The sequence below is a fragment of the Tachysurus vachellii genome, chromosome 20 (assembly GCF_030014155.1).
Source record: "Tachysurus vachellii isolate PV-2020 chromosome 20, HZAU_Pvac_v1, whole genome shotgun sequence".
Taxonomy (NCBI): Eukaryota; Metazoa; Chordata; class Actinopteri; order Siluriformes; family Bagridae; genus Tachysurus; species Tachysurus vachellii.
Genome location: NC_083479.1, coordinates 4,728,263 through 4,871,333, shown reverse-complemented (window position 1 = coordinate 4,871,333; position 143,071 = coordinate 4,728,263). Strand labels below are relative to the sequence as shown.

Below are 143,071 nucleotides of genomic sequence, written 5' to 3'. Positions count from 1 at the left end.
CAGTCGTATGCAAAAGTTTAGGAACCCCTGACAATTTACAGGATTTTCATTTATAAATATTTGGGTGTTTGGATCAGCAATTTCACATTGATCTATCAAATAACAGAAGGACACAGTAATATTTCAGTAGTGAAATGAGGTTTATTGGATTAACAGAAAACGCGCAATATGCATCAAAACCAAATTACGAATTGCCCTTTTTTTGGACATTTTGGTGATTTGAATACCTGAAACTACTTAGTACTGATTAATTGGAACACACAATTGGTTTGGTGAGCTCATTAATCCTTGAACTTCATAGACAGGTGCATCCAATCATGAGAAAAGTCATTTAAGGTGGCCAATTGCAAGTTGTTGTTCTCTTTGACTCTCCTCTGAAGAGTGGCAACATGGAGGCCTGAAAACAGCTCTCAAATGACCTGAAAACAAAGATTGTTCAACATTATGGTTTAGGGGAAGGCTATAAAACGTTATCACAGAGATATAAGCTGTCAGTGTCCACTGTGAGGAACATAGTGAGGAAATGGAAGACCACAGGCACAGTTCTTGTTAATGCCAGAAGTGGCAGGCCACGTAAAATATTGGAGAGGCAAAGGCGAAGGATTGTGAGAGCGGTCAAAAACAACCCACAGACCACCTACAAAGACCTACAACATCAACTTGCTGCAGATAGTGTCACTGTGCATCGTTCAACAATTCAGTGCACTTTGCACAAGGTGAAGCTGTACGGGAGAGTGATGCGAAAGAAGCCTTTTCTGCACACATGCCACAAACGGAGTCACTTGAGGTATACAAAGCCAGCTTCATTTTGGAATAAGGTGCTGTGGAGTGATGAAACAAAGATTGAGTTATTTGGTCATGACAAAGGGTGTTATGCATGGCAGCAAAAAAAACACAGCATTCCAAGAAAAACACTTGCTACCCACAGTAAAATTTGGTGGAGGTTCCATCATGCTGTGGGGCTGTGTGGCCAGTGCCGGTACTGGGAATCTGGTTAAAGTTGAGGGTCGCATGGATTCCACTCAATATCAGCAGATTCTTGAGGATAATGTTGAGGAATCAGTCACAAAGTTGAAGGTATGCGGGAGTTGGATATTTCAACAAGACAACGACCGAAAACTCTGCTCAAAATCTACTCGGGCATTCATGCAGAGGAACAAGTACAATGTTCTGGAATGGCCATCCCAGTCCCCAGACCTGAAGATCATTGAACATCTGTGGGGTGATTTGAAGCGGGCTGTCCATGCTCGGCACCCATCAAACCTAACTGAACTGGAGATGTTTTGTAAGGAGGAATGGTCCAAAATACATTCATCCAGACACTCATTACAGGCTACAGGAAGTGTCTAGAGGCTGTTATAGAGAGGCTCTACTGAATATTGATGTGATTTTTCTGTTGGGGTGCCCAAATTTATGCACCTGTCTAATTTGGTTTTGATGCATATTGCACATTTTCTGTTAATCCAATAAACCTCATTTCACTACTGAAATATTACTGTGTCCTTCTGTTATTTGATAGATCAAAGTGAAATTGCTGATCCAAACACCCAAATATTTATAAATGAAAATCCTGGAAATTGTCAGGGGTTCCTAAACCTTTCCATACAACTGTGAAAGACTAAACTAATCTGAAAAATCAAAATGCTAATTTTTAATTAATATATCTTATGTACGCATGATTATCTAATGATTATCTTCAGTTCGGTATGCCCATACACACACACTTTCTTTTTTAATTTAATTTGATTATTTTGAATGTCTGGTAGTATGTAAAGATGGGCATTAGTTAATCAGTGTATCAAATTGACTAACCTCTTATGAGCGAGTTATAGTTGTGTATATAGAGGTGGGTTCTTGACCTAGATCATGTATCCTACAGCACTAACCAGCAGTGTGGCGTCAGTGTGCAATCCCAGCGACGTGGGCTGCCTGGACTCATATAGTTTCTCACCACTCGATGGCCTCCACCGTGCTTCCTTGAGCCACAGTGAGCCACTCGGATTTTCCAGCAACGGTGATGGAGACTGCCTTAACCTCCTGGATGCTGGTTTCTACCATTCTGAGCTTGGGCAGCTGAATGTGTGCGGTGAGGATTGCGAGAGGCCCCCTGCTAAGAGGCTAAAGATGGGCTTGCCTGAGCCCTTCCTCAACGAGCGCAGCATGGCCGTGGACTTCACCAGCACCAAAATGGCCGTCTCCGTTACTGACTTCAGTGACTCAGGCAGTTACATGGCAAGCCACACGCTACATCAGCACACAGCGCTGCAGTCAGAGTGAAAAAATGCCTCACTCCACTATGGACCATGTACATAGCCGGTCACTGGAAATTATATTCCTGTTTTGTTTTGTTTTTTTCTTTTCTTTTTTTTTTTTTTTTTTTTTACATTTTTTTATGTACATTTGTGTAGATATGTACAGAATCCTTTTTTACTATGACATCAGTGATGTCTTATTGTACAGACCTTAATCTTGAGTTCTCAAGAGTTAATAACAGCCATTTATTTTCAGTCCGTAATATTTTGGAAAGTGTCACATGTCCTGTCCGAATACTGTGGAAATTGAACCCGTGAAGTCAAAACTTTTAACGCCAGTTGTCCCCACAAGAAAATGCAGAAACCTCCCCCACCCGAGTCCCTTTCTAGCTATTGGCCGTGGCGCGTTTTAATGAGAGGCGCCGAGCAGTACCTAAGCCTTGTCATGTAGCTTTTGTGTGAAGACTCAAATGTTTCAAAATGGTTTTATTTGGAGCAAAAGACTTTTTATAAGTGGAGCCACTGTGCCTCTTGAAGGAGCACTTCTGAGCTGCAGTTACCAACGAATGTTCATGAAATGCATTCAGGTGGCCCTGCGATTAAGGTGTCAGACACTCCATTTTGAGAAATACACGTTACAGTTCCTTTAAATGCTCCTTTTTATATCCTGTCAATCGAGCTTTATTACAGCTGTAACTATTCTTTGTACATGTCAGTGATCAGTAGTTATCATTTCTCCCACCATATTTGAGTACTTGTGGATCTTTTCATTGGTCAGACAGAAGGAAAACTTCCACAGTTTGTGATACATTTTATCATTTTGTTTATATGCTACGTTTTGCATTCTGTTTTGTAGTGGTTTATCACTTTGGGGGGGGTATTTATTTGCTTTAAACACCATTGGACTGCACATTGATCACTAAACCTGAAGGCTTTAGATTTAGCTGTACTCATTTGAATTTGTGAAATTTGCTGGCACATGTCCTTTTTGTGTTTTCGGTGTGTTCTGTTGCCATGAGTGACTGCGTATTTGCATGGGAATATTTAGCAGTAGTTGCTAGTGTTATTTTTGAATGTTTGTTTTGTTTGTTTTTGTATTGATTCGCTCATCCCTGTACTCAATTATGTATATATTTATATTAAGTACGTCGTGTGGCCCCGGGTTATCCTGGTCACTGCCAGGATCTTTTTTCTTTCTTTCCCTGAAGAAGTGGAAGGTCGTACTACTATACTAGATATCTAAATGATCCACAGAGCGATCATGCTAAATTGATCTATGCATTTATTACAGTACTTTCAAACTGCACATGGTTCTAAATTATTTGAACAAACCAATAGTCTTTAAATATAATCTTTCAAGCCACATATCGATAGAACGTCTACCCTCATTCAGTGAGCTTGTTGTAAGCTCTGCCCTTCATGTCTCATGCACACAGGATCATGCGTGTTTACCTCAGTCTGGTTTTTCTTTGTTCCTGAACTCCTGCGTACTCTCACATGGCAATAATTTGTAAATATGTACAGATGCGGATGTAAAAACCTTCCCACATTCTCTTCCTTGGCAAACAGACTTAAACTTGAAAATTCTGTGCTTTTGAGTCTGTAACTTGAGTATTCCACAGAAATGCCTTTACTTGCTTTACCGTTTAGCCGATTATATATAATATACAAATATATCTATTTTTTTTTCTGTCGGATTTGCTTTACAAGAGATTTGCTTAAGAAGTTATTTATTTATTTATTCACTTACACTGCAAGTGGGTGTAGTGTGCTTGAGGATCAGTACATCAGTGATACAGCAGTGGTCTGTGTGCAGGCGCAGCCAGTAGCTGCCTGTGCTGTCTTCACCGGGATTAGTGAAGTAGTTGAATGTACAGTATTACTACGTCTTAGGGGTTTGCTGAACTCGTCTGAAAAAGAGAGAGAATGTTTTGCTGGTTAAGGCACGACCCTAGTTTGCAGTTTTGCCTTAACGTTCATTACTCATTCAGAAACCTTGCATGTTCAATCTACCTGGAAAAAACACTTGCAGAAACAATGGCCTCTCTGAGTGGTGGATGTTTTCTAGACTAAAGTCTTTGAGCATTTTTAAGAGAGAAAGATTTGAGTATGGTCTGTAACACTCATCCTGTACTTGAGGCCAGAATTCTCCATTTTGTTTGTTTTTCTTTAGATACTTGAAGGATGTGCATTGATGCCATTATTTAATACACTTAAAAAAAAAAGTCCTGTAGGTTGTGCAATTAATTTCTCCTGTCCCTCCAAGGATTAAACAAAGCTTTAGGAAATTGTGTTGAAGTAACTTATTCCTGTCCAAAGTTTGTATGAAAGTTCTAGCTTAAAAAATGTTGTAATCGTAGTGATGGTTGTTTGCTTCCAGAGGCATACAAATTTATTGTAAATTTAGAGACCCTCCTTTATCAGAATAATGTTATGTTTAGTAGATGTTAATTTTTTTCATATGTTGACTCTGTGCTGGGGAAAATACAATAAGCATTACAGTAAAAAAATTATTTAACACTTATTTTGGTGTAAAGAAATTCTAGTGTTAAATAGACAATCAAACAGCAATTATTATTCAAATGGAAATTTTATCATTCATAATGTTTGTACATAGACACTTTTTTTTTTTTTTTGGTTTGTATTTTGTATTTTACGTTATACTTAAATAACTGGCAAACACTTCCAGAAATAAAGTTCTGGAAATACTACAAAAACATGCTCTTGACTTTCTTTTCAACTTGACATTGGTATCATTGACTTAATTGTAGTCTATGCTGATGGTCTAGTTCAATGTTGGGGAAAGGACAAAAATAATAATAATGCTGACCCTGAAGATACTTTGCACTTCAGTGACTTGAAGAAAGGTAAACACACCTCATTCTACAAGATGGAGCGCAAGTAAAAAAGATGCTGTTGGTGTAAGAAAAAGAAACAAAAATCCCAGTGTAACAAAAAACAGACCACTTGCCTGTACATGTGATGTCCCACTGCACATGATGCTATATTTCTGTATTTTTTTCTGCCTGAAAAAACTAATCTAACTTGGATAGTTATCTAATACTAATACTAAAACAGTTCTTACGGGGAGAAATGTTGGGTAATTAAACAGTCCTCAATTAACTAGTTCAAAATGACATTTGCTTGCATGTGATATCTAGGCTTTACTGTATATTATAAAGCATAACTGACTTAAGTTATTAGTTGTTACACTATAATGTGTGTGTCCAATTTGCCTACTTCTGGGCATCTTGGTGAGTGTGTAAAGTTATATTCTTGCATAATGATTTTATATAAAAGGACAAAAACAGCATATTTAAAATACATACATGTATAATTTTTTTACAATCATTGAAAAGTGATGATCATATCAGGAATCGTGCACTATGGTGTAGTAATTGGAGAAAAGTTCTTCACCGCTGTTAATCTCTCTTAATGACACTAGAACGACACAGCGCAAACTCCTGTGAGAGAACCAGATCAGAATTAGTGGTGATGAACAAGACGGATGTTTCAACAGCACTAAAATCAAGTTCAATTTTAAGACTTGCCTTTGTACATTATGCCTGTAATTAACATTAGGAAGATACTGACGAAGTTCTATGGGAAAATCCTCTGGAACATCAAATTCCTGATAGCACACGTTGGCAGCCTTCTCTGGTGATCAAAAAAGAGAACGGGAGAGTTAGAATGAAGTGTGTCTAACACCTGAGTACACAATGCAATGCATAAGCACTTTTTTATTCTGTCCAGCTTCCTAAACTCATTCTGTGCACTCTGCACAAACAGATCAGCTTCCAAAGCTTCAGCTTTGATGCCAGTGCAACCATCAGCATAATCGTGCCAGTCATCGTAGATCTAACTAGCTAAGCTACATACTTCTGTGGTGGATGTGTTATTAATATGACCTTGAATAACATAAGTACAGCACTAGAATTGCTAAACACTAATATTTGAACATAAGCATATTTAAAGTGTATCAGGGTAGAAGGTTATATATGAAGACGTAGAAATACTGGCCTGAAAGGTGGATCCAACAAACAACAAATACAGTGCATGAGATAAGATTGCTTTGATGAACTACAGAAATAAGCAACAGAAATCTTTGGAGTAAATATTGTATAAATTTCACTTTCGGCTAAACCAAACATTTACCTGCCATTTACATTAAAACTCTTTCCTGTTCAGGTTTTTTTCACTTTCTTATTTTACTTAACATTCCATAAGACACCTGCCATTGGAGCAGTTGTTGACATACTGCCCCACTGCCAGAGGGTTTTCTGGGTGGGGAGTCAACCACGAGTTGTCACTCAAACAAAATGGGCCGAGTCGGTCCCGCCCACTGCATGACCTGCGGTACAAAACGCCACAGACTCGCAATTGTAGAATGGACTGCAATGATTAAGCTTCTGTATTTTTATGATGTAATCATGTTAATAGAGTTTTGACTTACCGAAACACTAGCCTCGAGAGTCCTTTATCATTTCCATCAATCAAAACAGCATCGATGCATCGAAATACAAATGGGTTCCGAATGGACTGGAAAAAAATGGGTTCGTCGGCCTGATAGATAGTTCCTGTGGAAAAGGAAACAGACTGCAACAATCATGCACCATGGATTTCAATAAAAATTTAAGTATATATTTGAAGAAAAAAAAAACAACCCTCAGATATCTGATGTCACGTACAAACAAAAAAAACCCCAGCATGTTTAATGATGCTGTTTTATATGCATTACTGTGGATCGAACTAAAAGCATGAATGAAATTAAAACGTGTCCCAAATTACCAAAAGTCATTTAACATGGTTTTAGTCAGATATTAAACACAAAATATAACACATTCTACATAAATATAGTTTCTCTGCAGTGTATTTCTAATTACTCTTCATAACTAATTTCTCGTTTCTTGAAACTGTACCAAAAGTTGATAGATCGATGTCTGAATTTTGGGTGGCAAGGTAGGGTTGAACATCATGTTCATTACCCCAATGTTGTGGCTTTACAAACAGATCCAGCTTTACATTATTCTCATTTTATCTAAAAAAATATTTGAGGTAGGTTTCAGTCAGTGTATACTGTAGGTATCGGTGTAAAATTGTAGTTTTAAGTGTCTTCTATTGTCTAATACTGAAGGGATTTACTGAAATAAAAACACAGTTAGATATGAACTCTTATGAGCTGTATATGAAGGGGAAAAAACTCTCAGAAATGTGTGTTTTGGGTGACAATGTTTGTGTTATTGTGTTACTTTTGACATCACAACGTCAGTGGTACCTGGATACATGGCTACAGGTACACCTTTGGGCACCTGTCCCTGGGTAACCAACACCCCAATTCCCGCCCCCGGCAGAGAGCTAGCCATTTTCTCCACACAGAAGCCAAAGGTGTTTAGCATAATCTCACAAGGCGTCGCTTCCGGTCTGCGCACTGCGGCATTGTGGGTAATGTAGTATTCACGGCGAGAGGACGCTGCTAACAGGCGAAGCTGTTCGCTTTGATTGCTCGCGTCGTTTCTAAGCAACTCGGTAAAAAGTCTCACAAGGGACACGAGGACTTGTTCATCGTCCATCCGCTTGTCTTCTGACCGCTGTTTCACCTGACGGAGGGTCCTATACAACAGAATAACACGTGTTAACAGCAAATCTGCTATATGCATTGATGCTAAATGTCTAGTAGAAGTTAAAGGATGTATACAATGAAGGAAATAATATACCTCTCGTTTTTCCTAAGATTTAAAGCAATCCAAGGGACGAATCTGTGCCTGTAACGTTTCCATTTCCCCTCCAGAACTTTTAGTAAATTCTTCATGCTAAGCCATTGAGAGTTGCTGCTCTGTGAATTACAAACGCATTGAGTAGAGACATTGTCGCCACCTAGCGGCCGGGAGAGCATTGCACTCTTTATCCTGCCACACACACTTCAAGTCAAGTCAAGTAGCTTTTATTGTCATTTTAACCATATATAGCTGTTGCAGTACACAGTCAAATGAGACAACGTTTCTCCAGGACCATGGTGTTACGTAAAACAAAGACAGAGCTAAGGACTAAGTTAGTCCTAGATACATAAAGTGCAACTGTGCAACCTGGTGCAAACAGAGCAAGACAAGACAAACAAAATAGAAAGACAGTGCAGGACAAAAGACAGTGCAAACAAAAAATTACAAGACAATACAGAAAAGACAATAAACAGAAGCAGCGCCTACCAGTGTAAATACTGTATGTTCAAACAATATTGCGCATGCAGATATACTGGAATAAACACAGTATTATATCAGCAGTTACCTGAGATATTGTGAAGGATTGTGTAAAACAGCAATCAACTGAAATGTGAGACAGCAAAGAGCTATAAAACAAACAATGTGCAAAAACAGCATGTAAACAGATTGATGGATATTGCTGGATATCACTTCTGCTGAGAAACCTGATTATACAAGAAACAATTGATTCATCTTATAATCACACCAAGCTAGTGTGCTCTAAACACCCGATTCTACTAATCAGAGTTAGAGTAAACTCTGGAGGAAAACTCTACAATGTGCAAGACAAGGGATCAAGGTTGAGAACAAGAATAGCTACTGCACTCTCTCTCTCTCTCTCTCTCTCTCTCTCTCTCTCTATATATATATATATATATATATATATATATATATATATATATATATATATGGGTGAAATTGACTTTTATAGTGCAGTAGCTATTAAGTGCCAATCTTGGTAATGCGAACTCTTTTTAATGTATACAATGGTTGCTTAAATTCTCGATAATAATATTAGTGTCCAGCTTACACTGCTTTTTGACCTTTCTCATCAACAAGGCATTTCCATGCACAGAGCTGCCACACAGTAGATGTTTTTTGTTTTTCACACCATTCTGTGAAAAACCCTAGAAATGTGTTTGTGCGTGCAGGTTTAGTCATCGAGATCCAATTTGCCTCCATTCTGAAAATTAACCGAAGCTCCAGAACTGTATGTGGAACATTCATGAAACGTTCTCGTAGCTTGTTACAGTATTTACACTGAAACGTTAATTATTGTTGGAATCACGTTAAATTTTATACCGAAACACAAAAAACAAGAACAGTGCAAACTCTTCCTTTAAATTATTATAGTGTTTTCAAAGAAATAAAAATGAAAAAATATTTATGGAGTAATATATTCATTCATTTTCTATCTCTTATCTGAACTACCTTGGGTCACGGGGAGCCTGTGCCTATCTCAGGCGTCATTGGGATCAAGGCAGGATACACCCTGGACGGAGTGCCAACCCATCGCAGGGCACACACACACACTCTCATTCACTCACACAATCACACACACTACGGACAATTTTCCAGAGATGCCAATCAACCTACCATGCATGTCTTTGGACCGGGGGAGGAAACCGGAGTACCCGGAGGAAACCCCCGAGGCACGGGGAGAACATGCAAACTCCATACACACAAGGCGGAGGCGGGAATCGAACCCCCAACCCTGGAGGTGTGAGGTAAACGTGCTAACCACTAAGCCACCGTGCCCCCCCCCCGGGGTAATAATAATAATAATAATATATATATACATCTTAAAAAATTCAAAACACAATCATCAGATTTTTGGTTTTAATTAACGTAACGTGTGCATGTTTATTGCTGCCTGCATATTTAATTAGACAAACCCTCATATGCATAAATAACTTGTAAGTGTAAAAAAAAAAAAAAACAAATAAAAAAATCTAAAAAGCTGATGGCTGGATAGATTGTGATGCCTATTTTTTTTTAAGTACCTGTAGTGTTTTGCCTTTAAATAAACACCACATCCTGCTGTAGATCTCGATACAGTCTGCAAACTGCATATTTCCATTGTAATTTATTATAAATGATATTTGTAATAATATTTAAAAAGGACGAGTTGCTTAAACTCCGCTAATTGATTCCAGTGTCACTGACTCAGGTCGCGTGCTATTGGTGATCACCGGGTGAAGGGGTGGGACAAACGGTTGCACGGATCTGATTGGTTCCGCCGTGACACCACGTCCCCCAAGCGCGAGACTCTGTACCGCAGAAGAAATGGAGATAATTTTGTGAACCTCGGACCTAATTAGAATTAGATGTGAAGGTGTTTATTTCCCGGTTAAATTTTTTTACCCCCTCCCCCCGGTTGCTTGTGACGGCGACGGCATTCAGACGGGTGACGCAATCGGTTTGGCCCGCAATCATAGGATCGCACGCGATCTCGTTACCGCAAGCATCGATCAGGATGGCAGGCTGTCAGAAAATCTGCGGCGCTCAACTGCACGAGCTGCTCGAGTCCAAACACAATGTGCTGTTCGACTGCGACGGTGTGATCTGGAACGGAGAGACGGCGATGGCGGGCGCTCCCGAGGTGGTGCGCGCGCTGAAGCAGCGCGGAAAGCGTGTGTTCTTCGTCACCAACAACTGCACCAGGCCGAGGCAGAGCTACGTGCAGAAGTTCGCGCGGCTCGGGTTCGCCGATGTGGACGAGAACGAGATCTTTAGCTCAGCGTACTGTTCGGCTGCGTACCTGCGCGACGTCGTCTCCTTCACCGGAAAGGTGTTTGCCATCGGATGCCCCGGCGTGCACACCGAGCTGCGGGATGCCGGGATCACCGTGATTGAGGACGAAGAAGACGCACCGGACGTCAACATCTCTAACTGCGCACTGGACCCGGACGTGCGCGCAGTGCTTGTGGGCTACGACGAGAAATTCAGCTTCATGAAGCTGGCCAAAGCCTGCTGTTACCTGCAAGACTCTGAGTGTTTGTTTTTGGCCACTGACCCTGACCCTTGGCATCCTCTGCGTGGAGGAAGAATCACACCAGGTAACAAGTGTTCATGATGGATCTCATCATCAATACTGCACCAGTTACAAACCAAGAACCAGTCCATTAAACCAGTCCTGAGTAATCCTTATGGACAGTTTGGCCCTTATTATAAACTATAATGCATTATAACCTTTACTATGGTAGATGCAAGAGTAGCTATATAAACATTTATAGTACATCACTTTTCAACACTTTCTTTAAAGGTTGCCCAAAAAGTCCTTTACCTATAAGGAACTGCAAATTGTGTAGATGGATTGGAACCAATTTTAGTGTAGTTTATTAATGGAAACACCAACATCACCAAAACTGACAGTTAAACTAAATGCAATTAATCAGAAAGCTCAGAAGTCTATCTAATTTAGACAAAAACAAAAAAATAAAATAAATAAAAAACACATTTTCCCTTTAATTAACCCAACACATTCCCCATGGTCTAATACAGTCAATAACCTTGTTTCCACTGTAGCATTGAGTGATTCTCAGGACATTTCACATAAACTTGCAGTCATTCTGTAAAATATATAGATAATTATAAAAAATAATAATAATAATAATCAGTGCAAGGAATAGGTGCCTAAGATGACCACTGGGAGACTGGGCCCCCCACCACACCCATTTCGCAATAAACATACAAGCCTCTGGGAGCCCCAAAAGTGCGTGGACCCTTAGAATCGTCCTAACTTTTCCCCCCTTAGTGGCGCCTCTGGATGACCGCATGCTTGTCTGTGTTTTACGTTGTGTTTACTACCTTTTACAGACAAACCCCAATGGCCCTTCACTCCACCCCATGTTAGTCTGTTAATAAAAGATAATGCCGTAAGCACCCAGCACAGCCAGATACTTTTACAGTGAGGAAAATTGCATGCTGTGCTTTGGCACTAATGACAAGCAAGGGAATGAAGGTTTAATAATGAAGATATTCAATGATCGGTTCTAGATTTGTATCTATCTGTTTATCCCATCCCATTTGTATCTATCTGTTTATCCCATCTATCTGTTTATCCCCTGCTGTCAGGCCTTACATTTATCTCAGTTTTATCCACTGACGGTCTGCTCTGCATCTACTAGCAGCGCCTGCAGTGTCACACTTCCTATATTTGTGCTAAATATGACTGAAACTGTGTCATGTTAAACAAACCTGGCATTATTCTTATCTGGACAGACAGTAAACTCCTGGAGAATTATGCTTTCATATAAATTTTAACTTTCAAATTTAATAGCAGTGAGCAGGGTAACATTATTACAATAGAACGATAAATGTATTAGAATTAGAATAAAAAGTCAACTCTCAGGAAATATTAAAAGGTAGAAGATACAGTTTATACCGATCGATTTTCTCGACTTTAATTATTTTTGCATAAAATCCTGCCCTGTTTTTTTTTTTCGTTTAAATCATATTACCCTTTGTTTGGTTCTAATCTGAAAATGTTTGTGGAAGGAAACTTAACAATGACAATAGGGCTGCTTGAATAAACATCACTCCAGGGTTAAGCACATCTGTGGAACACTGACTCCATTTCCTCCATTTACAGGTTCTGGGAGTCTCACTGCGGCTTTGGAAACCGCCAGCCGCAGAAAGGCCACAGTGATCGGCAAACCGAGCCGTTTCATGTTCGAGTGCATCGCGAGTCAGTTTGATTTAGACCCAGAGAGCTCTTTGATGGTGGGTGACCGCTTAGAGACTGACATCGTTTTTGGTGTTAACTGTGGCCTTTCTACTGTGCTCACACTAACGGGCGTCTCAACCTTCGAGCAAGCGCAGGTTTACAAGGACAGTGATGAGCCTGAGAAGAAGGACTTTGTGCCTGATTATGTGGTGGAGAGCATCGCAGATTTCTTGGAGGCTTTGGAGGAGTAGGAAAGAAAGGACAGGAGTGCTTCTGAACTCCGTAATAAACCCCAGAGTGCACAGCTTTTGCCTGGTACCCAAAACAGTTATTACTGTATGTTCAGTGCTGTTGTTCATGGTGTACAATTATACGTACGTGTCATCATAGCTGGAGTTCTCAGTTTATCATCGCTGTATTTGATGACATGGGGGCCATGTGGTTAAAGTACTTGAATGAATAATGAGCACATTTTGAAAGGAGTAGCTTAGCCAAACAAAAAGGCAAAAAAAATGTTTCCTTACCCCAGATGTTGTTGATCATGATTAATGTTTCCTGGAGTTTGCTTCTTTATTTTGTGAGGAAAATGAAACCATGAAATAAGAGAAGCTTAGTCCGGACTTGATTTTTTTTTCAACTGCTTATATCACTAGCAGATATAAAATTTAGATATTTTCAATTCTATGCATATACATGTAAAGGAAGTGGTTACATAGAAATGAGGGGTGTTTGATTATACTGCCACTTCTACAGTCTAGGATTAAACCACACCTGTTGACTACACAACTTGAAAAATTCTGGTTGGTTACATCCAAATGGAATTATATCAGATCTAATAGCAATATTAAAAGCACGAGGTTTTTTTTTAGACCTGCCAGCTCCTGAAGATTAATAATGAGAATAATTTAATCAAAGCCCAAAACCTGTAGCAGAAGATGTTCAGTCTTTGGATCATTGATAAAACAAGTCCATTCATAAAATTGCCTGTCCTTTAGAAACTGATATTTTTAGATGACTGACTTTTTCTCACCAAATTTCTGCTGTTTGATTAATATTTGTGTCCAACCTTGGATTTGGCGACTTTCGTCTGAAATGTCTCTGTCAAAGATCAAATATCCTTAACAAGTAACTATTCAACTATTAACTAAACTAAAAGTCAAACATACTTCGTTGGATTTTATTTCATGTTAACAAAACGAGGAAAAAAGAGGAACAAGAGAAGACATTGAAGATTGGCAGGTTTGTTATTTGTTATTTGTTACTGGAACATAAATACTAATAAATATGCTTCAACTTTGACATGATCTGGCAACCCTTGTTAGATATGCACACTTTTAATTTATAAAGCGGTGGTGTTTTGAAAGTTAAGTCGACACTACAGTATCTATAGACAGTGTCACTAAAGAACATTTATGAACTGAACTGACTGGACTGCATTTTTGTTAGTCTTTTACGTTCGTAGGAAACCAACTACCTCATACAAATACCTATGACTTTTCCTGCTGTGTGTTTCAACCCCTCAAATTCTTGATTATTAAGTATTGTGCAAATTATTTGTAAAGAATTTCTGAGCCAAACAATGGGTCGGTAATGACGTATGTCCAGGTTAAAAAAGAAAGAAAGAAATAATCAAATCAGCTAGAATCCTCCATGAGCCACTTTGTGATTAAAAAAAAGATTCTGCTACTTGATATTTATTTATTTGTTTGTTTGTTTGTTTGTTTGTAGATTTTTCTTTTAAAAAGCAGGCTGATCGGCTCCATCTGGGTTTGCGGAAAAGTTTTAGTTTTATCTAAACTATCCCTTTCAGTGTTTTCTAGACATTCTGCAGACAGTCATGCAAAAGCGCATCACCCCTGCTGTAATTATCCGAAAGCATGACAAAAGTAATTCCATTTAATGAAGAAACTCTTTTGGGCGATGATGAAACGGCATGCCATACACGCCCAAAGAAAAAAGGAAATATCTTTTTGATAATAACTTACCAATTGTGTACGATATACCTGGAATTTTCCTGTGAAATCTATAAAAAATGACTGAAATGTTGAGAGTTGGAGAATGTACTGTAGCGAGACTGTTGTATTGTACTATATTATACCAAGACTGGTTGTGTGGTGAAATCATTTAATCCAACGCTGACATAAAATTCTCCATTCTGATTGGTCAGTAGGTGTCGAAGGATGGCTCCGAAAGTAGTTTCTACTGCATTGCTGTTTCCGTAGTAACGACTACATGAAATCATAATACAGGCCTGTAGTTTGTATTGTGAAGCGCCATATATGGTATTTGATGATATGGTAACATTTTCCTTAAGGAGATGCTTGATTTAGCAATTTTGTAAGGAGTCTCCAGTGTCAGTGCTATGTAATGGTCAGAAGTAAAGTTTTGTAGTCTGGCATAATCTACCATGACAACCTGCATGTTTTTGTTTGTTTTTTGTTTTCGCTTATTACAGGATGCTGGTGACAGGATGACATTTTCTAGCTGCTATAACGTAAGGAATGACAGGAACTAATTTGTTTTTATATTCGCTAAGTATGAAAATTTTTAGATTGGCAAATTGCATAGGCAAAAGAAAAATAAAACTCTACAGCATGTGCTGTTATCACCGTGTTAGTCACTTCATCCTGTGGTGTTTTATTCTTTACATGATATCTAAATATGCTGTGTAGCATCTCCGTAGCTTCAGTTGCGGACACAAAATAAAACAGACTTTTTCTCATTGTTCTACATTTTTGTCATACAAAATGACTTACAGTAACCAGTCAAGTTCAAACCTAAACTGATTGTCACTTATGTTGTATCCCGGGTTTTATCCAGTGCTCAGTACATGTTCTGTGTGTGTCTGGGGTTCTGCAGTGGTAGCAGCTGTGTTTTCATGAGCTCTTGTGCCAGTTTAACCAACACGTAACATGTAACTGGACTTGACATTTCTCTCAGTGTTGATTTCTATTGTTGTATTCACTTTTCTAGCAGCTCTTCCTGTGTGGTGTGGTGTTTGCCTCGTCGCATTCGACATGTTCTCTGAAAGTTATTCTAGAGCCTTCTAAAGCTGCCGTTTGGAATTTAATATTTATTAGTGTAACTTAAGTGTTAACGTTCTCTCTCCCTCTCTTTTTTTTATATCAACTTACATGTAAATCTCATTTCCTATAGATTTGTCATTTTTTTAGAATCATAATCTTACAGCTTTTCATGAAAAGTGACCTTTGACAAAATAGCCTCGTATTTAATTTTTAAAAAACTCTTACATCCAATTTGATGAAATGTTTTATTTTCATGTGAACCTACATTATAAACCTACTGAATGTTTAGGTTTTGGCATCAGTAATGAGTGGATGAAGTGGCTATGAAATACCTGTATTGCTGTTTATTATATTCTAATAATTAGTGATCAGTGTTTGGTTCTTACCTGGACTTGTGTGACTAATCTAGAGCTTGCGTGACTGTGTCCAAATGTCTTTAGCTACACTTGGCATTCTGTACCTGACTGAATATAATTTTTTTAAATAAATATAAAGTAATGAATTTATTTAATGCCAAACACTGCTGTGAGAATAACGTATACATGCTGTGACCTGGTTTGGCATTTCTGCTAGTACATGTTTGTGGTGGTTATAATTGCCTTTCCTAATAAAACAGTTCCCTCATATTGAAATGCTCTTTGTTTCTGTGATATGAAATGTTCTAGTAAAGCTATGTTAGGAATGTAATACAATTATACAGTTTAACATGATAATATATTTATATTATATATTTTATAAAGCAAAAATATTTGTTTGCTGACGGTGGCTCCATTCAGCTGAGGGCTTTTTCTTAAATTTTGCAAAATCTTTAGCAATATTTTACAAAATGAATACATTACTCCAATACATACTTTGAGTAATTTGTGTTTGTTCCAAGTGTCCTCATCATTCAACATCTTGATATAACTGAGAATCACCTGGCATCCTAATTCACCGACTAGCCGTCCTAAATAGTATCCGAGTTCGGAATTAGCGTGTCCCAAATTGTAGTATGTTGAAATAAGTATCCCAGAGGTATCTGGATAGTCTACTATTTCCAGTAGGTTTTATAAGTGAGGATCTGTGCAGACATTTTCAGCTCTGATTGTTCACAAATCCTTGCATGAGGGAAACATAATTTTTGTGACCATTTGCTTTCTCTGCATTTTAGAAAGGTGTAAATGTGGAAAAATAAACAGAAGTACGCAAACCGGAAAATGTTTTTCACATATGAATGTGAAAGTACTATTATTTTGATTAATATGGATTTCAGTGATTATATTTGAAGTGTATTCATAGTGAGCTGGAAATTACACCCTGTAGAGTTACTAATGTGGAACATAGACATGGTGTGTTGTAAAGGACACTTTATCTGTGCATTTTTAACAGGTGTGTCATATTTTAACAGAAACCAACTTTACACACAACTGCAGGTAAAGCAACGGTTTAGGTTCACAAAAATGTTAACATAAAAGTTGTTTTTTGTTAAAATATGACAAGCCTGTTAAAGATACACAGATAAAGTGTCCCTTACAACACGCCACGTCTATATTTCACATTAGTAACTAGGTTCCAGCAGAGGGTGACACAACAACCAGTTTCACTAAAACATACAATTGAAATAAATTTACCTTTTCAACACAGTAATAATAACGATAGCTTCAATTTACTGGGAATGGAAAGATTTAGCCTGTTTTCTTTGCTAATGCTACTTTCGATTAGCCTCTAACCACTAAGCTAACATGGCCTGTCTAACTTGGAGAGATTAAATGATGTTTTCATGCAGAACAAAATAGCTGCTTTAAACCAAAAATCAATTTCAGCTAAGAAAAAAATTACATTTCATATAAAAACAATGATTTAACTTAATATCAGCTGTTAAAACGTTTCGAGGACCTTCAAAAGTTGCACTTTATTTAAATAAAACTTGATAAAAAAAAAAACTTAGTTACTAAGTAAACTGCTGCTTTATATATTATATCAATGCTCTCAAGTTTTGAAAACAGGCAAGAGTGACATCTCCAACCCCCCACCCAAACACAACAATGGGGGTGTTGTTGTGTTTGGTAAGTATCACTGAATACAATTTAACCAAATACAAAGTATTTATTCATTTTCCATTTATTAATATGTGTGTGTGTGTGTGTGTGTGTGTGTGTGTGTGTGTGTGTGTGTGTGTGTGTGTGTGAGAGAGAGAGAGAGACAGACAGACAGACAAACAGACAGAGAGAGAGAGATTATGACTGGTGTTGTTTATTCTAAGTGTTTGTTGTCTTTTTGGACTCCTTTATCATTTGTAATGTTGGCTCCCATTTAAAACAGTTCGGCTCCAGCCCAGCCATTTTTATGTCCCGTCCAGAGACAAGCTGTTTCGTGTTGAGGTTTTATTCAAACCGACCATCGAAAATATCAGTCATCATCGTGTGATAACGTAAATATGACATGGCCTAGACCAGTGGTTCTCAAACTTTTACGCCCCCCCAATATATATATAACATATATAACAAATACTCTAGGCCAGTGGTTCTCAAACTGGGGGCCCTGAGATGGTGTGTATATATATATATATATATATATATATATATATATATATATATATATGTATGGACTACTTGTTCTGAGCAGGTGTTGTCAGTGAACCGGGGCACCCTGTCACCATCTCAGGGCCCCCAGTTTGAGAACCACTGGCCTAGAGTATTTGTTCTGAGCAGGTGTTGTCAGTGAACAGGCTGTAAAACTGTTGGCTAAGTTACAGGCACTCATGAAAAACAGATGCTGATTATCTGGGAAACATTCTCTAACAGCACTCAAAATGTCATTGTTTGTGTCAAACAAGTTGTGAATTTGTTGTAACATTACAACAGGAGATCATGACTTACTCTGTGCTCAAAGTGTTGCTCGCAGCTCCAGTGGTTTTCTCTGTGGGTGAACGAGGGTGATGCTGAACAATTCCAGGATCTGCTTTTTTTCATTGGTTGTTGCGTTAAATCTTTCCCATATACAATAGTGCTATTTTCTGATTGGCTATTGTGTAGCCTCTTTTTTTGATTGGCTGATAAGTGTCAGGCTTGACTAAGAACTCCAGGGGAGACGCGCTTGATTCCTGCCTGGTTCCATAGAGAGAGCAGTGCAGACAGATACATTTTGGGCGCTGCAGCATATTAAATATATGATAAATTGTATGGCGAGAGTGCGTGACAAAAGACTGAAATGAGTGACTACTTGAGAGCCCTGAATTATATAGATTTATATATAACTTCCAAGACTTAAAGTACAGAAGAATTGTCCTCAGATAACTAAGTGAACTTTAATTAAAATGTTTAATTAAAAGAACTGGGGGCACGGTGGCTTAGTGGTTAGCACGTTCGCCTCACACCTCCAGGGTCGGGGTTCGATTCCCGCCTCCACCTTGTGTGTGTGGAGTTTGCATGTTCTCCCTGTGCCTCGGGGGTTTCCTCCGGGTGCTCCGGTTTCCTCCCCCGGTCCAAAGACATGCATGGTAGGTTGATTGGCATCTCTGGAAAAATTGTCCCTAGTGTGTGATTGCATGAGTGAATGAGTGTGCGCGTGTGCCCTGCGATGGGTTGGCACTCCGTCCAGGGTGTATCCTGCCTTGATGCCCGATGACGCCTGAGATAGGCACAGGCTCCCCGTGACCTGAGGTAGTTCGGATAAGCGGTAGAAGATGAATGAATGAATGCATGAATTAAAAGAACTTTTGAGGAGAATCTAACTTTATCTTTTATATCTTCTACTTTGGGCTTTTCCCACTAGGGGGCACCACAGTGAATCATCTGTTTCCACCTAACTCTATCCTCATCATCCTCTACTTTCACACCAATTACCTTCATGTCCTCATTTAACACATCCAGTTGACCTCTTACCTGGCAGCTCCATCTCCAACATCCTTCTGCCAACATAACCATAACAATCTAGCCTCTCTGGCCTTGTCCCCAAAACCCCAACCTGAGCTGTCCCTCTGATGTCCTCGTCCCTAATCTTGTCTATCCTCGTTACACCTAAAGAGAACCTCAACCTCCTCACCTCCACAACCTTCTCATCTCTGCCTCATGTCTTTTCCTGACTGCTACAGTCTCTAACCCACACAGCAGATCTGATCTCACTACTGTGTTCTACACCTTTTCTTGATGCCCTTCCTGGCACAGAAATCACTGGCTGTGTATCTTTATAAAGGAAGATAAATGCTGTCTGTTTTAGTTTTATATGAACAGAGAAGTATAGAGACGTCTCCGGACCTCCGATCTCATGTACTGTAATACTCAATGTGACCAGTAGGGGGACACAGTGGACACATACAGGCGAATTTATACAAATTTGCGGCTGTTTATTCTTTTTATTCATCCGTCCAACTTGTAATTTTCCAAATATTAACTATTTAATATTTATCCGTGTTTCATCACCATGAGAAATATTCATGGTTTACTAATACGTATCAAAATATGTAATTTTGATGAATAAAATTATTATTTTGAACAAAATGCTTATTTTTAAATCACAGTAATGATCTCAAGTGGTACAAACTGAGAAGAACATACTAAAAAATTGATTTACAACCTCAAAATGTCTATCCATAAATGTGCATAGAAGATCTCACACAAAGTCAGCTTCTTTTATAATAATTATTAAATATTAGTGCCTGTATGTATGTATAAAAGGATATAGGATTCAAGCTAAGTCGAGACTATTATTGTAGAAATGTCATTAACAAAAGTAATGCTAAGGAAGAAATAAAAAGAAGCAACACATCAGTCAGACAAAGTTCTTTTTATTAAATTTGATTAGTGAATTATCAGCCACTTTCATTTCATGAGAACTGAAAACACATTGCTGTAGACGAAAAGAGACGAACAGCAGCACATTAATAACCCGGCATCTTTTATTGTTTAGCCTTTTCAAGATAAAACATTTATAGTGCTTTAAATCACAAACATACCCTCAAACATTATTTCCTGAAATGAACAAAGCAGAAGTTACAAAGCTCGAAGCAGAAGTTAGGACTAAAATATTATATTATTAAACATATATTTCTAATAACCTCAGGTTATTATATAATAACTTTCAGTCACATTAACAACAAGATTGTTGTTGACAATGAGAGACATGACATCTGCAAATATAGCTTCTAGTGAAATTAGAACAATTATAAAAAAAAGTAAAATAACAGGAAATGAGAACTAATAAGCATGATCTTTCTGACATATGACATGTACTGGCAGTAAAAACAGGATCTTTGTTAGGTCTTAGATATCTTCCTGTTCTTTCAGGGTTGGTCTCAGTTTTTGAAGTAATTTCTTTTGCTTTACTGGTGCGCAGTATCTCTTCCCCTTAACGTACAACCTGAAATTAGAGGTTTTAGTTTTAGAACTTCTACACCAAAGTAAATTACGGTACAGATGATAAATCAGATTTGTGTTAAAACTCACACAAGGGCGATAATATCACAGCGACAGTTCACTTTTTGTATGGTGAATTTCTCCACTTTTCTCAGCATCCCTCTCCCTATTAGAACTGTTGCAATGCAGCATGGAGGTTTGAAACCTGGAATTTGGAGGCAATTAAATTAAAAGTTGCTCGAAATGACAAGAGATCAGATTTATTGCTTTTTTGAAAGTTAATGCTCATGATGCACGCCCCAGTTAAATTGTGAAAAAATATAATAATAATTCAAAGGGTTCACAACAATCTGTGGAACTTTTAACTTAATTTACAACATTATATCTGATGCTTTTTTTAAGCAGAACATTTATCTTTATTATGTTTACCTTGGACTGCGGTGAAGGTGATGCACAGGATCAGCAGCAGAAATTTGAAATCCATTTTCTCTGATTCGATCTTCACACTTCACTGTAGCTCTTTAAAGATTCCCTTGTGGTTTACTTACTTATATACAAGCCGTGCAGGAGGCCACGCCTCACAAAAATGACTTGACCTGCTTCATGCCCTGTGTTTGATTTCTTCATTATTACTACAGTGTATTCTTGTGCATTTTTGTATGAGTTTGCAAACCTGACTTGATGAACATACTGTAAATAGAAATGTTCATTACATTATATATTTCACAGTGGAGTATAGAATCTCTCATGACACGCTAAACCCATAGTGTGGGGAATTGTCATGAATATCAAATGTAATCAAATGACAGTTTTAATAATAATAATAATAATAATAATAATAATAATAATAATAATAATAATAATAATAATAATAGGTGGAAATTGAAATAATAATAATAATAATAATAAAAATCTTTATTGGCTTCCAAAAACATAAAAATTTTACTGTACACATTTAAATAATGCTAATAGTTTGTTAAATAAATCTGCACTGAGAGGGTTTAACTGTGACAGTGAATAGGGACGTGCCTCCATAACTGAAAATAGGACAAGACTAAAACTTAATCATGTCAGATCTTTGTCCAGCTTTAATGTGATACAGCAAACCAATGCACTTAAAGTGAAAATAATCTTTTCAGTGTAGTAATGATAACGTTACCGGGTAGTCAAGTTACCCGGTACGGTTACCGGATAGTCAAGTTACCGAGAATAGAAATCATTTTCTTTTGGTACTTCATTAGTTTAAATACCTCTTGTTTTGATTGATAGTTTATTTGAGTTCTATAGCACAGTTGCATTATAGAAATATTTTCTAGTTCTTTCCAAGAAAAAAAAAAAAAGATTACTCCTCAATTTTTACGTATTTATTCCGAATCTCAAAGGTCTCTTCTTCTCTCAACAGGTAATTATACTCTGTGGGTGTAGAGGAAATTTTTCTCTCAGAGATGTTTGGGAACTTGTCCTTCTATGCTTCCTATGACTGGTAGTTATGGTGAATATAGATTCCATTTGTTTAATTTAATCAGCATTGTTACAACATTTTAAAAGTTATCTAGGGTAAGGAATAACATTTATGGTTGTGGTAATTTTTGTGGGTGTAGTAAGCAAAACGAAGAATGCAGGGACATGAAATAACAATGAAAATGTGTGATTTATTATATACAGGTGAGAAAGGATATAAATGTACAATTCAAACAAAATATAAAAATAAAACCCAAGAGAAAATGAGACGTTAGTGACGCCAAGGTAAATAACGAAAAATAACAAAACCAATACTAACTGTTTTAAAACTTTAACCTAACTAAGGAAAATAAACAAGAAAAGAAAGTCTTCAGCACCGAGCGCCGTATACTTCCCTACTCTAAGCTATTAAAAAAAAAAAAAAAAAAAAACCATACAGGCTTAATGTTTTGCAACATTAAATAAGTATGTACTAAAGTCACATAAACCAAAAAAAACCCCACAAAGTTTGACTTTAAGGCTGAACTGCCAACCTAACTGGTGACATCCTTCCAGGACTGTCAGCTAAGTTAAACATTTTAAAAAAAGTGTTTAGTGTCCCTGCAAGTTGTCCATGACTGACGTCTGTTTATCACTTGGGAATCTACAAACAGATTCAGATTCTGATTATTTTATTTAATACCATGTCAGCAATCAAAAGCTATTTTCATAGCAAAAAATCAATTACTCAATTTTCAATTCAATTTTTATTAACATAAGATAAAAAAAAATCCAAACCCTTTTCAGACATAATGTTATGAAATATGTCTTTAAGTGAAGTAACTTGATAAAAGAGCATTCTGCTTGTGTTAAGTCCAGGACAATCTAATAAAATTTTGACAGATTAAGGGAATCTTACAAAACATACATAAAAGTTGGGTCTTTTCACCTTTAAGCAAAAAAAAAGCATGGGTCAGTTTTTAATGTCCTTATTAAGGACATCGGAATCTACAAACATTGTCGGTTTTCCTAACTGTCAAAAACTAATGGGTAACTAGCATGGATTAGCTGCGGTCGTTAACCAAGGACTAAAACAAACCAACGGAACAAGAAATATAATTTCCTAACATTCAATATCATAAAACACATTCTCACCTGTGAAATGTAATCCCTTGCTGCCTGGTTTTCAGATCTCTTTCATTTGAACAACCATATGCAGCACAGAAGTCCGGCATCGTCCATGCATTTGAGGTAAAGGAGCACCGTACACAGATGGAGGCGGTTTTGACGCATTTTTAGGACCCGAAAGCGACATCTAGTGTATATATCTATGGTTACCACCACGTAAAGTGGGCGTGTTTCCAGAGGTCTTGGAAAAACGCATTCTTTAAAAAAAATCAACAGCATACTACGAAGGACAAAACAGTCATACAGGTTGATTTATTTTAGAAAACAAATAAACAACCACAAACTACGGTTATAGTTAGCGTTAGATTATCAAATAGGCCACGCCTATCTGATGACGCAATATCTGTTACACTGTACAGAAATCCCTGGAAATAAGTTTCTGCCCAAAACGTGCATATGCAGTTTTTTTTCTTCTACTCAGAAGTTGGTGTAAGTTTTGCTCGCATATTATTATTATTGAAGACTTCAAGCAAAGAAGGAAATATAGGTGACCGAAGTTGTTAATATGTTGTATTTGTATTAAATGCATTACAGAATAATGCATATGTAAATGCATAACGTTAGATCAGCTAATCTCAACCTGGCCGTTTATTAGTTTGTGGCAGTTTGAAAAGGGATAAAATATATGATCAACAAACTCATGGTTCTGAGTTAGTTACCTAGCAAGTCAGTTATTTTCAGTAAATTATTTCATAAGCTTCTTGGTCCCCATTGCTTTTTGCTCTATAGTTCTCACCAAAATGAAGAGAAAGAAGGACATCATGTCATTCTTCCAAAAAAAGGATAAGGTAGACTGTGAGGCAGAGCCAGATGGTTCAGGTGTGGAGAGAGCAAGAGTGAGTAGAGAGAGTGCAGAGAGAGAGAGAGCAGGAAGAGTTGTCCATTGGAGAGACTGAGAGTGAAGGAATAGTAGAGGAGGAACGTGAGACAGATGGAGAGACCGAGGCTGAGAGTGATACACCTACAGAGGAACCATGTGCGTCCACTAGCAGTGGACCATCAGGTTTGTGCTGTTAAATACATCTGTAAAGCAGTGCAATAAGTCACTTTATATGGTGTATAGAAATTAATCAGTTTGTGATTGAAATCAATTCTCATTTAACATGCTATGAGCTTGTGATATCAGGTGGATTTCAGAAGTTGCCTGATGGCAATTATATATCTAAAATTAGCCAAATACATACCTTTTTTATGATTTATTTTTATCATATACTAAGATAGACAGACGAAGTAATAAGTGCACTTAAAACTTAATTCTCAATATTTATGTAAATGAAAACTATTTGCTGAAATGAAAAGGGTATACATACTTTTAAAATATATGTATATATATTTTCTTTGGCAGATATCAGCAAATCCCGGGAAGAACCACCTGTGCAGCCAATAATGAATACATACCCAAGAACTCTGATGGGGGACCAGAGGAGGAGCTTCAAGGCAGCCTGGCACCACATCCACCCCTGGCTTGAATATTCCAAACAATCAGACTGTGTTTTTTTATGCCTGCAGGCATTTTAGCCCTCCCAAAGTCTCAGAGACGGTATTTGATTCAAAATTGGGTTTTAACAATTGGAAGAAGGCAACTTACAAACAGGGGGGATTTGCAATTCATGCAAGGTCTGAGCGGCACAAACAAGCAATGATTACATGGAGAGACTATCAGAAAGCTGTAAAAAAGTAATGCAACACTGGTAAATGCCCTAAACAAGGAACAGAACAAACAGGTTCAAGAAAATCTGGACTATATTAAAACAATAGGAGAAATACTACTACTTACAGCCACAAAAAACATTGCACAAAGAGGACACAATGAGTCTGCAGAGTCAGATAATAAAGGGAACTTTATTGAAGAAGAAGTGAAAGACAGTGAGGTCTATAGCATAATTGCAGATGAAACAAAAGATGTAAAAAAAAAAGGAGCAGATATCTCTAGTACTCGGGTACTATTTCAGTGGGGCTGTCCATGAGAGCTTTCTCCACTTTGAATCGGCTGATCGACTAGATGCAGCAGGGCTTACTGACAAAATCATACATATATTAGAAAATCATGGTCTTGAATACAAAAACAACCTAGTAGGCCAAGCATATGACGGTGCTTCAGTTATGAGTGGCAAGCATTCAGGTGTCCAGGCATGCATTAAAGAACAAGCAAAGCATGCCTTTTACATCCACTGCAATGCACACTGTCTGAATTTAGTTTTAGTGGATACAGTCAAAGCTGTCCCTGAGGTAGGAGAGTTCTTCGCCTTACTAGAAAGACTGTATGTATTCACATCTGGGTCATATGTGCATCAAAAATGGCTTAGGATACAGAAAGAGATGTACCCAGGTGCACCAGCTAGAGAACTTCAGAGGCTAAGTGACACTCGCTGGGCATGTCGATATATGGCTCGGCACACTATTATGGATCGATTGCCTGCCATTAAGCAAGTCCTGCAAGACATAGTCCAAGAACACAGTGGTGACAGATCTGTTGAGGCTAGAGGTCTGCTTGCACAGATAGATTTACCATTTATGACCATTGTGTGCCTTGTTACCCTCCATAAAGTGTTTGGAGAAGCAAAATGTCTATCAGATATGCTACAGTCTTCATCACTTGACCTCAAAGGCTGTTGATTTAGTTGAAGCCTTACTGTAGTTCAGACTTTGAATGACTACAGGAATGAGTCATTTTTTGATGACCTATGGAGTGAAGTGTTGAACACAGCTGAGCAATGCGATCCATGACTTTGACTTTTATATTTTGGCCCACTGTGAATTTGAGTTTGACACCCCTGCTCTACAGCATGTGCTGTTATTGCCATGTTAGTCACTTCATCCTGTGGTGTTTTATTCTTTACATGATATCTAAATATGCTGTGTAGCATCTCCGTAGCTTCAGTTGCAGACACAAAATAAAACAGACTTTTTCTCATTGTTCTACATTTTTGTCATACAAAATGACTTACAGTAACCAGTCAAGTTCAAACTGATTGTCACTTATGTTGTATCCCGGGTTTTATCCAGTGCTCAGTACATGTTCTGTGTGTGTCTGGGGTTCTGCAGTGGTAGCAGCTGTGTATTCACGAGCTCTTGTGCCAGTTTAACCAACACGTAACATGTAACTGGACTTGACATTTCTCTCAGTGTTGATTTCTATTGTTGTATTCACTTTTCTAGCAGCTCTTCCTGTGTGGTGTGGTGTTTGCCTCGTCGCATTCGACATGTTCTCTGAAAGTTATAGAGCCTTCTAAAGCTGCCGTTTGGAATTTAATTATTAGTGTAACTTAAGTGTTAACATTCTCTCTCTCTCTCTCTCTCTCTCGCTCTCTTTCTATCTCTTTTTATATATCAACCTACATGAAAATCTCATTTCCTATAGATTTTTGTCATTTTTTAGAATCATCTTACAGCTTTTCATGAAAAGTGACCTTTGACAAAATAGCCTTGTATTTAATTTTTAAAAAACTCTTACATCCAGTTTGATGAAATGTTTTATTTTCATGTGAACCCACATTATAAACCTACTGAATGTTTAGGTTTTGAGAATAACTGAGAATCACCTTGCGTCCTAATTCACAGACTAGCCGTCCTAAATAGTATCCGAGTTCGGAATTAGCGTGTCCCAAATCGTAGTATGTTGAAATAAGTATCCATTTCCAGTAGGTTTTATAAGTGAGGATCTGTGCAGACATTTTCAGCTCTGATTGTTCACAAATCCTTGCATGAGGGAGACATCATTTTTGTGACCGTTTGCTTTCTCTGCATTTTAGAAAGGTGTAAATGTGGAAAAATAAACAGAAGTACGCAAACCGGAAAATGTTTTTCACATATGAAAGTGAAAGTACTATTATTTTGATTAATATGGATTTCAATGATTATATTTGAAGTGTATTCATAGTGAGCTGGAAATGACACCCTGTAGAGTTACTAATGTGGAACATAGACATGGTGTGTTGTAAAGAACACTTTATCTGTGCATTTTTAACAGGTGTGTCTGGAGGTGCCAGCAGAGGGCGACACAACAAACCAGTTTCACTAAAACATACAATTGAAATAAATTAACTTTTCAACACAGAAATGATAATGATAGCTTTAATTTACCAGGAATGGAAAGAATTTCTGATTTGGTACTTCATTATTTTATATTCTCAGTAAAAATGTTTCAGTATGCTACAGTGAAAAATCACCTTCCATCTAATTTGGAAAACAAAGAAAAACATTCTGAGGTAAGTTTGGCTAATTTGCTAACTAGCTGCATTAAATAGATTTAGCCTGTTTTTTTTTTTTGCTAAGGCTACTTTAGACTAGCCTCGATATCGCTAAGCTAACATGGCCTGTCTAACTTGGAGAGATTAAATGATGTTTTCATGTAGAACAAAATAGCCGCTTCAAACCAAAAATGAAGTTCAGCTAAGAAAAATATTACATGTCATATAAAAATATGGATTTAACTTAATATCAGCTGTTAAAATGCAGTTTTTTTTAAATGCTCAATACTAAAAAAAACTCAGTTACTAAGTAAACCATTGCTTTATATATTAAATAGATTTATATAATCTTTTTTTTTGTTATGTTATATATATATGAAAGCCTCTAGGGCTCTAAAGGTACAGAAGAAATGTCCTCAGATAACTAAGTAAAGTTTAATTAAAATGTACTGCTAGAGCTCATTGGCCATATGGATAAAACACTTGTTTATGCCTTCTGTCGTGTTTTTACTTTAAATTAAACATAGAATACTTAATTATATAGTGTACATAGCAACTGGGAAAGCCGGTTAATGTCTAGCAGCATTTGACAAGAACTTTTAAGGAGACTCTAACATTATATCTTTTATATCTTCTACTTTGGGCTTTCCCCAATGGGGGCGCCACTGTGAATCATCTGTTTCCACCTAACTCTATAATCATCCTCTACTCTTACACCAATTACCTTCATGTCCTCATTTAACACATCCATATATCTCCTCTTTGGCCTTCCTCTTGACATCTTATCTGGCAGCTCCATTTCCAACATCCTTCTACCAGTATAACCATCTCCCTCCTCTGTACATGTTCAAACCATCTCAGTCTTTCTCTCTGACCTTGTCCCCAAAACCCCAACCTGAGCTGTCCCTCTGATGTCCTCGTCCCTAATCTTGTCTGTCCTCGTCACCCCTAAAAAGAACCTCAACCTCCTCATCTCCACAACCTCCTCATCTCACTACTGCCTTCTACACCTTTTCTTTGATGCCCTTCCTGACGCAACCCACTCTATTTATTCCGGGCTTGGGAAATCACAGGCTTGCTGTGTATCTTTATAAAGATAGATAAATGCTGTTTTAGTTTTATATGAACAGAGAAGCAGAAAGACGTCTTCGGACCCCCGATCTCATGTACTGTAATACTCAATGTGACCAGTAGGAGGACACAGTGGACACATACAGGCGAATTTGTACAGATTTGTGGCTGTTTGTCCAACTTGTCTTTTTCCAAATATTAATTATATAAATGGTCTATTTATGTTTAATCACCATGAGAAATATGTACGATTGACTAATAGGTATCAAAATATTTAATTTTGATGAATAAAATTATTATTTTGAACAAAATGCTTATTTTTAAATCACAGTAATGATCTCAAGTGGTACAGACTGAGAAGAACATACTAAAAATTGATTTACAACCTCAGAATGTCTATCCATAAATGTGCATGGAAGATCTCACACATAAAGTCAGCTTCTTTTATAATAAAGATTAAATATTAGTGCCTGTATGAATATATAAAAGGATATAGGATTAAGATTCAAGCCAAGTCGAGACTATAGGAATGTAGGAATGTCATTAACAAAAGTAATGCTAAGGAAGAAATAAAAAGAAGCAACACCAGTCAGACAAAGTTCTTTTTATTAAGTTGAAGTTACTTGTTTAAGTCACTACTTGTTTAAGTAGTGAATTATCAGCCACTTTCATTTCATGAGAACTGAAACACATTGCTGTAGAGAGACGAACGAAAGAGACGAACAGCAGCACATAAACCCGGCATCTTTTATTGTTTAGCCGTTTCAAGATAAAACATTTATAGTGCTTTAAATCACAAACATACCCTCAAACATTATTTTCTGAAATGAACAAAGCTCAAAGCAGACATTAGGACTAAAATAATATATTATTAAACACATATTTCTAATAACCCCAGGGGTGTTTCAGTCACATTAACAACAAGATTTATTTTCATTGGAATTGTTGAGGAGAATGAGAGACATATCTGCAAATATAGCTTCTAGTGAAATTATATGTATTTATATATAAACAATTATAAAAAAAAAAGTAAAGTAACAGGAAATGAGAACTAATCAGCATGATTGTACTGGCATATGACATGGCAGTAAAAACAGCATCTCTGTTAGGTCTTAGTTATTTTCGTGTTCTTTCAGGGTTGGTCTCAGTTTTTGAAGTAATTTCTTTTGCTTCACTGGTGCGCAGTATCTCTTCCCATTAACGTGCAATCTGAAATTAGAGGTTTTAGGTTTAGAACTTCTACACCAAAGTGAATTACAGTACAGGCGATAAATCAGATTTGTGTTAACTCACACAAGGGCATTAATATCACAGCGACCGTTAATTTTTTGTATGGTGAATTTCTCCACTCTTTTCAGCAGTCCTCCCCTTATTGGAGCTGTTGCAATGCAGCATGGAGGAATGAAACCTGAAATTTGGAGGCAATTAAATAACACGTAAATTCAAAGTGTTCACAACAATCAGTGGAACTTTTAACTTAATTTACAGCATTATATCTAATGCTTTTTTAAGCATGGTATTTGTCTTTATTATGTTTACCTTGGACTGCGGTGAAGGTGATGCACAGGATCAGCAGCAGAATTTTGAAATCCATTTTCTCTGATTCGATCTTCACACTTCACTGTAGCTCTTTAAAGAATCCCTTGTGGTTTACTTACTTATATACAAGCCGTCCAGGAGGCCACGCCTCACAAAGATGACTTGACCTGCTTCATGCCCTGTGTTTGATTTCTTCATTATTACTACAGTGTATTCTTGTGCATTTTTGTATGAGTTTGAAAGCCTGACTTACTGAACATAAATACAAATGCTCTTTACATTATATATTTCACAGTGGAGTATAGACGCTCTCGTGGCACGATAAACCCATAGTGTTGGGAATTATTATAAATATCAAATGTAATCAAATGACAGTTTTAATAATAATAGGTGGAAAGTTAAGAAATAATAATAATAAAAATCTTTATTAGCTTCAAAAAAAGATAAAAATTTTACTGTAGACATTTAAACAATAACAGTTTGTTAAATAAATCTGCACTGAGAGGGTTTAACTGTGACCGTGAATAGGGATGTGCCTCTGTAACTGAAAAAAAGGACAAGACTAAAACTTAATCATGTCAGATCTTTGTCCAGCTTTAATGTGATACAGCAAACCAATGCACTTAAAGTGAAAATAAGCTTTTCAGTGTAGTAATTATACGGAGCGTCAAGTTTGTTTTGATTGATAGTTTGAGTTCTATAGTGCAGTTGCATTACGGAAATATTTTCTAGTTCTTTCCAAGAAAAAAGATTACTCTTCCATTTTTACGTATTTATTCTGAATCTCAAAGGTCTCTCAACAGCTAATTATATATATATATATATATCAATTTATAATCAATTGAACTGATTCAGTTTATCTTCAGTCTGTGTTAAAGTGAAGACGGACAAACCACCAGACAGACAGAGGAACCTGAGGCTCTACCTCAGTACAAATGTTTCAGTATGCTACAGTGAAAATTCACCTTCCATCTAATTTGGAAAAGAAAGAAAAACATTCCTAGGTAACTTTGGCAAATTTGCTAACTATCTGCATTAAAAGGATTTAGCCTGTTTTCTTTGCTAATGCTACTTTAGACTAAAATTAATTTGAGCTAAGAAAAAATGTTACATTTCATATAAAAAATGGCTTTATATAAATGTCAGCTTTTAAATGTATGTATGTATGTATGTATGTATATATATATATATATGTGTGTGTGTGTGTGTGTGTGTATATGTGTGTTTTTTTTTTATTAGACGTCTCCGGACCTCCGATCTTATGTACTTTAATACTCAATGTGACCAGTAGGGGGACACAGTGGACACATACAGGCGAATTTGTACAAATTTGCGGCTGTTTATTCTTTTTATTCATCCTTTTTATTCAAGTTTTATTCAACTTGTCATTTCTAAATATTAACTCTAGCAGTAGCAGTATTTCTGATGTTATCTTGATAAATGTTTAGGATTGACGTGTGTGTGTGTGTGTGTGTGTATATGTATGTATATATGTATGTATGTGTATATATATACATATACATATATATATATATATATATATATATATATATATATATATATATATATATATATATATATATATATATATATATATATATATATATATGTACATAAATATATATATATACACATACCAAACAACTGGATTTTTTTTAAACACACACATATATATATATAATGTGTGTGTGTGTGTTTTAAAAAAAAATCCAGTTGTTTGGTGTATATATATATACACACACATACACACACACACACACACACACACACACACACACGTCAATCCTAAACATTTATCAACATCCTAAACATTTATCATTTACCAAAAAACTGGATTTTTTTTTAAACACACACAAATATATATATGTGTGTGTTTAGTTTGGTTGCCAGATATAAGAAAATAGAACAGATGTGAAATACTGTGTGTCACAAATAGTGAGCTTCTTTTATAATACAGAATAAATTTTGGTGCCTGTATGTATGTATACCAGGATATAGGATTAAGATTTAAGCTGTCGAGACTATGATTGTAGAAATGTCATTAACAAAAGTAATGCTAAGGAAGAAATTAACAGAAGCAACACAACAGTCAGACAAAGTTCTGTTTATTAAATTTGATTCATTCTAAATATTACTTTCAGTCACATTAACAAGAAGATGTATTAAAAAGAGACGAGAAGAGCATCTTTTGTTGTTTAGCTGTTTCAAGATAAAACGTTTATGGTGCTTTAAATCATAAACACACCCTCAAACATTATTTCCTGAAAAGAACAAAGCTTCAAAGCAGACTTTAATAATATATTATTTTAGTTCTAATCATGTGTGTGTGTATGTAAAAGCAACTTATAAAAAAAAATGTAAAGGAAATGTAAAAAGGAAATGAGAACTAATCAATTTGATGTACTGGCAGTAAAAAAAAAAAAAGTGAAAACACAGGATCTCCGTTACGTTTTAGACAGTTTCCTGTTCTTTCAGGGTTGGTTTCAGTCTTTTCAGTAATTTCTTTTGCTTCACTGGTGCGCAAAGTCTTCTCCCATTAACGTACACCCTGAAATCAGAAGTCTTAGGTTTAAAACTTCTACACCAAAGTGAATTACAGTACATGTGATAAATCAGAGTTGTGTTAAAACTCACACAAGGGCGTTAATATCACAGCGACCGTTCATTTTTTGTATGGTGAATTTCTCCACTCTTCTCAGCATTCCTCTCATTATTGGAGCTGTTGCAATGCAGCATGGAGGAATGAAACCTGGAATTTGGAGGCATAACACGTTGCTTAGAAATGACAAGAGATCAGATTTATTGCTTTCTTGAAAGTTAATGCTCATGATGCACGCCTCAGTTAAATCGTGAAAAAAATATAATAATAATTCAAAATGTTCACAACAATCAGTGGAACTTTTAACTTAATTTACAGCATTAAATCTGATGCTTTTCTTAAGCAGAGCATTTGTCTATTTATTATGTTTACCTTGGACTGCAGTGAAGCTGATGCACAGGATCAGCAGGAGAATTTTGAAATCCATTTTCTCTGATTCTATCTTCACGCTTCACTCTTTAAAGATTCCTTTGTGGTTTAATTATTTTTATCTATATATATATAAGCCATGACGGGAGGCCACACCTCAAAGTTGACATGACTTGCTTCATCCTGTTTTATTTCTTCATTATTAACCCATTAATCAGTGTATCTGTGTTTTTGTATGAGTTTGCAAGCCTGACTTACTGAACATAATTAGAAATGTTCAATACATTATATATTTCACAGTGGAACATAGAAGCTCTTGTGGCACGCTAAACCCAGCGGGTGGGAATTATCATAAATATCAATAATAATAGGTGAAAATAATATTAATAATCCTTATCGGCTCCAAACAATAGGCAAAATATTACTGTATACATTTAAACAATGATCATAATCTTTTAAATAAATCTCTATTGAGAGGGTGTAACTAGGACTTTAGTGAATAAGGTCGTGACTCCGTAACTGAAAAAAGGGCAAGACTAAAACTTTGTCCAGCTTTAATAGCTTTAATGTGATACAGCAAACCAAACTTCATGTCATCAATACACTTGATGAAGCCGTCATCATTAAAGTAATTCTGATTAACCCCTAAATAAAGATTGACTGGTTTGGATTTTCTTGAACTGCATATAGGGTCAGTTCTGGTGTCTTATTGCATGTGACAACAATCTCATCATCTTCACAAAATCTTTATGGTATAGGATGGCTAGACAGTAGAAGAAGAAAAAGCATCCAAAACTACAGTGGAGGAAATAATTACTTGATCTCCTGCTGATTTTGTAAGTTGTGATATGATCGGTCCATAATTTTTTATCGTAGGTTAATTTTAACAGAGAGTACAGGAAAAAACATTAAAGGTTATGAATTCATTTGTATTTCATTGAGTGAAATAAGTATCTGATTCTCAAGCAAATCATGAATTAGTACTTGTAGGAAAATCCCTTGTTGGCAAGAACAGGTCAGTCGTATCTTGTAGTTGTTCACCAGGTTGCGCAGATCATAGGAAGGATTTTTGTCCACTCCTCTTTACAGATACTCTCCAAATCCTGAAGGTTTCGAGGCTTTTGCTTGACAACCTTCTGCAGATTTTTTTGGGATTAAGGTACGGAGACCGGCTAGGCCACTCCAGGATCGTAATGTGCTTCTTCTTGAGCCGCTCCTTTGCTGTTTTGGCTGTATGTTTTGGGTCATTGTCATGCTGCAAGACTCATCCATGACTCATCTTCAGTGTTCTGGCTGATGCCAGGAGGCTCTCATCTAAGATTTTACAGTACGTAGCCCTGTTCGTCAGCCCCTCAATGTGGTGAAGTCTTCCTGTACCCTTAGCAGAGAAACAGCTACAAGGCAGAATGTTTCCACCTCAGTGTTTGACAGTGTGGATGGTGTTCTTGGGGTCATTCAGCATTTCTCTGCCTCCAAACACGGCAAGTTGAGTTGATACCAAAGAGCTCAAATTTTGGCTCATCTGATGACATCACATTCTCCCAAGCCTTCTCTGTATCATTCAAGTGTTCATTGTAAACCTTGCAGGCACAGACCTTGCTGGCACTGAAGGATCTCAATCCATTATGGCAAAGTGTGTTACCAATGGTTTTCTTGGTGACTGTGGTCCCAGCTCCCTTGAGATCATTAACAAGCTCCTCCCATGTAATTCTGGATCCCTCACATTTCTCAGAATCATCCTTACCCCACGAGGTGAGATCTTGCATGGCGCTCCAGAGCCAGGGCGATTGACTTATCTTGTTGCCTTGATTTCTTCCATTTTCTAATTATTGCACCAACAGTGGTCTCTTTCTCACCAAGCTTCTTGCTGATGGGTCTTGTAGCCAATTTCAGCCTTGTGCAGATCTACAATCTTGTTCCTGACAACCTTTGACAGTTCTTTGGTCATGGTGGTGGAGAGGTTGAAATGGAAGATATGGATTCTAGAGAATTCTAGACCGTTAATATATTTGTAACAGGGTAAACTGTATGTGGCAAAAATCAGACCAGGTTAGACCATTTACGGATATGATTTTAAAAAGATAAGTATGAAGCATGGTGATTGCAGCATCATGCTGTTGGGCTGCTTATCTTTAGGTTGGCCTGAAGCTCTATTCAGGTTAAAAAGAAACAAATAGCTCCATGTATTTTGGCACAACATCTGTGTATTTAAATAGCTGTGGATAAAGAAAAATGTCCCTTTCTATCATGGCAAGGACTCGCACACAAATAAGTCAAGAAAGAATTGGCTTAAAGATGATCAGTGTTTTGGAACGTAATCCTAATGAACACCTGCAGAATAATTTGAAAAGGGCTGTGCACATGATTTTTAATAAATCTAGAATATTTAATGGAGTGGAACAAATCAAGATAGTCAAGCTGATGTAAAGAATCTTAGCCCAAAACACTGTATTACAAAATGTGAAAGTAAAACACTTATGCAACCAGGTAACTGTAAAAAATGTCCCCTTTTCTTTTTTTCTAGTTTCTTCATTTGACATTTATTGGATGCTTTTTCAGTTTAAAGGTGGAAAAAGACTTATCCTCAATACACTATCTTCGTGTCAGTTTTAATCTCATACAGCTGCTGGCCCAATCCTAACACTGCTGAAGACACTTTTTATCTATGAATACTACAACCCAGACTGATGGAAGCATACGAAATCAGACAGCGTTTATTAAGTGTCCCATGCCATCAATACATAAGTTAAAAATTAAATATCTACATAAAAATAACGAATAAACAAAGCCCAAACAGACCCTGGTAAACAAAATTCTAATGCTCTCCATTTTGAGGAATTTCTCTCAATTTGTTCAAGCCCCATTCACATACAGGCCTCCGCTTCCATTTCAGCCATTCACATTTTATCGTATGTAGCAGCAACAAAAAAAAAAGCCCCGTGTTGTCGTCCTTCCTTCTGTTAGGAATCTGGAAAACATGAAAGCAGTGTTGGTATAAAGAAGAGACCTGTACACACAGGCCCATGTTGGGAATAAGTGGTTGAACATTTACCTTTCTTCCTCCAGGGTGCCCAACGGTTTTGCTCTGGGTTGCCTGAGAACTGCTGTGTGCATGCAAGAAAGACATAAAACAAGTTTATACAGAGACCAACCAATGGCTTTATGTCCTCCTCAATGGTGCACAGTGAACGTACTGATGAAAGATTTTTTTTTTGTTGTTTTTTTTTTTTTTTATTTAAATCGGCATCAAGACTCATGTCTGAACAGGAGGAAACAACCTCCACCCTTTCACAACAAGTGTGCAGATGTCTTCTGAATGGTTTGATATGAGGTCAGACACCTTTGTCATCTATTGCAAACAAAATTATGAATGGATTCTTTTAACAAACATATGAACAAAAAATTAAATGTGTAATCATTTAAATCTGGAATACAGGAAATAAAATGCAAATCACCTGAAGTGGTGCTTTAATTTTGTACAAGAGGTCATGAGTACTTCTAACTACGGGATACATTTTAGCGCCTTACTTTTATAAAACCCTACTGAATTCACTGAATTAGCACAGCGACTTTAGTTTTAGTTCGATTTTACTCACTCAAAACTACAAGATGAGAACTTTAAATCTGTGTATTGGCAAAACCTAAAGTGCACCAAAATTTAGCCCTGCCTTCTACACCTCCAGGAAAGGTTGTGTCCTCAGACAGCCAAATCAAGTTTTGTACATGTTTGTACACGTTTGATCAAGGTTTACCTCATTAAAACCCTGTAACTGATTTGAGTTTCCGGAGGCATTACTTGGGGGATATAAAGGAAATATTTAAGTTTCGAATCCTAAACATATCAGGGCCAAAGAAATATTTAGTACACTACAGGTCTAAACTCATACAGGAAATGTAAATTTGGTGTTTATCACCTTTTAGGGAAAACTTTATAGCTCAAAGGAAATGTATTTCTTATTTGAAAGTATAACTATGACTAAAAACCCCAAACATGTCCATTCACATGAGATGAGTTGTAGACTATTTTCACTTTCTGGATCCAACTCTTATCAGTTCAGATTGATTTTGCTTCATGCAACTTTGTGCAAAATGTGGAACAAAATTAGAAGTCGTTGCTTTAGTCTCTAATAATCTTGAACCACAGAAATCTTTTGTTGCAACCCTTCTTTTCGTTGTAAACACCACCTCCTTTGTACACAAAGGCTTCAATTATACACAGAGTGCCTCTGTAATCAGAGAAGCGGCCTTTTAGATTTGTCTTTGTCTAGTGCAAGTTGACTGTAGGTCAGATTGCCCGAGTGTTGACTTCAGAAATGAAGATTTGTTGTGGGGAAAAAATTTCTTAAGACACACACACACATCACTAATATTATGATATTAAAGCTGAAATCCTCTTTGTGTTGAAGGTCAGCGAATTTGTGAGTCAGATATCTTAAAATGACAATTGTGGAACAGAACCAAAGTCTTGACTGAATTCTACTTTGTTCGAAAACTACTTTTCTCTCATTATTTTTTTCAGCAGCATATAGGTTTCCCCCCGGTGTAATTGCTAATCACTACTTTTTTTTTTTATCACTGTGTATGTCCACTGCAAAACATTACATTTCTGTCTGTGAGTTATTCATGAAGATTGTCAGAGATTTCTAGTATTTCTGGGTCAAAGATTACAATAAGCCTAACAGAGTGTAGAGCGAGAGTGCATTTAAACCTGTTGGATCTGTTGGATCTCCCTCATGGCTAAGCGGATGGAAGGGTACATGCGAGGGACAGGTTTGCCTTTCTCCACACCCTCGTCTCCTTTCTGATCCGTCTCAGCAGCGTCTACACGTCTGTATCTATCAGACACACGCCTCAGGACAGGGGCTTTTGTAGCCTCCAGTTCCGGGTTCTGCCCCGGAGGCTGAAAGAGCCTCTGCATTTCGACGTGCACATGGTCCATATCATTGAGGTTGTTTGAGTCTGTGTTGCTGCTGTCAGATAGGCCAGGCCCCAGCAAAGCCTTCAGCTCTTCATAGTCAGGGTCATGGTCACATGTCTGTTTTAGGAGGAGACAGACAGCATTAATATCCATCATCTTCACTGAATAAAATAACCTAATTCCTCCTGCAGATGTCTTCTCGGTAATCTCCGATCACACAGCTGTGGTGTGTTTTTCTTGAAGATAAATTCCCTCATACTAAAATTAAGGTTCTTTGATCATTTATGATGTTAGACTGTTTATTAAAATCTCTGTAGGATCAGTATAGTGAATTTCAACCCATTTAAATAAATATCAGTTCGAATGTTGAATCCTTCTGGTAGTTTGTAAGTTTGGTCTTTTCTTTAATTTTATTTTCTAGCCAAATGAAACTGGCAGCCAGGTGTAAGTTTTTCTGAATATTATTTAGACTAAAAGTTCATGATTCTGTTGTCTCTTTAGTGTAACAATCAGTGTAATTACACTTTAGTGTAATTAATCTTACAGATTAATTCAGTTCATTCACTTTCTCTATATCTGGAGGCCTGTATCATCTAATACCAGTGATTCCCCAACTCCTGAAAAAGACCAAGGCAAGAATAAAACTGGCTATATCGTCATCCTTGACATGTAAGAGTGTAACTCACCTGTCCACATGGCTCTGTGAGGAGTTCCATAAACGGCTTGATTCCCACTTGTGTGTGATACTGGACAAGTTCAAGCAGGGATGCATGCGCCCGGTCCTCGCCAAGAATCACGTATTTCCCGTTACTTTGCGTCTCGATCATGTAGTGACGAGGCCGGTCGGCACCCCTGTGTTTCAGGACACAGATCGACATTAGGAATCGGTCAGTTTAAATGACGCTTAGGACACACTCACAATCGCTCAAGCGCTTTACTGCTCACACTATGTGACTCATCATTTGTAACATGCCGTTTTGTAGATGTAGGTGTTCATCCTACACACACAGATGAGATTCACATGCTGTGACCTTTCACCTGGAGAAATTCCATTTGAAATGCACCTGATCCTGAAAAATGTGGGAGCAGTCGATAAAGTGTGCCTGTATTGTTTTGAATAGAAACAAGCTGTTTTTTTCGAACAACCCTACGTTCTGACATATTGTACGTTATGACCTTGCGCTTATATTTTACCCTCTCACACTAATGCTGATAAACCGGATTCTGCTGCACATGAAGCATGACTTTTGTTTGAAGAATTTCAAACATGCTTGAAAACATCAGTGGTTTTTAGGTTGTGAAAGCTTAAGGGTTAAAAATTGAACAATGTTCTAGGTCACAGTACAAAAGTTTCACCTGTATGTGAGTGTGTATCCTTCTCGACTTTGTCCCACTCGAATCAAAAAACAGCCAAGAGGCTTGTCAGTCAGCAGATCCTCCGCTTGCCTAAAACAAAAAAAAAATAAGTGATGTCACGACCAGCGTATACGGTCTGCATTATCAGTAGAAGGCAGCGACTCAATGCCCAATCTTCTCCCCTGTCTAAATAAACAAACCTCCGAGTGATCATGCCATGGAACCAGCAAGGGAAAGTGCCATTTTTGGCCACTTTGCGGGCCTGCGTTTCTTTGAACCAGCGAATGGTGTTACTCCTCTTTTTCCTTTTCTCATTGGCCCACTCCTCATCCACCTCCTGAGCCAGAAGGGCCATCAAATCACTGTTCTCATGCAGGTCGTTATCAAATGGAGTGGCCTGTACAACACAGGTGTTAAAGAGCGTTCATGGTTAATGATGTGGTGATTTCCTAACAAGCCACTGACTTTTTATTTATTCTTTCGTTTACGTGTAAAGACGTTTTAATTAGAATGGATGACAGACCAAATTGTGCTCCTATTTGACCGGTGTGCTTACATCAGATAGGTGAATCTTATTTATGACTTCGAACTAAACTTTTTTGAGTTCAGTAATATTTAATATTTATTTTAATATCGATTACTGATTTGTGACGGTCAATAAGTGTATTTTTTTTTTTTACAGGAATAACTTTTTTGGCAGTTTATTTATATTAACATTTATTTTTTCAGAACACAATATATAGAATGTGCTCTAATTAGTTTTGTTAGAACACAGATTGAAATTGCTTTACTGGAAAATTGTGTATTCACTTATGAAATCTTAATCTTAAATCTCTATGAATGCATCTGCCAAATGTAAATGTCCTGCATCATTCTAGCTCAGAATAATAACCAGCTGCCTGCTGCAGCATTTAAAATCTGTGAAAATGAACAATTATTTTGATTTGAAATTATTCAGCACTTTTATTACCCGTCTTGACTGAGGGACAGAAACTGATCGATAAAGGTACAGTAGCATTGAATAGTAGTACTGAACATTGAATGAAGGTTCAACCAGCTACAAATCCAGTCCTCATGCGGTGAGCTTGGTTGCTTGTTGTCCAGTAGTGTGTAATGTAGCAGATACAGACTCTCACCTCAAAATGCTTACTGCGCGGCCGAGGTACAGGCGCTAGATGAGGTGCAAGGGCTAGTGCGGCGAGAATGGCCCGAGGCCTGGGCTGAGGTTTTTTCTTCCTGGGTAGAGGTACTGGAGGAGAAACTGGCCCTAAAAGAAACACCCACAAAACGGCGAGTTCAGTTTCCTCATCGAGCATGAAACAAGGTAAAAAGGATAGTAATAAAATGCCTTGGTGTCTTACTCTTGTTTTCTTGCTCCACAAGCAAGCGCTTGTTTCTCTCTTCCTTTTCCAGAAGCTCCTGCCTTCGTCTCTCCTCTTCTTCTCTTTCTTCCCTCTCTCGCTGGGCCTGCTGTTGCCTCTTGACTTCAGCCAGAAGGACCAAGTACTTTTTCCTGGAGCTCACTGCACGGTAATCTTTAAAACAGAGCACCACAAGAGATGAATTATCATTACAAAATACATACATACTGTACTGTCATTATAATTGAAGAGTTTTCTGTTAGTGATACAACCAGTCTGAATTTTCTGCACAAAATTAATCAAACCCTGAGCTCAATGAAGAATCATATGAACAGAGGAAAAGGATCAGAAGTAGTGACATCCTTCAATAAACTAGTATACTATAAAACAAGAGCTTTTGTGTTCAAACGTACAGTTTATTAAACATCATCTTCCTCACAAAACATTGGTTTCCGAATTAGACGTGACATGAATTATTAGCTCCATTTCTCCCAGTGGATCAGTAAAAAGCTTAAGCTCATAAATTGTATTGGATCACAGTAGTAGTACAACACATTCCTGTTCCCTCAAAAAAAATAAAACCATGCCGAGAACTACTGTAGCTGGCAGGCATGCTGTTTTTTTAAGAAAGCACTTCTGAGAATTTCCTTCATGTCAAGGCATCTTCCTAATGTTCATATAGTGCTTACTGCTTTATCTTTCATCAGATTCACCTACCATTTGTTGTACGTGCAGTATGTATACACTTACTGTCTGAAGCCACAGCTGTTTGTTATGCACAGCTCATGAGCCTGTTACCTCTCCATCGGTGAAAGAAAACATTAGGGCCAGATGTCATGACAGTGAGCGCATCAGCACTGTGGAGTTTTGTTCAGTCAGCTTTTAATACCAGCTGCTCACACTAAAATATCAGTGTCACTGCTGTGCAGGTCGGTTGCCAGCTGACATGGAACAAGGTGGCTTTAAATAATCCATTAAGTAGTAAAGTGACGGCAAGAATCAGCTTGTGGTCTGCACAATAAAACAATCCGGATTCGAGCACTTTCATATAACTGTTGGACGACGTTGGGTGATAAAAGACACAGGCTGCTATTTGACCACAAGAAATTCAGAAAGATTTTCCCCAAACAACAGCCTTTACTGTTGAAAATATCGAGCCATTAAAGTGTGGATAGATTTAAAAAAAAATAAAAATGCCTTCATTTCTGCCCATGATCTTTTATTCTATAATCCACAAAAAAACAAAAGTGGAAAGCAACAGAACTTTATGACCATGATACAGGAAAAAAAAACAAAAACAAATTATATCAGTTTGTTCAAGTCTGGTCATGTTCTTTCGTGACTGGATCGCCTGCTGGTTTCAGTCATGTGTCAGAGTAACCAATTTAAGGTTTAGGTATAATGTCGTGTGATTGAACAGAAAGCTGGTGGCTGTCAAGGAGCAATTATGAGCAACGGATGTAGGCACCGATTCAAATGCTCCATTATTCAATAGGTTAAACAAATACTGGGTTTCAGTTCTACTCACTCTTCTGAATGATAACAGCTGCTTTCCCAAGCCTCTCTAGGAGACGTGCCAACTCATCCTGGTGCCAGTATTTAAAAAATAACCGAGATGAACTAAGAGAGAGAGAAGGTAAAAGGTTAGTCTTTTATTCCCTGAGGATATTACATGTTGTAAATTTAATGAAGGAGATGATGGATAAGAAATATCCTTTTTTTTTTGATTGCGTGTGAGTGTGTGTGTGTGTGGAGGGGAGGACCAAACCTACCCGCACTTCCAGCCACGAAGCTCTGTGGTATTAAGAATTGACATACAGCTGGCAGATAAAAAAGAGATTAAGTTATCAAAATAAATAAAATATACATTCACAGATTCTCAGAATTCATACAGTATATAACAGGTAGATAAATAAACATGGATTTAATTCACCGGGGTTTGGGATGAATTATTTACCTTTCTTTGTCCAGCGGCAGATCCGGTTTAAGCAGCAGGATGTTATATCTGATGATTAAAAGATTCGGCTGAAATTAAACACTGAAGATTCAAAACAAACAAAAACACAACTCAGACACTTATTTACCTCTGTACAAACTCTTTAAAAGACGGTCGCCAGGAGAAACCTTCTCTTCGAATGCGGATCGTCTCCAGCAGGCCATTGTACCGCAGCTAAGGAGAACAAGGATTAAAAACATCAGAGCATTAATAGTGTAACAGAATGACTAGCAGTTTAATGTCTACTGTACAGTACTGAGAGCCATGAAAGAAAATAATAAATGAGCAACACCATATGGTGATGCAGTAACACAAACATTTTGATACGTAGCAGTTTTTTTTTCTACATCACAAAAAAAAAAAACACTTTAAAATCAGCCACTCAAACATTTTGTAAGGATGAGAATTTGCATTTCATTTAAATATTTAGTTTTTTTTAATATGTAGTTTTTAATTTTGTATGTCATTCAGGCTTATTTATCTATCTATTTATTTATTTTTTAATTTATTGCAAATATTTTACCATAAATATTTTGTTAGAATCCTTTACTCTTTTTTCCTTTATTTTCTAAATATAATTATTTTGCCATACAAAAATAAGTAAAAAAAAATATGTATATTATTACATGTAATAATTGTTTTCTTTTTGGGGGTCTGTTTTTTGTCCATTAACAAAGTGCACATGTTAATGTCTGCACAACGAGTTTAAACAACTAAATCTTAACTTACTAAACTGCACTTTTGTGTTTGCTCAGTAGGTGGTGCTGCAGTAAGAGACATGTTCTCTAGTCATGTGACTTTCCAAAAAAAAAAAAAGGAATAGAAGGTCTGTGCACATAAAAATGCACAGACCAGAGACACACTGAACCCAGACTTCACAACAAGCACTGGTCAAAGCCATGTGTAAGACAATAAGAAAAGAGTGAATGATCACGAGGACCTTTAAAAGTGACCTGCCTGATCCATGATGAGTTTACTGTCCACCTGATCGGGCAACTTGCTGCTGTTGGGTTTGATGCATCTCACAAAGTGCGGACTGGCAGCAAACATCTTCTCCATCAGTACGGCCAGGGAGTGCTGGACAAAATCAACTCCATTATAGGCGTGAAGTTAATCAATAACGCGTCTCGTTAACAGCAACGGCTCTTTACCTTGAACTGTGTGCCGACAGACTGCTTCCTGGTGGAGTTGAAGTTGTCATCTACAAAGTTGACCATCTTACAAACAACAAAAGAGGCAAAATAATCCACCTTTTTCCCCATTTTGTAATCACTAAGAACATCAAAATATCAGGATTTACCTTTGCTTTCCGTGGCATCAACGTCCCTGTTCTGGAAATTGTAGCTACAAACACAAGAAAAAAAAATAAAAACACACATTTTACAACGATTAAAGTCTGTATTGTTGATCTGAAGCAGTTCTGAGCCGTAGCTGAGACCGAGCTCCTGTTAATCACAACTATCACAGCTTTTATGTCTTTATGGATGCCTTTAAATCTAGATTTAAATGTTCTTTGACAGTCACTTGGCTCACTTTATACCCTTTAGGATTTGTAGGACTTTATTACTCTCACTCACTCACTCACTCATTTTCTACCGCTTATCCGAACTACCTCGGGTCACGGGGAGCCTGTGCCTATCTCAGGCATCATCGGGCATCAAGGCAGGATACACCCCTGGACGGAGTGCCAACCCATCACAGGGCACACACACACACTCATTCACTCACGCAATCACACACTACGGACAATTTTCCAGAGATGCCAATCAACCTACCATGCATGTCTTTGGACCGGGGGAGGAAACCGGACTACCCGGAGGAAACCCCCGAGGCACGGGGAGAACATGCAAACTCCACACACACAAGGCGGAGGCGGGAATCGAACCCCCAACCCTGGAGGTGTGAGGCGAACGTGCTAACCACTAAGCCACCGTGCCCCCTGGGACTTTATTAATGGCAGTTTAAATTAAATTTTATTTATATATTATATATATTTATATATTATATAACCACCTTAGGTCTGACTGGATGTTCTAATGAAATTAAATCCATCTGTACTGGGCAGAAAATTAATCTAGCAAGCTGCACTTTTCCAGTTGCCCAGGAGGTGGTGGTGTAGTAAAAGTGTTGCGATGATTATGAACATCAATGTTTAAACAAGGTGGTGTGAATTATTTACTTGTTTTTAATTCCCAGCCCTGTTCTGTGTTGTGACTCATGTCGACCTACCAGCAAAGAGGACACTGAGGAGCGGCGTAACACTGTTGATGAACAGAGTGCGAATGCTGGCTGGAATGTTGTCCCGGTTCTTTTCCAGGAAACCGCTAGCATTATATTGCACCTGTACACACCAGGAAATCATTACTCATATTCCAACATTTATATTGTCCTGCAAGTCAATATTTCTTTTCTCCCTTCTCCTTGTCTTCTGTTCTACCTTTCCAGCATAGTGCACGACAGTAAAGAGAGGGCTATGGCTCCGGACCACCTCAAAGTGGGGGTTGGCTTTGAATTTGCTGTTCAGCTTGTCTACCAAGTTTCCATCTGTGGCCTGCGGGTAGGAAAAAAAAAAACCTTATGAATTAAAAGGGAAATTTCTTAACTCAAATCATATAGTTTTCCAGACCACTGAGAGGCTTTCAAACATGCAACCCTTAAATTAGGGATCTTGTGAAGGAGCTACATGACTAATGCTTAAAAAGATATTTGCTAATGTGGATATCTTCTCTTGTCTAGCTTCAGTTACTAATTCCTGCGGTTCTTTGCATAAGTATTCACCCCATGAACTTTTTGAAACGAACAGCTGAATACTTAAGCAATATTTAAATACGCTGTATGTAGAACAAGCTCTAGTGTTATCCAACAATGATCATTTGACTTGAGAAGCCAACAGGATGTATGCAAACAAACAGACGATCCACTGCTCCCAAATGAATGACGTGTGGTTCTAGACCTCATCTGCTCACCTGAGGAAAGGCACTCTGCTCATCCAGCAAGGACAGAATCCCAATGGGCTTCGTTAAGAACAGGTCCTGAGGGAGACAGTGTTTCTAATCATTACTCTCTGAATCAAGTTGATGTCAGACCTGCAGCTGCAACTGGCTTAGTTGGTTTTTTTTAAAAAAAGATAATATTTTCATACTGTAAAATCAAAATTTATCCTGGACCTATTTAACACCATGGTTCTTAAAGCTGTGGTTGTTACAAAAAAAAAATTGCATCCATAGAGTTACTTTTTAATTGACTGGGTTAAATCCAAACCTCATTATCTCAATAGCAAGCAGTCCTATAACTAACAAATAAATAAATAAATAAATGTTTAAATTTCTCAACCTAATACATGGCCAAATTATTAATGCAACACATTTAATAATGAGCCTGATATCTGATGGGCAACTAAATCTATATTAAGATTTCCTGTCATTTCTGCCATTTCCTTTAGTGCACTTTACCCCAAAATAAATTCACACCTTTAAGGTGAAGCAGCAGCTGCACACAGCCATAATTACCAGCCAGGGTTAATATTTATTAGGCAGCGTGAAACATTGAGGTTTTTCCGTATCAAACATAATACAATAAAAACCGTAGACCCTACACCCAGACTATAACATTTTATAAGTTGACCTTTTTCTATTCGAAGGCCACTTGAAGTATAGCACCGATGCGAGAGGGTGAAAATATCCTGGTATGCAGCTGAGAACGTAGACGTGGTTCGTGCACACGTCGTTTCCTGTTCATGGGTTTAACCACAGAACTTCAGACTGCCAAACTCTCTGCTGCTGCCACCTCATAGACAGACGTGAAGGGAAAGAAAAGAGAGAATGTGTGGTGCAACATCGAGATCAAGACCAAGAGAGAATCTACCAGAATTGGTTTGTTATCCTTGAAGGTGATGGTCTCCCACTGGATTCCCTCCTCTTTGTACTCATTCTGCTCCATTAGAAAAATGTGCTGTGGAAAGAGGAAATGCTGCAATTAATAATTTTAAGGAGCAGCAGGAAAATAATATAAAACATGACGTGTGGCAGTTGGAAGAAAGGTAAGGTCAGGGTGAGGCTGTAGAAGCTCCTCACTGGATTATATGAGCAAACATTAGTGAGATAGTTAGAGAAGGTGTGTGTGTGTGTGTGTGTCATGTGTTTGCCCATTTTCAAATGTAGCAATTAAAAATGCTTTCCTTCACAAATCTTATAACGTACTGAGCTCTTTCTCTCCCTCTCTTTCTCTCTCCCTCCAACATATCCCTTCATTTAGCCCTTAATTTCCCACCATAAATAATTGTGATCACTGAATTTACCACTGAAAGTCCCCGGATTTTAGAAAAGAATCAAACAAACTCTCCACTATTAAGAGGAGCTTTTTAACATTTTTATTTTTAAATTTACCAGATTTTCAGCCAATTTGGGACAAGACACACATTCAGCCAAAGATCTCGGTGATAGAGCAGCTATTATAGAAAGCAATTACGTTGTGTCTTCAATCCTGCCATTCGAGTGAAAAACTCTACAAGTTGCATCGCAAATTTTGAAGACAGCCGTTACAAAATCCAAGCATTTTAATCTTTCAATCACAATAAACTGGGTGAAATTCTGGAGGCACTGTACAGCACATGGTTTTTAGTGTCACTGGGTCATGTGTGTGTGTGTAAGTACTTACATGATTAAAAAAATACTGTAGCTGCTCATTCGCAAGATTGATGCAGAGCTGCTCGAATCGGTTCACAGCAAAGTTCTCAAACCCAAAGATGTCGAGAATACCTGCAATGAGTCAAAATCAGGCTTTGGGTAGAAAGTTACATATTACAAATCCTACATCTGTTTGTACCTCTAGCAGAATTTGTAGATTCTGTTGCTTGTTCATATGAATAGGAAAACATCTGTATTATCATTACCATAGCAAATCATGTGTGTATAAGAAGTTCTGGAGACTATTAGATGATCTGAGGTACAACTGGAACCTGTCTTTGACATGAAACCTAATAATGTGAGCATTGACTGATCCGTACTACTGATTTTTTTCCTGTCATATTAATAAGTAGAAGTATTCCATTCAAATCTTTACCTATTTCACTCAGCTCAATGTTTGTATCCAGTTTATGCGTCAACAGCTCGTTAATTTTACTAACGATCCAGCCGAACACTCGGCCGTACACCACTTTGGCAATTGAATCTCTGGCATCTGAAAGGAATAAAGATCAGACACATGCAGTTAGGGAACTCAAATAAAAGCTTTCATCACCGACGATCAGCATGTGGTAAGCTGGATTTCCCTTACAAAACTCAGGCCAGCGCGGCCAAGCGTTTCAAGCACGTTCTTCTAAAAGTAAGTGCTGGTCCTTGTACACACATCAGGTTTGAACAGTGAAAGAGCAGGAGCAGCGTCATTAAAAATGTAGCATCAATGAAGCAACTGATCCATAGCAGGCAGGAAATCATACCTTCAGCTTGTTGCTGGTTGTGGAAGCGGTGGATGGATTCCCCTCTTGTTACAGACATGGTGCAGGTGAGACACCTCATTAAGTCTTCCTCCTGAACACCAAACTGACCCTGAGGGGGGAAATGTTGAGGTCAGAGATCTCATCCAGTGTGAGACCATAATATAAAAACCTAAAAGTGTCAGCTATAGAGAATTTCAAGCAGTCTTTCCAATAAGTTTCTAAACAAATAGCATGCATCAGACTGCATTTTTTTCTCCCCACAAAAATGTGTGTGTGTGTAATATATATATATAAAAAAGAGAGCGAGAGATCATTTCAGAGTCATGCTAATAATTAAACATTTTTTTTATCTAGCCATGACAGATGCTGTAATGAAGGTTTACTAAACCTATAGGGAGTCTGGTAAACAATTTTAGGGAAATGTCATATGATCAGCTATATGTAGTCATGCTGAAATCATGACACAATCTAAATATAGCCTCTTGTGACATTTAACGGTTCCACCCATCTTATCACAAACAGCCAGATGCAGCCAGCGACAACAAGCCAACCTTTGCTCTACGGAGTTTAATTGTGCCAGAGCTGCCCATAATTCATCTGTTTGATTATCAGGTGGGGAAGAAAGGCGGCTGCGTGGCCACTTAACCTTTCTCTATACAGAATACAGGCCTGAGGTCTGTTTCTACGCTGGGGCATTTAGGCAAACAATGAGCCTGTTTATTTTACTACGCATGTGCAGGAAAGATAAATCCTCCAGCTATATTCCTTCACCTTCACCTCACGTCTGTAAGAACATGTCGAAGCACAGAAACAGCTCCGTGATGATCTCATGATCTCAACTAATCTAAAAAGCATTAAATATTTACACCCGGCGTCGACAGAGAAACTGGGTGTAATATTGCAGCTGTATTCTGTAAATGAGGAGAGAGTTGATTAAAGGACGTGTGGAAAACAAGCACAGCGACTGCTTTGTTTACTTCGTTCATGGAACTCCGTAGTTCTTGCGTACCAGCAGAGAGGCTCGTATGTCCAGGTCAAATCAATACACAAAGCGTGAAGTATTCTTACTACGTTCAATATTTTGAAAGAACAAACAAGATCAGCTCATTTTCTTTCTTTATAGTAAAATGCTGTTGAACAGACACAGGCTATAATTCAAACAGCGGGTTTATATTAACGTGCCCAATCTAATATAACATTTTTATAGTAACAACTGAATTTGTCTATATGCAAGGCGCTTCTAATAGGGTTTATTTTTTTTAATTCACAAAAACCTGATGTCTCTATGATATTTGCTGTTGTTTGTTGGAAGAAAACACTTCAGAATGTGCAGATATTAGTAAATAATAATCAATATCAGAGTGATGACATCACGGCGGTATCACACCACCACATCGGATACCGTTTCCCTATAACCTGCAAGTCCTTTAAGCTTTACTTATTAAATCCTTTTGTTCCTGATGCGAATGAGTAAACTCACCGCCGTGGCTTTGAGCCAGCCCTTTGATGTCTCGCTCACTTTCAGCGCTTCGTTCTCAGTCGGCTCAAACGTGATATTTCCCAGAGACAGAATCCCGGCCAGGATGGTCAGCATGTCCACCTTTTCCTGAAAGTGACATGCGAGAGCATATGTAAGCACCGAGAAGCGTGATAGAACAGTGAGAGCTTAGGGGTGCACCAGGGGTAAATTTCACCTGCTCCTCGAAGCCCACCATATCCATGGCATTGGACACTTCGTTGTACTTTTCACTCCAGTGTTGCACCATATCACCCTGACCAAATCGCCCGTTCAGGTAACTAGGACACAGACAAGTGGACATTCATGAGGCAGAACTGTGGCATAATGAGATAAAAGGAGTTGGAATAAAAACAAAGAGAAATTCCACAAAAGAATGTATTGTGTGTCAACACACTATAAAAAGCATGATGGCAAAGCCACACCTCCTTCTAAAACAAACAAAACCAGGGGGTGGGACAAACTTGCATGAAGCAACCCGAAAGATAAAAACTGGCCTGTCATTCCTGAAATAGTTTCCACCCTGAAACAAAATGAGGTGTTTTACTACAGCTGCTCTAATCTGTTGCTACACGACATCACAACATGACTCACCGGTACTGAGTCGGGTCCAGGAGGCCATACATCTCCTTGTCCTGTGCAGAAATGCCAGCGAGCATGCAGTAAAAGATGTGGAAATTCCTCTCACCTTCGTCTTGGTGGACCACGCGGGACTTTTCTAACAGATACTCGTTGATTTTGGCTCCTTTTACTAGAAGAGTGAGTGGAGACGGTGTTAGGACTGACCACAGTATACACAGTGAAAAAAAAGTATTCACACACTTGGGTTTTTGCTATTCAGCTCATTGCACAGTAGCTTTCTTATGCATATGAATACATACTTTGTTTTTTATTTATTTTTTTCCATGCCAAAAGATATTACATGGAAATTTGATGTATATAGAAGCACTGGAACTATATTCAATAACAACAACAACAACAGTGTCTGAATGATTATTTCCCCCTCACTGTCATCATCTGCCATCTGTGATGCTTAGTGTTGGACTTCATTAGTTTGGTGTTTTTTTTTGCTCTTTATTGCTGTTTTCTAATAATAAACTCACCTGAAGAGTTTTGAAAGCGGAGCTGAATATACTTTCCGAACCGACTACTGTTGTCGTTCATGACTGTCTGCGCATTCCCAAACACCTCGAGAAGAGGGTTGACCTACAAAAAGGAGAGAAAATAAATAAATCTCTGTAACTTTAACCATGGCCTGGTTGTTGGTTGTTTTCACTAGCTGAGCTGATTTGAGTATCTTAGAAATGTCTGACCCCCTTAAAATTCTCCCATGCAGCGGTGTCTAGATTTTACACAGACGTCTACAGGTGTTACTATTCGAGTGCACAGCGAGCGTCAGGAATAACCTTTCACGATGATCCGCCTTCGAAACGTTTGTTAGGAAAATAATCCTAGGTGCCAAAAACGAATCCTCTCGCTGATGCCTGGTAAACGGCAAGAAAGGTATAAAGCCATCACGCCCTGAAGGCCTGCTGTATGCTGCTAATGAGAAGCAAAAGAAATCTGCAGCTAATACGGAGTTCAGTATGCCTGCAGAAATAAAAACCATGAGTCAGCTAATGGAAAAAGTTAGTCCTCCATTACAGGCATCTCCAAACCTCTTTCATAGAGTAAACATAACCATGGTTTATCAAACTGTATCAGGACTGAGGACTGAAGAGCAGCCTGGTTTTTATTTATTTAAAATCCAAGATGAGGAAAATGAGGTGTTCGTCAGTACCAACAGTGCGCTTTGTATTTAATGAAAAGAGGAAGGACGAGTTTCAATACAAACGTGCCACGTGGGCAGATCAAACCGTGTCCTATGACATCTCAGTGAGGATGTGCTGTTTAAGCAGCTTCGCCTGAAGTCCACAAACCATGAGGAAGGACACAAGAGAGGAAACCCCCACCCACCCAAAAAAATACCGACATGAAGCCTGGAAAACAGTTTGCTTTGACTTGGTGGAACTCTTTCGTGCTCCTTCTGGAGATCCTCCCATGACTCAAGTTACGCTTGAGCAGCAGCAACTGCAAATCTATTGCATGACAGACAATACGCCTGACAAACAAAAGGGTATATGTGGGGAACGTAATAAATAAGTGATATGAATGTGGCATTCGGTATCAAAGTCAATTCCCTGGAAGGCTGTCCTTTTGAAAGGTGCGGACCTGAGGGCGGACCTGTGCCAAGTTACTCAGCCATATGACACAATCTCCCAGAGGGGAATGCTTCCCACACTTACTAAAGTTTCACACAGTCTCTCTCTCTCTCCTTTTAAGCCCCTCTCCTTTCCCATTTCCTGACAGCCTGACCTGTTGAGACAGATGTGAAAATCTGGAGAAGACTTACACAGCAATCTCTGAACCTATACTGGGGAATATCCCAGGGAAATTATACACAACTAAGTGTTTTTACAGATTTATTCTTCAAATCTTTTTTTTTTTTAACCAGATTAACCTGATGCAGAAAATGTACAGTGTTGTCGAAGCCACTGTAAAGTCCTGACTTGTTATTTGTTAGTAAACTATATAAAAGAGGTCACTTAAAGATGAAAGTTAAGAAGCGTGGCAAAGTACTGAGCAATGAAATTTTTAATGGTGCAAGCTAAAAAGCTGCAGTGCACAACAAAGCCTGAAAACATCTCCGTCACCAAAACCGGTTTATTAACACGCTGGCAAAAAGTTTAAGGAATTGTAACTAACAGGCCAAACGTGTGCCATGTAAGATTTTCGGACACTTTCTCAGACTAATGATGAGGAAGGGAAGAAAAATAAAGAGGCAGTCAGAGGGCAGAGGAAGAGGAGCTGCAGGACGACCTGAAAGCAGCACGAAGAACAATCCCAATGAGCTCCATTCCAACACCCTGTGATTGGGCACAAAAGACTAAAGGATAATTTGGCACAGGAACTGAATCTTGGGAAGAAGACGGACATTTCAACACTATCTGTCCAGAGAAAATGACCAACATTCAGCCACAATGCTGCAAACATCTCGCAGGTGAACCTCAATTTCATTTAAAAAAAAAATAAAATAAATGAAAGTGTCTGATAATTACAGGCCCCTGCTGTAACCTCAAGCTGAAGCACATGATTAAAGCTTGTACTGCACGTTTCATTCACCACTGACAGCTTAATTATACACCCAGAGATCCTAATAAACATTTTACACATCCATAATTTTCCTCTCGGTTTTAACACACGCCCTTTAGTAAACCCGGGCTCGAACAACCGTGAAACCAACTGTTTCCATTGCAAACAGAAAGGAGATAAACCTGCTCATTCAGGCTACAGCTAATGTTTGGATGTCCGGATAGGCTTCATTTCTTTGCTGTCGCTTCACCCAGAAAACATGCCGGCAATCGAATGATGACGTGTTTGTGAGTAATTCTGCTGCTGGCATAACGAGAAATTCATGTTTGTATTATTCATAAGGGAGCAGAGCCTTTGCTCCAGTGAAGAGGTCACCACAGAAACAAACTTGTCTCCTTGAGGGTCTGAGAACGGATGTAGAATTTACTTGCATGTAATCTCGTCTGTAATCTCGTCTGTTTCTCAGGCACTACTAGAGAGCTGCTGAGTCACGAGAGTTCAGTCGGTGTCGGTCTTCACCAGCTGCATATGATTATAATAACCTCAACCTGGCCTCAGAAACTCACCGTTCATTTACATGCAGCAAAGTCATCATGAGCTCAGGTCTGTAACAGATTAAAAACAACACTGGACCCAGACGCCTGGAGCTTATTCACACTGTGTGAGCAGATCAAAATTTTTTAAAAAAAAAATCTAATTTATTAGATTTGATTCAAACGACAGACACCGTCACAAACAAAGCTTTGCAGAAATACTAGACGTGTTGGTTCAAGTAGTTAAGGCTCTGGGGTTAGGGTTAGGGTTGTTGTTTGGAGGATCAGGGTTCAAGCCCCAGCTTTGCCAAGCTGCCACTGTTCCACTGTAAATCTCACTATTCCAGGGGCAAGGTATCATGGCTGACCATGTGCTCTGACCCCAACCTCCAAATTTGGGATATGCGAAGAAACAATTTCACCATGGTGTAATGTATGTGACAAAATAAAGGCTTCTATTCTTCTATAACAGACAAAAAAAAAAACTCAATGTGGCATGACAAAGAAACCGCCCTCGTGTGGGGTAACAGGATTATAATCTGTTACTCTACTACAACTCTATGCTGCTGAACATGGATTCAGGAGTCCTGGGGTGAGCACAGGACAGTCTTATGGTTACAGAAGAAGTTCTTAGGTGAGACTCTATAGTAGCATCCAAGTTTGTATTTTTTACTCACTGAGCCCACACATGTGATACAGAGACTCAAATCTCAGCAATGTCAACATTAGCTGAATCAACCCCCGGTCCTATGCGCAGCTTGGGTTCAGACATGTGCAAACGACAAGGTTATATTCAAATAAGCATGGCCACATCACTTACCTGCAGGATCTGCTGCTCGAGCTGAGAGTTCGCACGGCAAAGCTCCATAAGCTGCCGCAGTAGAAGCTTTGTGCTTTCAGTTTTTCCTGCACCGCTTTCACCACTGAAGTACAAAAAAAAGGGAAGAGATAAAACAAAACCAGTAACGCAGTTAATACGTTTAAGCTAAAATGTAGTTCAGTTGGATTTGTACTGTATAGAACATCCAGAAACAGCTCTAAAATTCCTCCTACGTCATGAACCAGACCAAACTTTCAAGACCTTAAAATGTGCAATTTAAAAAAAAAAAAAAAAAAAAAAAAAAAAAAAAAAAAAAAAAGCATGTATTTGATAAGCAAATACATGATGGGGATTGTGCTCTGGACCACTTGACGTGTAAATCTAAAACTTTCTGCCAATTCGGTCTCATTTGCATGACCAATGGAACTTGCAAATACATGCTTGTGACCACAAGGAAGCCCTGCTGACCTTTGCTTATGCAGCTGATTGCTTTGCTAACCTTTGGAAATTTATTAGGCAGAAAAAAAAAACTCGCATTATAAATAAAGACTTCGGAGAAAGCCGAGGTGTGAAAAACAAGCGCTCCATCACCACTTATAGACAGCTTATAGCCTGATGATGAGTGAAATGCACACAGACTAACAAACAGTGAAGGAAAGAATATTGTGTTCCTTTAATGCTGATTAGATTAACATTTAAAAAAAAAAAAAAAAAAAAAAAAAAAAAAAAGACTCCATATTTACATCCCTCATCACGATCATGCAAACATGGCCGACCAGGTGTGCTGTCACAAGTGAAATTGTGCTCCCTGTCGTCGAGCCGATTATCGAGCTTTCACCACACACACCTCCTCATTCGTCCATAGCAGCATGGAGTCCAGGGAAAATAAGAGCTTAGAGGTCATCTGTATGCACTTGAACATGCAGGTTCAAATTCTCAACACTAATGTAACCATAGTAACAGTTAAGAATTAAAAAAAAAAAAAAAAAAGGGAGTCTGACCTGTACAATGGAAAAATTCCCCCCAAAAAAGAATCACAATCACATGCAAAGCTTTGATTGTGGCTTCACCTGTGATTCAGTGGCTTCACCACATATTGGAATATCACCAGAGTGCATCAACTTTTCCTCCGTTTGTCTAGTCCTAGCTTGTCTAAACAGGAATGTTCTAATAGACCAGACTTTACATGTCAGAGTTGAAGTCAAACTAAAGCAGATTACACCTAGAAGAGCTTTGGACAGGCTGTAGAGTAAAATGTGGTCTAAGAACACAAATTAAAAACAAAAAAAACTCACCTGATTACGATGCACTGGTTTTTCGGCCCCGTGGCCAGACGGCCCAGCATGGACTGGTATGCTCTGTCAGCAACAGCAAATATATGTGGAGGTAAAGCTCTTTTCTCATGGCACTTGTACTTCTCTGACACCTGAAAAGACATCATCATCAATTTGTTACTATTATTAATAATTTTCCAGGTGGATGGGATGTTTTTTTTTACTACATAAAAAAAAGATTCATTCATTTATTTAAGATTCATTTATTTATTTATGTATGTATGTATTTATTTATTTCCCTTTGATTTTAGAAAGCATCTGTTATCAGGAACAATGTTATAGCAACAGGCGATGCATTTATTGTAATTATTGCTATTTTGCTCAGTTAAAAGCCATTAAGATTATTTCTCATTTTCTTAAATTAAACTGACAAGAGTAAGACAGTTGACAGGATGATGTTTGATTAATGTTTGCTAAAATTTTTTTTCTTTTTTTCCTGTTGTTCAGGGCCAATTCCTGCTTATACTAGGACTTTTTCTCTGGGAATCATTTCAATTCAATTATTCATTTTTATTGCATTTCTATTTGGTTTACTATCCTATATTGCATTATCCATGTAACCACCCTTACTCTTCAGCAACGAAACAACAAAGCAAACAGAAGCAGCAATAATGATATATAATAATAATAATTAAAATAATTAATGAAGGGCACAGAGGATGAGTAATGACAAACGAGGACACTCAATTTATGGTGACACAACTGCGTTGTAAAACATCATCACTGGCATTTACCAACAACAGGCAGGAGCAATTTCGGTCATTATCTTTTCATTACTTTTGTCTATCACGGTACATCAAACAGATTTGTAAGCTAGATAGTGGATTTTTAAAAGTCATTAGACTCAAGCAAACTAATTCTGGAACAAAATAACACGTGCGTGTAATCCGTTGAGAGCTAGAACAACGACTGAGTTTGTCTGCCATGTTTTCTGAGCTGAGACATCAGAAAACATGACGTCCAGATTTCTAGTAAGAGAAGGTTATTGCTCCCTGTGTTTTGTTTTTTTTTCTTTGCAGTGCATTGTGGGATTTTTTTTTAAATTTAACGTTCCAGAGCACAGGGAGGATGTTGCGATTGAGTGATGTGATAGATAAATAGATAGATAGAAAGAGAGAGAAAGACAGAGAGAGAGAGAGAGAGAGAGAGAGAGAGAGAGAGAGAGAGAGAGAGACGGAGAGAGAGAGAGACCGAGAGAGAGAGAGAGAGAGACCGAGAGAGAGAGAGAGAGAGAGACCGAGAGAGACTAGTGAACCAGGGAGGTTTGAGACACAGCCAGAAACTAATTGTAGGTGTTTATGATGTTCTGGACAACAGTTATATCCATGTTACACATCAAAATCTACCTCACACTCAGGCTTCCTGGGATATTCTCCAGACCCACTAAAACATTAAGATGTACTATATCATTAGGATGCATGAATTAAAAAAAAGTTTTAATGATGTATTAACCTCAGGTGAACTGGAATAAAAGGTGCTGACATCTTATACTGGTCCCTCATGATTAAACTTTAGCAAACATGACAAACAATCAGTTCAAATAACATTGAGATGGATTGTCTTAAACTCTCCTATTGGTGATAGAAATATAATGCATCTTTGTGATATATATGTATGTATTAGATACAAGAAACAGACATTTTAAAATGAAGTTAAGCTGAATATTATTATTATTATTATTATTGTTGTTGTTGTTGAAAAAACTGCTTTGTCAGTGTCACTGATTAGTTTGCTGCCTTGTTATGAGGAAGTACATTTAAAGTAACACAACTAAATTCAAATAAAAGCCTGGATAAACTAAACAAAACGTTCATGACTACTTTTACCTCTTTGCCATACAGTGGGAGCTGCTTGAATGGGTTCACAGCGACCAAAATATCCCCAATATAAGTCTGTTAAAGAGGGAAAAAAACCACACAGTTAGAAGGCAACGTTGTCATTCCTGCTTCAGGTTTGCTAATGTTTGTGCTAGGAGTCAGAGCAGAACAACAGCATCTCACTTATTAAATCTTCATAAAGTTCAACTTCAGTGAGGAAATAAGTGTAAAAACCTGTAGTAGGTGATGAATAAACCCCAATATGTCCCCCATATCAGAGAATATTCAGAAAATAAACATGCTAACGTGGAGTTTTACTTACATAAATGTTACTATGGCTGAATCTTCTAGTCAGTGATTCGAGTAAACTCTTCTCGTCCAAATCTGACAGAGTCGCCAGATCTTCCTGAACATGGGCTTGTTCCTCCATGGTTCCTTTAAGGATGCCTTAAACGTTTAAAACTGACCGGTAGAGCGGTTTTGTAGCCCCATTGGCTCAGTACATGTGCTCTCTATATATAAGGTCTCCTGGTTCCTTTGCCTGTCTCTAACTAACACTATCTATCACTACACCTTAAGAAGCGGCGCCTCCGCCTCCAGCACATACGCCGTTTAACTCTCACCTACCCGGATGTTGTGCAAAGTGGTCACTAGATGGCGACATATGACGCGACGGACTGATTTGCATATTAAATGCATAGTCGGGATAATTTGCATTTCAAAAAAGTGTGTTTGCATGAATATTTTCTGGAGACACAGAGTAGAGATTTTGGTTTTCTCACAACAAGATTAATAACAATATAGACTCACGTTTAATTAAATCTACACACTGTGACGCTTCTGGTCTATTTTTTAGAGCAACTCATTATGCAGAAGTAGATGTGGGCGTGTCCAGAAGTATGTCCAAAAGTAGATGTGGGCGTGTCCAGAAGTATGTCCAAAAGTAGATGTGGGCGTGTCCAGTGATGCAACAAAGTGTGATATATATATTATGTCTTTGGACTGGGGAGGAAAACAAAGCATAAGGAGAACACACAGGATGGAGGTGGGAATCAAACCCCAAGACATCAGGTTAAACCCGGAGACTTAAGGTTTAACATATTTACTACAACAAATCTTTTAGGACATTTTGTATTCTGCATTCATGTGTCATATCAGTGATATTATTCAGTGTATACTGAGATGGTAGATTGCACATTTAGGGTTATTAATAATGACAATTTTGTGTATATATATATATATATATATATATATATATATATATATATATATATATATATATATATATATATATATATATATATATATATATATATATAATGTCTTTGAACTGGGGAGGAAACAAAGCATAATGAGAACACACAGGGTGGAGGTGGGAATCAAACCCCAATCCCGGGAACTTAAGGTTAACATATTTACTCCAACAAATCTTTTAGGACATTTTGTATTCTGCATTCATGATTCATATCAGTGATATATTCAGTGTATACTGAGCTGTTAGATTGCACATTTAGGGTTATTAATAATGACAATTTTGACACATATTATTAAAATGATGTCAAATCACTGAGGCTGTGGGATACAGTACTGTGCTACATAATACATTAAATATCTGAAATAAATATCCTTTCATTCATCTTCTACCGCTTATCCGAACTACCTCGGGTCACGGGGAGCCTGTGCCTATCTCAGGGGTCATTGGGCATCAAGGCAGGATACACCCTGGACGGAATGCCAACCCATCACAGGGCACACACACACTCATTCACTCACGCAATCACACACTAGGGACAATTTTCTAGAGATGCCAATCAACCTACCATGCATGTCTTTTCACCGGGGGAGGAAACCGGAGTACCCGGAGGAAACCCCCGAGGCACAGGGAGGACATGCAAACTCCACACACACAAGGTGGAGGCGGGAATCGAACCCCAACCCTGGAGGTGTGAGGCGAATGTGCTAACCACTAAGCCACCGTGCCCCCCTGAAATAAATATTTTAGATAAATATTGAAAACAGTTCACATTTGTGGTGCACATGAGGTCAAATATAAAAAACACTAATGAAACACTTACAAGCTCACGCTTTATTTTAGGTAAAACAAACCCTTATTAGAAATACATTACATCATATTGAACAATACAACATTTACAAACGTTGCAACCGTTAATACATTTCTAACCAGTTCAAAGTTAACAGTTTATGCTAAAAGTCAATTTTGAGTCAATTACCAATCGAATGCTAGCAGATTTTCCCTAATTTCTCACGAAGAATGGATAATAAAAAGGTCATACAAAAGAACACACAGGCACACACACAGACACACACAAAGCTCTGGTCTTTTATTTTATCTCATCTCAACATCATTTGTGGGCACTTTCTTCATGTCAGCATGTTTTCCTTTCCTGTTGATAAATAATAATGAATTTAAAAAAAAATCAGAATTCATATTCAATATGCAGTCTCATGTGTAAGACAATGTTTTTTTAGTAGAATTTATTGTTTAGAAAATCACCTTTGGACTACAAATAGTGCAACAGAAGCAATCACTGCCACTGCAAACACAACACCACCCAGAATACCCACAATCAAACCTGGAATACACACAAACACACATCTTTTATATTTGATATATTTGCATATCTGTATACTTGGCTCTCTAGCGATGTAACAGAAAAGCATGGTCCCTATGTTCAGAGTTTGAATCCTGATGATGCCACAGCCATCCAATGTCAGAAGTCTCTGGGGAGGAGCGACGACATACATGCTTTCCCCTGTCAATCACACTGACACTATACCAACATGAGCTCTTGTATGCAGAAGAGAGTAGATACACCCTGAGTAGCATGAGCTGAGCAAGATCAAGAGCTTCTGGTTGTCTGGATTAATATATCACAGAGGAAACAGGTGCTAACCTTCATCAACCCTGGTCGGTAGCTGTCATAATAACAGGAGAGAGCTTGCTTGGGGGTGGGAACTAGCAAAAATGACCAAATAGAGGATCAAATGATAAAAAAAAAACCCATCACATCTATTACCTCAAACCTAACATAAATAATTAAAAGTTAAAAATCAAAACAAATCAGAAATATTGTGACTGACTTTCAAGCAATTTATCTACGTTACTTAAATTCAACATTTGTATTATTTTGTATACTTACCAACATCCACCGTTTGCTCATCAGGGTTTGGAGCTGGTCCCAACATCCTTCCAGACTTTGCTGTAAAATTTAAAAGAGTTTTTTAGTTGGCCACATCCAAAATCTACTACTGCAGTTTAATACATAATGTATATACACAATATGGCATCTGTTTTTCATTTAACTTGCAACAGTAGTGTTTCGGATGTAGATTTGCTTGTAGCGACCTCTAGCGGACACGACGGGCATAAGCTTGAGTTTGCAATAAATTAGAGTTCAACTTAATCTACAGGAAATATTGCATAATTAAAACGTTTATCCGATTCTTTTACTGTTTTAATATTACCCTGAAAAATCCTAAAATAAATACAGAAAAATGCTCAAATATAATAAAGCAAAAATAAAAAATATATTTTCCTTTTCATACATTTTCACCAGAAAAGAATTAACACAACAATAAACAACATATTGAAACATTTATCTGTAATATTATTCTGATTAAGTAGGAAAAACTACTATAAAAACACACAATGTTGTTTAATGTGTTTTCACTCTATCATGAGGGGTTTATAAAATAAACTCACATGAATATCCTAATGACAAATAAACTGACACCCAAATTTAATGAAATAGAATTTTCAAGGATGTATTGTAATGATGTCACTGTGCAGTTTTGTTTAGTGTCTTTTTCAAAGCTACAGTGAAAAATGTATTGAGGAGAGACATTTTATAGATGCAATATATCCCAAAAAATGATTTTTTTAATGCTGATAATGTCAAACTGTCCTTTAAAGGATCCTTTAACCTTACATTTATAAATACATTTACAACATTTAGCAGACATCCTGATCCAGAGTGACATACAGAAATGCTTTGAAGTGTAAAAACTAGGACTAGGTTCACTAGGACACAGAATAAGGAAACCATCAGTCTAAAAACTCTGTATATAATTCATACTTAAATAATTTATATTTAAGTATATAAAGCACAGGTACCCTGGCATACTGGGTATATGGGTAGTTTCTATGAAATATGGTGAGCCAAAGTTAATAAACACAACGTTTCTGCTTAATGATTAACTTCAATAAACTGAAAAGAGTAGTCATCTGTACATCATAAAAAGGTGACAATAGCTTAGGCCATATAAGGCAATGTGGAAGAGAAGAGAAGAGAAGAGAAGAGAAGAGAAGAGGAAGGGAGGAGAAGAGAAGAGAAGAGGAAGGGAGGAGAAGAGAAGAGAAGAGAACTGACCTCGACACATCTTCTCACAATCCTCTTTAGTATCAAAGCGGTTTCCATTTCCTTGACAGCCTCCATAAAGAAACATGCGGCAGGCTTTCTCCTGACTGTCGTAGTAAAACATGGTCTGTCTAGCAAAACAGCTGCCTGGCTCCATCTTTAAATTGCAAACTGCATCTGAGTGGATATAACATCCAAAGCAAAGCATAAAAACTTGCATATCTACTCTAATACACAAGGTTAAATGTTTAGCTTGTTTGATTAGTACAGACTAAAACATGACATGGTGTTCCGTTATAAGAAAATAATCCAGATGTGGTGTGATAACCTGGAATGTCCTGGGATGTTTTATTCTTTTTATACCACAGCAATTTGACAACAATAATTAAATAACAGAATAACAAAAATTTAATAATCATATCCTTTAAATCCACTTATTCTTACATCTAAGAGACAAGCTCATGTTATCATACCATTGTAAAAAAAAAAAAGCTATAAACAGTGGCTCCTGTACCAGTATCTCTTTATCTCTCGTGCTTTTTAATAATTTTTTTTACCTCCTTCTGGATAGAGCACATTATACTGAGAGGAACAGATTTCCATGCACTGCTGATCATTGGCGAACCGATTGCTATTGCCTCCATCACCTTTGTATAAGAAAGGCAGACAATATCCAAGGTAATGGTTGTAGTAGAACTGCAATAAAGTGCCTTGTCCAGTTCCTTCGTTCATCATTTCAGTGCAACTTGAATCTGTGCAATAATAAAGAGAATGAGGTTTTATAAAACATTACACATAGCATCATAACACAATAGGATTTTAAATGGATTTGTATGTATCACTGTAGTTCATATAATTATTTACATTACAGCAGTAGAAATTAACACAATGTTTTGAGAGTTTAATCAAACAAAACTTTGCTCATTTCCTCCATTATTTCAGCCATTTTCAAATATTAAAAATAAATAAATAAATAAATAGATAAATAAGCCAACAGTGGATAGTAAGATCAAATTTGATCCTTTTCTGATGGCATCATTTTAAGAATCACAAAACGACAAAATCTGGCAAGATTAAAAATCAAAACCTGGAAATATTTGTTTTTTTAAAGGAACAACAGAAAATACATCACAGTAGACATTCAAGAAATCCGTGACGTTCCATGAAATTGGTGAAACAGATCAACTCACTTGATGCCAGTGCACCAACACACATGATCCCCATCAAGAAAATCTGAAAAGAAAGTCTAGAAATCATTTTGTAACCAAGATTCAAATAGTTTGTTCCTTGGTGTGCACCAGTTTAGTGCTATTATATCCTGAATTTCTGAAGCTCTGTCCAAATGCCGGCCTTTAGACTCCTTTATCAGTGCTGCAGGTTTTATGACCTGGGTGTGTGAAAGCGATGCAGTTTCAGTCATAAAACCAGAAACTGACTGTCATTGAAACACTGTTTGACTACTGCAGCAGAATACAGTAAAGACTCAAATCATGTATCTCTGATTCTTCTTTTTTAAGTGTGACTGTTGGAAAGTGTTCAGATTTTGGATTTGGGAATTATACTGTATTCATTTTTGTAAGTAGATGGATGTTTTTGTTAATGCTGTGCATTATTGTGACCTTGTGTGGAAGACCGGCATAAGACCGTGTTCATTTTGAAAAGAAAGACACGCCCATAATTACCCAACAGAAACTGGAATGAGGGTACTACTGTGACTCATTTGTTGTAATGGATTTATTAAACAAGGAAGTGTCATATGAATGTAATGTTTCTGAATGATGTTACTCATTGGGCAGCAGCACATGGTTAAGAGCTTCAGTTAATGCACATGAAATAATGATCTCTGTGACTTTAAACATGACATGAATAAGGGGTGCCAGATCTGCTGGGATGTCAGATACTGCTGGGACATCTCCTTGTATTGTATCCTGATTATTTCCATGATTATTTTTTTTAAGTTCATGTAATAATCACTCATTGCAACTGTGCTGAGCTGAAAAGCATCTCAGGACATGCTGAACTTTGAGGTAAATAGTTTACAACAGCAAAATACATTCTTCCATTCGTCCAAGCCCTATTTATCAACAACTTTCTAATGTTTGTGGTGAACTGGAACTCTTGATCTCTGTCTGTAACAATTGCCTGTTTGAATATTTGAATGAATAATCAGGTGTTCACATGTTCCTAATAAAGTGGCTGGTGAGGGTATTAGACTTGGCATTAGAATGATTACTGAGAAAGTAGTAGTAGCACTTTATTTCTTTGTTCCTGTTTTTTTTAACCTTGTCCTTTTTGTTTTGTTTTTTAGTTCTTGATCAAATGCATTCTTGTTTACAGTATACTCTTATGAGTTATAGTTACTCTCTGTGCTGAGTCACATGTTCTTCCAGTGTCCACATGACCTTTTTTTGGCTTGTGTATGTGTGTGTGTGTATGCTGCCCTACAACAGAATGGAGTACCATCCAGGCTGTATTCCAACCTTGTACCAAGTATTCCTGGGATAGACTGTGGATCCACCATAACCTCTGACTATGATAAAGCAGTTACTGAAGTGACTGACTGACTGACTGACTGACAGTTAATTAAGGAATGAATCTGCAATTCATTGTAAGTTTGCTGTTTAACAGAGCATTTGTGTTATCTACCCTTGACTCAAATTAAATTTGAATTTTGAAATTTATTTGTGGGGGCACGGTGGCTTAGTGGTTAGCACATTCACCTCACACCTCCAGGGTCGGGGTTCGATTCCCACCTCCACCTTGTGTGTGTGGAGTTTGCATGTTCTCCCCGTGCCTCGGGGGTTTCCTCCAGGTACTCCGGTTTCCTCCCCCGGTCCAAAGACATGCATGGTAGGTTGATTGGCATCTCTGGAAAATTGTCCCTAGTGTGTGATTGTGTGAGTGAATGAGTGTGTGTGTGTGTGCCCTGTGATGGGTTGGCACTCCGTCCAGGGTGTATCCTGCCTTGATGCCCAATGACGCCTGAGATAGGCACAGGCTCCCCATGACCCGAGGTAGTTTGGATAAGCGGTAGAAGATGAATGAATGAATGAATGAATTTATTTGTATAGCGCTCTTAACAATTCCCATTGTCTCAAAGCAGCTTTACAGAAGTATGGAAACAGGGGAAAATAAGAAAATAAGGACAACATAAATATATACGATGAAAGTTTAAAATTCTAAACTTAAAATATTAACTTAAAATTTCAAATATATCTATCCCTATCCCCATTCCTAGCCATGCAATAAAACAAAAACATGTAACCATGTCACAAATAAAACACAAAAACTCCACTGGTTAGGATTTTAAGTAGTTTGGATTATAAGCAAGTAATAATAATAATAATAATAATAATAATAATAATAATAATAATAATAAATATCTCCATATACTCTATTGTTGCTTTGTCGCCCCCCAGTGGAGAAAATGCACAGCACGCTCTAAAATCGGAGCCAGACAGCTCACTGGTTAACATTCTACACCAGTCTTGGGAAGACTGAATGCACGAATGAGCCATTGAGTCCTTTATTCTTGGAGTCTGGACAAAATCGTTTGAGACATTTTCCATTAGCATAAAACTTAACGAAACAGTTTTACCACAAATCACTTGTGTATTTTTACAAGCAGTTGTAACTCTAGTTTCCTTTTGTCTCTCTAAGTTAATAAAGCATCTTTTAAATATGCACCCCTAAAAAACACTTACAAAGGAGAGACAAAAAAGGTAATTAGGCATCTATTGACAAAAAAACACTACAATCACCAAATTAAGATTTGTTCCATGGATTCATAAATAGGCTGTATTGGTGAGAGGGATGTCATTAGTCACTTTCCTGTCAATCAATGTCACACTAGCCAATCGTGAGCATCCGTGAGCTCGCGTTCAGTTTTCTTCGACATTCCCTCAAGAAACTATCAGCAGTAATTTGGAAAAGACTGGCTGGTTTGATGTGTCTTGAAGTGTGCACATGGTAGACTTTACCTTTGTAAAGTGGTTGCCATGCTGATGTCAGTCTCTATATACGTTTTTACTCTAGGACATCCATCTATCCAGTCATTTTCCGTAGCATTTCTCTACAAAGGGACACAGGGTACAAGGAGACTATACCTGGGGACTCTGGGCACAAGGTAGGAGAGACTGTGAGCACAACTACAAACATTCACACTAGAGAAATTAGAAATGCTAATGAGCCTACAGTGCACTTAGACTGGAGAAGGAGACCAAGGTAGACAGGAGGAAACCCCTGGAAGAACACATGCAAATGCATGGCAGAGGTGGGAGTCAAACTCCCAACTCCAGAGATAAGAGCAAATGTTTCAGATGTAGTTAAACAGATTGCTTATGAGGTTAATCCTTTGTGAAGCCTAAGATGAATATTGTATATCTGTGTCTCAACTGTGCTGGAGAAAGAAAACAGAGCACACATCGGTTTGATATTTGTGTCATGTCCATCCAGCAGTAAAATATACTCAATTGTAAGAAACACAAAATCCTAAGCACCCTCTCGAGGCTGCTTTAACACGTGACCTAATAACGTTCTTGCAGTCACCAAATGGCTGAAGTTTGTGTTTTGCAAATTGCTGCCAATGCAGAGGACAGTGAAAAAAACACAGACAGATGCTTTGGGGAATACATCACAGTGTTTTAATGAAACGCCGGGGAATCTGAAGCACCATGACAATGCTAGACATAAAACAGTCCCTGAGTAGCAGTGTAGCGACTGTCATCCATACAACACAAGCTTATCCATTATTCTACAACTGAGAAAAACTGCTCCTCAGGTTAAAAAAATAAACTAAGAAGTAGCAAAAGTCTAAAAATAATTTATAAAGTGTAATTCTAAAGCGTCCAGGACCATCACAACCACCACCATCACCTCCTCCTCAAGCCCCTCCGTCCTCTGGCATGCAGCATTTCTTTGCTAGCCCGTCACAAAAGGACAAAAACTTGGAAATCACTAGCATTTGAAGTTCTGGAAGATTTCGGCTACTTCCAGCCAGTTCCTGAAGCAGGCCAGGCCCTGATCACGAATCTGCTTCCTGCCTTTGTCCGTGATCACCTGCCCGTTTTCCTTCACAATCACCAGCTTGGGCACAGCTGTGATGTTGTACCTCTTTTTCAGTTCGCTGAAATCAGAAAAAAACAACATTGCGGCATTATGAAAATAACAAGTAGTTACAAGTAGTAAGGACGTTTCTTAAAATAATAAAAAGATACGTTTTAAAATGTGCAGTCACACCATATTGTGAGTGCACTAATATTTTAATAATTTTATATTGTTACTTTTAGTAAATAACTCCTTTTAAATTTAACCCCGCCCCTAGATTTCTTCTTTTTTTGTATTTTTTTTCTTTTTTTAATATCGCTTATTGCCTTCTCATGTATCTATGCCTCTTTTGATACCTCTTTTCATTTCATTTTTAAATGATAAACATTGCAGACGTGCATAATATTTTTTTTTTACTTTTCCCCTCTTATATTAAAGTGTGTTATAATTCTTTTTTCTTTTTAAATTCTGCTTTTCTTTCTATTCTATCTTTTTTAAAATATTTTTTTCATTCCTTTAATAAAACCCTGTTTTTCATTATTTATTTTCTTTTCTCTCCTCTTCAATTTCTTTTCATGCCTTATTCTCCCTTCATTTATTTATTCTTGTTTATCTCCTTTGCAAATTGTCTCTTTGGGTTTTTTTTTATGCTCCCATCCTAACACCCAATTTCTTCTGCTTTATTTATATCCTTATCGTTTCTTTCTGCTTTTCTTCTAACTTTTCCTCTCTGAATTACACTTATGTGTTATTAGGTGCATAATAATTTTACACCCCTCCTTTTAAATCCACTTTAAATCCTAATGGCATGACGTACAGCGTTAATAACATGTTTCTAACTTTACATTGGCTGTAAGGACAGATTTATTCACTCCTGTAGGTCAAAATAATGAACACCTCCATGCACTTAGTGTAGATGAGAGATAGCAGGCTATTTTTACATATAATCCTCCACCGACTGTTAGATAAACCTCTTTATGCCATGCATCCTCCGCAACATCCCAGTGCATGCATACATGCGTGTGTGTACAGAGGACATGAACTCACTGCTTGTACTGGTCGGTCCAGGGCAGCGCGAGCCAATCCGCGTGCATGTCCTGATAGTATTCCGCCATCTCCTCGGCGGATTTATCTGAGGATATAAACACAATTTCGAACTGAGCAGGAGGGTCGCTCTCCTCCACCAGCTCGGTGTAAAAGTCACACAGCACCGGGGTGAAGTCTCGGCACGGAGGGCACCATCCGGCGGAGAAATACAACCCGACTACTTTATTACGGAGTGACTCTTCTGGGTCAACCGCATCACCGTCTTTATTCAGCAGCGCGCGCCCCAAAAACACTTCCGCCATCACCGGATAAACGCGAATATAAACACCAGCACTGTGTCAACAACTCATTGGGCAATAATAACAAGCTTTAGAAAGTTAACAAACCCTCTTCGAATCGCTTTTCACCTCTATTTAACCTCCCGCGAAATAGATTTGACTTAGTTGTAGGCGGATAACTAGCAATTTACCGTCACTTTCTTAAAAGCAAAAATACCGGCGCTAAGCAACCGACTTTAATTTACATCGTGAGGATGGCGATAAACTTGCTAAGACCCGCCCAATATGCAAATGATCGTACGTCAGCACCAATCAGCGCTCTTTATGCACCCCAAGTGACAGAAAGATGGTTGCCATGTGTGAATGAACCCCGCGGGAACGTGTCTAACACCTTGACTTTCACCCTGAGGAAATTACGAGGATTTACGTGGAAAACGGTGCGTAGGGATACACAAACAGAAGTTATAGAAGTTTTTACATTTATTAAATAATTATATAGAATCGCCTTTAATTGGTAAATCGATGCATTGTTTTCATGAATAATAGGTGACATGAATAATAGGTGACATGAATAATAGGTGACATGAATAATAGGTGAATATTAATGCGCTCATTATAATACCTTATTGTTGCTATGTGAACAGATCACACACAGGAACTTGTATAGCAGCAGAGCTACAAAATCTAGGACTAGTAATAATAATAAATTATTATGTTTAAGAAAGTAAAAAGTACGGAGTAAGTACATAAGGTTTCCAGAAAGACAGAATTAATTAATTTTCTAGATCAATAAAGTTAATAGAAAAATAAAGAAGGTTAATGTATAGTGGTGTAATGATGTTCATCGTGGAAATGTGGAATAAAAACATTCTATTAATTATGCCTGTAATAGTTAATGTAATTGGTTGACCATCAGAGCCTGATCACCGCCTCTCGCAGAATTAATTCTATTATTTATAATTATAATATATATATAATTATAAATATTAAAATTAATTATAATATTATTTATAATTATAAAAAAACAAAAAAAAATTTTTATACACACATACATACATACATACATACATTATATATATATATATATATATATATATATATACACACACATATATATATGTGTATATATACACAAGCCTGTGAGATTCCTCTCTCATTTCCTATAGATAAGGATTTCAAAAACTCCTTTCTAATGCTACATAGACATGTTATAATAGTCAAAAAGAAGAATTTCATAGCTTGTAAAAAAAAGTCTGTGGAAGTTGATCGTTTTAACCGTCTTTGGAGCTCTATTTCTGCTACACAATTATGTTTCAGTCAATCGGGCACTTTGATTATTCAATCAAAATTTTGGAGATTATTTATACATGAAATCTTTTTTTTAGTTAAGGTGAACCTGTAACACTAAGATATTAAGACGACATATTTCTTCCTTCCAAATCCGTTCACAATTTCCGAGAATCGAATTGAAGAGTGTCTGAAGTGCATTGTTATTTTACTTAACGTTGAAGTGAGCATGAGAAGGTCAAGTGCACAGTACCGTGCCAGTCACAATTCAGCAAGCCTTTTATCCTCTTACTCTCTAACACACACTGTGGGAGTATTTTTATTTATTTATTTATTTTTTTTGCACCTACTTTTTGCTAGTATAAAATATGAAAAGACAGCGCAGCAGTTTCAGACACCACTTCTATATATTGGTTAAACAGTAAATTGTCTTACATGACAAGAGGGTCGTGACGTCTGAGTGCACTTGATAATCATGAATAGGCTCTGAGAAGCCTTAGCAACATTAGTTTGGCAAATCTGCTAAGAAAAAAAAGTAGTTTGAACCGCAGCATCAACTGTAGCTCTGCTGAAGTTGAAGTTGAGGACAAGGGCAGGTTGACTGCTCACAGTAATGCTGGTTAGTTCCTTGTGAAACTTGGTACTGAGATCTGAAGGAGTCCACGCTTTGTTGAAGCATGTTAATAAGTGCTTGGAGTAGATCAAGTTCAGCACGGGTCAAAGCTATGAATAAACTAATTAGCTATAAATTTTAAATAATGTAGAAGGGAAAAGAATTTGGCTCCGAAAATTTACCCATGATGTTTACTCAAACATGAATGAAACAAGTGTAAAGATCGCCGCCTGAAGTAGGGATCGAACCCGGGTCTCCACAGTAGTCTTGATCGCCTACATTACAAAGAATCAGACCCAAACACAGGATAAAAACCAAGCACTGCTTTAAAAAACATAAAACAAAACTTGAACATGAAACCGAATGCCGTTAATGAAACAAATGAAAAATGGGTAACGAAAAGACAATCACGTAGATAACAGCGACACACCGTGCTGCACAAAGACAACACTAACTAATTAATTAAAACACACACTCTCTCACTCTCACTGTCACACACATACACAGTCTGGAAAAGGCCCAAACTTCCAAAAAGGAAAAATCAGGTGGGAATTTTGCCTAAAGTCATCATGTAAAATAAGGAAAAAAGAATCCAAGGACAGTTTAAATTTTAATATTAATATTTGTCATCCACAATAACGCAGTTATTAACAAGACAAGGCCATAGGTCTCATAAAGCAGATTCAAAACTGCCATTTGTCCTCATGGTGGCTTTTACTTTTCTTTCTTTTGCATCATCCAGAAACTCTTACAGTCTTATCGTGTCAGTGTGGGTGCAGGTTTTCATTGCAACCAATCAGAAGCCACACACGAGTCTACTGAAAGCTAAGATCATCTGATTAAATGGGTGGAATCTGGTGGAGCTGCTTCTTAAATGGTACGAAACCCACACTGGCCCTTTTTATCCGATAAGACTCGACGCCCCTGATCTATAGTGTAAAAGGATTCCCTCGTCCCTGTGACCACTTCGTTAAGATGTCCACCCATTTATACACTCATTAGTCTGCACTCACTACAGCAGCCATTATTAGAAACATACATGATGATAACAACCTTTTTTTGTTAAAACAAAAGGGATTTTTCTTTGGGACAGGAAGTAAATAAAACAGACTGTTCTTAAAATAAATAAATAAATAAATAAAAATAATAATAATAATACACTCATATCGAATTTCACATGAAGTTTTATTTTTTATCTTATAAGGATAGACTTACATAATAATTATAAAAATTACTTACAGAATTAAGTAACAGGTTTTAAAATGTGTTTATACTTCTAAATGCAAATAAAATGAGCTATCTACAATGTTTAGAAAAAGAAAATGCCGTCCGATAGAAGCCGTAGAAGCGAAGAACATGAAATCTATACATGTAATCTGTGACAATCATCAAATTGCACTTTTTCTCCTTTTTTTCGTTTTTTTTTCTTCTTTTTTCTTTAAACAAAGTAATCAAAGAGCATCAGCATCTCAAAGGGATCATAATGATGAGTTTGTGTTCTTCTCACTGTGTGCGCTGAGAAGGAAAACACCCACAAAAAAAAAGACATTAAAAAAAAAAACAATTAAAAACACTTTCCCTTTCTCTTACTTCCGAATGTACAAAGTCGTATTAGATATGTATGAGATTCAGTATGAAATTTCACACACAGACCCACACGTATGTGCGCATGTACACAACTCCTATACAGGATTCTTAGCGACAACTGGAGCTGATCTCCTTCTGGATTATTTTCACGCTTGTACGGTTTGACGTGTCGAGTCGATATGATCCCTCAAATGCTGTGTAACACTGGTACTTTGCCCTTCAGTTGGCACGCCACATAACACCAGTGCATTTGATCTGATAGAGCGTAGTAAGAAAAATAAAACACTTTCATTTTAGAAATGGGTGAGAAGCTTAAATAATAATAATAAAAAAAAAAAATAAGGAAAAAATAATAATCTGATTCTCACAATCAAGCACAATAAGCTTTGTTTTAGGAAACAAAGAACTGAAAGAAAAGACGGGTACACATGCATCACACTGACGTACACTTACAACTCTACTCGTATCATGCAAAAAAAGAATGGCCTAGCATTCATAGTTTTTTTTTTCTTTTAAAACCTTTTTTTTTTTTCTCCGTTTGAATTTCCCACGTTGACCGGACATCAAACACGGTACAATACTACAGTAGGTAAGTGTAAAGAAAAGGCTGAACCGTCCAACTGAGCGTCCCGTTTTGCATAATAACACGTTCGTATGCCACTCCTGAAACAAGTCTGTGATGTAACGCAAAGCTCCGATGGTTACTAAAAGGTGCATACAATTTTTTCTTACAGTTTTCCCGAATGCTTATGAATCACAATGGGTTAATGGACACCGGTTCCTCTTTTTTTTTTTTTTTGTCGTCATTTTTTTCCCCCCACACTCTCTTATTTGGTAAGCTAAGCGTTAAGGTCGTACGGTTAAACGGCTGTGACATCATTTCCACTGTTTATGGTTGAAATAAAGCCATCGTGTGTATCAAAAGTGACAAGAGTTGTCTTGTCCTTGTTGTTTCGTTTCTTTTTAAACATACATGTTTACGATTTTGGACTGCGAGTGAACACTGCTTGAAAAGAACCGGTCTAGCGTTCTAGGCTGAACAGATACTTGTGAAGAGGAGAAGAAAAAGAAAAGAAAAAAACTCATGAGGTAATGATTAACATATGTGGCTGTATGTGTAACTTTCAACATTGTAACATTCCTGAGGAGAGAAAACCCCTCAGGTCATCTCACACACACACACACACACACACGCATGCACGCACACAAACCTCTATTAGGGACGTAAAAAAGAATTCTGAAAAGCAGACGAGGCACAAACACTTCGACGTTAAAAAAACAAAAAACCCAAACAATCTCAATAGGCTAACTGTGTAAGAAGCTACGTGTTGATGGAATAAGATTAGAATGGGTTGCCATGTACTACCTGAATACTTAAAACTTATTATTGCAGTTTTCTTAGTATTGTTAATCTTCAGTCAATAGTCTTCTAAGAATATTTGGCCAATGTTTCCACGCGTGTTCGTTTCAGAACGCGAAGGAAGTGGAAATCGAACCATTGGACCTGTGTTGTAGTGAAATAAAACACAGCGCTAAAGAAAACGAAGACGATTAGGAGCCATCCACGAAACAGCATGGAATACAAATCGCAAAACACATTTACGAAGCCATCGATGAGCCAAGTACTATATAACCGATTCTGTTAGCCTTTTCTTTCTTTTTTTTCTTTTTCTTCAAATGAATACTTAAAAATGGCTTTCAGAGAAATGGCTGAATTTTGTAATCATGTAGATTTTTGAAAAGAAGATAACCAAGTGCTCCGATATGTCGCTGAGGCGAAAAATACATTAGTGCTTACGATAACCGAGAGACCATGGAATAATGTGGAGTCGATCATTCAAAAAACAACAACAAACGGACGAACGAACGAACAAACAAAAATCACAGCATGGAAGAAGCTGGTGAGCAAAACTACAAATACGCATCATCTATCAAACAGATGAGTAAAATTTGTAGTAGGTGTGGATTTGTAGGGAGTAACTGAGACTTTCGTCCGTTCTTGCGGTGTGCTATATGGTTGAACTCCATCATAGCGAATGAAATCTTTAGCGTTAAAGGCCGAGTCTCTCTGTCATCAAAGTGCCCGAATTTTAAAAGCAGAGACGCGGAGGCTGACCTCAGGTTCTCCCGTTCACGAGTGGAAATGATGTACGCCTGTTATTCAACAGGAATGAGCAACAATTAAAAAAAAAAATAAGAAGACAATATAAACATGTAGCTACTTTTGTTTAGGGAATAACATGTCAAAACAACACCCATCCCTTTCGTGTGGAAACGAGGGAAAAAACAAACAAACACTTAACTAGTGGCAATCCAAGGCTCCAGTGAAATATCCATCACCAATACACATCTCCGGTAGGATGGTGCAAAGAAACGTTCCGTGAGGACTTTTGGCAGAGTTTGTGAATCCCATCCGTAGACAATCTCATCCCGGGCTTCCTGGACCTCTTTTCTTTTCCCGCCTACGATGTTTTCACCAAGTCGTACACATAAATGTGAAAATCGTCGTCGAACTTGATGAAATAGACGGAGGGCTTGGCCTCCACCTGGTGTATGACCATGCCAGTCCGTTTGGAGCCGTCCTCTTTGGCGTACTCCACTTGCTTTCCGACGAGGCTGTCCACCACCTCTCCGGGCTCGCGCTCCGCTGGGGGAGAATCGTCTGAAAGCGTAAATGACAAAATGACGTTACATGGCAAGATTCAACGTGACAAGGGTTTGAAAAGGTCAGAGAATCTTCTGGAAGTTTCTGGCAACAACTATTTGCTTCTAGATTTTAAAACCTCTCAAGCAAAATGCAAAATGTAAATATACTCGGCTTGAGCTTCTCCCTTCAGTACGGGTTAGAAATCTGAATAGGACTTTAAACCAAACTCACTCGAATCTGGCATGATCCTCAAGTCTCCGTCCTTGTAGTCGTCAAGCAGCTGATACATGTAGAGGACTGGGTCCTTTTCATAAGTGATATAAAACCATGTGTTCATAATAGGGGCACGAGCCAACACCATGCCCCGCCACTCGTCCTTCGAGCCTTCCTCCGTCTCGAACATGTGCTCCACTGCCTTGCCTATCATCGTGTCTGCCAGATGTGCGTCGCTGATGCGCGTGGAAGCTGGGACGAGGATGGGGGGGGGGAAGAAAAATGAATGAATGGGATCCAGAAATGCATGGTTAAAGAAAATAAACTAGAAACAGTCTATAATTCTGTAAGGTCTGGAGTGACATTAAGAGAAAAAAAAAATCTGTCACGTTGAGTTTTACAGCTCAGGTTTCCTTAAATCAGGTTGAGTAACAAATTATTAATTCATCAGATAACACACTGGGGAATTAAAAGCTTCGACCTAATTACTTGGTTGCTAGAAGGATAATTAGCTCTTTAGGTGCACGAACTCGGGAGTGAAAGAAAAGCCGACACTGGAGACTCCTTCCATCAGTGTTAAATGAGCAAGACAGCACAGGAATATACAACATTATTTGCCTGGATGTTGTTCTGGGAATCAGCGTTCTAGCAATGGGTTTCATTTGTCCCGGGTTCGAGATTGTTAATTCAGTATTATTGAGATATGTTGAACCTTTATTAATTTAGATTTACAATACCAAATCTCTGTTCAAAGCCATTTTCTATTCATTGCCTTTTATCCAGACAGAATGTTTGTGATTCAGAAATAAAAAGTCTTTTCAGTCATAATTTGTGTTCGTTAAAATTTGCATTTTGAATCAAAACGAATCGGAGCATGAAGCCGGTACCGTGAATCAAAACGTGACCGGGGTGTGTTGTTAGTCTCAGTGTATATTAGTTACGGCGTCTGGGTAAAGTCACGAAAAGTGTTATGTTTATACACACATGCCACAGGAAGTTTCAAGGGCATAGTCAAGGGTATAGAGTAAGAACAGGAAAATCAACACCACAATGATGACCAGCATATCTGAAGCTTTCCGAATGTGTCTTTTAGACACTGTACAAAGAAAAAAGAAGACACATAGCTTGCTAATCAATGCAGGATAGTAATGGCCACTCTGTATTTACACAGCTGAAGGTTGATACAAAAGTTTCTACTCGATTTCTACTTCTGCCTCGTCTGCATCTATTAAAACACACAGCTCCTAATGCTTTCGACAAAATTATGCATAGTTTAAATTAAAAAAAAAAAAAAAAAGATCATTTGCTTCCTTTTTGTATAAATATTTTATTTGTTTAGAACAAATTATCTGTTTGTTCTGAATCACAAATCTGTATTTGTTTACATCCCTATTCCACGTGTCTGGAAAGAAAATAGAAAAACAACAACAAAAAAGAACCAAAACATACAAAATCAAGGCGTACCTACACGGTCCGGCAAGACTTCCAGCCCCTGCACTCGCTCGTCTTTGTGCAGCTCCAGGCCGTATACGCAGTCGAACCCATCGTACTTGATTAGATAGAGGGATGGGTTGACCGGCACTTGGTCTAACACCGTGCCCTTCCACTGGGATGCTGCTCCGCTGCCTTCCTTCCAGATGTGCTGTATGCGGCAGCCCACTATGTTTCGCCGGGGCTGGGACACTTTGGTGGGCCCCACGCTGCTTTTGTGTTTTCTGTATGAATGAACATGTTGAAATGCCTAGACAGCAAGTCACTGCAAAAAAGGCTTTCTGCTTTTAATTCAAGACGTTTCACAGCGTTGACTATGCTACAAAAATCCGCTGTGACCTTGAGAGATTATGTCAGAAACCAAAACAAGTGAACCACACCAATAAGCCCACACGGCATTAAATCAGTTTAGTAAGTATTGCATTTTAAAGTCTGTTCAGACTCGACCGGTCACGACTTAAAGCATTCGGCAATGAGGCTAAACAAAGTCTTGTTTAAATTGTAAAACGTTCTCCATGGTTGTGGAACTTACTTGTGGGAATTCTTTTTCTTCATCATATTTGCAGAGACTCCGGCATGTCCTTAAAAGGTAAAATCATGCAGAGACACAATGTTGTTAGAAAAAACAACCCTGTGAGAAGTAGACTGTATACACACAAAACAAAAGACCTTACGCAAAACTGTACCTGCATCAGCTCTGGATCTCTGGCCTGCGTTCTTCCCGAATGGGGTCTTCATTCATCTGGATGTAGGGGAGCAGCCTTGCTGCCAAACTAGGGTGAAAATATGACTTCGAATTTGTCTAAAAGGGGGGGACAAAGGTGTGGTGAAAAACTGGAAAAATGCTGGCAGGTAATCCAATAGTCCGACCTGGTGTTATCAGCAGCCCACTCAGGGCTCTGGCAGGTGATAGTTATCCAGGCTCTTACTTTTGTTGAAGGGCTTTTAAAACCTATGGAAACGAGAGAGAAAAAAAAAAGAGAGAAGCAGATTTATTCTTCTAAACCTTCAAACAGGTATCACAGTGCTTCTCTGCCAGCTTTATTCATTTGTAGACAAAGCTTTGGGGGGTCAAATCAGCCCACATGTCAGCTAGAGAGAATTTTTCAGCCATAATGCCTAGCAGATGTCTCTAGTTGCTTTCCAAACTTGGAAATTGATTTTTAATTGAACTGACATGTAAACTCATAACAGTGTGTCTTATACATCGGTCTTGATCAGACAAACATACGGAGAGTCTGAGAAATTTGATCAGATATGCATTCAAAATAATAATAATTATAAAAAAAAGATAGAAGATGGACACGTTCAGTTTTTTCTGCTGAATCTGAAGGACATGAATTATAAATCAAAGAGAAGCAGATGTAGGAATTCCAAATAAAACAACCTTCCGCAAACCTCTAAATCTATTACAATAAAATTATCACCCGGCTAGCTGACGCAATGCTTCAATACTGTAGCAGGGGGAAAAAAAGGTTTTCGGTGGAGAGAAAATAATGCTATTGGAGAACACGAATGTTGTCAAAAGATAACTTTCACCCTAGGTTCAGGAATTCCGAGCAGATTCTAAATTATCCTTAACGCAGCATCACGACTTGTTCAGTTGCAGCATGGAATGCGAACGGTGCTAGAAACTTAACCCGAAAACTGCCAGCGAAAAGGTGTAAATTTGGAAATTTACCACAGCATCTAGTTGCTGAAAGCACTGGAGAACAAGGCTGAAGTATATTTGTGCTTAACCACATGTAGGTGTAAATAAGATCTACGTCTCACATATTTCTACACGTATTTTGCTACTCTATGCCATCAGATATTAGCCTGATGTTACTGTGTGCTACAGATCCGTTTACCAAGATAAAACGCCAGGCGTGTCCCCAGCAGACTACGTAAACTAATGTGGTGTCCTATTTATACTTGCATACTCATGACCTGCTCTAGATTGTTCTGGAGTACTAACACCTTGTACTGACCAGGTTTCCTAGAACAGTTATTGTTTGGTAGTGTGTTAGTGGGTATGTTTCGAGTGCCAGTAAATATGTACGAATGTAGCGCAAGAGTTTTCAGTGTGAGATGCAGATAATGACAGTGATCATGAACAGCAGAAAGTTACAAACGGTAACGCAGCTCATCATGGAAATCGTTGAGCGTTACAGTTCGGCTTAGAAAGTGTTTTTAATCCACCAGAAAATATTCAGGCGAGCATGTGAACAATGGCAGTTGTGAAGCGTGTAAGGAAAGCCAAGTATATTTGGAAGGACGCCTTTAGCGTACAATATGCCCAATATGCCCTTGTTTACTTTTCCTCATGGTTCAGCACAGATCGCTGAGCCAACCAAGCTAGCTAGCTTTCTGTCTTGCTGTATGGCATCATAGATTTTTGCATGGACTCTGTGAGATGCTGCACAGCTGGCTTCAAATCAAATCACGCTTGCGCTGGGAATTTTTTTTAAAAATCATGCAGTTGCTTGTGTCAGTTACTATATAAACGAGTATATGCAGGACTTCTTGCTTTTTGGAGAAGGAAATTGCATCAGATCACAATGCCGCTGGGGCCAGTTCTGCTCCTGAAATCTACAGTCGTGTTTAGTCGGTCCCTCAGGCTTCCCGGGACTCGTCTAACAAACCTCAGCTGGTAAAATGTGATATTAATGGAAAAGATGGTGAGCGAGCTCTACAATAAGAAGCAGCGACAAGGAGTTAACCAGCAGATCAAATGCAAGGTTATCTCTTGGGCTCTTCTACTCTTCTATATGACTACCTTAATAAAAGTAAACCAGACTAATGCTGTTCTAATGAGAGGGCAGTGCTCATTGCCAGACCCTTTCAGATTACCAGTAACACTTGGCTCATGATATATGCAAAGGGTGACCAGAACAGGTAAAATAGCGAGTAAACTCATTACTGCTGTAAGGTACAGTAACGTGTTTGAATGAAACAACTCGACGATAGCCAGGTGTGCAGAATAATGACACAATATATCATCTGATTACTATGCAAAGTAGAAAACCTTGGAGGGAAAACACACAACGACTCTGTATGAAGCACAGATATTCTTGATTTTTCCATCCAGAAGCTGACTTTCCTACAACACATTCTGTAAAGTTGTATCCCTCATTCACCATGCCAATTTGCCAAGGCTAGGATTTGTAATTTATTTATTTAAGTCCTGATTACCACGTATGTTACCGTGGCTAGAAACAATTTTCCTACTTGATTGCTTAAAAATGTAAGAAAATGGAAGGTCCTTGGTCTTGAATATTCTTGTGGCAGAAAATAATAAGCTCTGACACTGGAGACTCTTTCCATGAAACAGTAAATAAATGTCTGCCTCCACCAATCAACGATTATACAGGACCAGAGACATTTTAGGTCTTTGATTATTAGTGAGGTGAACTAGTATGTTACTAATGAAGGCCTGTGGTGATCATCATGCCAATCATCATATTGTACAGTTTTTCCTGCCATAGTCTCCCAGTGAAATGGATGGATGCTGATGCATTTCCTTTTGAAACATGAAGTCAGCCATGATGTGTTGAAGTGCTTGACTGACGTACACAACAGATAACAGTTTTCGCTTCAAATCCTCTGCCAAATCTAAACATCTCTGACATGGCTTAGCAAACTGTCTAAACATAGAGAAAAGCAAAGGATTTAACGAAAGGCTTTTTCAACCTATGAAGGGATGTGGTAGCCTAGTGGTTAAGGTGTTGGACTACTGACCGGAAGGTCATGAGTTTGAATCCAAGGTCCACCAAGCTGCCACTGCTGGGCCCCTGCGCAAGGCCCTTAACCCTCAATTGCTCAGTTGTATAAATTGTAAGTCACTCTGGATAAAGATGTCTGCTAAATGCCAGAAATGTAAACGTAAGTATCCGTCATTGCCAGATTCACCCACGTCTGTCTGCTTAATAAAGATCACTTAGAAGTTAAGATGCTCAGTGTTACTAAAGTACATGTTCGCACCTGTGACTTATTCTTACTAATGTCAGATTGCGATATTTTGTCACTGAGCAGTTGGTAAAACAGTCACATAACCACCATCTTGGAAATGAATAAGCCATTTTTTTCCCTCATGACTTACTTCTATTCTAGCACAAGACACGCCCAACTAAGGGGCGTGGCCTATAGGTACAAGAAAGCATTTCATTACAAAAACACAAGACCATCAAAATAAATAAAAAAATAATCAAAATAATACACTTCATCAAAAAAAACTAAAAATAAAAATTAATGGTATCCAGGAGCCCAATTATTAATTGAAGAAAGAAAGAAAAAAGTGCATTTCTGGACAAATTCAGGCCTAGTGAGAAATCCATTAGGTCTTGGAACAAACCGAGGACATTATTGGCAGCTGGTACAGTTAGATTTTGTTCCACATGAAGGTGTGTATTAGTGCTAATTGATCCATTAGGGCTGTAAAGGTGCCCTACAAACGCGTTCATCACAAATACAAATGAAGCGGCGCGGCACGGCGGCCCCCGCCCCCTTACACACACACACACACACACACACACACATTAAACACAACACACACACGCTTCCTTCCCCCGATTCATGCCTCGTCTGCAACCCGAACCTATTCTTTCAGGCTGATGAGGTTTCAGACTGAGACTTTTACATCTCAAATGAGCTAAAGGACAGTGAATAGCACAGAACGACCAGTTCACCGGATCACCGGCTGCAAAAAATGTAAAAGTGGCCAGATTTCAGTCAGCTGACAAGCAAAAACGGCATTTTAATCACTTAAACACAACCTACGGAACACTGAAAACCATCAGAGATATATACATAAATAAAGTTAGCTAGCTTTCTGAACGACCGTTAACGCGACAAGCGACAATCATTTCGCTATGCTAATACATGCACTATGTAACAAGTAATCAGGAAATGTTTGTTTTTTTTGCACAATACAAGATTTTTAGCATTACCTATAATCAATAAATCAATACCTGGCTTGTCAAAAAAAGGCTATATAGACTAGATATAGACAAGCAATAACCGAACATTCAGCAAAAAAAAAATGCTAAGCAAAAACGAAGCTAAATACATCAGCTAACCTTTATCGACTGCAGAGGTCGTAATTATCCCAGGAGAAGAGAAAATAAGATTAGGAAGATATATTTTTTTTAAAATAAGGGCCGTAAAGCAGGCAAAACACAAACCTATGCATCTAAAATCACAAACGTTAGCCAGGCGGCTAGCTCCTGTGAGCAGTGAACGATGTCAGCCATGTTTGCTTGGCTATTATTTACAATCCCCGCAGCAGCCGAACAAAGGAGGGACTGTAAAAAGCGACGCTGCCTGTCTGACAAGAAACACACTTCAAATGAAAACAGAAAATGTCTCGAAAGGGAAAAAAAAAAAAACCCGCCTCCATTCAGCCTTACATAGCCGTGAAAAACCCGTGTCGTTGTGTTTCACAGTTCTCACCAAGCAACAACCGTCTTCATGTTTGGTGATATGTCAGCTTACCCCCTTTTTTTTTTCTTTTTTTTAAGTGTGAATTTATAGCATGCTACGGAAAAATTTCCTCTCCTGCTCTCTGAATCCAGCAGCAGCCGTTTTGATGAGCTCAACTGCGGCCGAGACTTCCCCCTAGCTCCCTCCCTCACCCACCCACTCTGCCAAATAGTGCTCCGCCCTCAGAAGGTAGTCTCTGCCGCGAGAAACCCGGACTTCCTGCACGATAGTGAGCGCCTGTACAGTTTCCATATTTTTTTTTTTTCACCCTCTGCTTTCAACTTGAGGGCAAAATTTGTGTGTCTGCGCAGACAATGCGACAAGGATGAGGTTAAAAAAACGTGTATGGATTTGTTTAGAATCAATAAATCACCTTGAATTTAAAAAAAAGAAGCAACGTTCATGACTATGTGTGCTGCACTGAATACATTATTTCTATGTTAAAACCAGGAGAATGTTTTTTCAGTTAGGATGTAGGTGTATTCAGGCCAGGGGTGCTATAAGGTGGCAGATGTTCCCACCACAACTCTGACTCTGAAGTCAGTAATGCATAAACATTATCATTGTACCTCATTTTCTGTGTGTATTTCCTTTAGATTTCTTTAAACGTGCCAGTAACTGCACCTGACTGTCCCCAGGAGTCAATGAGTTCGTGACTGTGACCTGCAATATACATGATGCCCAGTGTTTCCCGGATAGGCTCCAGATCTACCGGGACCCTGACCCGAAAGCCGGTTTATTCAGACCTGTTATAGTAACATCGAGCAGTTCCATTCAGCCAGCTTATTTTGCAGTAAAGAACAAATGAGATGTCTTGCTCCTCTGCCACCCCATGATTACAAACCCCTGAAAACACAACTGACTCCTATACCCATGTTTAATACACAGTGTAACAAAATGCTTTTAGTGTGAAAATGCAAATACACCCATTGACAAAGAATTAAATATTGAAATGATAATTAGCCAAGAAAAAGCTTGTGATATGATATGAAATATGTTATAAAATATTATTAAACTGGTAGCAGAATAGACCTGGCATACTCACCAGAACAAAAAGGTCGAGCTTATGGACAGGCATGCCTAAGCTTTTATTATATTTCATGCAATAATCCAGGCTTAATCAGTAAATTACTTAAATTTCAAACATGATTTTATCAGACATTATCAGATTAATAGCTGCATGTGATATGTCTTTCTTGCATTATTTCAAATCAGTGTTTTATACATACGTATTGTTTAAGATAAAGACAACAACAAGGCAATAGGCTTTGTAAACCTATTTTTATTCGACATCACATGACTTAAAATCAATTAAATGAATCAAACCATTTTCTAGTATTTGTTTCTTCTGGCTCTCAGTTCTAAATGTCTGTGCATTTTTCTTGCTTAGTCAAATTAGCTGTTTTTATTTTTTAGTCACATAATTCCATCTGTCTCTCTCTCTGTAGGACAGAAGCTAAATGGTAATTATGGAAATATACTATCCACGTATGCATTTCTGCAATGGTCCATATCGACGGCACGGCCCGTGAGCGAGCTTTGACATTGAAGAAGTGCGATGGAAAACAAAAAAAACTCGGCCCCCTCTCCCCTCCTTCGGGTTGCCATAGAGACAGTGTCTTCACATGCCTTTGAACTGCTGCATAATGGACAGGAGGTGCTCGCTGCGTTTTTGGATGTTGCACTGCTCTTCTTTCAGCTTCTCCTGCTCATGGAGCACTTCCTCCTGCAGAGAATGGATGGGCAGAGTTTGCATTATTGTCGTGCTGCCATACTGGAATCTATGGCTAAGTCTGAACTGTACTTGTGTGATGCGAATGTATCTTTCACTCGAGAAGTGATTGATGGTGATGGCGAGATTATGACTTCTAAACTGTATACAATAACTACTAGAACCATTTTTCTCAATGCTTTGTTTACTTAAAGTCAACTTTAGAATGTATTAAAAAGACAAAAGCATGCAATGATTTTTAAAAAAATTCAGGATTGTGTAGTATACAGTTTATTTAAACAGGTTTATTTACTGATTTCAGGGGGCACGGTGACTTAGTGGTTAGCATGTTCGCCTCACACCTCCAGGGTTGGGGGTTCGATTCCCACCTCTGCCTTGTGTGTGTGGAGTTTGCATGTTCTCCCCGTGCCTCGGGGTTTCCTCCAGGTACTCCGGTTTCCTCCCCCGGTCCAAAGACATGCATGGTAGGTTGATTGGCATCTCTGGAAAATTGTCCGTAGTGTGTGATTGCGTGAGTGAATGAGAGCGTGTGTGTGTGTGCCCTGTGATGGGTTGGCACTCCATCCAGGGTGTATCCTGCCTTGATGCCCGATGACGCCTGAGATAGGCACAGGCTCCCCGTGACCCGAGGTAGTTTGGATAAAGTGGTAGGAAATGAGTGAGTGAGAATTACTGATTTCAAAATTTCATGATTTCCAAAACCAAATTAATATCATATTTATTATTCCCAGAAGAGCATAACATATCCTGGGATGTCTAACAAGGCTAAATACACTGGAAGATTTCTAGGTTATATCCTTAGGTGTGGCATGTGCACTGTTCTCTTCGATACAGACCACAGACCTCGATAGGACTCAGACTCAGAGCTGGAAATGTCCAAATTAAACATGCCCCACTTTGATTTCTGTGTTTAATTAAATTTAACAAAGCCATAACCATATATGGCAGAGGCAATCCGGTTTTGTCCTAAAATATACTTTTGTTATTAAAAAATGCCCAGGGATTAAAAGCTGCAAAATAGCAATAAAGCAACAATGACCTCATATGCATAGATTTAAATTTTGGCCAAAAGTATAATTGAATTTGATTAATTTGAATTAAAAAAAGAAAAATTTGATTTTTAATTGAGGAAGAATGAAGTCGTGTTTCCAACTGTTTATGTGGAAAACAGAAATTATTATATATGGCTTTACTTCCTAGTCAGGCACTCGGATGTATAAATAGCACATGGACACAGTGTGTGGTGAGTAACAGTTTGTGGTCACATACCCTGAGTTTGCACAGCTCCTTCCTCTCCTTGTCGTTCTCTTCAGCCCGAGCTCGTAGCCAAGCCTCATTCTGAAGTCTGTGTCTCTCTAGCATGTCTTGAATTTCCTGTCAAACCAGAGTCGCAAATGCTCGTTTGCTTTATTTTTTTTAATGGCATCAAACACCACACATCTGTTTTTATTAGGTTTTAGGTCAATCTGTTTCTGAGGCCATTTTTTTCCTCAGATGCTCAGCTCCGTTTCCTGACCTCAGCTGTGTATCTTGTGCTAATAAATCCTTGACAGGGCCACAAATAAATGTGACGCACCTGGCTCTGTTTCTGGTGATATTCATTGATGGCCTGTCTCTCACAACGAAGCACTTCCACTGCTTCTGACAGATCAGACTTTTCTCTGAAGAATAAAAAAAAAAGTGGATTTATTTCCACAGTTTGTTGCGAGGGGACATGTGTATTAATCCTCTGCTAGTCTGGCACACAGATGAAGCTTTTATCAAAATCAGCAATTTCTCAAACATCACTAAAAGTGTCTTCACGTCATCATTGTTTTAATCCTTTTAGTGTCAGATTCAGTTTTCTTGCAGTTTTTTTTTAATGTGTATTCGAATCTTTTCAGTACCTGTCTAGTTTTCGGAACTGCTCGTCTAAAATGGCAAAAGCTTTATGGAACAGTGTCAGTGCTTCACCTCGAACTGTGGCAAAATCTTGATAAGCTGTGGGCTAAACAGAACAAAGACATCGACAAAATCCTGAAATAATCTATGATCTATCATCAAATTGCTTCATTTTCTGATCTATTAACACATGATGTGGAATTGATGTGATTCATCAAAACACTTATTCAGTTCGTTCACAGAATACAATTAAAATTTTTAGCATCGATATTGCCGAGTCGCATATGGTGAAAAAATGGTGAGCTGATATGTGGGGCAGCTTGGGAAATTTAATTTATTAAATAAAATGTTGACATTTAGTACTCTGTATAGTTTGGAAAGGTAAATTTTTTTCCTGAACTGAAATATTTACTTCGGTCTGATTAGAACACTCCAAAACCTAGATGATCTAATAGATATTTATTGGTTTAATTTACATTTAATATAATGATTTCAAATCTTTATACCAGGCCTTTTCCCCCCAGATTATTGTTTTTCATATTATCTTGAGCTGACAGGCTATAAAAAAGAAATACTACTACTTTTTCTACTACGTTTTCATTCATTCTTAAAATAAATAAATAATAAAAAGAATACAGCCAATTTTTTAATCATTCTGGGAAATGATGTTGCATATAGTTGATTATATTACATTTGTCTCATAACCTGAGGAAAAAGTCACAGGTATAATCTTCTTATTATGGTTCTTGCCATTCATCTGTACTGAAATAATCATTGACTCATTCGGACTGATTAGCTAGCAAGGTTTCTTTTAGCAGACTGACGGTGTTTGTTAAACTGGCTCCATTGTGTCCAGGAAGAGCCAAAACAATGTCCAAATGCAGACTAAATAAAAATTCCATGTTGTTTTGGTTAAATTTTGTATATTCATGCTTTCATATAATAAATCATATAATAAATACATTTTGTTAAAAAAACGTCTGGAAACCTCTGGAAAAAGCTGTCATGAAGAAATCACCTGTGCTGACCCGGTTCTCTCGCTCCTCATGGTCACTGGGGTCTCACTCAGCTCATACCTCACATTGGGAACCTTCGTCGGCACAAAACTGAAGGAATAAACGTGTGACGTGGATTTACATAACGGAAAATGTCTCATATGAAACTGAGAATGAAACCCCTTCATTTTGAGGAAATTTGCCTTGTGTAAAGTTTCAGCTAAAGACGTAGGATTGTGTTTTGGTTTGAATACGACTAAACTCTGACTTTAACAACGTGGTCTAAATGTGAAGGCACCCACCTGTTACTAACACCCTGAAGCCCAAATTCAGACAGAATCTCCTTCATCACTGTAACAAATACAGGTAATGGTAAGAAGATTTTTAGGTTTGATTTCTTCATCCATCTTCAGACATCGCAAAAGCATAACTGTTTTACCGGGTTGTCTCTCTGATGGGTTGATTAATTTCATTATCTTCAGGTCATTAAATTCCTGTTCTTCATTTCTGCCTCCAAACACATACATCTAAAATAAACCACACATACAGTATATGGTGTCAACTACACAAAGGCCAGGAGGAAGTGAATTTAAAACAACTGGATTATAATATTCTATATTATACCTCAGTGCTGATGAATTCTTGAATCTAATCCGTCAGATTCATTGTGTTGGTGGTGTTGATTCTTTTTCTATAACAGCTGGAGAGTTTATACTTAGAATATGTGCTTGTTTCTATAGTAACATCTCATTAAGGGTAAATCCATAATCTAAGCCTAATAATAAATGGAATAAAAAGTGTTTTATTTAACAAAGCAAAATTGTTGAGAAGTTTAATTAATGTTTATGGAAGGAATCTCCAGTGTCAAAAAGTACTTTGTAATCATCAGTAACGTTTCTCCCTTTGCTTTTTACTCTGTGCTTAAACCCTTGGTTATTGACATTTGAAACCCCACCTTTAACCCCGGGTAGAGGAAATGAGGTATTTGAGAAGCAGTGTTAGCACTTACAAAACTGTGGTCTGAAGTAGCACTATGTTAACTGCATAGTTTACAAATGAAATGCCTGTAATCATTGGCAAGTTATTGTGGATATAATCCCTGTTGTGTGTTTTATTCCTTGCTAAACACACACATGCACTCACACACAAACACACATACATACGTGACTATGAATAATAAAGGTTGCATGGCCGTGACGTCTAGCCGGAGGAATCCCCACATACAGAGGTACCTTCCATTTCATCTTTGCTGATAAAAAAGGGAGTTAATTGTGTTACACATGGATTTTAGATGCTTAACGTGATGTGTTCCTCTAATGCATGAGTTTTTATTCTTTCTAGATATACATTTATTCTGCAGCATTCTATCTATCTATCTATCTATCTATCTATCTATCTATCTATCTATCTATCTATCTATCTATCTATTTATTTATTTACATGTAATCATATGGTTTTTAAATGTGTGTGCTATTTTATTTCCATAAATGAATTAAGAGTGTATCTGTTTTTACCCAGACTCAGCTTGTGAATTTCATTGGTCGATGAAATTTTTCCATCTGAGCTTTGGATCATCCCTCCGAACATATAAATATCCTGTGATAGACAAACAGTTGTGTGTTATGAATTCAATGACTAGCTTTGATAACCTGGACAAAGAAAGGCAGACCATTTAAGTGATTGGTTGCTTTAGATTGTATTTTCTGACCTTGTCACGGTGAGCTGTGAAGGTCTGACCAGTGCAGGAGAATGGCGACTCGCCCTTTACCTCGCATTTCTGCCATGTCAGGGTCTCTATGGAAGGAGGGAGATTTTTCTACTCAGATTTTTTGCACATTCAAAGTGCGTTGAAACAAATGTTCAATGAGCTTGAGTATATTGTGAAGAGAAGTCCAGGGATGAGGACAGGACAGAGTTTATGATTACAACAGATATGTTGTATGTCAGATATAAGACCTAAGGACCAAAAGACTTTATTATATTATAGGCAATTTTGTTCATTTCAGATAAAGGTTGTAGCAATACAAAATATGGAAATGTTCCAAGTGTAAAAAAATCATTCAATTAAGACTCTTAATATTATCTGTTTACATTTTTTGTTATTAATTATAGAATTAATTATTCATTTTTGTTTGTATGTTTGCTTTAAAATGGTTTGTTACCTAAAAGGAATCACAAAGATGAGTCACAAGAACAGAGAGCTCCAGGTGAAGAAGCAGAAAGTTTAATACACCGTTTAATATGAGTCTTTAGAAACATATTGCATATACTGAAATACTTTTCCAAAGTAGAGCAATTTACCTATATTTAGGACATGAATGTCTTTGTAGTAGGATCCATCTGCTTCACATCCCCCAAACAAGAAGATCTGCTCATTGACAACAGCACACGTGTGGTTATATCTGTGAAAGAAACACTCGTATCAGAGCTGCATGAATGCAGTGGGAGAGGCTGAAAGCGGGATACTAAAACCCCGAGCCAAATCCAGACAAAAAGGCCTGATGAAAAATAGACGGCTCCATTTTCAAACAGGGTCGCTGAAGAAAATGATCCCTGCTACCAAAACACCATGGCAACAGCCTGCGCATGCTATACCGTCGACACATATTCAGCCTGATCAAGATCTTTTTGTGTTTTATTCTGAGGGAAAAAAAAATTGTACTGCATCGTAAATTCACTTACATCTAAAATATCCATCTTTTATATGTATATTTTACATGGAAACATGAAAATACTTTCACGTTCAAGATACATATATTAACCATAAATTATAAAAGTATATATATAACTCCACCCACTTAGCAGTTAGCATGCTAACTAGCATTGCTATTAGCAAGAAAAATCCCGTTGAATTGCACTTGACAATTTAGCTGACAGAAACCTGTATTATAACGTTATAAACATGCAGAATTGTCGTACTGATTTTCAATAGTGTTTTTATTGTCTCACTTTTCTCTGTAATAAAGTTTATAGTTTTTAATGCATTGCTAGGAAAGTTAGCATGTTTAGCATTTTAAACTAATAGGACATTGTGCTGATTGAAAGCCAGGTGTTAACACTATATAAAAATGCTGTCCTGTTTTCTTGTTCTCCACTTAATTTATTATACTGTATTAATATGTTTAAAGCTTTACCGAGACTTCATTTTCCTGCTGGATCGACATTGCTGATTCTGTATCTAGTCAGTAATAAATTACGTCTCATGGATCATGCTTTGTTGTCTATCATATTGTGTTTATTCTTCTTCTTCTTATTATTATTAGAATTAGAATGATTGGCTGTGCTGGGCACTTGAGATTATTGTACAAGGTACAACTTAGAAACCAGGAAGAATGCTTACACAATTGCTAGTATAGCTTTAGGGCTGCGTTTTGTTCTCAAGTCTTCATTACTGATCAGCTAATAAGTTCAAGAAATTTTACTTCATGTTAAAACTAGAATGAAGGTCATGGTTACATAGATGTACTATTTTATTTGAACCATATAGTACACAGTTATAGAAGGGAAATGAATTATAATTACACTATTCAGTGTCATGCAGATGACCATGAGGTTCCCTTTTGAGTCTTGAGTTTCCTTTCATAATGGATGAAATTATAAGTTGAAAATTAATATTATCTATTTCTGTAAAGCTGCATTGTGACAATGACCATTGTTAAAAGCGTCATATAAAAAATGAACTGAATTACTGACAGACTGAAATAAGGGCAGAGTAAAAGGGTGTTGGTGAGTATCTATATAATGATTAACAAAACGTCATGACACAGTTTCCCAAATGGGTTTTCTCAAATGCTTAATACGCTTGGGCTGAGATTGTTATTTTTTTCTAGATATTTTTCCAGTTTATTTGTCCTAGTAAGGTACAAAAAAAAAAATGACCATTTCACTTTCCTCTGTAAAACATACCTGCTAAAATTACAAGTAAACTTGACGGTGCAATCCCAGTGACAAGAAAAAGTACAGTTTAGTATCCCGATTTATTATTTTTGTTTTGTTTTCTATTAATCATCATATAACCTTGATCCCTAGCCCTAATGTTAAAAAAATATGACATTACCTTGCAGATGGTGGAGTCCCGCTTGTTTTGATAGGCGTCCAAATCAATGACACTAAAAGAAGTTTAATGGAAGCGTGCTTAGTACAAGGTCTGTTATATATTTAAAGATATTATAAGTCTAAAAACCTGATACGTATACTACTGCCATTGCAAAATGTCTTTCAAGAAGCAGTATATTCTGTGTCTGATTATATGACCTTCTATAATAAGTAGTTCTAGAACTAGACCATTCAGCCCATCTAGAGCCCATCTTTGACTGTATCAATATGCTGCAGACCTGTGTTGAACATCATAAGGTCATCTCTAGGTGTTCCCTCCAGAATTCCTCCATAGATGTAGATATTATCCCCTAAAGCTGCTGAGCTGTGTCTGAGAGTCTTCAGCGCCACACCACCGGTGTTCAGCTTGTCCCATTTCAACGTAACTAAGCGGGTGAGGAAACATGTGCAACGTTACAATGTCTGCCTATATCCCAATACTTTTATGCACTTTAAATCAAACCCTTCCATTATTTTATCAATTCCTCTTAGACCACCATTAGAATTTTGTGAATTTAATTCTTTAACGAACAACAGCTCACTTTTTTGTGACAATGTTCATTACATTTTCAACAAAACAATGCAGAAATGGAGAACTCCTGGACTGCATTTATTCAGTAAGCTTCTGAAATAAATGGATATTAAATAAATCGATACATTCATTCATCTTCTACCACTTATCCGAACTACCTCGGGTCACGGGGAGCCTGTGCCTATCTCAGGCGTCATCGGGCATCAAGGCAGGATACACCCTGGACGGAGTGCCAACCCATCGCAGGGCACACACACACACACACACACACACACACACACACACATTCACTCAATCACACACTAGGGACAATTTTCCAGAGATGCCAATCAACCTACCATGCATGTCTTTGGACCGGGGGAGGAAACCGGAGTACCCGGAGGAAACCCCCGAGGCACGGGGAGAACATGCAAACTCCACACACACAAGGCGGAGGCGGGAACCCCGACCCTGGAGGTGTGAGTCAAACGTGCTAACCACTAAGCCACCGCGCCCCCTAAATCGATACATAAAAATATTAATAAAACTTAAATGCTTACCAACATCGAAGCAGTAGACACCTGGAAGACATTCTTTTGCTTCAGGGTAGCAGGAGCCTCCAAATAAGTACAGTTTTCCTTTGACAACACTGTAAAAAACAGCCAGCATAAATCTTAACACACTCACGTGAAAATATTTTTTTCTCTTTTTCTTTATTACTTTTTGTTTACCAAAGTGAGTGGCCTTCTCTCGCAAGTGGTATAACTCCATTCTGAGGCATCATCTCCCATGTTATACCTGAGGGTGAAACTTAAAAATAAAACAAAAAACAAAGCAAGAGATATTAATAATAATTCACTAGTTTTAAATATATAAACTTAATATATGCATACAAAGGCATACCTGTAATCATGTAGAAATCGTTCAAATATTCAGGCTGGAAAGTGAATCAAATAAAACTAAGGTTGTTATTGTCTATAATAGATAGATGACATCGAAGCATGTTTTTATTTTATTATTAACTCTACTGATGTTACACACCACAGAATTTGCGTTTGAGACTCCTCCATGCAAGAATGCAATATTTCCTGCCACGGCAAATGCATGACCAGCTCTGAAAGTACAAATGTTCAATTGCATGTCTCTGTATTTAAATTTGCATTAGGAGTATCAAGATTAAAGATGGGAGTACCTCACCTCGGGCTGGGTGGCATTCCTTTGGTGTCCTTTTCAACCCAGTGTCCACTTGCTAGAGCCATTTTAAGCAATGAATGAATTTTGTTGTGTACAAAATTGATTAAAGTCTGAATCATATAGACAGTAGAAAGCAAGTCCAACATGCATCCATGTCCCACTACCAGTCCTGGTAGCTGAAAGGAACATATTCATCCAGCTGTAAGATGAGGAAAGCCGTCGCCTAGTGATTGAGGTAAACAAGGTTCTCCGTTCATCATGCAGGCAGGTGTTCGGTGAGACGACTGTTTAAACGTGCTGTGGTAAGGTTTACACAGCCATAACCATCCAGCTAAGTAAATCGTTAGAATATTAAATGTTAAAAGGTTTTGTGTGTGTGTATATATATATATATGTGTGTGTCATAAGGGTGTTAGGGTGTTTGTATGTAGGTGGTTACCAGCAATGAAATAAAACTGTCCCAAAAGATCATCTTACTTTAGTGTGGCCTAAATTCATAATATTGACACTTTTGCTGAGTTTGACTCTGTAGGATCTACAATTGATCTACAATTGATCTACGATACCACAGTTGTTCAATCTCAACAGTTATTCATGACTGCTATTTTAAAAATCATACCTGCTTTATTTTCCTTAAAGCTATTAAGTGCTATGTGGTGCACTGGATGGTGCCTGGGGTGGCAGAGCTTATTTTAAGGGTGACTGCTGCCACCCTGTGCCAACCACATGCCCACACCCATGCTGTTGTCATGCAGTAGGCTGTCATGACGGAAACAGAAAACAAGAATAAACTTTTTTGGCGGTAAGAGTCATGTTTGGACATGAAGAAAACGCAGAATAAGTAACTGTGAGGCGTTACAGCGAGTAAGAGCTGAACTCAGATCAGCCCACAAGGCTGGCTGTGTACAAGCGTTACCTTTCTCACAGACTTGTGAACTGATTCAGGAACAGCTGTGGAGTGTTGGCCGCACGGTGGAGCTGTTTCTAATAATAATCCTCTCCACCACGGGAGAAAGCCGGGATTAAAATAAACTGTACTTCCGCTGCTGATCTAACGTTCCTGCAACCATCTCCATTTTACAGCTGAACTGAAACGGACACTGTACATGTTAAAGAATAGCCTACAGAGGCTAAACACGGAGGAATCCTGGAAGGAGCCGGAGGAGAGAAGATATGCACACAACATGGCTTTTATGTCTCTCATTTAAGATGTGATGACATGGCTCAGGCAGGGAAAGAACCGAAACGGACTAACCGTGTCGTGCTGGTCAAGAGAATAATAAAGAGCGATGACAACAACCCGGTAAGCGAATATAACCATGTTTTATTAACCTTATAATATCATTTTATCAATGTTTATCAACTGACAAGAAAGTGTAATCTGTCATGTTACTGGTTAGCCTGATTGCTAGCCAGCTAGCTTAGCCGATGCTTTAGCCGATTCTACCCGTTTTCCGGATCATACAGCCTTTTCGCCTAATAAGCACCTGCAGAGCGCTGACAGAAAACGGAAATGTCCAATCTGAGGTGCTGTACCGCACAACACTAGCCAATTACAGTAGAGGAGGCGGGATTTGCCGGAATACGGGTTGGGTTGAAAATACGCGGATGATCTGTTTCTTCCATCCTTGCTAGCTGATGCGCTAGCTAACCTGTAGCTGTGTTTAAATAACAATTTCCCCCATACATAGCTAAATGAATGTGGCTGTTTAATACCCAAATACCAATAACGTTAAATATTATCACACAAATAGCCTGTTAGTTGATTTATTAGCTCTGTAATGTCACCATTTTGGACATTTGGGGAAAATGTCAGCAAAACATTGCTCCAGTGTAGACTAATATGTTGTGTTATGTTACACATATGTCATTATTTCTGAAGCGTTTGATATCTGTAATAATATCACAGTTTATTTTGCTGCCCACACGCGTTATCATTGACAACAATGCTAGCGGCTTTTCGACTGGGTTACGTAACAGCTACAGCGATGCTTGATTCATCCTGTTGTCCAAAGGAACCGATTCTTTTTTTAACGAATCAGTCGAACCGATACCTAATGTACTCTGATAATGTTCTCTAATTTACCCTCATGTTCTCATGTTTATTATGTTTTGTTGCACATATTATTCACTGGCAGAATAATAGTAGTTTTATTTCTTTCGTAACGAGTCAAATTATGAGGTTTTTATGAAAAAAAAAATTTTTTTTTGGATAGTTTAGTAAAATGTTGTTAGTTCATCAGGTTTACAGCTAATCTGGTTTATTTTGGTAAATATAAACAGTGAAGTACAGTTTCAGGGGAAATAAAAAGTAGGTTAAGTTACCCAGTAATCATATAAAACGAATCGGGCCATACTGTAATTATATGATAATATTTTAGTAATAATCTTTTTGATACACTTAGTATTCTGGTGGCACTACGTGTAGTTTTAATGTGCGTGTAAGTCATGTGTATATACACAAGATTTAGAAAAGCAGACGTCTGTAATGGTCAATTGTCGTCTTTTGTTAATTGTGACTACCACCTTTTTAGAAGTAGTGCTTGTTGTTCCTGACTAATCAGAAGCTGTTTGCAGCGTGCTGGTAATCTTCAACGAGTCATCGTTTATTTTTTTTTTCTTCAGATGCAGCAAGGAATCGGGAAGCCGAGTGTGTACCACGCAGTGGTGGTCATCTTCCTTGAGTTTTTTGCCTGGGGGCTGCTCACCACACCGATGCTTACCGTAAGTCTGTTTTCCTCCACTAATTGTTTTTCATCTCAGCTCTTCACTACACATTACTGACAAGCTCCCGTTTTCGATTTAGGTTCTACACGAAACGTTCCCCCAGCACACGTTCCTGATGAACGGCCTCATTCAGGGTGTGAAGGTGAGGCTGAAGGGTGTGAATTATTTTTAGTGACTACCTCTGGTGGCTAGTCTGTTGGCTTAAAGTGTGATTTGTGTCTCCAGGGCTTGCTGTCTTTCATGAGCGCTCCATTAATCGGAGCGCTATCAGATGTCTGGGGCAGGAGATCTTTTCTGTTGGTGACGGTGTTTTTCACCTGCGCGCCTATTCCTCTGATGAGACTCAGCCCCTGGTAGGTCTCTCTCTCTCTCTCTCTCTCTCTCTCTCTCTCTCTCTCTATCTCTCTCTATCTCTCTCTCTCTTTCTCGCAGAATCAAATCTAAGCCTCTGTAAGTTGTTGGATTTTGGACTCTCCACCATCCAGTCCTAAGTAATCAGACCCTCCATGATTGTGCGATTTTGTGATTGCTGAAGGATTTTCCACAGATTCGGGCTAAGGCGTGTTATATGACGTCATCACAACAGGCATTCAGCCAAAACACTCTTCGGTCCGCAAGCGTAGACAATGAGTACAGCTATTAAAGTAATTGCATGTGTCTTCACTGGTAGTAGTTCAATAGAAGAATCTTGTGCTTGGACTTTCCCCAATTTTAAAGTAGTTTTCTGCCAAAAAAAAGAAAATCACATTTTAAAAGGTTTTTTTTATTTTATTTATTTAATTTTTTTTACACTTTTTGGCTGCAGCAATCACAAAAAAGTCTTCAACCATAATATCAGGAGAAAACCTCATAAGCTCCACCCACAGGCTATAGAGCTTCCGATATCTTTTGTACACCGTTTTGGCATCAAGCTTCAGAATACCGAAGACTGAACTCTCCTCAGCTTCCTGAACATTATTGCATTCTGCTTTTGGTCTGATGTCAGTCAGATCAGCATCCTGTAGTCTTATGTTGTTTACATTACATTTTTTATTTTGTGCTTCCTGTACTAACTGTTTTGAGTGGATCGTACTCATAGTGGATCGTACTCATACTGTACCCTTCAAAAACGTAGTCTAAATGTAAAAAAAAAACAAACTACATTCTTTGTATGGATGTACAATTAGTTTGCTGTATTTAAATATAAGGTTCTTTGTTTTGAATTTTCAGGTGGTACTTTGCCATGATCTCAGTGTCCGGGGCTTTCTCAGTCACCTTCTCGGTCATCTTTGCGTATGTAGCAGACGTCACCGAGGAGCGGGAGAGGAGCACCGCGTACGGACTCGTAAGCAACCGTCTCAAGCTCTGCGAGGCTTTCCCTACGATTCCATAATAGGATCATATGCTGACTCGATAAGGCTGTCGCTCTTGTTCTAGGTGTCCGCCACGTTCGCAGCAAGCCTGGTGACGAGCCCCGCAATCGGTGCTTACCTCTCAGCCAACTACGGAGATAACCTGGTGGTCCTGGTGGCAACGCTCATCGCCCTGGCGGATATCTGCTTCATCTTGCTGGCCGTCCCTGAGTCGCTGCCCGACAAGATGAGACTGACCACGTGGGGCGCACCAATCTCCTGGGAGCAGGCCGATCCTTTCGCTGTAAATCAGTAACTTTTCTCAGTCCTCCTTTAATGTGATGATTCTGACTGTAAAGAGCAGCAGTCGAGGCTGAATGCATGTTTTTCCCCAAGGAACGTCATGTTGGTTGTAGCCAGTAGTGATACATAATCCAAAAAAAAATCGCACAATAACCGCAGTGATCCTGGCAGCTGTTATGACTCGCATATGATCAATATTTACAGAATAGCTTCAGCTTTATTGCTAACATGTTGGCAGCCTCTTAAATGCCCTCTAGCCGTTAAAAGTTTTAATTGGCTCGCTGAAACACGAACGCACGTCGGTGCCGTTTCCGTCACGGCTTCGCGAAAGATATTGGACCCGTTTGATCGCTTGGTAATGATTTGTGCTTTCGTTGCAGTCTCTGAGGAAAGTGGGCAAGGACACGACCGTGCTTCTCATCTGCATCACGGTGTTTCTGTCGTACTTACCAGAGGCAGGCCAGTACTCCAGCTTCTTCCTGTATTTACGACAGGTGAGCGTCAGCCTGATACTTTGATTAATGTATGTTCGTTCTTAGCGACAGGAGTGCAACCCCCTGATATGGGGCCTGATGGTACTTACTGTAAGAGCTCAGTTTTACATCTGTTGTCACCGCAATGACCTCATAATTAGATCACCGACTGCTTCTGCTATTGCCTTCATCTGGCTTCCAGTGTGAGAGAAGAAACCTCTCTCTCTCTCTCACTCACTCACTCACTCACACACACTCACACACACACACACACACACACACACACACACACACACACACACACACACACACTCACTCACTCACTCACTCACTCACTCACTCACTCACTCACTCACTCACACACACACACACACTCTCACACTCACACACACACACACACTCTCACACTCACACACACACACACACACTCTCACACACACACACACACACACACACACACACACACACAGACACACAGACACACAGACTCACACACACACACTCACTCACTCACTCACTCACTCACTCACTCACACACACACACACACACACACACACACACACACACACACACACACACTCATTCACTTGCTTGCTCGAGTGAACCATGGGGTGGGTGTACATGGATTGTCAGTGGCATTATAGATTTATACCGGTTTCCGTTTTCTTTCTTTTGAATCGGATCTCGGTGACATTTTTCAGTTCAAAAAGATTTTTCTTCCAGGAACAACATGGGCTATTATCGGTCTATAAGAGTTTGTATAAGTGTCTTGATATTCCCTTAAGAGCGCTAATACACGTCTCCATCTCTCCATCTCTCCCGTTTCTTTATATCACAGGTCATTAACTTCTCACCTGCAACTATCGCCGTATTCATCGGAGTGGTGGGGATCCTATCCATCGTGGCCCAGGTACATAAATGAAGAGAATTCTGTGTGTGTGTGTGTGTGTGTGAAGGGTTTTGTGCTGTCTCATTGTCTGAGAAAGTCCCTCTTTAATAAGCTGCAGTGGTAATAGAATCGTGTTCACTGATGGCCCAATATCGCACAAGGTAAACTTTGACTCCGTGAACAGACAAAGCCATTTTTACAAGATTGGAGTGCCGTAGCTGAGTGATGGCACACGGACGGAAATCTATTGAATAAGCCAATCCGGGAACGCTGCGCTGTTCCAAGACCGTCGCTTAGTCATTGGAGTGCTGCTCAAGCGTGTCTGTAAATGAAGCAGTAGTGACTCTGGCAATGAAACAAACTGACAGAGGGGTATTAAAGTTGTGCTGATAAAAGCACACACGCACCCACACCGGTGTTGCGGACGTCCGGGTCGTCCTGCGGAACACGTTAATATTAAAGCACATCATCTTACATCGTTAGGCATTTTTTTTTCTCCCCCACAGCACTGCATAAAACGGAACCCGCAGAACAAATGCCGATTTTTATTAGACATCTGTGTTTCGCAAGCAATACACAAAGTGTCGCTGGGTTTAATGTGTCTGATTTATAACCTCGGAAAAATCTCTTTTTTTTTTTTTTTCCTTTTTTTCCCCCTTTCGTTCTCAAACTGCAGTGCCGCTCATAAGTATTCGTAATGTAGATGTAGGTATTTATACATTATGTAGTGTTTAAACCTGAATAATTTCGAAGCATCATAATCTGATAATTAGGATAATAATCAGAATTTTGTCCATTTCTGGTTCAGGAACAGATCTATTTATATTGACTGCATAAGACTTTAACTGCACACCAGTGGCCTGCATTCAGTACTTATGTGACTTATTTAGGGGGTAAATACTAACTAACAAACACAACCATAACGCTTGTTATTTATATGCAAAATATATATATATATATATTTTTTTTCTTTCCCCACTGCAGTATTATTTTGTGTAAGGTCATGTTAGTTGCAGGTTGCAATGCTCCAACATGTGGAAAAGATCGGGGGGTGAATATTTATGCTCAAGCAGCGTATTAACCGTATTCGAGGCGAGTTCTAAATCTGAAACATCCTAAATAATAGATAGCTAATGACTTTTCACTGCTGTCTGTAGCCACCGAGCTAAGCACCGGTGAGCTTCCACAAATGGCTAAACTGTCGTTTCGCTTGACCTCCTGACAGACACTTTTTCTCACGCTGCTAATGAGAACCATTGGGAACAAGAACACGGTTCTGCTGGGCCTCGTATTCCAGATCCTCCAGCTGGCGTGGTACGGCTTCGGATCAGAACCATGGTGAGTGAATCACACACGCTGTGCAGGCTGTGCATCGCTTAGAGACTCACTTCAACAACGAAATCCAGTCATTGGTCGATGCGACGATTTTTAATAATATCATCTTCACTAAATCAAATTTCATTTCAGAGTTTATTTACATACAACATGCTACACAGTAACTGACTCCTCTCTCTCATTATGTCTGTCACCTGCCTTGTAGCGTCTGACTTTTTTCTTGACTCCTAATCCTGCGACACTTTAAACACCTCAGTGATTTTACAATTCTGTATTCATTTCTTCGGTGTATTGTTGTGTGCTCCTCTGGGATTTAACTCAGATTTAAAGCTGCGTATTTGGAGCACGAAGGGCGACAGGCACTGACTGTGTGTGTGTGTGTGTGTGTGTGTGTGTGTGTGTGTGTGTGTGTAGGATGATGTGGGCGGCCGGAGCAGTGGCAGCCATGTCCAGCATCACCTTTCCTGCAGTGAGTGCACTCGTATCTCGCAGCGCTGATCCAGACCAACAAGGTGAGTCCATGCTTCTTTAGCCTTGTTGTTTTGACTGATTTTAAAAAAACAAAACAAAAACAAACAAACATCCAAGCTAGCACTTTTTATATTGTCTCACAACTTTGGAATAAAATGGAGCCTGAGGAACAGCAGTTATTCAGACTGATAGAGGGAGTAAGTGTACTAACTAGCTGCCCCTTGCTTTTCCTGTAGGTCTAGTGCAGGGAATGATCACAGGCATCCGAGGCCTGTGTAACGGCCTCGGTCCGGCGCTCTACGGCTTCATCTTCTTCCTCTTCGATGTGGAGCTGAGCGGAATCGCACCCATCCAGACCGACTACAACATCCCTCTTCAGACTCCCAGTGAGGTGAGTGCTTGGCAGACGTTTCATACAGCCTCCAGAGGATAAACAATCCGCGTGTGGATGGAGAGAAAGTGTACATTTTAGGCCGTTGTAACAGTCCCTGCCTGTCACAGGGTTTTTTGTTAACAATTCATCCTGACCAGTAGGGGGACACATAGGGATATGTCCTGTAGGGGATAAAAAGGGAAATTGAAGAGTAAAAAGAGAGATCATGTTTGAAGCTACCTTATGCTCTGTGGTGATGGTCATCTTAACCATGCTTTGAGAAACTATTGTTTTCCTGCTCCAAGAGGGTTATTTTGCTCATCAGCTGGGACTATGTGTGATGGACAGATATGCAGCTTATTGGGCTGAAGAAACTCTCTCTGGGATTTAGTTGGATTCTATGCCACAGGCCTTAACATCCAACGCCTTCTTGTTCATCCACAGATAAGACTGTTTTTCTGTTTACTGGACTGTTTCTGATCTCACCTGTAATAGTCTTAATGCCTGTTTGCTATATATTGAAGCCTATGCTCATGGAAGTCTTAAGGAGTTGTATTTATGTATATATTTGTGTGATTTGACAAGTTCTGGGATGTGGATACGTTACACATGTAAATATGTTGAATACAAATGATGCAAGCAACAAAAGAAATGATCCCCCTTGTAATTTCTTATAGCATGAACAGTGCAAAGTAACTGAGACTGTTATACCGTCAAGGCCTCAGACGTGTGCTGATGTTTTTATCCGCTGATGATAGATTTGAAGTTTAACTGAACAAACGGTGAACAAATCAAAGTCGTCGGTCAACCGAATAAAAAGCCCAGCATGAGTATATTCTGGCTGCTTTCAAGCCTAATAATAAGAGAAGGCTGGGTTTGTTTGCACCCCAAATTGTAGCCCACTCATGGCTAGCTTTCCTATTTTATTAACCATCCTAAAGCTTTTTAATCATGTATGATAGAAACTTGCTGAGCATTTTAGGAATAAAATTTGAATCCTGTATCATATCGTTTAGAGTTCAGAGTGAATGCGTATGAGCGTGTATGTTTGTTTGTTTACTCGTCCCCCACCCCGTTCTTTTGCTCTGGTTTCCCCTCTCAGTCCAAAGACCTGCTCTGTAGGATGATGGGCATCTCTAGATTGTCCATAGTGTGTGATGTGAGATGTACACCACCTTGTGCACTCGAGTCTCCCCTGAGCTCCAGGCTGCCAGGCCACTTTCCTCTGAACATGCGTTTGGTCCCAATTCACTCCTAAATGTCCTCTGTGCAAATTGTGCAACATGTAATTTATGACATGCTTGAAAAGGCGCAAACAGAAACTCGCTCAAAACAGAGGTATGTTGGGACTTCGACGGATCGTCCTGAAGATCTCGCACCTTTAGAACCTCGTTTGAGAATTTAGCGTTTATAAAAGTTACACACACCTGAACATGAGCGTCGGAACCATTATATGTGGGTGGGACAGAACCCCAATAAAAGACCACCCACTTTTATCGTCTTTTATTCAGCGCATATTTCTTTTTTTATTACTTTTCAGAGCACTAATAAATTAAACGCCATTCCGTGTTTTACCTACAGCATTGACCACGCTCCTGCTTCCTGAAATCCATGGGCGTCGGAACCATTATATGTGGGTGGGACAGGACACGCCCACTTTTTATTTGCTTCCGACACCGATGCAGCTGAATGGTTGTGAAACAGATGGTCATTAGAGGAGTAGAATTCATTCAAACAAAACCAATAATAATAACTCAAGCACTAATATATAGTGTATATATAAAGCATCCAAATAATCGATAAAAAATATCCTTGCTTATCCTTAATGTTATTGTAAGAAGGAAAGCGGCTGCGTGTAAGTTTCGATATCCGTGTGCCATGTAAAGAAAAACGTCTCATCACAAAAAGCCTCTCTGACAGTTTGTCTGATGTTTGTTTACCAGAAGGTGGCGATACCAGGTCCTCCCTTCCTGCTGGGCGCATGCACGGTGCTGGCAGCCTTCTTCGTGGCGCTGTTCATTCCAGAACGAACAACAGCGGGCACCAAGTCGTGCCAGGAGCTGAAGAGAAGCGGCAGCCTGACAGGAGCGCACGCCAACACGCCGCTTCCGGGCAGCGACGAGGACTTCGAGCCTCTTCTGGAGGACAGCACTGTGTGACTGTGTGACCGTCAAACTTTCCTCCAGCCCTCGGAGGAAAAAAAAAAAACAACCAGTGAGCAAAAGCCCCCACAAAGCCTCCCAGAAGAGTTTTATTTATAATTAGGTTTTGTATTATGTTTTAATATTAACGCGGTTCGTTGTTGAAATCTTTTGTTTTAAATCTCGAATTTTGAACCGAAGTTTTCCACGCAACATTGCGTTTCAATTTTTGTTTCTTTCCTTTTGTTTTTTTGTTTTTTTTTTTTTTTTTTGTAAAAAATTTTTTTTTTTGTTTTACTCTATTTTGCCACAGCTAAAAGGGCTCGGATGTGCTGTAGCAGAAATGGAGTGAAACCCTGCAGTGGGGCAGGTGGAAAACTTAATGCTTTGTGTTTCTAGATGCAACGTTGAGTCAGGTTTAATGGGCAAAGTGCAGTAACGTGAATCGCTTAACTTTAGACTTCATAGATCCTTAAGTTTACTGTGTTTTTGGAAAAACGCTCAGATGGTTTTTAAGCGATTAGAGCTCTCTGTATAGCGGTTTCTATGTAGATTTCTCATCTTTTGGATTCAGAGCCATGAGATTTGTGCGATCAGTGATGAGATTGTGAGTGTTTTTTATTTTTTTCTTTTCTATTTTTGTTTATTTTTTTTTTTTAATTTTTTTTTTTTTTTGTGTTACCAAGCCTTAAAGCTACATATCCAGTGAAATAGGACTGTAGGAATTTAACGTATTATTTATTGACGCAGACGAGTTTGCGGAGCGTCGTGGGACGTCGTCAGAGCCGCATCTTTCACTTGACGTGTCTTTTACGTTGACAGTGTTACGTCGAGGTGAAAAGGTTAGAAGGACGGTGCTAACGGAGGTACTGATCATGACGCAATTACTGTGAGGCGCAGGTCAGTCGTGGTCAGTGAGGCACTGTTTTTAGGAGGGTAAAAGTTTCTATGCAGGAGTTCTGAGCATTTAGTGCTATTTTTTTATTTCTGTTTATTTACATTTGGTTTAAAAGCCATTTTGCGTAAAATATGATTTAAAAAAAAAAATAATAATAATATTGTTTTTATACTTTTGCAGGGATGTGTGTGTGTGTGTGTGTGTGTGTGAGTGTGAAGGTGGCTGGCTGGGTGTCCAAAATGTAAAAAAAGAAAAGAAAATTCTGCATGCTGTTTGTTTACTTAAAAAAAAAAAAAAAAAGAAAAAAGTGTTCTACGACTATTTCGGGAACCGCATGCAGATTTTTCTTTCAGTCTTGTTTTCTTTTCCTCCAGAACCTCTCTATGATCCCATGGATGTGCAGAACACGAGCTCGTTCTCGTGCACATCTTTTTTTTTTCCTTTAAAATGGAAAAATTCCATAAGTGTCACCAGCTACCTCTTCTTTTCTTCTTTTTTTCTTTTTCTGAGGTTCTGAAGATACGGAGTTTACTGTTTCCTCTTAAAGCCCTCCTGCTCCTCCTCCTCCTCCTCTCTTTCCCAGGATAAATTTTGAAAAATGTAAACCCCCCCCACCTTAGAAATAACCTACATTACCAAACAGTATTTTCGAAGGCCACACATTCCATTTGCCCACAGAAAAAAGCTTTTAGAGCATTTGCAATTAGTAGTGACCACTGAGGACTGGTTTTGAGCCTGGTATGGGTTTAATGTGATGCCGTTTCCATTTCGCAAGCTGTGCATTGACATTTGTGGTGTGCCTCTGTTTGCCTGTTGAACAGTTAATTGTGCAGTAGGCAGAAAAAAAACCCTCAGAAGGCGTTTGTTAACTTTCCGACGGTCATTTTATAGTCACACCGCTTCACATCACCGCCCTCTTAAATCGTGACGAGGAGAATTTTGGACATTTACAGTTACACAGCGTATAACTTTCAAAGCTTTCAAAATACCATAAACCGGCCAAAGGTTTAGGGGCGGAGCTTTGCACACATAGCTGGAAATAGGGGCGGGTTCAAATCTTCACCCCAAACTCCGCCTATTAATATTTTATTTAAAAGAGGCCTTTCTTTCCTAATGCATGTTCTATCCAACAAAACATCACGCTATGTCTTTAAAACGACAATTTCTTGTTGAACAGGCAAAAAGAAAAAATAAATAAATAAATAACCCGCTCAGCATGGCACCCAACACTCCGACACTGAATAATTACCTCACTGTTCAGTGTTAGAAGTTACAGAAATAAACAGTCATTTATTTCCTGGATCCAAAATAACCTGGGCATTTTACATTTTTTTATGCACAATTTATTTCTTTTGTGCGTGAACACAGAAAGCAGCTCAGACACAGTGTTTTTGTTTTTTTTTTTAAATTCTGGACCTTTACTAATCAAATATCACGTTAATAAGACTAGTCATAAATTACATTATATAAAAATATGGATGCTTTTATTTTGTGTGTGTGTATATACACACATTTTATATATATATATATATATATATAATATATATATATATATATATATATATATATACATACACATATATGTGCATATACATATTATATATGTGTATATACACACACACAAATGTTATGCGTCATTAAAGGCGATGATTTGTACTCATTTACCTGCACTAGCTTACGTTTTAGAGTTAATAAGGAATTCAGTGCAGGTATAAACATCAGTACAAATACAAATAGACCTGAACGTTATTTTTATCTTTATATTACACTCCGATCTGATTAGCGACTGAACCACGGCTCAACAGTCTCGCCTCGAGTCCCGAGCACTAACGCTACCATTAACGTCTCTATGCATATTTAATGAGGGGTCCTATATAACGGGATCAAATGAAACCCAGGTTGTACATTTTTTGATCATGGAACTGAGGAAACTTCACCATTTGTCACAATTTGTTATGGAAAATCTCAACTCGGATGTCACAAAACGTTACCTCGCCACATGCTGCTGTTAAAGGGTTACAGGGTTCGAGAGTAAATTACGCGCACGAGCGAGTTTTTCTCTTTTTTTTTTTTCCTTTTATGGCATCACCGAAATTCTTTATACGTTCACAAGACCATAGTTAATTTGAATGAACAACTGGTCTAGCAGCTCATCAGTCATAACCGCTCACTACTACTTGCAACTCTCTCTCTCTCGCTCTCTCTCTCTTTTTCTCTCTTTGACACCTCAACTCTTCATCCAGATTGTTTTTCTGCATTCCAGTACGGAGGATTCTCCGGTCATAAATATCTCCTGCTACTTATTTCTCGTCCATCCGCGTGTCACTACGAGACGACACAGGAACCGAACACCTCTTCTTCCATTCGCTCCCACCTTCCTCATTTTAAGGTCCGTTTCTAGCATTCCAGCCTCCTCTCCTGTCAACCCAGCTTGCCGTCATCGTTACAGCCCCAACAGCGTGGTGTTATTTTTTTTTTGTTTTTTTTTTATTCTACTTTTTTTTTGCTTCATGTGTCAGCTGCAAGTGAGGAACATGTCCATGCATGGGTTCTAACACCACATACAGACGGTTCCGCTTTTAACACACCCTCGTTTAACCCCCTCCCCCCCTCTTTATTTCAGTCACCATTTTCTCTTTAAAGTATTCAAGCTTGATGCACGTTCCAAAAGGTGTATTATATATATATATATTTATATTATGTAGTGTAGAACGTGACCATAGAGTTACGAGGTAGAGCTGGACGAAGCTCAATTCCTAAAAGCAATAAGATATTTGCTCAAACACTTTAGATTCGAGGATTATTATGAGTATTACATCAGTAACTATCCACACGCCGTATGTGACGTGTGATTAGCTAGCTAGTTCCCGAGCTAATTTGGCTCCATGCCTGCTGCAAGTGGCCACTGGTGCACTGATCCTAGTGACGAGGGTGTGCTGAAAGTGTTACTGGACTGGAGGATTGGGTAGCACACAGCAAGTTATCTGTAACCCCCTCCCCAAAAAGATCGAAGCATCAACGTCCTACTATTAGTTACTTGCTGTGTCGTGATGGGCATGCGTGGACGGTCAGTAGTGCACAGCCTGTACCAGTTATTCTGACAATGTAACATAAAAAAAAAAGAAATAAACAGACAGTACTATTCTATATATAAGTATTTTAAGGTTGTAAAATATTGTACATGTACTGATTAGTGTTAACGGAATATATTGTTGCTAGAACTTGCTATATTTTTGGACCTGCATACAAACCGTATAAATTATTCTATGAATTCAGCCAGTCTCTGGAAAAATTCCCCAGAAGGCTCATTTTCACCAGCTCCGGCCTAATTCCAGCATTTCAAGTCAAGAGACTGCAGAAGTGGCCCCCAAATGCCAGCTGTCTCCAGCGCTCGTGTAAAGATCTCTGCAACTTTCCGAGAAAGAGCGCACAAGCGTGCCTGAAGTGTTAAACCATGTTCAGACCTGCAAAAGGAGTGTAAATACCATGTACTGCTTCAAGTGCTGATACTTTCTCTATCTATTATGTCATGTCTCGGTGGTATATGTGGAGTAATTGTGGAATAAAACGGAGGTTATGAAAAGTAAAAAAATTGTATCGAGTGCTTTGTGTTGTGTGGCCACTAGGGGGTGCTGTGGTGATATTTATTTTTCAGGAAGCCTGATATTTCTTCACATCAGAGTTTATAAAAGTAACCAAAATAACATTTTAGTGACGTAAAAACTAATTCTTGTTTTTCAGTAAATACAAAGTGTGACCGATGGATTACAGTGATAAATAAATCTGATAAATAAATCTCTTTCTCGCTGCCGATTTAAAGCGTCTCCTTGGAATGCTGTCTGATGCTTAACCATCGCCTTTTGATTTTTATTATTAAGAAGTATAAGGTTGAGATTTTTATTTTCATGTTTTGAGGGAGAAGCTCCGCCCACTGATCCTAGGACAACCTCTGCCTACTGATCCTAGGACAACCTTTGCCCACTGATCCTAAGACAACCTCCGCCTACTGATCCTAGGACAACCTTTGCCTACTGATCCTAGGACAAGCTCCGTCTACTGATCCTAGGACAAGCTCCGCCCACTGATCCCAGGACAAGCTCCGCCTACTGATCCCAGGACAAGCTCCGTCCACTGATCCCAGGACAAGCTCCGCCTACTGATCCTAGGTCAAGCTCTGCCCACTAATCCTAGGACAAACTCCAGCTAGTGTTCCTACAATAAGCCCCTCAAACTGCTCATGAATCCTGTGTTCCTGCATAAACTCCAGATTATAAATCAGATTATTCCCTTTTTGGCATAAGCTCCAGATCCACCGTGATCTTTAATCTGACCCGTTTTTTTTAACGTTCTTGCTTGGTGGAGGTGCCTTTGTCCAGCCTCAGCATTAAAGCATTAACTCTGACTGCCCTCTGGATGGCAGTGTAGCTGTAACTAACTGTTCCTGTACGTTCTCTGTAGATCTGATGAGGCTGTTTCAGGGCCATTTATTGCCTCAAAAAATCACACTTCTGAAATCTAAATCATCCATCTTTTGCTTGGCAGGAAAACTTCTGACCACCCAGACTTCCTCTGTACACAAAACATATACTGGCTTATTAGTGAACATGAAAGAGCGTTTGAATATTTCTGTCATCAACCTTGTTTTTTAATGGTACAGAATGATTTAAACAGGACGTGCAGCATATTAATAATATTCCCATAATTACTTGCGTGCTGCTTTGCAAGTGCCTGGCCGATGCAGTTGATTAATGTACGACTTTGAAATCTGATCCTGTTGCCAATATGCATAATTTATTAGCCTTAAGCATGAATATGGATGACATTAGAATCACTTAGGAATTTTTTATATTGTCTCATAGAACTTTGTATCAAACAATGAACTGAAGTATCCCGGACCAACTCCATCATGTATAATCAGAACTTCTCCAATCCAATCAGTATATAATAAAGAAGTTGGACGGGTTACGTCCTGATATTCTATCTTTGCAATACCACTACTATTGTCTCGATTCGTCCTAAAACGTCAAAGGTTTTCCATTTATATTCATGAGTTTTATGAAATCAATCTTTTGTTGCCGTGTAAGCAAAGCTGGAGGCAATTTCATTTTCCTGTACCTTCCATCTTTCATTAGGAAGTCGGGGCCGGAGCTCAGGGTCATGCATTATCGAAGTGAATTGTGGAGCCTGGAGCTGGGGTCAAATAGTGGCTGGGATTTGAACACAGACTCATAAAAGCGTAGTCTTAAACATCTCAGAATTGTGAATCCTACTGCTGTGTACTTCCACTCATGCTACATAAACACTCCGTACCTTGAGGGTTTGTGGAAAACGATGTAACTTTGTCATTCATTCATTCATTCATTCATTTTCTACCGCTTATCCGAACTACCTCAGGTCACAGGGAGCCTGTGCCTATCTCAGTCGTCATCGGGCATCAAGGCAGGATACACCCTGGATGTTCTCCCCGTGCCTCAACAGGCAAACTCCACACACACAAGGCGGAGGCAGGAATTGAACCCCCAACCCTGGAGTTGTGAGACGAACGTGCTAACCACTAAGCCACCGTAACCCCCTGTAACTTTGTCAAATTTTGATAAAAGTCACTTTTAGTTAAATTTATTCATACATGTTTTTAGCAGAGGAAAAGTGATATTCACGTAAAAAAATAATTTAGTTTGGAAATGTTTTGTGGAAAAAAAATTTGGGAAACAGTCACGTCTAAAGTTTAGATTAAAAAAATCCACAAATTTAGTATAACAAGTACAAATTGTTAGCACTCTCGAAGATTATGTGCAATTATTTGCAATTTTTGGTTGAGTTTGATTGATTGGGCGGAGCAATGATGCTATAGATGATCATGTGTAAATATCTTCGTAGTTGTGACATCACAACCCTGGTTTATGTCTAATAGCAGGTTGAGCATCGTTCAAGTAACATTAAAAATAATCTACATCACAGTGAAGTGAAGTGAAGTTTACAAAAAAAAATGTTGATAAGTAAACAAACTGTTGAACTTGTGATTGTGTAAGTATTCACTCCGGTGTGTAGAAACTCCTAAATTAGTTTGGGTCCCATCAGAATTCACATAATTACTCGATTGAAAATTACTTTTTCGACTCCTTTTAAATTTTGCCAATTGCCCCTCCACCCTTAATCTAATATGCAGACTCCATACTTACATGTTTGTTATTCCTAATGTTATTCAGCACATATTTCACAACATATTGCCAATTTACTTTCACGTTCTTATCCTCAGCGAATCTGACTTGTTTGTGACACCGTGCAACTTCTTTGCCAGACGAGTTACCCTCTCCATATCAGCGATGTGTGTAATTCCGCCTTGCCTCATGAATATTAATGGCTGCAGTTTTGCATGGCCGTCTCCGGGAGTGGAGAATGGATTAATGCACGGTGCATGAATAGATTTTTATGCATCAAAGTGTCTCCGCTGCAGAGGTCAGATCAATTTGTTATCGTGACACCAGCTGAGATGTGGGTGCGGCTTTCGGGGGCACGTTCTTGCAACTTTTCCAAACGTTGACACGGCAGACTGAGCGAGCGCCTTCATGTTTGACGGTGCAATTAGCGCACCTTTGGTGCAAACCTCATGGTCCTCATGGGTACGCTTCGTGTTAAGACTCTGGTCTGACCCACTGGTTTAGTTGTATCCATGTAAAGGATTAGCAGAAGCTAGGTGGTGCATACTGATCTGCTACTAGGGAAGTTGCTTCCTTCCAAATCCAAGCTAAAAATGAGTTTGCTGATCACGAAGGCCATCTACTTACCTTGGAGTCCATTGGTGTCAAAGGAAGTCTGGCTAACGGTTGTAATTAAAGCTAGTACGGACCAGTTAGCATTATGCAAATGCAATCATGCTAACGGTTCCTTGTTATATTCATTCACTTGTAGTCACTCGTTGGGACCTCAGGTCAAGGTATTCCATTAAGGGAGACTTAATTACAGTCTACATTTGCTCAAGATTTAAAGGCAAGTATTTTACTTTGGCTGAGTAGAGCTGGCGCATCAGGTCCCTGTTACAGCGAAAGCTCTGTGTGAGACAACTTTGACAGGGTGCACTTTTTTTCGTGGCATCACGTTCTTTCTGCAGCAGCTTTCTGAAGTGTGTGAAGGCTTGCTGGAAGTGCTCTTTCCTGGATATGTGACAGATATGAGCGGCAATACATCGCTCCTCATGGCTGGCTTGCCTATTTTGGCAGTTTAAGGGATTAGATAATAGAGGGATGGCAGCAGCTCAGCTCCTGGTCTACATATATACACAGTTGCCTTCCAAAAGTATAGGATGTAAAACAGCAAGGCCAGTTCTTTTTGTTTTTATTTTTTGCTAGACACTGGAGACATTTGGGATTGGGATCAAAAGACGAATATGATGTGACGGCTTAGAATTTCAGCTGTTATTTCCTGATCCTTGCAACTAGGTGGCACTTTTTGACGGTAGACCCTCAAATTTTTTTTTGTGAGTTAATTGTATTGCAACAGATGGTTGAGTATTTGTGGTAAATGATATTTAAATTAAACACCACTTAATATTTGGGTGCAAATCCTTTGCTTGCAATAACTGCATCAAGCTGGCGACCCATTGACATCATCAATCTTCTTCAGTGATGCTTTTACAGACTTGTACCACAAAGTCATTCAGTCATCATTTCAGTCTCCTCGTCAGATGGTGAAATCCTGCTCCATCAGGTTGTGTTCTGGTGATTGACTTGGCCAGTCTATAACCTTATACTTTTACCCCTCTGATGAAGTCCTTTGTTGTGTCGGCAGTGTGTTTTGGATGGTTGTTTTGCTGCAGGATGAAGTTCCTCCCAGTTAGATGCAATTCTCTGTAAATCTGCTCAATTGCTGACATTCTGCTGCAACCACCACGAGATCATGATGAAGATTAGTGAAGCCGCTCCCGAATCAGCCTTCAGTATTTTTCATTAATAGCTATGTTAATCTGAGAAAATTAGTTTTCAAATATAAATAATACTAAAGCCACTGGTCAGGGGGGTTAGTTTGAGGGACGGACTCTCTGAGTGGTTGTATACTCTAGGCCAATTTTTTGCGCAGAAAATCCAGATAAATTCAGTCTAGGTCCGGAATTACAATTTCCCCAGTCGAATCTCACTTTACTCCATTCCAAAGTTCAAATTTCCACCTTCTTGTGCAACTCAATGCTGCTGATACCGAGACCTGCTGGCAAATTGTGGACTTTTGTATTCCCGAATATCCAGTGGTTTCTCAGTGCTGTGGTAATTAACATATGACTGGATTTAAACTGCATTGTTCTCGGGCACAGTGACCATCAGACCAGTGGTGTACAGTTTGTGGTGCAATAAGTTATAAATAATGAGTTACAAATTGACTTGGAAAAAATTGACACTCCAACATGAGGGATTAGACCACGGTCTGTTACTACAGAATGTAAAACTATGACTCTAATCAAAAAATACAGACTTATAACCTTAAACACTTAAACTCCATTATGTCAGCTAAAATTCATGAATTAGTACTAAAGACAGTTTACCCTCAGCACTGTGACTTTTTTTCTCTCTATAAGTTTTTCAAATTGAGTTTAGTAGTTCTAACCCAACAATCTAATCTTCACTATGATGAAGATGAAGTTCCAGCTTTCTTTCCTTTGCTCAATTGTTCTGGATTCCGTCGTGCAACAATATCACAACGGCCGAGGAAGAAAAAAAAAAGAATCCAATAAAAAGTTTACGAAATAAAAGTCAAATTTTCTGTTTCTTTCTGGTGGGTTGTAAAAGTAATAATGCTCCATTTATGAATGAACGCCTCTTCCCTATCTCCCACCCCACCACTTCCCTTTTCCTCCAACAGAATAGAAATCTCCAAAGGCTTTCAGAAACAAAAAATCCACGCTGACTTCATGAGACTTGCGAGACAAATTCAGATGAGAAATTCAGGCTTGTGAGATTGTGTTGAAGAAATAAATCTGATACATGTTTACAAAATAAAGGTTCATTTGCAAGTTGCCTCAAAGGCTTGAGGTTAAAAAGAAATCCACAATGGAAATGCTAATCATCAGATTCAGGAGGCAACCTATCATCTGACCTGAATTCTGCTATACAGTTGAGAGGGAAGTCACGGAAGTAGATTAGGTAAAATCTTTCATTTCCATATCTCTGGTCTTGGTGTCATCATCAACAAAGTAAAAGCTTTTCCCTGAGAAGGTTAGGTTATATAAAGTCGATTGAATTGTTCATTTTGTCAAAGATAAACTTTGTGGCGGTGAATCCATAGGCTGTGGCCAATGTACGTTCATTATTATTATTATTATTATTATTATTATTATTATTATTATTATTATTATTATTTCATAATTAATATCAATGTTGTTTATTATTTATTTTTTATATAATTTATTATTTAGAAGCTCATGGGGATCATTTATGTGGATAAAAAAACGAATCAATATGATAACAGGCAAGAGATTAGAAATGGAAATGCTTTCTCTCTCTCTCTCTCTTTCTTTCTCTCTCTCTCTCTCTCTCTCTCTCTCTGGCATCCTAGACATTTTGTCTTCAACCACTCTATACGTCATTGTTGAAATGTAGAAGATGATACATTTTGCATTAAGTACAAATAATGGACATGAGAGGATCATTATTTCCTCAGCTTTTACTATATTTATAAAGCTCTCTGCGGGATCGCCTTCACATCCTGGTCTTGACCTTGTTGCTGGTGCCCAGGTTTGTTCTCCTTTGTCTATCATTTCCCTCAGGTGACTGACTAGGTGAGAAACTTGCCACTAAACATGAAATTTACAGGTGGCTATTCTGTACTTGCAAATCATCAAGCTTCTTTCCGGCTGCTCTCAACACCTCTTTAAAAAAAAATAACGTCCTTTGTTTACAGTGTGCCTGGTTGGTGCCTTTAATGGAGCTCTTTTAAGGGAGGCTTTGGGTAATATTGAGTTGAGTCTCATCACTAAAAGAGGCAGTAATGTGAGATGTCGTCTGAGGGACAGAATGTGAGATCACTGTGTTAATTGCGCTCCCCAGATGATGGGAAATACAGTTGCATGGCTCATGCTAATTAGAGTCTGGGGATTCGGGTTACTGTCTCGCAAAACAGAAAGTGAGCGGAGTAGAAGAAGAATTTATGAGGGGCGCTCTCGTCACTGAGGTGATCATGAGAGGCAAACAGAACAGTTTGACTGAAGGTGTGTAGTGTGAAGTTGGGTAGTGAGCATGGTGGCATTTACATCATGTCACCTAAATGTGGTTATGATTCCCTTTCTGGTTTAACTCCATCACAGTTTAACTCCAACTCAGACAGACTAAATCTCTGACTCACTGACTGACAGTCTGACTCAGTGACTAACTGACTCACTGTCTGACTGACTGACTGTCTGACTCAGTGACTGACTGACTCACTGTCTGACTCAGTGACTGACAGTCTGAATCTCTGACTCACTGACTGACTGTCTGAGTCACGTACTGACTGACTGAGTGACTGACAGACAGTCTAAATCTCTAACTGACTGACCGTCTGACTCACCGACTCAGTGACCGACTCGCTGTCTGACACATTGCTTGACTCACAAACTGACTGATTGACTCACTAATTTTATTAATCCCCAGACAGATACAGTCACATCCATACACTGCTAAAAATATGAAAAAGAACTGTGCACAAATGACTCCGTCCAGTGTGTATCCTGCCTTGATGCCCAATGACGCCTGAGATAGGCACAGGCTCCCCGTGACCCGAGAATAGTTCGGATAAGCGGTAGAAAATGAATGAATGAATGAATGAATGAACTGTGCACAAATGTGCCTAGAACAGGTCAAATGAAGCTACCACCACCATGCTTCACTGTGGGGATGTAATTAACAAGTGTAATTAACAACGAGTTGCCAAACATATTACATAAGGCCAAAATGTTTGTTTCAGTAATCTGGAGAACATTTTTATAGTCTTCCAAATGCAATTTCCAAGAATGATATCCACACGTCTGGGTGTAAAATCTGCTGTAATTTAACGTTAAATTTACGTTAATTTCTGCTTTTGCAAAATCACAAAATCCTATAGGGACTTTCTAATATATCGTAGATACACTATTGATCATCCCATTGGAAGTTCAGTACATTGGTTTTGACAGGATGACACTTCACCTAATACAATCTTATCCATTCTGTTATTGTAACTGACCCACCTGCATCTCTAGCACTCATATTTCATCAGACAGCTGTATGTTTTCTGCTTCGCTAGACAAACACATCAAATCTGATGTCCAACCCGCATCATTTGAATCAGTCAGAATTTGGATCATAGTCAAGGTGTTTTTGTCACACGTTCTCTAAAAACATGCCAATATATGGAAGATAGTGGAGACTACCTAGGATATTCATGAATGCAAAATTGGGTCCGGAGCATAAAGAGAGTAGCGAATTTCTGTTCTTTAGGAAATAGGTCATAGTCCACAATCTTAGAAATGATTCTATCGGGTTAAAGGCTATCCTTTTGATCAAATGCTAATTTGGCTGGTCATTGTTTAAAAGTTAGAAATAAAGCCTTAGCAGTAAGCATGATGGCATTAAAGCTAATTCGACTCTCGGTAGAACAGAGCATGAGGACTGAGGCGGTGTCGAAAATAACCTGCAACCTGACATTCTACCACCATTTCCATTATGTATGGTTTATTATTATGATTTATTGATTTCACATGAAATTTGGATGAGCGAGAGTTCATACTAATGAATTAATAATAAAAAGAAAAACTACAACCATGCCAACAATTGTGGGAGAATTCTTACAAATATGCAGTTTTGAGAAGTTTTAGTCTAGTCTACTTTATTCTATTGTAAATGAATCCCTTTCTGCTGTTGCTGGTGTGTTAGAAACATCTTGTTTCATTTATACCTTTAGGCATATTGCAGAGAATAAAATATCCGATTGCAATAATGTTAAAGGTTTGTGATTATAAAAAAAATATTCATTGCTCAAATTGGAATAAAACAGAATTTGAACACTTCATAAAACTTTTCAAATCTAAAGTTCCCACTTCCTCTGATGTCTTCAAATGACATAATTTCCATTTTTTCAAGACAATGTGATAATTTCGGATGTGAGAAGACATATATTTAAGATGTCTGTGTTAATAAATACATAACACACAACACAGCATTGTCTGAAAACGTAACAAGAAATGCACGTATAAACTCAAACGGAAGAACTCAGAAAAAGAGAAGTGTTAACGTTATGACAGGTGAAACTGTGAAGAAGAAAAAATACACACCTACATTCCATATTTATCTTTCAGTATATTATTATTATTTTGTCAGCTTCCCAGATTAGCTGCGGTTCATTAAAGCGTTTTAAACTTTAACCCAGATGGACTTGAAATCTCTAGGTAGACAGGTGTAGCCAATTAGCATAAAAAACCAAACGAAACGAGTGCTAAAGGTGGTAAACCACCATTGTATTCTGTGATAAAAAATTTCCTACAACTCGCAAACTGCAAATAAGGTAAGTTTTTGAATATGTTGCTTCTGTCATGGCAGTTCACAACATTTTGTTAACGAGCACGCGCACTACAATGCATTTGGCCTATTAAGTGATGCACAGCAGCTTCAAATACCATTAAACTAGGAAATAACCAAGTAGTTGTGGTTAAGTAAAAGTGTACTTTACCTTGTAGTTCTCCAGATTTTTCAAAGATGGCTTTTAGTAAAAGGTTTTCGGGGGTTTTAAAACGCCAAACATCTGCATTATAACTTTAAATGTTATTTTGCTTTTTTCGATTTGCGTTTTGATTTTTTATGATGTAAAGTGTTGACAAGAAAACAGTTGGATTGAATAGAAACTTCTGGAAGTGAAATAAAACAATAATAATAATATAAATCAACACACATTTAGCAGACACCCTTATCCAGATTGACTTACATTTTATTTCAATCTATACAACTGAGCATTAAGGGCCTTGCTTAGGGGCCCAGCAGTGGCAGCTTGATGGACCTGGGATTCAAACTCGTGACCTTCCGATCAGTAACCCAACGCCTTAACCACTGGGCTACCACATCCCTGAAATGATGACTTATTTAAGGGGATAACAATATGCACGCTTAATAATAATAATAATAATAATAATAATATAAAATAAATTAGTAAAAAAATCCCTGTGATGTCTTGTATATCAGTGACAAGTCACTGACGTGCAAAACATTTCCGAATCGGCTTTCATGAAAAGGATGAAAATGTTTCGACTGCGAGATTCAGAGTAGTTATCAGCTGATGAATTGGCTGATACGCGTTCAAAAAGGAGGGTTAATAGCCTAACAACCGGCAGCTTATTAAACTACATAAAAGCTTATTCGTGGAGGCGTTGGGATGAAACCACAGACTTGAAAAAGAAGATGAAATCTGCACGAGCATCAGTTGAAGCACACTGATTTTTTAATACTAACTCATTTTTATGTCTTCTAGACCTTTCTCAGCTCAGGGAGAGAAGTGAACAGTAAAACCCCATGCCTATGATTAAAAGTGTAACATGAGTACAAGTATAAAAATTTCTCTTGCATGAACAGTTTGCTCGGGACTTAAGGGGTGAAACGAGATGCACTCTCGAAATTGATGGGTTAATTAACAGCCCACTTCTTGCGTTATCGCTGTTTTGCAGTCACGTCGCAGGCAGCTGGTGATGCTACGAGCAAAGCTGTTAACTTGCCCACACAATACCACAGACACTGTGACTACCTCTTTTTACATTTATGTGTACTTGTGCACTATTCCACGTCGTTTTGTAGTGTGAATAGTGTGTTCACTACACCCCGATGCACTTATTCAACCGGAACATAACAGATGTGTAGTAGGAATTCTAACTTTTTATCATAATCTGAGGTCTCTCAAGTTACGAGCATTATTCGAACACACCGCTAATGTCCTCTGTAGATATAGAGAGCTAAAGTTAGCTGAAGTTTTGCAATCTTTTCCTAAAAGTTCAGACCTCTAGGAGAAAATGAAGAAAGAGTTAATTTGGACACAGCATAAAGTCAGCTGGAAATATGGTGAGTTAATGTTCGATAAAATAAAGCTAGCGGCTAAGCAAGCTAGTTAGCTAACACACATGGAGTGAGTAAGAAACGCTAGCTAACATTACAAAGCTAATGCTAATTAACGTACAAAGGACTATTTACTGTTGAAAAGCTAATACTAGCTGTAAATTTGTGACCATCTTTTGCTAAATTATTTCTTTTATTTCAATAATAAGATTTTTGAACCTAACGCTTTTTTTTAAAAAATAAATAAATAAAACAAATCCAGCCCACTAAATGTCCTTAACTATACACAAATGTGTGCTTTGTGGTGCAGCATGTTGTAAACATTGTCCTTACAACTAGCATATTCTAGGAAGTTATAATATTTATTGCACTTACTGCACCTTTCTACCTTTATACCTCTATACACTAACACTGAGGTCATGTCCCAGCCTTGAATTCAGGACAAATCGTATTCAGGACAAATTAAATATTGAATGCAGATCGTTGAGGTGTGTGTGTGTGTGTGTGTTTATGGGTGCTTTTCAAATAGCTTCGGATTCCAGTCTTTTGGGCTACAAAGCGAACCTTAAGCTTGGTGAATAAAATAGTCATTACTTGTCTCTCTGAAGCACTAATGATCAATCTATTTTGCTGTCAGAATGGCCATTAAATTTAATCACCTAAGCAATCATTTCAAACAGAGCAGGGAGACACGGCAATGTACGATCTCAAAAGCGTGTTTTTAACTATATTTGTAGGGATAACAAATGGATAAGGATATACAGTGGGTATTATAGACTCCTGATAAAATACCAGATGTTTAAGACCTACAGCAAAACAATGACCCACAGTAACATTGAAGGAGCCGAACATATTGAAAGGTAATATAGCTGTGTTTTTAATGCTAGAGAGAGAGAAAGAGAGAGAGAGAGAGAGAGAGAGAGAGAGCTCTGGACCCATCAGGAACCTATCCGCATATTTTGATTCTGACAGGGTTAGGGTTAATGTTTCATATAGTGCTAACACACAAAGCTAGCATCTATCATGCTAGTTAGCTAAAATACAAATACCTATTTACTGTAGCTAATGTATTGAAAGCTAATATAGCTGCCATGGATTTCTGATGCGAGGTGAGTTTGTGAGTTCCTGAATCAGAAACCCCCATCTTTTGATTCTGGCTCTCCCTGAGGCAATATTCTCTCTCTCTCTCTCTCTCTCTCTCTCTCTCTCTCTCTGTCTCTCTCTCTCTCTCTGTCCCTGTCTCTGTCTCTCTCTCACTCTCTCTGAGTGTCCCTGTCTCTGTCTCTGTCTGTGTGTGTGTGTCTCTCTCTCTCTCTCTCTCTCTCTCTCTCTCTCTCTCACTCTCTCTGTGTGTCCCTGTCTCTGTCCCTCTCTCTCTCTCTCTCTCTCTCTCTCTCTCTCTCTCTCTCTCTCTCTCTCTCTCTCAGAGCACCACATGCTAGCCACTAGGGAAGTTTTTAGATGAGGCAAAAATGAGGCATTAGTTTACATGAGGCAAAAAATAAAAAGTGATCATTTGAAGTGTTTTCCCAGTTTATTTGTTTCTAAACTAATAAATTGGTAGTTTATGATCCTAATGAAATGCACTTCGATTCATCTCAGCAGTGTGTGTTCCTGTCAGCTGATGAACCTGAACAAAGCGAAATGTTCTGTAAGCTAAAATGCTGGAATATATTATGTGCTATATCTGATGGTTCCAGCAGATTATTTTAGGAATAAAATTGAATAAATCCTACAGACTTTTTTAGTGAGGGGGGAAAAAAGCATCTAAGGTTGGATATCAAGAAGAAGAGCACTTTAAAGCCGTGATCGACTTTTTGGTATGGATAAGTTCCAGTAGAATGGGAGGAGGTTGAACTTTCTTTATCCCACAAGACCGTATTTCCATTTATGAACGTTTTAAACAATCCGTGTTACCAAAAAAAATGTCTCTAAGAATTTCGAAGTGAAAAAAGTTCAATCTAAAGCTTTTACTACTTCAGTTGGACCACTGGATGAACTTTTAAGAGCTATAAGTGTTATACCACATAAGCTAAGATCTAGAGATGTGTGTGGGATTTTTTTTTTTTACCCCCAAAGGACTTCTGATCGATGTGTGTGGGATTTAAAAAAAAACAAAAAACAAACAAAAAAAACCCAATAAAACATTTCTTAAAGTAATTCTGACCAATCTAGCCTTATTGTTGTATTTGTACCTGCAATGTTCTCTAATGACCTTTCTTATTAACAAATAAGGGCAGTTAATGAATCACACAAACAAAACTACCACATCAAACGTCTCTTCTAACAAAGCATTATAATCCACTTCATATTTCCCATAATGCTAAAAAAAAACTTTTTTTCTTTTTTCTAGAAAAAACACATAAAATCTCATGTATTACTTCCAGCTTGCAGCTCAGACTATAATCAGGTAAACTTGACGAGCTGCAAGGCTGAATTTGGTTTAAATGGCAGATTTAGTGCCATCATAAACTGACATAAGCTGACTCGTGACATTTGATGTTGGTTCCTGTGCTGGATTACTCACATTTGTAACCGTCTCTCATTGTGGCGCTTTGACGACACTCTCAAAACAGGAGGACGTGAATAATGCATGAGGACATATAACACTGTTAAGCTTTACTTATCCTAACTTTTAGCTAGACAGCATGAAATTATACAGTTAAATAATGTAGCTTTGCAAAAGTATTTATTATCTGCAGTTAGGACCATTTCTAACCCCCATTTTGCACCAGAAAGTGGGGGGGATAAACTCAGAAATAATGAAGCATAGACATCAGTGAAAGATAAGCATTCAGATTGTTAGCCATCTTAACCACAGAATCTGTTTAACTGGAACACGTCAGAGATGATGACCTGCAGAACACATACACACACACACACACACACACACACACTCGAAGTAATTAATGGCAATTACACGCCTATGCAGTCCCTGTACCTCGTGTTGTTAAACATAATTACTCTCCTTAATGAAACACGAGACACAAGTACACGTCCTTCGAGATCTTTGTCACAATGAAGGTAACATCGTTTATAGCACGAGTTCATCCTTCTATTCTTTGCACCGCTTAACCGGGGCTTCAGGGGACACTCTGGATGGGGTGCCAATACAATCGTGGACAATTTAGGTGGAGGAGGAAACCGAGAACTGAAATTTTCCTGTGGAGGAAAGAATAAAGCGAAGCTTTCCGTCTGTTCTTTGTTTATTCTTTGTGTTGGGTGTATTCTTTACAGGAACAACTTTCAGAGCTGCTGATGTAGAAATGTATTCATCAGAATCGAGCGTTTAACAACCTTGTGGAATAAATATAACTGAATCGGCAGGCTTTGTTGTTGGAGAATAAATCTGAGTCCCAAATGACATAATACACACAGTGTATTTACAGTTTGCACTATGTACTGTAGCGTCCAGTGTACGAGTGCCGTCTCAAACGAAACCCTAGCGGTTTTTGCCTAACTGGATGTTCAATTAAGACTTTTCTAAGATGTCTTTTTTCTTGCTACAGTGTTTTGAAAATCTTGAGAGAATTTTCTTATCCATCCTCTTGCACTATGTAAGCAAAACTGCTAACTTTCCTTGTATGATGATTGGATGATGTGTCTATTCTTCACTTGTTCTACAAAACCGTGTCAAATGAGTCTACTTCCAAAAAAAGATCTTGAAAAGCCGTGGCAATGTTGCACGAAATGACACAAAACAAACGTCCATTTCACCCTATATAAATGTTTAAGTATACAATTTGAACATGAGCGTTACGTCACCGCCACGACGGTCAGATGACATAATCGCACACTTTAATTGGCGTCCGGCCTTCTCGGCTTTCCCTGCTTAACGGCTGCATATTTTCAAGGATGATTTACAATTAGATCGCTTTCTGACAGGCCAGTCCCCAGCCGAGGGCCGTTGCTTGGAGTGGAAAAACGTTATCTAAAGCCGCATTATGTCCCGAGAACCCCACTGCGCTTCAATTGGACAGACGCGTGTTCAGTGCAAACAACGCAGTGTCATTAGCAAGGTGTGTCTCCCGCTGTGAGAGGAATAATAACGATAGCACTCGCTCAGGTGACTGCCACTCACTGCCATTTCTGACATAAACAACTACCGTTTTGCGACACACACACACACACACACACACACATATACAGAGAGGGGGCGGGTGTGAGAGGGGTTACAGAGATTGTCTAATGGCTAGTCTAGAATTCCTTGAGTGCCTGTACTGAGGAAACTGCATGTGTAGGATGATAAATGCTGCTTTCTCTTTTTTTTTCTTTCCCCTCCTCTCTCATTTTTCATACATATCTCTATTTATCATCATATTTATATTTGCCGTGGTTTGAGTTTAGGAATTTGCTACACAGTTTAAAAATAAACGATTGTCCTTTCATGGATAATTATCACCACGTCTTCCTTCCAGCCTTCTGGATGATGGACAAATGGAGTTTCTTATTAAATCCACACAAATACTGTAGCACCTTTTTTTTTTTAGTTTTGTTGAGATTTAAATGCTTAAAAAGCTGAGACGCTATAAAACAGTATTATTTGTCAGGAAGCAGCAAATGATATTCCTGTAGCAGTAAATAAGATGCGTATATAAACACACGCTGTCATGGTGGTGTGATTCACTCCAGAGGTGATTGTATAATACATCCTGAAGGCTTTTTTTTTTTTTTTTTTTTTTACTTTTTTCTCCACAGTCTTGTAAATGTGCCAATTATTAATGAACTGTTTCATAAACTATGTGTAAAGTAGAAACATCTGGTTTACATTATTACCAGAGATGGGGGACTCGAGCCATATGACTTGACTCGAGTCAGATTTAAGTCGCAAATTTGAGAGTTGAGACTTGCTTGACAAATATTAAAAAAAGACTCGACTTGACTTTGACTTGACATTCATGACTTGAGACTTGCACATGTGTGATTTACTTGTCAACATGTAGCGAAATGACAATAAAGAAACTTGAACTTGAACTAGAGACTTATTTTTCTTCATTTTTTTGGAATCATACTTGCACATGCGCATGTTCGTGTAAACCAACACAGGCTTTGTTTTTCTCGTGAGCTTTATACTATCTTTGACTGCTTGCGCACACTCACACATGAAAGTAAAAAATGATCCTAAATACTGCTTGGCTTTACCCTGTTGGATCTCACTCTAGTCTCAACCAGATGCCCTGTGAACGTTTTTGTACGCTTTCTATAAAATAAAATAAAAAAACAACCCACAAACAGACACACACATTATGTTTGATGTGTATCTGTTCTTATAGGGTTACATCCCAAATATATACGAATAAGCTGCCATATTCGTACTGTTTTTATTTGAAAATATTACGCTCAATCTAGGACAATAAACCACACAACGGTGTATTCTGTTCTATAAGCGTCAAAGGAAATCGATGAATCAGGTTCAGCCTCGGTTCACACGCTGTAATCAACTTTTCAGTAGCCTTTATCCACACGTGTGAGTGCACTATTTTTCCATTAAACTCCCAGCGATTTTTATTAGCAATGTACAAGCGGGGAAAAAAATCACCGTACGGCCTTGGAGACTAAATGAGAAATAAGAAAACGAGACCTTTTTTTTTTTCACTGCCGAATTCCTCTAAAGCTCACGAATAGCCGTATGTTTCTAGATATCCCTAAGAGATCGTTAACAGAATATGGGCTCCATGCTTTATCTTGCAGCCCAAACACAGCAGCAGAAGATCAGCATGCGTGCTCCTCTCAGCTGTTTTAATGATGTATACTGAGCAATACTGTAGCGCCTCCAGGAACTGTGACAGGAAGTGGCTGTGATTTGTTTGGGCTACAGATTGAGTGTGCCGAGTGTCATTAAGCGAGCTTCGGAGATAACCGAGCCTGTCTGCTCTCGGAAGCTTCACACACACGTGCCTACACACACATAGATGCAGTACAATGTGTCATAGGCTTCCACATACTTATTTGTCTCATATCACGCTCACAGTAAAACCTCTTCCTTATTATTTGAAAAATCCTAAAAAAAAACTCCCAGTAAATTTGACATCATCTTGCAATATGCTACTTTTATATGTTGGAATGTCATTCACGGTGCACATTATCTCCATTGCCATATCTCTCCATGCAAGCATGAAGCCCACATGACACACGGATACATCAGCAAGCTAGAAGTCACCTCATCTCCTCTCTGCAGATGCCATTATCTCCAAGCCTCCGTGGCGGCCCGCGTCCATCTTTACCGCCATCGGGTAGAGACTTAATACCAACACACACGGACCAGAGATACGCACGAAACTCCTGTACCGGCAAAGCATTATTCAAATGCAGGACGGAATGGCGTTATCAGCAATCAGCTCCAAATCCTCACGCACATGCTGTGTGCTCTGTGACAGAGGTTTTTTTTTTTAAATTTATTTTATTTTAATTCATTTTTTTCTCCCCCAATCTGCTCCAATTTCATTTGCAGGATTTATGAAGTAGTGTGCTACTAGATGAAGTCTGAAGGAGGCAAAAACATGAAGGAAAAACTGAAATGCAAACACATGCACTTCTGTGTTTAGAGTGACACAACTGACCCCGGGAAATTTATTCCTGTCAGGGACAGTGGATGTAAAAGCACATTCTTTGTGAAGAAGAAGAGAAAATAAAAAAGCTTGTGCCGCTGCTGCACAGATGAAAACTAACGTGGGTACGTATATTAATGAGGTTTCTTTACATAACTCTTTTTATTTGTTTGGTTATATATATTGTAAGAAATAAAAAATATGTTGTGTAAAAATAAGTCGATGATGGTGAAGATCTTAATGAAGAACAAGAAGTTTATTCCAGCATAGCAGTGACAAAATACATGACTTACTTTGGGTTCATCGGAGTCAATAAGAACCCTGAGCAAATCCTGCTCAAGCATTATATACAGTTTTCCCTTTTGGTAATTTAAGTGAAGTTCCGCTTTGAATGTGTATTGAGTGTAATAACTGAATGTCTCCCAAATGGCTGGGCTACACCTTGAGGCTGGAGGCCTTGATTGTCTTTAAATGTTAATCATGGTCACGTACACCTTGTCTTGGTATTGTTACAATTGTTATCAACCAAAAGTGGTCAGAAAACATCTTGATGATCCCCAAGACTCTGGGAAAATACCCTGTGGACTGACGAGACAAAATCAGAGTAGACCATCATACTGTACCAAGAGTAAAATATGGTGGTGGTAGTGTGATGGTCTGGGGCTGGTTTGTTGCTTCAGGACCTGGAAGACTTGCTGTGATAAATTGAACCATGAATTCTACCAAAAAATCCTGAAGGACAATGTGTGGCCATCTGTTTGTGACCTCAAACTGAAGCAAACTTGGGTTCTGCAGCAGGACAATGATCCAAAACACACCAGCAAGTCGTCCTCTGAATGGCTGAAGAAAAACAAAATGAAGACGTTGGAATGGCCAAGTCAACGTTCTGACCTGAATTTACATTTACAGCATTTAGCAGACACTCTTATCCAGAGTGACTTACATTTTTATTTCAGTTTATACACCTGAGCAATCGAGGGTTAAGGGCCTTGCTCAGGGGCCCTGCAGTGGCAACTTGGTGGACCTAGGATTCGAACCAATGACCTTCCGATCAGTAGTCGAACACCTTAACCACTGAGCTACCACATCCCTCATCCTACTGAGATGCTGTAGCATGACCTTAAAAATGCTCGAAAACCCTCCAATGTGGCTGAATTACAACAATTCTGCAAAGATGACTGGACCAAAATTCCTCCACAAGTGCGGCCCAACCAGTTATTACATTTTGGGGGCAAACACTTTTTCACACAGGGCCATGTGGGTTTGGATTTTGTTTTCCCTTAATAATAAAAACCTTCATTTAAAAACTGCATGTTGTATTTACTTGTGTTATCTATGACTAAGATTTAAATTTGTTTGATGATCTTAAGGGGCACGGTGGCTTAGTGGTTAGCACGTTTTCCTCACACCTCCAGGGTTGGGGGTTCGATTCCCACCTCCGCCTTGTGTGTGTGGAGTTTGCATGTTCTCCCCGTGCCTCGGGGGTTTCCTCCGGGTACTCCGGTTTCCTCCCCAGTCCAAAGACATGCATGGTAGGTTGATTGGCATCTCTGGAAAATTGTCCGTAGTGTGTGATTGCGTGAGTGAATGAGTGTGTGTGTGTGCTCTGTGATGGGTTGGCACTCCGTCCAGGATGTATCCTGCCTTGATGCCCGATGACACCTGAGATAGGCACAGGCTCCCCGTGACCCGAGGTAGTTCGGATAAGTGGTAGAAAATGAATGAATGATGATCTGAAACATTAAAGTGCGACAAACATGCAAAAAAAAAATAAAAAATCAGGAAGGGGGCCAACACTTTTTCACACCACTGTATATCAGTTTCTAATAATAACCACAGCTAAATAAAAATAAAAAAGGTTGTCTCTTTATATTGTATCCGATTAATAACTCGCCGCCTTTCTCCAAACGGATGTATGGATACTTGAATTATTTACCTCTAAAGATTACATACATCTTTCCTTTTCATGCTTATTTCCTAAATGCAGCAACCTATTTGGAAACACGTAAATCAGAAAATGAGCTTCATGGAGCATGTAGTGACAGTATAAGAGAAGCTTCCAGACTGAGCGCCGGTTTTATACCCCGTGTTGCCATTTTATCAGGTTTATCTACCGTGTAGGTCTATTTTCAAGCTTGCAGTTATAGTCCATCTGTTGCTATGCACAGCTGAGCAGCCGCCCTTTACCCTGTCCATCAAAAGATGCTATGACTACAGGAACACTGCTGACTACATAGTATTTAGGTGGTGGACTTTTCTCAGCACAGCGGTGACACTGACATAGTAGTGTGTGTGTGTGTGTGTGTGTGTGAGAGAGAGTGAATAGCACAGAAGTGATGCTGGGAATTTTAAATACCTCCATGTCACCAGCTTGAGAAACAGTCCAGCAACTAAAAATCTCCAGCTCACAGCATCGGGGATGATTTATACATGCCGCGTGTGGAACGTATGATCCGTGGTCTCTAACAGTGGAGCAGAGGAGAACAGGGGGCTGCTGGTATTAATGTACTAGCAAGGCTAAGGCTTAAGATAGAATTAATATTATGTCTAGCATGCGCTCTAGTGTTAATTTCGTCACCTATTTTTAATTTAGTCTTAGTCTTAGTCTTGTGCCAAATGTCCTTGTTAGTTTTGGTCATATTTAGTCATTCACATATATTTTTTTGTTAGTCTTAGTTTTAGTCGACTAAAAGTCTCGTCATTTTAGTCTAGTTTTAGTCAAAAGAAAACTCAAGGTATCTTAATCAAGTTTTAGTCGACTAAAAGTCTTTTAATTTTAATCTAGTTTTAGTCAAAAAATTGTAGTCTTTTTTTTAAAATAACACATTATTACTGAGATTATTACTGATAAACATTTCAGTAAAAAAAGTGTTTCACATATGTTTCACTCGAACTTGACTGCACATCACATTTTTTACTTTATTGATACTGATTTTAATCGTAATGCAAAGACCGGTCATCGGGACATAAGCTGTCATGTACAATAAAAGAGCCTGCGCAGCGACAGGAAATATAATTTAACACAAAAAGCCTGACTAGACCTAGGGGTGGACTTGCCCTCAGGCGTTTTTATTTTTTTTTGAGCGGCGTGTGGACGAATTGTTTCTACGCACACACTAAACAGCGCGAAGCCGCGAACTCGTTGTGAATATTTTAAAGGCGTAACAGCTGATGAAAAAGCAGAGACAATTGTAGACGAAAATGAAGAGAGATTTTATCTTAGTTTTTATTTTATACAAAACATTTTCGTCTCGTCTTTTTTCGTCAACAATAATGCATGTTAATTTAGTCTTAGTCAGCGTTTTTGGACAGTGATGCAGTCTCGTCATCGTCTCGTCTTAGTCATGAAGAAAAAAGGTTGTTGACGAACATATTTCCTCTCGTCTCGTCTCGTCTAACTAAATTAACACTACTGTGAACAAATGTCTTAAGGTGGATTATTTTGGACTTTCCAAGAACCTTATAAGAAAAATACACAAAATGCTAAGAAGTGATGCTGAGGCAGATTTCTTTCGAGCTCAGACTGTAGATACATGCAGTCTGTCAGTGACGCTTGTAGTCAGTCAGGTGATATACAAAAGTGAAACAACCCCAGATTGGATTAGATCTAGATTTTGGGCTGATCGCTTCCCTGAATCACCCGTAACTGGATTTTGTACTCCAGCATCCTTCTTTCCACAAAATGCCTTGGAAAGAGAAGCTACATGCTTATAGACAAAGAGCATCTTATACAGTGAAGGGGACACTGTGGCTTAACTTGTCTCACACCTCCAAGGTTGGGGTTAATTCCTGCCTCCACTCTGTTTGTGGAGATCCATGTTCTATCCATGTTTTGGCCAATTTCCTTCAGGTACATTGGTTGTCTCCCCACTCCAAAGATATGCTTTGTAGCCTCTGGGATAGGCTTTTTTTTGTTTGACCTGTTAGAGAAAACACGACATGAAGCCAACAAAACATTTCAGACTTGAAATGCGGTTCAAACAAGCCAGTAATTTAATGTCCATACAAGTCAAGATGTAAACTAAAGACAAACTGATTTGTAATTCCTCGAGTACAACCGCTAAAAACCAACAGAAGTACCTGCCCTTGTAAAAATACCCCTTCTCTGCTTTTAAATACATTTGTAGCTGTATTGGCTTTAGGTCAGTTACTATACAGACCTAGTACCTGGTTCAATATAGAACACTGCTCATACTAATCACTCTTTATTACTTGTCTTTAGACTTCTCAGAAGCAGGTTAACATGAATAGCTAGAATGGTCTGCTAGTAGCCAGTCAGTACAGCCTGTAAGTGTAAATGTGCTGTTAAAGTAGATTTGTATGAGCGTTATGTAATCTGGCAAAGCAAAAAAAAAAAACTATGCATACTTCCATAGAGGCAGCCATTTTCCCTTTCACGTTCCGTGCCCAATGTCCTGAGGTGGGCAATTACATTATTACAACTCGCACATGGTCGCTTACAAGGTGCAACAAACACAGCATAAGCAAAATGACTGAATATTTTTGAAAAGCAGTGATTCAATAGAGAAACACAGGACTTTAATGGTGTTGTTATTGATCCCATCTACTAAATATTCTGGCTGCTGCTGAGGTGACAAGGTGGGGTTTTTAATAAGGTGTGGCTATGCATTAATATACAGACACCACAAGTCCTGTTTATTAGATCTATATTATGGTCAGCAAATACTTAACTGTGTTTAAAATGATGTTTTAAAACGAGAGATTCCGAAAAAAAAACAATTAAATCAGACTATTGTGGCTACAGTAACTGAAAGGACAGTGATGTTTACTCCAATGGAAATTGCAGAGTAAGATCTTCCTATAGTGCATCCACTCCATGTTCCAGTTCTGATGCTTATAAGAATTTTTGGGGATGAAGATGCTCCATACATAGTGTATTCATTCATAACTGTCTTGTTAAAATCATCCACCTCGACACCACAGTGGATCCATAACTGTTTTAGATTTTACTGGAGTCAAAGATCACTGAACAGAGAGAGACCGAAGCACTTCAGCAAATGCTTCAGAGAACTTGTTAAACCCTGACACTAAAAAGAACACCTCTTTTTCAAACAATCAGCCCATGTCATGATGACACCAGGGCTTTGGCGACTCCATGGTGTGGCAGCTATTCTATTCTATTCTATTCACATTGTTCATAGTTGTGCTGAATTTCTCTTGCATTTTAGGCTCAATAAAATGACTTGGGTCACTGCAGAGAACAAAAAAAAACCTCATAATTTTAAGCATCCACTCTTAGTCACCACACTAACTCTCAGCTGAGCTATTTAATGGACAAGCCTGGGAGAGATGAGCTCACTGCAGGAGAGATTTTAGGGTTGCTTCAAATTCTTTCTGTCACTCAACTTACGCTCATCTCTGGTCTTCATAGGCATCAGGTTGCCATGTTTCAGCAACATTTCCAGCTCAACTACATTTCAAAAACCATCTAAAATTAACTTATGGGCATGGAAAAAGGAAATACATTCTTCTTTTTGTTTTGGAAACAAAATCCCCATGTTCTGTACACGTTTCTAGTGACCTTCATGTAGTAATAACAAAAACCAGTTACATAGTGAAATCCCTTGAGGATGTTGCTACTGATCCATAACTAGAATATTAGCACGGTGGGTTCGGGTCTCGGCTCAGGACGGAGTTTGGCGTTTGAAATGCTGTAACATTAACACAGTGATCACGTTAATAAATTGATAAATTGCACATATTTATTGTAGCATGCACTGGGCAGAATATCGTCGCTGTCAGGCGGAATCCTCGTATCTCCAATACCGTTATTTTTCAGGAAATGAAAAAAAAACGCCGTACCTTATCTGCAGTGCACAGGGTTTCGTCCGCGTTGCAGTGGATTGTCTTGTGTTAAATTCCTGTCCTCAGACGAGCACCAGAACTAGCGGGTCAAGATTTTTTTTTCTTTGAGCCCCAGTGTTTTGAAGACATTTACCTCAGAAGACGTGTTGATTCGTTGCGACTCTTCTTGAGGAGAAATATGCCGCGAAGCTCTCCCGCGGAGTGAGGAAGAGGTGGACAGTTGAAGTGTCCAATGGAGTTATGAGATTTGCGCTCAAGCTATTTTCAAGACTTTAGATTGGTTAATAACTTGTAAAAATAACAGACCCACGTGGGGACTGACCAATAGCATCGATATGTGAAAAAATATGAAATTGACCAAATTTGGACATACAAGGTTTCCACCCGACAGCGACGATATACTGCTTTATGTTCTGTTATTCTTCTGATTTTTCAGTCACTGCCAAACATAGATTTTTTTTAAATAAAGATATACAGTAAGCAATATTGCCTATTCCAGTCATTGCAGATTGATTCTGAGCAATCGTAATCTAAACTGATAGTGTTGTTGTACTATTTGTTCTATAAAGACATGTTCAGACCATTCAGATGTCTAAATCTATAACTCTGTTTTCATGTATTGATCCAAGTCCATATACTCTAAAAGTTTCATGCTCCAGTAGGTAACGCTTGCACACCAAGGATAAGTCTCCGCTCATCTGAGCATCATGTCAGCCCGGTTATTTCAGGTCTGCCACCTCCAGAAAATCAATCAGCAGCTTTTGAGTTATTTGTGTAGTTTGACAGGGAAATTTTTCAACGGCCGCATTAAAAATCCCTGGTTGCTCCGGACACCTGCTGCTTTTTTCCCGTCCAAACATGCAGAAGACACTGATTGACTTGTTCTGTATCCTGGCTACTTGACTTGGATGGAGGCTGTTCAAAAAAAAAATGCTAACACTCACAAATTTCTGTTTTCTACCTCATACCTCATACCTGCTCCCGACTTCCTTTGCTGTTCGGTCAAATCTCACACGTTGTCATTTTTCATGAAACCTCCCAACTTACCAAAGATAAACACTGCGCAATCTCTCACCATGACATCCTGTTTCCAAAAAACGGTAGGATCGACATAATGTATAAATATTTCACTCCTTTTGTTCTTTTGCTAGCATGCTTTCATCATATTTTAACAGAATACAGTGGACTGGTAATAAAAAAATAATAAACAACTAGAAGTAATGGAAGAGGTATTCTTTCTAAGAGATGTGAGGATGCTGTGCTGCTAACTATTGATTTCTTGTTATTTTGTCATGTTGAACTGGCCTGCTGCGAGACTTCCACTGATCTGTTTCCTGCCTCCCCCTAAGACTTCCACTGTGGCACTGCATGTTGTAGTATGCAGGATATGGTACATAGAAAAAAATAATAATCCCGTAATGGCTATAAAAACAATGTGTACTTAATTGAACCAGGTTCTTCATTTATGGATTACAGGATTTGTTGTTTTTTTTTTTTGATTATGGATTACTTAAAGATTTGTTTTGGGTTTATTAATTTATTAATAAAGTAATTTTTATCTTTTTTGCAACGGCAAAAAAAAAAAAAGAAAAAGGCCGCCATTCAAAGTTAGTAATAACAGGCGACCACACACATCAGTCTAGCTTGAACCAAGTAAGTGTAGAGATAATAAGGATTCTAAACTCAACTTGATTTAAAAGCATTATTCAGAGACGGTTTAGCCTGGAGTAGGTGTGAACTGTTTCTCGTCTGAGGTTACATATTTAATAATCAGTAGCACCCAAGAGAACAGAAGCAATTTGGCAGCACATTAATGCTTTAATGTGGGGTCAGGAGTGGAGAGCTAGAGGGTCATTTTTCCCACCATGTTATCATGGTGAATGAAATAATGTCTCTCGTTTTTTTTTTTTTCCTTCCTTTTTCCCGGCCGGTTTGATTGTTTTATCATCTGGTTGTCGAGGCTGGGGCTAATTAAAGAGATCTAACCATAGGGTAGTCAACACTCTTTCTCAAAAACTGAAATCTTTGGTCTATCTTTGCCATCATTTCCAAAGTACATTTTGATTTCACTGGAATTATATATTAGTAGTGACAAAATTAGTGACGTTGACATCTCCGGTACAAGAAAATCCCTAAACGCACTGCATGTTGAAATCCGGGAAGCTAGGAAATCCAGGGAAAAGTTTTATTAAAGAATGGAATGAATGACACAGCAGTATCTTTTCCTAGAAGAAGCCATCCACAAAAATTCAGTTATGGGGTAAAGTGTGTACCATTAGTTTAATAACTCTCAGCATGATGCTACCACCCTCATGCTTCACTGTGCTTCATGCTTCATAATGGGATTGTGTTCTAACACACACACACACACACACACACACACACACTTGAGGTTGAAGAGGATGTAACTAAACATCCCTGAAGTTTCAAAAACAGGCTTGATTAAATTGTGCAAGGTTCGTTTGAGGAAATGGCAACAAACGCAAAATCTTCAAATATACTTTATGGTAACATCAGTGAAGCTCGAACACGGATCATTTTAAATGATTTAAGATGACATTTATTTCTTGAAAAATGACTGAACTGGTTTGTAAGCATTAAGTGTACTTTCTATAAGTTTGTTTTCAGAGTAGATGCAAAATTCTGTTTAATAATCCATTATTTAAATCTGTTTAACTTTGCTTAATGAAAAAAAAAAAAACCCTAATATATTAAATTCATTTAACAAGCTGCTAACAAACAATGTTAATTGTTGTCTCTCTTATTGACTTGGATGTACTATTATGCATTATGCATTATCATTTTCTCTAATGCACTATTCTTCAGTCAATAATACATAAACCTCCTTATATTAGGACATCTGGTCATGTGGCTGATGGTCATAAACCTTCCACCTCCATGCAGAAAAGAACTGGTTGAGGAAAGGTGAATAGGGTGGAAGGAAGAGACTTACCAGTCTTGGGTGGACTTCAAACCATGCTGTTATTGCTTGCGAATGATGGAAAGCAACATTGTCCCAGGTAATTACAAAGGTCCTCATGTTTTCACCCTCCTGATCCTGCTCTGGTACCAGGCGCTTGTGGAGATCATTGAGAAAGGCAAGGAGGCGCTCGGTGTTATAGGGTCCAACCTGACATCTGTGAAGGAGTAATCCTGCATTTGCCATTGCTGCACACATGGTAATGTTTGCCCCTCTCTGTCCTGGCACATCAACTGTGGCCCTTTTTCCAATTATATTTCGTCCACGTCGACGCCTTTTGGATAAATTGAATCCTGCCTCATCTATGTAAATGAATTCATGAGGGGCCTGGTTGGCCTTCAATTCCATAACTCTCTGAAACAAAGTTTATGTATATCATGTCATTACTGTATACCATACTGTATTGTAACCTATTACTGTGTAGGTTACCTACTTGCAAAGTGCAAAGCTTATAGAACTGGACATTGAATTGAATATACACTATACCTGGACATATTGTCGTCGTAGCTCCTTGACTCTCTCACTGTTCCTCTCAAAGGGAACAGTGTAGAGCTGCTTCATCCGCACTCTGTGTTTGGACAATGTACGTGTAATGGTTGTGAGGCTGATGCTTTCTATATTGCCAAATATCTCATGGTCCTCCACAATTCTAGTTTTAATTTCATGCAGTTTTATTGCATTTTTGCAACAACCATTTCTACAATGGCAAGCTCTTGATCATTATTGAGGAGCTTTCCTCTTCCCCCAGAGGGTGGAAGACGTTGCATTCTTTAGATGGGAAAAAAAATCAACATATGCATTACTGTATGACCTTATTGACATGTCAAGTGAGAATAGAAACAATCCATGTAAAATGCAATACTTACCTGTTGGTTTGTTGAAAGATGTGAATAATGGCGGCAACCATTGACCGCCTCAAATTGGGTTGCACTCTTTCACCAGCCTCTCTTAGTGAGAGACCGTGGTTGATTACATGGTCAATGATAGTGGCACGAATTTCATCACTGACTACTGTTCTTGCAGCCCTTGGAATGCCACCACCACGCATTCTTACACCTCTACCTTGCCCTCTCCTTGGGCCTGCTCCTGTTCCTGCACCTCTCACTGCACCTCTCACTGCACCTCTCACTGCACCTCCTACTGCATCTCTTACTGCACCTCATCCTGGCCCTGCATCTCTCACTGGAGCTGGTCTTCTCCCTGGGCCCCTTGCTCTTCCTCTTCCACGTCCAAACATTACAGTGTTTGTCTTTTTCTGTTTCTGTTTCCAAAAACATCACTCCTCAAAGTCCTCTTTTTATAGTAATAGAAAAAAATAACCCCTGCCACTGAGTCTAAGCCAGACTGGAATCAGCTGTGGTTGGCCCAATTCACCCAACATAAATCAGCTGTGTGTCAATTATTCAATTGTTTGTTTATTATCAGCTGAGATATATTGTTTTTGAACTGATATCATTGCAGAAGCAGAGGTTTTTATACTGTATCTAAGGTTTGGAATATTGTTTTTGCTATTGTGGGATGTTGTGTGTTAACATTCTTGAATACTACAAAAACAATCCATAATTTTGTTGAGAGGTATAACTTGTCTGTTAAGGAAATGTAAGCATTGTGGAAATGTGTTTACTGATTGCATATTGTGTGAAAACGACATGAAATGTGTGAATGGTATGGCCACAAAAGACTGATGCTGTGCTAATTGTGTTTAGAGTTTTGAAAATGTGACAACTGTTTGGACAAACGCTTGTTAGCGACTGAAAAAAACTGTAATAAATCATGATGCAATCTTGTTTTAGATTTAACAAGAATTCTACTCTTCTATACATTTGATCTTTTTAACAATTTAAACCTAACAAATCTATTCAAGTTTTGTGGAGGCCAGCTGGAAAATAAACCATTCTCGCTTTTGTCAGATATACACCAATTTCTCTACACACCAAGGTGAAAAATTTAATGAGACACGGGGAACTGCCAAAGCTTGGAGGACCAACACCTGAATGCAGTCCACTGGACGCCGTCCAGCCCTGTTAGACCCACCCAATCCACAGGGGACCAAATTTCCATAGACGCCATTTTGTTTCTTTCAGCCATTTGCAGGCTCTCAGCTCAAGCGTTCAGAGTGACTAACTTCATTTTAGACTCTAATTAGTTTCCTAGCATGAAAGAGAGAGTAAGAGAAGTGGGAGAAATTTAGAGTGAACTGTTCGCTTGGAAAGATAAATTAAACCTGAATGCAGGGAAATTGTTGTGGAATAAGTTTTAAAGGATTACAGAATTAACTTTGGCGTTTAATTAATGATGTCTCGGAGGACGTTTGGTGGTAGAACTTGAAGTAAAGCGAAAGTGAACATGCGCAGCAAAGCGTGTAAATAACTGAATACTAAAAAAAAGGTAATTTGTAATTTGTTTACACCAAAGAAAGGGCTAAAATGGTATACTTTGAACTATTTACCCTGATTATGATGAGCAGCTGTCTTTGTTCACACTGTTGAACATTCTGGAAAAATTGCTGAGAAATCACTACTGTTAATGTTAATGTTAATGTTAGCAGATTGCTAGTTAGCCTGATGATTAACTCCTAACTCTTTTCTTTCATGCTAATCTATCTAGCGCACCACCTTGGCTATTGTTGTGATGAACAAAGCTTAGCTGGCAGGGTTTATAATTTTCTAGAGATAAAAATACACTTTCTTTTCCTGATAAAAATCCTGTCAGCCAAGATCAGTTCATCACAATAGTGTAACTGCTATATGGCTTTCATGTCAGTTTGTTTTAGTCACAATTTACAGCTAAAGTTCTGATAAACATTGTGTTAACATTTGTGAGGGGGGCAAAATGTCTATTTTCCTGTCAAATAAAACCCCCACAACGACCCTGTCGGCTAAGCGCTATTCATCACAGCATTAGCTCAGTTAGCTAGCTAGTAAGATTAGTGCAAGAGGCAACAGTTAACCTTCTGGCTAGCTAGCAATCTGTTTACAATATCAACAGTACAAGGCAGTTACTGTATACAGCAAATAGCTAGCTAGTTAGATAAGGAAGATCTTCTGTAGCTAATAACTGTTAACTCATATTTAATGCATTTCTGTCTGCTTACTTTATAGTGAGTTAAAAACTACAGTGTGAATTTGATGCTGTGTTAATATATTTGTTAACCACAACAAGCCTTTTTAGAGGATTTGTCTCTTTCTCCTGCTGATGTTAATATCATTAAAACAGGACCACAAAGCTCATATCGTCATCATTAATTAGGACGAATAAAGCTACACATGTTCACCAGGCACCTTCTGGACCATTCTTAGTAAATGAGTTTACTCACTAATGAGTTTGAATCTAGTTCTGAAACACAGCTGGTCTTATTTGTATCAATCTGGTGAAGAAAAAAAAAATGTAGAGAGATGGAAAGTAGTTTCAGATATTTGAACTTTCATTTATATATTTTTTTCATTCTCCATTTTGATGGCCCGATGCAGCTTGTTAAAATGGCCGATGCAGTTGGCCGGATCACGCGGTCGGTGTAAAGATAAGAGTTTGGTGGCGAGAGTGTTCTTATAAGGACGGGAAAGAGGATGGAGGTAATTCGTAGAACCGCAAAATGAGAAATGATATCTTCTGCAATGCTCTCTGGACTGATAAGAAGCCCATCGATGGAGCTTTTAAAAGGCTTCCCTACCTCCAGCCCCTGCTACCATGATGTCACTTCACCCTGAGGAGATTATTGCGCCCTCTTCGGAACATTCTGTTTACTCTTCATAATCCTGATGGTGCAAAGAACCCTTCACCCCCACCCCACCGCCCCACCACTTGCTTGCTGTAGGTGTCTGAAAGCATCACATCCAAGCAGCGATAATGTTTTGTAAGATTACAGATTGGTTTTTGTGATCCTACTGTAAATCAGCAGGGGTCATGGGAATCTCAGGCGGATGATTTTATTTATTTTTTTCCAGCAGACAAAACAGAGCAATGAGCAGGTGATCAGGTGAACCAAACAAGCATTTAACAGTTTGTCTCGCGTTTTGTTTTTTGTTTTTTTATTGTTTTGTTTTTTTGCAAAGCTCTAAAATCTACCGATGATGGAGGAATTGAATGAGGAAGATCTGTAGCTGTGCTACAAATCCTTCTGTCTGGGATCCTTAGAATCAATAGGACACAAAGGATCATGATATATTTATTGAGTCATAAGGTTTATAGTCTGTCATAGCACTTCTAAGGGAATTGGGTTAACACACAGAAACAGTGGCAGAAAAGACTAATCTGTTAAAATAATCTTGAAAATATCTAAGGGTTCTTTGTTCGTGTTCAATAGAATTTCCAGGAAACGTTACAATAAGAATAGATAATTAAGCAAATAACCTTTTTTTTCTAAGAGCAAATCAATTCAAGTGTTGTACTCTGTCTAAAGCAGAGAGAGAGGGAGAGAGAGAGAGAGAGAGAGAGAGAGAGAGAGAGAGAACAGCCTTACTTTTTTTTTTTTTAATGTTTAAAATTTACGCTCTTGGTGTCTTCCTATAATACACTGTGAGCACTGAAGAGTTTCAGCACAGGTTGTGAAAATGCTTTCGAGTTGTGAGCAGTCCGTTATTCAAAGAGATAAAACAAAGTATAATGTGTTTCTGTCTAAGCTTTCTGTCAGGCTCGGTGTGTGTCGTTTTATTTGGAGCCCTGCTTTACGAATGCTATTAGCTAGCAAGTTATTGATACCTCTATTTATTCGTTGCCACTACGCTAAGTAACTTTGGACGCCCTGTACAAGGTTTCTAGATGTCTGATTTTATTTGACTAAACGTGAGACGCCCACCAGCGTGGCAAGCAGAATTAAAGTAAAGCGAGAACAGTAGCTAAAACCCAAGACAGGCTGTGTCGGGAAGAAGAATCAGTAAATAAAAGAGGCTCTATCATTTCACCTTGAATGGGTTTTTATCAGCCTCCTCTTATTTCCCGGGCCTACTGTCTGCGCCGGCCGGCTGTCACTCTCCAGACAATATTGGCTATCAGAGGCCGAGCCGTGCCTAGTGAAGCCTGACTGATTGTCAAAACCACTGGAAAACAAGAGCGTAGTGCCATACACGAGAACACGGAGTGGATGGAGCATGTAGGTAGACCATTTAGAGCTGTTAGAGGAAAAACAGTTTGTCGGGTGAAGAAAAATATCTTTAAAGTCATTTTGACGGCATCGACTACAAGCGGACATCAAATCCCGTGTTGGGGAAAGTCTAGAATAATTCTATTTAACTCTTCAGACATTAGTTACTTGTACAAAAGTTTTAAAAATAATGTCGAAATCAATTTCAGTTTTATTCCTCATTTTAAAACAGTTATTTATTTTTTACAGAATTATCTTTTTTATCCATTTAGAGTTACCTGTAATGTTGTGGAACATAAAGTATGTTGGGGCTTGTCATTTATTTGCTGGCAGCTATAGGCTCTCTTTTGGGGAAAAACTAACTTTTTTGTAGTTATTTGATCATGATTCTGTTGATCAAGTACAAAAATCTCTGGAAAAACCTTAAAGCTTTAGTTCTGACTGTCACAAGGAGCTGGCACTGGAGACTCCTTCCATAAATGATAAAGAAAACTTTATAAAGATAAAGATTTATTTATAAATGTAAAAAATGAAATGTAAAGATCAGTGTTCACTTTTTCTTATTTCGATTCATTCGAATTTTTATTTAGGTTCTTAAATATACAGGCTAAAAAGCAGTAGGCCGTGTTTTCACGCCGCTGCAAGTCGTATATTGTATCTGTGTACAATTAGATAAGTTGAATTTACATGGGGGGGGCACGGTGGCTTAGTGGTTAGCACGTTCGCCTCACACCTCCAGGGTTGGGGGTTCGATTCCCGCCTCCACCTTGTGTGTGTGGAGTTTGCTTCTTCTCCCCGTGCCTCGGGGGTTTCCTCCGGGTACTCCGGTTTCCTCCCCCGGTCCAAAGACATGCATGGTAGGTTGATTGGCATCTCTGGAAAAATTGTCTGTACTGTGTGATTGCGTGAGTGAATGAGAGTGTGTGTGTGCCCTGCGATGGGTTGGCACTCCGTCCAGGGTGTATCCTGCCTTGATGCCCGATGACGCCTGAGACGCCTGAGGCACAGGCTCCCCGTGACCCGAGGTAGTTCGGATAAGTAGTAGAAAATGAATGAATGAATTTACATCTGATTTATAAAGGAGAGGATATAGATATGGAAAGATGCATCTGATTTGAAAAGACCGAAAATCTGACAGTACTAATATTAATCTATGAGTGATTCAGTAAACACAGCAAACTTCAAATCACATTTGAATCACAATGTTCAGTTAAGTGCTCGGATTCCACCGGATTTACTACGTGTCAGAAAATCAAGAATATTTTTCACATTGTATATTCGAAGCCTGTTTGAAAGAGTAACTCAGCTATCCAGATGGTATTATTTCCTAAAGTATTACATAGTGCCAGAAAATATTACACTTATGAGAATAACAAACCTTGAATAACACTCAAAGCACAATTTTTATTTTATTTATTTATTTAGTAAACCTCTCAGTGACACAGTGAGTGTGTTATTGGCAAAGATATTGATAAAACATAGAAGGATGCAGAAGATAGCACGGCAAAAAGAGTTAATTTAAGACATTTTCACACATCTTCAAATACATCTGTGAATGATTCTTGGTTTCTTCGCTTTTTTTGTTTTTAAGGGAGGAAGCCAGAAGGTCCCCTCAGACTAATGCTTTCAAGCCGAGGCCACAGACTGCGTGCAGTAATGAGCATCTCCGTTTAAAGTTCATTATGTTGATTGCGGCGCGTAAAGCATTCCCATTTTCCAAATTTAATTTCATATTCTACAGCTTTCCTCTTGGGCAAGTCCATTAAACGTGAGCAAAGAGTAATGGGGTTCGCACTGTAATGATAACAGCTAAATGTACTGAATCTCACAGTTCTAAAGCAGGGCCTTTGGGTTTCATGTTTTTCAGCGAGCGCAGGGAATGCGCCGTTTTCTTTCTTAAGCAGGATTAAAAATTCTAATTGAGCAGTCAGACTTTATCAAATTGTTAATCGACTCGTCTCAGCTTCGTTCTGGCCGAACGAAAACCGAGAACCGTCTTCTGTGAATACAAAAAGCCCTGACATCATCTTCAGCAACAACATTGTGCTGACGGCTGTAATAAAGTGCTATGCAATATGTGCACATATGCTACAGCAAAGAGCAAGCACAAAACTTGTTTGCAAAGGAGGTGTGGCCTAAAGATTTATTTAAAAACAAAAGCGCTTCCCTCGGACAAAATGGGAAACATTTGACGGAAGGATAAGGGTTGAAATTCCAGCTTGGTTCTGGCTCTGTTGGTCTCCTGGTCTCCTGAGATGTTTGGGGTGTCGCTCCACCCCTCCTCGTGTATTTGATCCCTGTTGGTTATTTGTAATCCTGTTGGTTATCCTAAAACACTGTGACATGACCAGGCAGTTACTAAGGATGTTGTAAATGTATTGAGCAGCTTCACATGTTCATGCTCTGTCTTTGTCTTACAAGCTTTAAATCTTGACTGGTAAAGTACAGTAAGCTTTTCTAACAAAAACCGAACAAATGTCTCCCTAAACAAGCATGTTATCCTTTTGTTCTTTTCAGATAAAGTTAAGCTCTACCCCTAATGTTCCTACTAGGTCAAGACAAATCCAAGACCTGGATTAACCAAGATCAAGTCCTAATCGTAGCTCAAAACCAGTTGTTCATGCATTGTGCCAATGATTCAGATATGTTCTAGCAGAAGGAATTTTCAAACTGTGTTCATACAAAAAGAAAGGATGAGGCAAACATAATTTTTACAAAGTCTCAGTTCTCAAGATTGTGAAGAGTCCAAGTCTACACAGAAAACATCTCGATTCTTTGTCGTGAACATCAATACTCTTTTTCCTTTACTTGTCTGCTGTGTACTGTAATGATTTATAATCCCACTATCTGGTGTGATACACACAAGGCTTGCTACCCTACTGAGTCTGATTGCTTTCATGGTTTCAGCTTGTTCAGAGATCTAAATCTACATCCTGATTTCTGTGACGCTGTTTTATGATCATACGTATTGCTTAAAGCCGAATCCGTCAGTTCAACTATTTTGTTATTCACCAGATCATTACAGGCTTTTGTGGCCCAGTGAAACAGTGCACATTCAGTTTTCAGTATGTGACGACTGAAATGTTTATGCAGTGTTAAGAAGCTTTGGATGAAGTTGCCAGGCTGAGAACACAATTTCTGATGTGGCACTTTTATTCATTACCACACATTAGCATGCATTTACATATATTAGATTTGGATGCTGCGTGGCACCGAAGCAGAGTAGAGTCCTGTTTTCAATTGCTGTGACTTCATCTGCCACAACAGCAGCCTCAGTGGAGCTGAAATTCACACCCTCTGCTAATGTTAGCAGCTGCTTGTTGTTTATTACAATTTTAAACGTGTTATTTTCCCCATGGTGTAGACAAAACATTGTCTAAGGTAGTCACTCAGGAAGTCACACTTCTGAGCTGATTCAGAAGGTGTTGGTCCTGCTGAATAAATTGATTTTAACGCAAGAACCTTACGTGTGAATTCCAGCTCATTATTTTCACTTCTGCTTGCCCTTGAAGAAAGGGTTTTTTTTATTTATTTTTTGTATATAGTTTAGAACAACTGGATATAGCTACTGTAGTGACTCAAGTAGTTTCTATATTATTTTTATGAATGGTTGAATATTTACTGTAGTGATTGGAGTAGTTACCTTAACTTGAACCATGGTAGTTATAGTAATGACTTGGGGTACTTACAGTAATGACTGGAATAGATTTATGAATAACGAATAGTTACAGTAATGACTGGAATAGTTTTATGAATAACGGATAGTTACAGTAATGACTGGAATAGTTTTATGAATAACGGATAGTTACAGTAATGACTGGAATAGTTTTATGAATAACGGATAGTTACAGTAATGACTGGAATAGTTTTATGAATAACAGTTACAGTAATGACTGGAATAGTTTTATGAATAACAGTTACAGTAATGACTGGAATAGTTTTATGAATAACGGATAGTTACAGTAATGACTGGAATAGTTTTATGAATAACATAGTTACAGTAATGACTGGAATAGTTTTATGAATAACAGTTACAGTAATGACTGGAATAGTTTTATGAATAACGGATAGTTACAGTAATGACTGGAATAGTTTTATGAATAACATAGTTACAGTAATGACTGGAATAGTTTTATGAATAACAGTTACAGTAATGACTGGAATAGTTTTATGAATAACGGATAGTTACAGTAATGACTGGAATAGTTTTATGAATAACATAGTTATGGTAATGACTGGAATAGTTTTATGAATAACGAAAAGTAACTATTTCAATAGTTACAGTAATGACTGGAATAGTTTTATGAATAACAAATAGTTACGTTAATGACTGGAATAGTTTTATGAATAACATAGTTACAGTAATGACTGGAATAGTTTTATGAATAACAGTTACAGTAATGACTGGAATAGTTTTATGAATAACGACTAGTTACAGTAATGACTGGAATAGTTTTATGAATAACGAATAGTTACAGTAATGACTGGAATAGTTTTATGAATAACGGATAGTTACAGTAATGACTGGAATAGTTTTATGAATAACATAGTTACGGTAATGACTGGAATAGTTTTATGAATAACGAAAAGTAACTATTTCAATAGTTACAGTAATGACTGGAATAGTTTTATGAATAACAAATAGTTACGTTAATGACTGGAATAGTTTTATGAATAACAGTTACAGTAATGACTGGAATAGTTTTATGAATAACGGATAGTTACAGTAATGACTGGAATAGTTTTATGAGTTAGTGGAATAGATACGGTAATGACTGGAATAGTTTTATAAATAACGAATATTTACGGTAATGACTGGAATAGTTTTGAGTGAGTGGAATAGTTACAGTGATGACTGGACCCTTTGGTGTTCAGTGAGAAATAAAATGGGTTTTGAGGGGATGGTTGATAACAGAAAACTTGTTGCACAATTCCAATAGATTTATGAATAACGAATAGTTACAGTAATGACTGGAATAGTTTTATGAATAACATAGTTACAGTAATGACTGGAATAGTTTTATGAATAACGGATAGTTACAGTAATGACTGGAATAGTTTTATGAATAACGGATAGTTACAGTAATGACTGGAATAGTTTTATGAATAACAGTTACAGTAATGACTGGAATAGTTTTATGAATAACAGTTACAGTAATGACTGGAATAGTTTTATGAATAACGAAAAGTAACTATTTCAATAGTTACAGTAATGACTGGAATAGTTTTATGAATAACAAATAGTTACGTTAATGACTGGAATAGTTTTATGAATAACAGTTACAGTAATGACTGGAATAGTTTTATGAATAACGGATAGTTACAGTAATGACTGGAATAGTTTTATGAGTTAGTGGAATAGATACGGTAATGACTGGAATAGTTTTATAAATAACGAATATTTACGGTAATGACTGGAATAGTTTTGAGTGAGTGGAATAGTTACAGTGATGACTGGACCCTTTGGTGTTCAGTGAGAAATAAAATGGGTTTTGAGGGGATGGTTGATAACAGAAAACTTGTTGCACAATTCCAAGTCGTGAGGGGAAACTGA

The 143,071-nt window shown here is 38.4% G+C and overlaps 10 protein-coding genes and 1 long non-coding RNA gene across 16 annotated transcripts in view; 3 read left to right on the top strand and 8 right to left on the bottom strand.

Annotated features, from left to right (window-relative positions):
• mier3a (mesoderm induction early response 1, family member 3 a) overlaps positions 1–3,195 on the top strand; it is a 9,364-nt gene extending 6,169 nt beyond the window's left edge. For both annotated transcript variants that reach the window (XM_060896376.1, XM_060896377.1), the window contains exon 13: positions 1,880–3,195. In XM_060896376.1, coding sequence (XP_060752359.1) covers positions 1,880–2,277 — 398 coding nt within the window. In that variant the 3' untranslated portion in view covers positions 2,278–3,195. The remainder of the gene's footprint in view (positions 1–1,879) is intronic.
• An 808-nt stretch (positions 3,196–4,003) lies between these two features.
• setd9 (SET domain containing 9) lies at positions 4,004–8,109 on the bottom strand. Its single transcript, XM_060896378.1, has 7 exons — positions 7,967–8,109; positions 7,528–7,862; positions 6,706–6,829; positions 6,488–6,603; positions 5,804–5,909; positions 5,582–5,716; positions 4,004–4,162 (listed from the first exon to the last, which is right to left on the bottom strand). The coding sequence occupies exons 1-6, from the start codon at positions 8,059–8,061 to the stop codon at positions 5,623–5,625; spliced, it is 870 nt and encodes a 289-aa protein (XP_060752361.1). The 5' UTR covers positions 8,062–8,109; the 3' UTR covers positions 4,004–4,162; positions 5,582–5,622.
• Positions 8,110–10,274: 2,165 nt separating this feature from the next.
• On the top strand, positions 10,275–16,335 carry pdxp (pyridoxal (pyridoxine, vitamin B6) phosphatase). Its single transcript, XM_060896278.1, has 2 exons — positions 10,275–11,067; positions 12,603–16,335. The coding sequence occupies exons 1-2, from the start codon at positions 10,485–10,487 to the stop codon at positions 12,926–12,928; spliced, it is 909 nt and encodes a 302-aa protein (XP_060752261.1). The 5' UTR covers positions 10,275–10,484; the 3' UTR covers positions 12,929–16,335.
• Positions 16,336–29,658: 13,323 nt separating this feature from the next.
• LOC132863526 (C-C motif chemokine 28-like) lies at positions 29,659–30,567 on the bottom strand. The gene is made up of 3 exons (XM_060896382.1): positions 30,465–30,567; positions 30,219–30,333; positions 29,659–30,134 (listed from the first exon to the last, which is right to left on the bottom strand). Exons 1-3 carry the CDS (start codon positions 30,517–30,519, stop codon positions 30,038–30,040), a joined length of 267 nt encoding a protein of 88 aa, XP_060752365.1. The 5' UTR covers positions 30,520–30,567; the 3' UTR covers positions 29,659–30,037.
• A 3,402-nt stretch (positions 30,568–33,969) lies between these two features.
• Positions 33,970–58,251, bottom strand: LOC132863116 (myosin-IIIb). The gene is made up of 30 exons (XM_060895714.1): positions 57,975–58,251; positions 57,662–57,727; positions 55,797–55,927; positions 54,502–54,604; positions 51,120–51,222; positions 50,611–50,767; positions 50,195–50,297; positions 49,981–50,106; positions 48,501–48,609; positions 48,125–48,241; positions 47,720–47,820; positions 46,928–47,014; positions 46,030–46,095; positions 45,501–45,614; positions 45,293–45,404; positions 44,364–44,407; positions 44,215–44,280; positions 44,021–44,140; positions 43,152–43,237; positions 43,025–43,072; positions 42,840–42,887; positions 42,596–42,687; positions 41,068–41,241; positions 40,843–40,973; positions 39,907–40,103; positions 39,707–39,796; positions 39,037–39,202; positions 38,141–38,467; positions 36,485–36,536; positions 33,970–36,400 (listed from the first exon to the last, which is right to left on the bottom strand). Exons 1-30 carry the CDS (start codon positions 58,080–58,082, stop codon positions 36,393–36,395), a joined length of 3,252 nt encoding a protein of 1,083 aa, XP_060751697.1. The 5' UTR covers positions 58,083–58,251; the 3' UTR covers positions 33,970–36,392.
• A 1,464-nt stretch (positions 58,252–59,715) lies between these two features.
• Positions 59,716–63,381, bottom strand: wu:fb59d01 (uncharacterized protein LOC322379 homolog). The gene is made up of 6 exons (XM_060896562.1): positions 63,222–63,381; positions 62,589–62,783; positions 62,044–62,208; positions 60,814–60,873; positions 60,168–60,246; positions 59,716–60,057 (listed from the first exon to the last, which is right to left on the bottom strand). The coding sequence occupies exons 1-6, from the start codon at positions 63,286–63,288 to the stop codon at positions 60,000–60,002; spliced, it is 624 nt and encodes a 207-aa protein (XP_060752545.1). The 5' UTR covers positions 63,289–63,381; the 3' UTR covers positions 59,716–59,999.
• A 3,270-nt stretch (positions 63,382–66,651) lies between these two features.
• Positions 66,652–68,910, bottom strand: nxnl2 (nucleoredoxin like 2). The gene is made up of 2 exons (XM_060895938.1): positions 68,125–68,910; positions 66,652–67,156 (listed from the first exon to the last, which is right to left on the bottom strand). The coding sequence occupies exons 1-2, from the start codon at positions 68,424–68,426 to the stop codon at positions 66,988–66,990; spliced, it is 471 nt and encodes a 156-aa protein (XP_060751921.1). The 5' UTR covers positions 68,427–68,910; the 3' UTR covers positions 66,652–66,987.
• Positions 68,911–71,471: 2,561 nt separating this feature from the next.
• Positions 71,472–81,844, bottom strand: LOC132863139 (spindlin-Z). Of its 4 annotated transcripts, none has more exons than XM_060895754.1 (6): positions 81,671–81,844; positions 76,927–77,192; positions 76,773–76,821; positions 76,214–76,464; positions 74,768–75,001; positions 71,472–74,551 (listed from the first exon to the last, which is right to left on the bottom strand). In XM_060895754.1, the coding sequence occupies exons 2-6, from the start codon at positions 76,976–76,978 to the stop codon at positions 74,352–74,354; spliced, it is 786 nt and encodes a 261-aa protein (XP_060751737.1). In that variant the 5' UTR covers positions 76,979–77,192; positions 81,671–81,844; the 3' UTR covers positions 71,472–74,351. The 4 variants fall into 4 exon arrangements, with proteins under 4 accessions (XP_060751737.1, XP_060751736.1, XP_060751739.1 ...); XM_060895753.1 differs by having other exon boundaries at positions 81,713–81,844; XM_060895756.1 differs by lacking the exon at positions 81,671–81,844 and adding an exon at positions 81,403–81,565.
• A 1,187-nt stretch (positions 81,845–83,031) lies between these two features.
• Positions 83,032–92,296, bottom strand: zmp:0000001301 (rab9 effector protein with kelch motifs; the record flags this gene model as incomplete). The annotated part of the gene is given in 18 exon segments (XM_060896615.1): positions 83,032–83,426; positions 84,702–84,806; positions 85,009–85,093; positions 85,319–85,419; positions 86,332–86,419; positions 86,611–86,659; positions 86,748–86,835; positions 87,472–87,557; positions 87,823–87,904; positions 88,017–88,102; positions 88,610–88,710; positions 90,366–90,417; positions 90,643–90,789; positions 91,475–91,563; positions 91,646–91,724; positions 91,818–91,873; positions 91,954–92,028; positions 92,112–92,296. Coding segments are annotated over 18 exon segments (1,659 nt in total), but the record flags the coding sequence as incomplete, so codon positions are not given.
• Positions 92,297–93,126: 830 nt separating this feature from the next.
• Positions 93,127–104,521, top strand: mfsd14ba (major facilitator superfamily domain containing 14Ba). Of its 2 annotated transcripts, none has more exons than XM_060896312.1 (12): positions 93,127–93,411; positions 94,734–94,832; positions 94,915–94,977; positions 95,061–95,188; positions 96,045–96,159; positions 96,252–96,470; positions 96,850–96,963; positions 97,782–97,853; positions 99,058–99,170; positions 99,582–99,679; positions 99,875–100,029; positions 101,958–104,521. In XM_060896312.1, the coding sequence occupies exons 1-12, from the start codon at positions 93,328–93,330 to the stop codon at positions 102,168–102,170; spliced, it is 1,473 nt and encodes a 490-aa protein (XP_060752295.1). In that variant the 5' UTR covers positions 93,127–93,327; the 3' UTR covers positions 102,171–104,521. The 2 variants fall into 2 exon arrangements, with proteins under 2 accessions (XP_060752295.1, XP_060752294.1); XM_060896311.1 differs by having other exon boundaries at positions 101,955–104,521.
• Positions 104,522–132,321: 27,800 nt separating this feature from the next.
• On the bottom strand, positions 132,322–134,213 carry LOC132863305 (uncharacterized). Its single transcript, XR_009650107.1, has 3 exons — positions 133,304–134,213; positions 132,924–133,205; positions 132,322–132,791 (listed from the first exon to the last, which is right to left on the bottom strand). It is a non-coding gene; the product is annotated as an uncharacterized LOC132863305 (long non-coding RNA).
• Positions 134,214–143,071: the final 8,858 nt, after the last annotated feature.

What these genes read in the sequence shown, in the direction of transcription:
- setd9 (XM_060896378.1), bottom strand. Translation starts at nt 8,061, where the DNA reads ATGAAGAATTTACTAAAAGTTCTGGAGGGGAAATGGAAACGTTACAGG. An exon ending in AATCTTAGGAAAAACGAGAG is followed by an intron (nt 7,863 to 7,966) that starts GTATATTATTTC and finishes TCTGTTGTATAG; the next exon opens with GACCCTCCGTCAGGTGAAAC. An exon ending in CTCTCGAGGCTAGTGTTTCG is followed by an intron (nt 6,604 to 6,705) that starts GTAAGTCAAAAC and finishes TTTGTACCGCAG; the next exon opens with GTCATGCAGTGGGCGGGACC.
- pdxp (XM_060896278.1), top strand. Translation starts at nt 10,485, where the DNA reads ATGGCAGGCTGTCAGAAAATCTGCGGCGCTCAACTGCACGAGCTGCTC. An exon ending in TGGAGGAAGAATCACACCAG is followed by an intron (nt 11,068 to 12,602) that starts GTAACAAGTGTT and finishes CTCCATTTACAG; the next exon opens with GTTCTGGGAGTCTCACTGCG.
- LOC132863526 (XM_060896382.1), bottom strand. Translation starts at nt 30,519, where the DNA reads ATGGATTTCAAAATTCTGCTGCTGATCCTGTGCATCACCTTCACCGCA. An exon ending in CACCTTCACCGCAGTCCAAG is followed by an intron (nt 30,334 to 30,464) that starts GTAAACATAATA and finishes TCCAAATTTCAG; the next exon opens with GTTTCATTCCTCCATGCTGC. An exon ending in TGTGATATTAATGCCCTTGT is followed by an intron (nt 30,135 to 30,218) that starts GTGAGTTAACAC and finishes CTCTAATTTCAG; the next exon opens with ATTGCACGTTAATGGGAAGA.
- LOC132863116 (XM_060895714.1), bottom strand. Translation starts at nt 58,082, where the DNA reads ATGGAGGAACAAGCCCATGTTCAGGAAGATCTGGCGACTCTGTCAGAT. An exon ending in CCTCAGTGTCCTCTTTGCTG is followed by an intron (nt 44,408 to 45,292) that starts GTAGGTCGACAT and finishes TTGTGTTTGTAG; the next exon opens with CTACAATTTCCAGAACAGGG. An exon ending in CATGGCATGATCACTCGGAG is followed by an intron (nt 39,797 to 39,906) that starts GTTTGTTTATTT and finishes TTTTTGTTTTAG; the next exon opens with GCAAGCGGAGGATCTGCTGA.
- wu:fb59d01 (XM_060896562.1), bottom strand. Translation starts at nt 63,288, where the DNA reads ATGATTTCTAGACTTTCTTTTCAGATTTTCTTGATGGGGATCATGTGT. An exon ending in TTGTGAGAAGATGTGTCGAG is followed by an intron (nt 60,874 to 62,043) that starts GTCAGTTCTCTT and finishes TAAATTTTACAG; the next exon opens with CAAAGTCTGGAAGGATGTTG. An exon ending in TGAGCAAACGGTGGATGTTG is followed by an intron (nt 60,247 to 60,813) that starts GTAAGTATACAA and finishes TGTGTATTCCAG; the next exon opens with GTTTGATTGTGGGTATTCTG.
- nxnl2 (XM_060895938.1), bottom strand. Translation starts at nt 68,426, where the DNA reads ATGGCGGAAGTGTTTTTGGGGCGCGCGCTGCTGAATAAAGACGGTGAT. An exon ending in TGGACCGACCAGTACAAGCA is followed by an intron (nt 67,157 to 68,124) that starts GTGAGTTCATGT and finishes TTCTGATTTCAG; the next exon opens with CGAACTGAAAAAGAGGTACA.
- LOC132863139 (XM_060895754.1), bottom strand. Translation starts at nt 76,978, where the DNA reads ATGAAGACCCCATTCGGGAAGAACGCAGGCCAGAGATCCAGAGCTGAT. An exon ending in AAGAAAAAGAATTCCCACAA is followed by an intron (nt 76,465 to 76,772) that starts GTAAGTTCCACA and finishes TCATTCATACAG; the next exon opens with AAAACACAAAAGCAGCGTGG. An exon ending in AGTCTTGCCGGACCGTGTAG is followed by an intron (nt 75,002 to 76,213) that starts GTACGCCTTGAT and finishes TCCTCGTCCCAG; the next exon opens with CTTCCACGCGCATCAGCGAC.
- mfsd14ba (XM_060896311.1), top strand. Translation starts at nt 93,328, where the DNA reads ATGGCTCAGGCAGGGAAAGAACCGAAACGGACTAACCGTGTCGTGCTG. An exon ending in CGCTGATCCAGACCAACAAG is followed by an intron (nt 99,680 to 99,874) that starts GTGAGTCCATGC and finishes CTTTTCCTGTAG; the next exon opens with GTCTAGTGCAGGGAATGATC. An exon ending in CTCTTCAGACTCCCAGTGAG is followed by an intron (nt 100,030 to 101,954) that starts GTGAGTGCTTGG and finishes TTTGTTTACCAG; the next exon opens with AAGGTGGCGATACCAGGTCC.